Source organism: Aquarana catesbeiana, linkage group LG04 (genome assembly GCF_042186555.1).
Source record: "Aquarana catesbeiana isolate 2022-GZ linkage group LG04, ASM4218655v1, whole genome shotgun sequence".
Taxonomy (NCBI): Eukaryota; Metazoa; Chordata; class Amphibia; order Anura; family Ranidae; genus Aquarana; species Aquarana catesbeiana.
The window spans coordinates 617613007-617757185 of NC_133327.1; the positions used below are offsets into that span (position 1 = coordinate 617613007).

General features: G+C 42.3%; 1 protein-coding gene across 1 annotated transcript; it reads right to left on the reverse strand.

The window, feature by feature from the left end:
* Window positions 1-40550: 40550 nt before the first annotated feature.
* CAPN14 (calpain 14) lies at window positions 40551-104807 on the reverse strand. The gene is made up of 22 exons (XM_073628287.1): window positions 104708-104807; window positions 91163-91561; window positions 87010-87079; window positions 84948-85066; window positions 82519-82655; window positions 80554-80728; window positions 78347-78412; window positions 78149-78234; window positions 75930-76004; window positions 74652-74812; window positions 71765-71928; window positions 70823-70834; window positions 66874-67079; window positions 64230-64269; window positions 61329-61385; window positions 59249-59306; window positions 58183-58247; window positions 55053-55121; window positions 52757-52835; window positions 51401-51517; window positions 45146-45201; window positions 40551-40821 (listed from the first exon to the last, which is right to left on the reverse strand). The coding sequence occupies exons 2-22, from the start codon at window positions 91394-91396 to the stop codon at window positions 40795-40797; spliced, it is 2073 nt and encodes a 690-aa protein (XP_073484388.1). The 5' UTR covers window positions 91397-91561; window positions 104708-104807; the 3' UTR covers window positions 40551-40794.
* Window positions 104808-144179: the final 39372 nt, after the last annotated feature.

A 144179-nucleotide genomic window follows, 5' to 3' on the forward strand; every position in this document is an offset into this window, starting at 1 on the left:
AATAACCCTTTCCTCACCATCTTGCACTTGTAAGAGCACAGCCCCCAGGCCCTGGTTACTGGCATCAGTCCGTAGCCGGAAGGGAAGAGACAAATCAGCAAAAGCCAATACAGGGGCTGACGTTAACTGCTGCTTTAAGACCTGAAATGCTTCTTGCTGTTCCGGTCCCCATTCCACCTTCTTGTGGCCCCCTTTCTGGTCTACTCCTTTTAGTAACTTCTGGAGTGGAGCAGCATGATGAGCGTAGTGCTTGATGAAACATCGATAGTACCCTGCTAACCCTAGGAAGGCTTTAGCTTCAGTCACAGTTGTTGGGGCTTTCCACTCCTGTATGAACTTGATCTTATCTGGGTTGGGATGCACTCCTTGTTTGGAGATGACATGTCCTAGATATTCACTCTTACGTTTAAACAGGTGGCATTTCTTTGGTTTAAGCTTAAACCCATACTGGTGTAGCCGGGCTAGCACAGCATCTAGGTGGGCAAGGTGGTCTTCAAAGGCGGCAGAGAACACCACTATATCATCTAGATAAATAAGGATGCTATCTAAGTTCATGTCTCCCAGACAATGCTCTATTGTCCTCTGGAAGGTAGCTGGTGCATTGTTTAACCCGAAAGGCATCCCTTTGAACTGCCATAGTCCCATAGGAGTGATGAAAGCAGTTTTTGGGCTATCTGCTTTGGCGACAGGGATCTGCCAATGCCCACTAGCAAGGTCAAGCATAGAAAAGAACCTGGCTTTCCCTAGGACAACTAGGGACTCTTCAATTTGTGGCAGAGAATAGGCATCTCTAGTAGTGACAGAATTCAACCGTCTATAATCTACACAGAAACAGAGGGTGCTGTCCTTTTTCTGCAGTAAGACGATGGGAGCTGCCCATGGGCTCTTGCTGTCTTCAATTACGCCTTGTTGCATCATTTGTTCCAACATCTACTTGACTTCCTGATAAAGGTGGGGGGTATGCTTCTGTAGCACTCCTGGATGGGTGGACTCTCTCCTGTGGAGATCTCATGTTCAATCCCATAGCTACAGCCGAGGTCAAAACCCCCCTGTAAAAACACCTCTGACCACCTGTCCACCAATTGCCTTACTGCTTCTGATTGAGTGGGTGACAGTTCCTCAGTGGACAGCTGTAGAAGTGGGAGTATCTGTTCTCCTGCCCATGCTTGGTCTGTTCCTGCTGACCATTTGGCAACATTCACTTTTGCTACATAGCTCCATCCATGAAATTTCTGGAGCTCTATGTGGTCCACTTTAGGAGTGATCACACCTGTAACCAGGGCCAGCTCTGCCACTGGTGTCCTTGGGGGCAGGCGAAGTTGAATAGTTTTGCTGTTACGAATCCTAACTAACACAGTGCCTTGCCAAACTACTGTGAGGTTCTAGCAACAAACGCTGCCATATCTGAGGGTAAGGGTTCCACTAGGACTGGGATCCAACATTCAAAGGAAGCTCTTGGCAGGGATGAATTACGATTTCTGTCCCAAAGGGAACCCTCACAGCGCCAGCTTTTTCCTTGATGTTTGCCTTACTTGAGGCAGAGTCCTTTAGTGCTTTCAAGGCATGAAGCAGTTTTCTGACCTCTGTGGGTGGTCCCAGGTGGGTAGGACCAGGGCTGTCTATTCGCATGGGCACGCTGGGCAGTTGCTCGGGGGCCCCACTTGCCTGGGGGGCCCCACCTGCCCAGCGACCCTAGCCAGAGCCAGACTGGCCTACCGGGATATTTCCAGGTAGGCCGCCTGCCCTGGGGCTGCTTTGAGCTGCGGCTGCAGCTCCTCCTCCTGTGTATCACAGAGCTGACTGGGTCTGTGCTCGGCGGCCACGCTGTAACAAGGTCCCGCCCCCCTAGACCGAGTCGTGTAATAGTAGTTTAAACCAGTGTTCCGCCTATCACACGAGTCAGTCTAGGGGGGCGGGACCTTGTTACAGCGCGGCCGCCAAACACAGACCCAGCCAGCTCCGTGTTACACAGGAGGAGATGCCCACTGTGTGTGTGTTACCAGGCACTGGTGAGTCTGTATTAATTAGCACAGTGATGCTGCATTCATGGGCACAGTGAGGGTGCAATGGTGGGCACAGTGAGGGTGCATTCATGGGCACAGTGAGGCTGCAATGGTGGGCACAGTGAGGCTGCATTCATGGGCACAGTAAGGCTGCAATGGTGGGCACAGTGAGGCTTCATTCACGGGCACAGTAAGGCTGCAATGGTGGGCACAGTGAGGCTGCAATGGTGGGCACAGTGAGGCTGCATTCATGGGCACAGTGAGGCTGCAATGGTGGGTACAGTGAGGCTGCATTCACGGGCACAGTGAGGCTGCAATGGTGGGCACAGTGAGGCTGCAATGGTGGGCACAGTGAGGCTGCATTCACGGGCACAGTAAAGCTGCATTTGATGGGCAAATGTGCGTGATTGTGTAGACAGGGCCCAAGTGCACTGTATTGCCCTGGGGCCTATAATGCTCTTAAGAAGGCACTGGGTAGGGCAACGTTTCAAAAGCTCAGGCTTCAGGCTCTAGATGATATTCATGCCCAATATAACCTGTTGTCATCCTTCTCCAGACCGCTCGGGTGACCACCACACCTTTTTGGCCAAGATCCTGCCCCCACAGTTTTACTTTCATCCAGGTAATTCCAACCACTTCTATGGGAAGTTTGTTGGCAGCTGTCAGTGAAATCCATTGAGTATCCTGACTCATTTTCTTCTTTTAGAAGTACCGCTGGAACAAAGATTCTGGTAGAATAGTAACTTGCGACCCAGTGTCAAAGAGGCACTCAATCTCCTGCCCATCAAAGTATCCATGCACCACAGGGCAATTGACCACCATGTCCCCGTGTGACTGGGGTGTCATTCCACTGGGCCGCCCCACTGCTTCACTCCTCGCGGTGGGGCGCTTTTGGTTTAACGGCTCCCTCTGTATTCTATCAGGGCAATCTCTCAAGCAATGCCCCTTTTTCTGACAGCCCCAACATGGGGAGAGTGACCTGTCTTGTCTAGATCGTCTCCCGGAGGTTGTTCGCTTTCTCCAGGAGGGGGTGTAGTTCTTGGATTGTCTTGTTCACCCCTCAGCGTGGCTAGTTCCGTCTGGAGCTGGACCATCCCTTCTGTCAGTTTGTGGATGGCAGCCTCACATGAAGCGATTTGTTCAGTTTGTGGCGATTCGTACGGTTTATCGCCTATGCTGGCCATGAGGACGTCCGTACTGGCATGTCTCTGCTCTGTACACGGGATAGCTGCCTCTAATAATTCATGGAATTTTAAGTTTGGTTCACTTCTGTACATTTTTTGTAACTTTTCCCTGACTTTGTCAGACAGAAGCCCATCAACAAACTGATCCTTCAGCCAACCGTCTGTGTCACTCCACCCAGTGCGTCCTGGTCGCCACCTTTCCTTGCAGCAGACCTCAGCTGCTATATCCTGCAATTCCAGAGCGTACTGTGGAATGGATTCTCCCTCTCTCTGCTTCCTACTGATAAAGTGAGCCCTAAGGTCTCCTAATGCAACCGTTGGAGTGTACACTGCTTCCAAGCGGCTGATTATCTTGTCCAGTGAATCCTGGTCCTCTGCTGGAAGGTGCAGAATTAACTTCCCTGCTTCCCCTTCAAGGGAGTTAATGGCCAGATCTGCCTGCTGTGCGGGTTTAACCCCATATGTCCGTATCAAGCCCCTAAATCTCCTAATCCAGTCATCTAAATCCTGATCTGGTCCTGTGTACTTAGGCAGCTGTTGCAGTAGCAATCCTGCCAGCAATAGGGAAGTAATGGCAGACTGTTTAACTCTCTCAGTGCAGCAGCCGGCTGACTCTGCTCCCCTCACCACTGACTGACATGGCTGATCCTGTTTCATGACGCCAAGTGCTGTGTAATGATATTAGCCAAATGATCAGACCAGTGGTGATATGCAATTTCTACTTTACTAAACAATGAATGTCAACATAAGATTGCATAGGGGATATAATTTGAGCAAGGTGGTGCAATATAGAAACTTTGATATAACAGAAGAAATTAGAACAATTCTACAAATGGCCACTAGATGGCAGTAGAGTTCATGAGTTCAGTTCAACTTCTGGAAGAAAGAGAAGACATTAGTGCTCACATGTCCACCTTATGAAGAAAGGTTCGAGGAAAGCTCCTGGCTGGGTGGATCTGTGACAGGCACAGGTTTTACCCTTGCACTGCTGCTGTTGTCTTTGGTCAGGCGGTTCTAGTGGATAAAGATAGGGCCAACCCGCTGCATGGAGAGCCCCTCCACATGGACTGTAGCAAAGTCCTCTCCAGTGACTGGGTGTCAGGGCTGGGCTCAGCTTTTCCTTCTCCGAGCTGGCCACTCAGCTGTCGGCTAATTGTCAGCTCCCATCTCTCTCCACAGTTACTCAGCTGTTGATGATATCCTGTTCGGCAGTCCTGCCTACTTAAGCCGTCCAGTACAGAGGAGCTCTGCCTTTGCCTTTGTCAACATCACAGTGACGATCTCCTGTGTTCCTGTTTAAAGACTTGCTTTGCTGACGTTTGTTCTTTTTACTTTTATTATTAAACAAGTGTGATTTAACTGTACTTCTGTCTCGGCCTGATTTCATGGTTTCTGGCACTGGGGCTTGGATAGATGCTGCGTGCTCTTGTGCTCACAATTGGTGGCCCGCACACCAGACTTAACAAGGGAGAAATCCAAGTCCAAGTCCAAGGTTTTACTGTGTGTGTGTATATAGATAGATAGATAGATAGATAGATAGATAGATAGATAGATAGATAGATAGATAGATAGATAGATAGATAGATAGATAGATAAAAAGATAGATAGATAAATAGATAGATGTCATTTCCAGCCGTTGTTTTTTATAGAACTTCAGTAGATATGAGATACAAACTATAGAGCACAACGGTAATTGGAAACACTTCCTGTGCAGACTCCATTTGTATTGATTTGTACGTCATTATTGATTTGGACATTTGTTCTATCTTTAGATTTGCACTACAATAGTTTTGAAGATTGGCATCTATGTCCTGATGAAGCAGTCTCTGCGAAACACGTTTACAGAATAACAATTTGTTAAGGTGCCTTAGTTACAGTTTTCTAAGTTTCCCACCTCGTTTTTTAAGGTTTGTACAATAAATTTGTGATTTTATTCATTTATGTACTTGTACGAATTCTATGTAATATTTGTCTTCTGGGGATTAGGACTAAAGTCCCTTTTTTATCTACGTCTACTGGGCTTTTAAATGTTTCTCACTCTATCCAAAACTGAAAAAAGCTTTAACTATATATGCTTTAAAGCTAAGACCAATCCCCCCCCCCCCCCCCCACGCACACACACACACACCAATATTCACAATCTTTCCATTTTCATTTCATACTATATATAGCACTCATCACCAAAGGGGCTGCTGGAAATAATACAGGTCTCCCTTACCTATTCAGACACTGCCAGGCCCAGTTACCAGCTCCAGAGCACACCAACAAAATTCAGACTCAGTCTAGGGGTGTCATTTTGAAGAATATTGCAGTACCTGAACATAGATGGGTAGAGGGATGAGGGTGCAGGATATTCCAAAAACATGCAGGTACAGGAGGACAGATTCTCAAGCAAAATCTTTCAGTTGCAGCCTTAAGCATTTCTGGAGGTAAAGTGGACAGCCAGCTAGTCTGAGTCTCTGTAAGACCAATCACAGCCCCTGCAGTAACCTCTGGTGGCACACCTGGTGTTCTAGGCAAAAGGCCCTACTCACAGTGTCCAGAGACAGCTTCCAACCCGTTTCCCTCCAACACTCTTCAGTGAAAGGGGTCCTTCTCCAGCCCGGCTTTCTAAAATAACATCTGCTGTACATATTTATCTTATATGGAGCTAAAATAAATTTGGACTTATTGAAAAGCATGTATGGATTTGCGGATTGTCTTCTATTCATTTACTTCTTTAGCAGCTGAGCGACTGTTCATGCTGCACCTGACAGCTCAGGAGGATCACTATATAATCTGGAGTAGTAGCACCTTTTTCTTCTATTGACTTCCTAAAGTAGTGTCCTCCAGCAGATTTCTTTCAGGTTCTCAGCCAAGCACAGCCTGAGGCCTAACAGCAGCATATCTTTAGCAGCACAGGCTGCCTCCCAGGGGCTGAGGCCCCAGAAGAAGAGAGCTCTGAACAGCCCTCTCAAACATTTATCTTCTCCCCAGTCTCCTTCTGGGTGTCCCTCCCATTGATTGCCTGAGCAGAGATACATATTCCTAACTCAGTGGCTGACCCTCCTAGTGTATTTCTGGAAGCTTCTTCCAGAGGTAGCCAAAAGCAATCAACCTACATATTTAGGAATAGACCTGATCAGACCTAAAAAATAGATTGCTGCTCAGCTGGGTACAGCAGAGCTAAAAACAAAATTATATCCAGCCTAGGGCAAAGCGCTACATATATTTCAGACCTAGTGATACCATCACTGTGTCTTTGTGCTTCTCTATGCAATGCATGCAGAATATGGCAACTGGGAGGGGACAGCAGGGTCCCGTACAAAGCTTCCTAAAAACAACCCAGACATATTCTCTTGAGAGCCCTAAGCCCTGATGCAAGCAGTAGGCTGGCTTTTGGAAATAGTTATGCAGACATCAAATGCCTTCATGATAGGCTGTCGATTTGGAAGAATGGCCATTTATATGCAGGCCCTGAATGCAAATCACCCTAGGTAACACCTATATGTGATGCTGAGCCTCGGTGATCGACTAGATGATGCTGGGTGTCCTCCATCCAGGAAATGAACTTCAGCTTCTAATGCACACTATGAGAAGCTTACAGTGTGCAGTGAAATCATGGTGTGCAAATTTAGTACAGGAGAGGAGCCTGTAGAACTATGCAAGACTGAAGGGAAGGCTGGAGTTCAGCTTTAACCAGGGCCAGGATAAGGAGTGGGCAGGGGCAGCTGCCCTGGGCACTGTGATTTCATGTGAGGTGAGGTGCGAGGAGATCGAAGGGGAGGGGATTTGTGTTGGGATGAGCAATTTGGGGGGCAGCAGGGGGTAAGAATTGCTAGGAGTGGTGATTTAGGGGGATTTGTGCTAGAAGGGGGAGGGGTTGGAGTGTGGACAAAGGATGTGTACTTGGAAGTGAAATGTGAGTGGTGGAGGATCTGTGCTGGGAGGGGTGACTTTTTTTGGGAGGGGCATTTGTGTTGGGGGGATTTAGGGGATGGAGGGGGGGCAAAGATTTGTGTTGGGAGGGGGGATTTCAGCAGGGGGTGGATTTGTACTGGGGGAATTTATGCTTAGGGGGAAAGCATGCAGATTAATGCTCAGTTTTTTTTTGGGGGGGGGGGGTTGGCTGACACATAAGGTTTATACATCTTGGGGGGGGGGGGGGGGTTGAAGTTTGGCATGTTCGCCCTGTGCTCTAGGTGACCTTTTCCAGGCACTGGCTTTAACACAAATGATTCTGGATGTAGGATGTAGATGATCACTGGGTTTGTATATTAGCATCCCTAACAAAGACAAGAAGGGTTAACAGGTTTTATTTAGGCATCTAAAGCCTGCCATTAGAAAGTGCTTACATCAGAGTCCTTCTTAAACACTGTGTACTCTATCTGAACACAGGCAGTACAGCAAATTATACAAGTTATTTTCTGATAAATGTCATCTAATGGAAATTCTGGTTATTGACAACCTAGCCGGTCCGCGGAGATTGTATTTGTTGAATATCATTAACATCTTTCCCATTTTCAATGCTTCTGCCTCCATTTTGTTACGTTGTGAAATGTGTTGATTTGGCATATTTCTTTTCACATTACTGGCTCAGCATTTAATATCCGAAGATGCCAGCCTTGCATAAACTTCTCCTGCACTCGGCGCACATTAAAATGACTTCCAGAGGCCTTCCCATTTATGAATGATTTTCAGCACCCTCCTTATTTATCAACAACAAACACTTCAAATGAGATTAAGAGGCAGAACAGGTAAATGTCTTTTCAGCTGCTGGAAAATCATTTGTAAACATACTTTTATACTTTCTTTGGATATATAATAGATTAAATCAGAGGCATTAAATAGAACCTTCAGGGCCCCGGTGCAAGAAACCATGAAGGGCTCCGCTGACCAAGTCAAGTGTGACCCTGGTCGTTTTGCCACTGGTGTCAGTAGTTTTTTGTTGTTATTTGTTTAAAATTATTTTTTACCATTTTATTTTATTATTATGATTTATTTTTTATGTAGTGCCCTGGGGTTTAGTCAGGGAGCTCCTCACCAAATTCCTTGTCGGGGTAGCTACCATAGTTAAATTGTTAGAGATACATTAATTTCTCCCTAAATTTGGCCTTGTTGTACTTTTCTCTTCTACCACTAGGTGGCCGGGCACTTGGTGGTACTAGATATGAGAAGGACAACTCAAGGTCAGGTTATGGGTATATGGGGTACCTCAGCCAATGGGCAGGGCTTTTCTTGAATCCCTTGGCCTGCTGGGAGAGCCTATATATTCAGGTTGAGTCAGGTGATCGGTGTTCTGTGCCACCCTGACTGCCGTCTTTGTGGACATGTGTCATCTGCCCTGAGCTGCTAGGCCAGAGATCGGGCCTATCCTGGGGGCATCTGGCTGCCAGGCTGTGTGAGGGTCTATCCAGAAGTAAGAGTGCAGCGCAGGGTTGGGACTGTGGCTTGCAGTCCAACCAAATATGACGGTTCTGCTTGCCGGAGAACCTGTCGTGGTTGGAGGTAGAAGGGAAGCTGTCGCCACGAAGGGACCAACCAACCATCTTTACCAGGGACCACAGTGAGTAACTGAAGCAAGTACCGGAGCAGTATTCTTACCGAACAGGCACGGCGGAGAATCTGGAAACGGTGATCAAGTCAGGGAACCAACCAGGGAGGTGACGCCTTGCAGAGCAGCCTTGTGTGTCAAGCCCGGGACCGAGACGGTCAGCGGGGGTTGAAGCTTGAAAGCTATTCGAAGTGCCAAGCTGGGGACCCAGCAAGGAAGCATGACGCTTGACGGAGATACCACCACAAAAGCCTTGAGGAGCCCACAGGATTCAGAGTTAGTGAATCAGAAGGTCCCGTGAGAGACCAGGAGCTCAAGGGGCTGAAGAACTACAAGTAGAAGTTGAAGTAAAGATGAGAGAACTGTTACGTTTGAATTAGGAACTGTTAAGTACTGAAGCCATAGGGGACAGCAAGCCTGCACGTGCAGAAGTGGCATCTTGCTGGGGCCTTTCCCTTTACTGCTGTCCTCCTATTGAAGCCTTGGTGTCTGCCTATTGAAATTGCAACTACTTAAGGGTGTCCTGGTCACAACCCTCTTTCCCTTGCAAAATATAAAAGGACTGTTAAAAGAAATAAGACCTCTTTTGCATCCAAGAAATGTCTGGCGCCCAATGACTTTTACCACCTTTGCACCCACTATACCTCACAACCCACTACATATTGAAGGATGTCAGCGGTCTGTGGCCTCAAAGGTTCTCATTAGACTGGAAGAGGTTAGAGATTCAGCTACATTTACAATTTTATTTCTTTATTTTTTTTTACAATTTGTATAGGAGCCCCTGGTGTCAATAGTTTTTTAATTATTTTATTTTTATTATGTTTTACAATTTGATTTTTTTAATTCTTCTTTTTTTTTTTTTTTACAATTTTATTTTAGCAGCCCTGTTGGGGGCTTTGGTGAAAAATTTAGGGGTCTAAACAGACCTTTAAGACAGAGAAAAGAGATTGAGGACAGAGCCCTCAATCTTAATTTCTGCAGCCTCAGCTGCACAGAGTGAATGGACAGGAATAGCTCTGCACAGAGTTTTTTCCATGCATTCGCAAATTGATGCATAGTAGACACAGTTTACTATGCTTTAGTTATGACTGAATAGAGTCGGTGATCGGTACCAATCACTGACTCTGTCCATTCATCAAAGGAAAGGGCTGGTAAATGACATATTTATTGTCCCCTACCCTGCTCTCCATCCTGACACATCCCCCGCAGCAGCCGGCAAGAGAGGGGTGGGAAACTGGCAGCACTGCATTGGACAAGGGGGGCCAGGGGAGCACACATGGCCCCAGGGGCAACAGAAAGAAGAGGAAGCTGGATGGGAGGAGGCAGCAGAAGTGGCATATAGAGGAACCAATCCCCTCCATTTTTCTCCTGCAGCTGCTGAATGCCTGCAGGAGGGAGAGGAGGAGAAGCAGGCATTCAGCGGTTGCAGGACGAAAATGGACAAGGCCCCTCCTATCCAGGTATACAAGGGAGCTGCACGGGCCCCTTGGGGCATGGGGCTGGGTTGCAATTGCTACCTCTGAGAGGTATTCCTGTAGTTACGTACCTGGATCAAATACATGAGCTTGGTGTAAAAAATGTTGTCAATGAGTTGAAGTTTACTTATATTTTGCATTCCTTGGTTCCTCCCTTTCTTTCCTCAACATAATTTTTTAAAATATGATGTCAACCCTGAGTCTCTGTGCTTCTCTATGCAATGCAGGCAGATTGCGACTGGTGGGAGGGACCAGCAGGATGCCGTACATAGCTTCCTGAAAACATCACAGCACCCTGCCGTTAGTACTTCTCTCAAGGGCCCCCAGCCCTGATGCAAACAGTGGGCTGATATTTAGGAGAGAATGCCTTGACAGGTGGATGTCAGTCTGGAAGAATGGGCATTCGTAGGCAGCCTCCATTTACATGCATGACTGCCCACATGCAGGACCGGAACACAGTCCTGGCACCTGCAGTACTGAATGTATGTAATGGTAAGGGGTGCTGGGGAATGCTAGAAGGTCTATTTTTGCTGGCTGCTGGGGAACTATTTTTTCTGGGATGGTCCCCTCGTGGGGGATCTACTGTTGATGGAGAGGTCTATTGTTGCTGGGATGGTCTATTGTTGCTGGTGGAAGATCTATTGTCACTGGGGGGGGGGCAATTGTTGATGGTTGCTGGAAGATCTATTGTTACTGCCGGGGGTCTATTGTTGCTGGGGTGGATCTGTCTGCTGGGTTGAATGAATAAACATTTATTGTGTGCACTAGGCTTAAGTCTGGTGTTTTTCAAAAGAAAAAGCTCTCTTGCACTTAAAGGTGGGACAAACCATTTACCACTGGCAGAGGTGCTTACAATGATCAACTTTTATTTACTTGCTTTATTTACTTACTGAAAAACCTTAATCCAAAAAGGTAAAAACTGTTTGCTATAAGCGATTTTAACGTGTGAGCTGGAGTATGTAATTGGTTTAGTGCAGGGCTTTTTTTCAGCGGGAACGTGGAGGAACGTAGTTCCAGCACCTCCAGCACTGACTGTATGAAATGATAAGGGGTGCTGGGGTGTGCTGCAGGGTCTATTGATGCTGGCTGCTGAGAGATATATTCTACCTGGAGGGGATCTATTTTTGCAGGGGGGTCTATTCTTACTGGTGGGGGACCAATTGTTGCTGGGAGTGGGTCTTATACAGCTGAGGGGTTAGTTATGGCTGGGAGAGATCTATTGTTGAGGGAGGGGACTATTTTTACTGGCTGCTGGAGAGTCTATTGATGCTGGCTTTGAGGAGATCTGTTGTTGCTGCCGGGGGATTTTGTTTCGGGTGGCCCGTTGTTAATGGGGGATCTATTGTTGCTAGAGGGGGCTTTATTGTTACTGGCTACAGGGGAACTATTTTACTGCTTTTCTTGTTATCATTAACAAATTCCATACAAATTACTTATCACCACAAAATTATACTTGGTTCTGTATTCTCTAAAAGGGCAGTAATAGGAGGTAGGTAGAGGGTGCTCGGAGGTGGGTAGAGGTGGAGTAAAGGGGTGACTCAGAAAGGGGGAATTCCTGCACCTATTCTCTGAGAAAAAAAGCGCCCTGGTTTAGCGTATCTAAATATGCAAGTACATCTACCACTACCCCCTCCTCCCCCCCACAATGCTGCTGTCCAAAGGTGCCCCTGTGCTCCTTCATCCAGAGTGGGGGCACTCTAATACAGGAGGTGTGTTACTGGTCAGCTGATCACCTGGTGAGAACAGAGGAAAAAAATCCTTTAAAAAAAGAAAGCTAGAAAACATTTAATGGTTGCTACACTGCAATATATACATTTTTTGGTTTGGGGTTAATACTGCTTTAAATCTGCAGTTTAATTAAAATAACTTGTGATCCTGCCGTGGAAGTTGGGTTCAGGTATTTCCTGTTACAGGGTGACAACGCTCTGTCCCTGTCTCCCAATTGGGTTCCTGTGTTGTCACTAGGGATGAGCTGAACACCACCCCGGTTTGGTTCGCACCAGAACTTGCGAACAGACAAAAAATTTGTGCGAACATGCGAATACTGTTAAAGTCTATGGGACACGAATGTGAAAAATCAATGTTCATTTTAAAGGCTTATATGCAAGTTATTGCCATGAAAAGTATTTGGAGACCTAGGTCCTGCCCCAGGGGACATGTATCAATGCAAAAAAAAAGTTTTCAAAACAGCCGTTTTTTCAGGAGCAGTGATTTTAAGAATGCTTAAAGTGAAACAATAAAAATTAAATATTCCTTTAACCAGTTACCAACCGGCCCATAGCCAAATGACGGCTGCAGGGCGGTTGGATAACTCTGGGAGCACGTATTATGACATGATCCCAGAATCCTACTCTCGCGCGCCCCCTGGGGCGCGCACCCGAGAACATCCGTGACCGCCGGGCCCAGAGGACCCGGCGCATCACGGATCCCGGTAAACAGCCGCTGACGGAGCGATCACATGTAAACAAACCGGCGTAATATCATGACGCCTGTTCCTCTCTCCCCTCTCTGTACCGATCGGTACAGAGAGGGAGGGATCGGATGGGAGCAGTGCTGTGGGCTGGATGTGTAGTGCCCACAGCGCTGCTCAGTGACATGTGCAGTCACAGCCATCCATCCATCCATGCTCAGCCATCCCCCCCATGCTCAGCAATACCCAGGACTACTCTGCAATGCCCCGCAATACCCTGCAATACCCCGTAATACCCCGCAATACTTTGCAATATCCCGCAATACCCTGCAATGCCCCACAATACTTTGCAATGCGCCGCAATACTCTGCAATACCCCGCAATACTCTGCAATGCCTCTCAATGCCCCGCAATACTCTGCAATGCCCCGCAATACTCTGCAATACCCTGCAATACCCCGCAATACCCTGCAATACCCCGCAATACCCTGCAATACTCTGCAATACCCTGCAATACTCTGCAATACCCCGCAATACCCTGCAATGCCCTGCAATACCTTGCAATACTCTGCAATTTCCTGCAATACTCTGCAATACCCTGCAATACTCTGCAATACCCCGTAATACCCTGCAATGCCCTGCAATACCCTGCAATACCCTGCAATACTCTGCAATTTCCTGCAATACCCTGCAATACCCTGCAATACTCTGCAATACTCTGCAATACTCTGCAATACCCTGCAATACTCTGCAATACTCTGCAATACCCTGCAATACCCTGCAATACCCTGCAATACTCTGCAATACCCTGCAATACCCCGCAATACTCTGCCATACCCAGCCATACTCTGCCATACCCAGCCATACTCTGCAATACCCAGCCATACTCTGCAATACTCGGTGATACCCAGCCATACTTTGCCATACCCAGCCATGCGCAGCCATACTCGGTCATACTCGGCTGTACTCGGCCTCTGTATGTGGCCAGGCTGTGGAAGTCTCACACATGTGGTATCGCCGTACTCAGGAGGAGTAGCAGAATCTATTTTGGGGTGTCATTTTTGGTATGTACATGCTATGTGTTAGAAATATTGTATAAATGGACAACTTTGTGTTTAAAAAAAAAAAAGCGTTTTAACCACTTCCCGCCCGCCGTCATATGACGTCCTTGACTTTGTGCGGGGATATCTGAATGATGGGTGCATCTACAGGCATCATTCAGATATCAGATTTTTCAGCCGGCTTTTTCAGTTCCACTGCTTGATTGTTCTTACGGGAGGCGAGAGGGGATGTCCCCCCCTCCCGCCGCTATCAGGTGCTTCTACCGACTCACCGCTACGACCAAAGGCAGGATCTTTTTTTTTTTTTTTTTTTTTTTTAATTTCGGGCTTCCCAGCCTAGAGGTGAGATGTGGGGTCTTATTGACCTCATATCTCACTGTAAAGAGGACCTGTCATGCCATATTCCTATTACAAGGGATGTTTACATTCCTTGTAATAGGAATAAAAGTGATCAAAAAAATAATTTTTTGGAAAAAAGCATCAAACTAAAATAAATAAAGTAAAATGAACAATAAAAAAAAATGTCCCCCGTGTCCCTGTGTGCTCGCATGCAGAAGCGAACGCATAAGTAAGTCCCGGCCACATATGAAAATGGTGTTCAAACCACACATGTGAGGTATCGCTGCGATCGGTAGAGCGAGAGCAATAATTTTGGCACTAGACCTCCTCTGTAACTCAAAACATGTAACCAGTAAAAAAATTTAAAGCGTCGCCTATGGGGATTTTTAAGTAGCGAAGTTTGGCGCCATTCCACTAGTGTGTGCAATTTTGAAGAGTGACATGTTAGGTATCTATTTACTCGGCATAACTTCATCTTTTACATTATGGAAAAACATTGGGCTAACTTTACTGTTTTTTGTTTTTTTTTTAAAGCACAAAACTGTTTTTTTTCCAAAAGAAAGGCGTTCGAAAAATTGCTGCGCAAATACCATGCGAGATAAAAAGTTGCAACCACCGCCATTGTATTCTCTAGGGTCTTTGCTAAAATATATAATGTTTTGGGGTTCTATGTAATTTTCTAGCAAATAAATGATGATTTTTACATGTAGGAAAGAAATGTCAGAATTGGCCTGGGTGCTCCAGAACGCTTGAAGGTGCTCCCTGCATGTTGGGCCTCTGTATGTGGCCACGCTGTGTAAAAGTCTCACACATGTGGTATCACCATACTCAGGAGTAATAGCAGAATGTGTTTTAGGGTGTAATCTGTGGTATGCATATGCTGAGTGTGAGAAATAACCTGCTAATATGACAATTTTGTGAAAAAATAAATAAATAAATAAAAATCTTGATTTGGCAAAGAATTGTGGGAAAAAATGACAACTTCAAAAAAAACTCACCATGCATCTTTCTAAATACCTTGGAATGTCTTCTTTCCAAAAAGGGGTCATTTGGGGGTATTTGTACTTTTCTGGTATGTTAGGGTCTCAAGAAATGAGACATGCCGTCTGTACTTCAGGTGTGATCAATTTTCAGATATTGGCACCATAGCTTTTGGACTCTATAACTTTCACAAAGACCAAATAATATACACCGATTTGGGTTATTTTTACCAAAGATATGTAGCGGTATAAATTTTGCCCAAAATATATGAAGAAAAAATTACTAATTTGCAAAATGTTATAACAGAAACAAAGAAAAATGCATTTTTTTTACAGAATTTTCGGTCTTTTTTCTTTTATAGCGCAAAAAATAAAGAACCCAGCGGTGATTAAATACCACCAAAAGAAAGCTCTATTTGTGTGAAAAAAGAACAAAAATTTCATTTGGGTGCAGTGTTGCATGACTGAGTAATTGTCATTCAAAATGTGAGAGCACCGAAAGCTGAAAATTGGTCTGGTTAATAAGAGGGTTTAAGTGCCCAGTGGTCAAGTGGTTAAATATCGTGCCTGGGGGTTCCCCTTAGTCTGCCTGTAAAGTAGCTCATTTTCCCAATGTTTAGAAAAGTACCGCAGAAAAATGACATTTCTAAAGGAAAAAATGTCATTTAAAATTGCTTGTGGCTCTAATGTATTGCCAGATCCTGGCAATATACATAAAAAATAATTGAAAAAAACAGTGTGGGTCCCCCCCCCCCAGTCCATACCAGGCCCTTCGGGTCTGGTATGGATATTAAGGGGAACTCCACGCCAAAATAAAAAAAAATGATGTGGGGTCCCCCCCAAAATCCATACCAGGCCCTTATGATGTGGGGTCCCCCCCAAAATCCATACCAGACCCAAAGGGCCTGGTATGGATGGAAGGAACCCATGCCATTTTTTTTTCTTGATTCTGTCATAGGGCTCCCCTTAACCACTTCAATACACTATATTATATATTGTGCACTGCACTATATACTCTGCTGAAAAATTGGGCCTTAGGTGTTGGTGGTGGCAGAGCACAGTAACCCCTCACAGTAATGCCCTGTACACACGATCGGACATTGATCGGACATTCCGACAACAAAATCCATCAAATTTTTTCCGACAGATGTTGGCTCAGACTTGTCTTGCATACAAGCGGTCGCACAAAGTTGTCGGAAAATCCAATCGTTCTGAACGCGGTGACGTAAAACACGTACATCGGGACTATAAACGGGGCAGTAACCAATAGCTTTCGTCTCTTAATTTATTCTGAGCATGCGTGGCACTTTGTGCGTCGGATTTGTGTACACACGATCGGAATTTAAACGATCGGATTTTGTTGTCGGAAAATTTTATATCCTGCTCTCAAACTTTGTGTGTCAGAAATTCCAACGCAAAAAGTCCGATGGAGCCCACACACAATCGAAAGTTCAGACAACACAATCCGATCGCACTTTTTCCGTCGGATAATCCGACCGTGTGTACAGGGCATTACTCTTGTTGGTCGCAAGAACGGTTCCTGCTGTTAAATATCATTTCAAAAATTGTAATTACATGCCCCTGTTAAACAGGGGCAAAAACATTGGGCCTTAGGTATTGGTGGTGCCAGAACACAGTAAGCCCTCACATTTACTCTTGTTGAGCGCAGGAACGAGCCCTGCTGTTAAATACCATTTCAAAAAATTTTATTACATGCCCCTGTTGAACTGGGGCAGAAAAATTGGGCATTGGGTGGTGGTGGTGCCATAAACCAAAAATATTGTTGGAAGCTAGCATCATCATGATTGAGACGGAATGGGATAGGCAGCATAGGCAGTCTTCAAGGAATCCCAGATCCATAGCAAATTCAATCAGTTACATCAGCATCAGGTGCTTGATAGCTGTTGATCCAAGACTGATTCATTTTTATAAATGTGAGCCTATCAACTGAGTCTGTGGACAGGCACACTGTTTGATCCGTTACAAACCCTCCAGCAGCACTGAATGTGCATTCAGAAAGCACAATGGATGGAGGACAGGCCAGTAGATCAATTGCATATTGAGCAAGTTATGGCCAGTGGTCCATTATCAAGACCCAGTAACCCAGTGAATGCTCTGTTTGAAAGGTCTCCAAGTATGCTCTTGCCCCTGGATATTCCTGCACCATATAATGCAGACGCTGGCAATGGTTGCTGGAACCTTGGTGCTGAGGACTGAAAAATTGTTTAAAGGCATCGGTCAGCCGGCCACCTTCTCCACCACTCTTCCTCTGACCAAACGAAGCCTTAGAAACACATTGTTCAGCACCAGAAATGGTAACCTCCCAGGGTCTGTAAAATGCAGTACACAAACTTTTCTTCAAGGCCTCCTGATATTGTTTCATCTTCTGCTCCCTCTGCAAAGGCAGGATGAGTTCTGCAACCTTACCCTTGTAACGTGGTTCAAGAAGGGTTGCCAGCCAGTAATGGTCCCTCTCCTTAATACCACAAATCCTAGGGTCCTTTCGCAGGCCTTGCAGAATCAGGGAGGCCATGTAGCTTAAGTTTGCAGAGGCACTCGATTCTGAGTCCTCTAGGTCACTAAGGATCACAATATCCGTAACTACCTCCTCCCAGCCACGTACAACTCCTTGGGTAGACTGTAAATATATATATATATGAATACACCGCCTGAAGTGTATTATATAATGTACACCACTGAATTAATTGTATACATACGCTACACTGAATGCAGAGTATATATATACTAGACTGTGTATATATATATCAAATACACTGCCTGCGCTTCCTGAATATAGAGTATACACTGAATATATAGTTTACAAAGTGGAAGTTCAGGGCCAAAGTCATCACTTGGGACCATTTCCTAGGTGACTGGAATGCCATCTCCATGTTCATTCCACAATCAATAAGCTGGTCTCTCGAGTGTTTCAGATGCCACTGACTCAGCTGGTTTTCGGCCATCTTTGGACGTGTGTAGTTGGCCCCCAGGAGTTTTTCCGTCTGCCCTAGTTTGCGCATACTTCGGCATTGTCCATTATTTGCCCAATGCTGGCACTAACAGTCACATGGGGACCAGTTGGTCAGGGAGCTCAGTGTTTTTTCTTACGGATGGTTTGGTCACAGCCACTAATAAGGTAGTTTGGGGTCCCTTCTCATCATGTCCTTCATGCGTAGGTTTTGACATGACCAGGCCTGATGTACAGGTTTCACGTCCCGGGAGTGTTTATCAGTGTGAACCACGATGGCGCAGCCGGAGCATTATCTCGACTTAATCCCTTGTACCAAGGATGGGAAGGTTTATCCACCAACACTATCAAGTGTATCTATCAGGGTCCAGCACTTCAGGCCCCTGCAAACTCCTGGTAGTCCATCCATTTTTGCAGCTCACCCTCTCAACTTCCCAATAACAAGCATAGACAGACAGGCCAGGGGTCAGTGGTATTATTTACAAGAACGACAAGTGGTTCCTCTGGGCAGCTCTTGCTCCCTTTTCCCACGCATTTTCTTACTACGAGCAGTTCGTTCTCATGTTAAGGTTTCAGGGCTGCCATCAGGGGGTTACAGCCGTTACAACTGTAAGGGGCCCGCCGGGGCCAGAAGAAGGCAGAACGGCTGAAGAAGATCCCTGCTGTGCAGTATAGACACAATCTCACAGTTTCTGCAGTTCTCCTGTCATTAATGTTAGACATCAAGCTCTTTACTGCCACCTCTGGCTACTATGTGCATGTGCACCCCTCTTTTGACAGTGATCTGCCTGTACTGTGCTTCTCAGCAACATGTCAGCTTTGTAAAAACGAGCTGGGACCAGGTAGGAAGTTACAAGTAGGGCTGTGAAGGAAAGGGAGGGGGGCTGTTTGTGTACAGGGAGGGAGAAGCTTGTGTGTGTACAGATTTGTGTATGTGGGACTGCCATATATACAGGTATGTGTGTGTGGGGGGGGGTTGCTGACATATATATACAGGTGTGTGGAGGGGTGGCTGACATATATACAGGTGTGTGTGTGTGTGGGGGGGGGTGTTGATATATATACAGGTGTGTGGGGGGGGCTGAAATATATACAGGTATGTGTGTGGGGGGGTGGCTGACATATATTCAGGTGTGTGGCGGGGTGGCTGACATATATACAGGTGTGCGGGTGGGGGGTGTTGATATATATACAGGTGTGTGGGGGGGCTGAAATATATACAGGTATGTGTGTGGGGGGGTGGCTGACATATATACAGGTGTGTGGGGGCGCTGACATATATACAGGTGTGTGTGGGGGGGCGCTGACATATATACAGGTGTGTGTGGGGGGGCGCTGACATATATACAGGTGTGTGTGTGTGGGGGGGGTGGCTGACATATATACAGGTGTGTGGAGGGGTGGCTGACCTATATACAGGTATGTGTGGGGGGGGCGCTGACATATATACAGGTGTGTGGGGGGGTGCTGATATATATACAGGTGTGTGGGGGGGGTGGCTGACATATATACAGGTGTGTGTGTGGGGTGACTGACATATATACAGGTATGTGGGGGGGGGCGCTGACATATATACAAGTGTGTGGGGGGTGCTGATATATATATACAGGCGTGTGTGAGGGGAGCTGCCATATATACAGGTGTGTGTGTATGGGGGGGGGGCTGACATATATACAGGTGTGTGTGAGGGGGGCTGCCATATATACAGGTGTGTGTGTGTATGGGGGGGCTGACATATATACAGGTGTGTGTGAGGGGGGCTGCCATATATACAGGTGTGTGTGTGTATGGGGGGGCTGACATATATACAGGTGTGTGTGAGGGGGGCTGCCATATATACAGGTGTGTGTGTGTATGGGGGGGCTGACATATATACAGGTGTGTGTGAGGGGGGCTGCCATATATACAGGTGTGTATGTGTGGGGGGCTGACATACTGTATATACAGGTGTGAGGGGGGCTGACATATATACAGGTTTGGGGGGGCAGACAAATATACAGGTGTGTGTCCTGGTGCTGACATATACACAGGTGTGTGTGGGGGGGGCTGCCATAAACACAGGGGTGTTTGTGGGGGGGGGGCTGACAAATATACAAGTGTGAGGGGGGCTGACAAATATACAGGTTTGGGGGGGCTGACAAATATAGAGGTGTAAGGGGGCTGACACATATACAGGATTGGGGGGGGCTGAATGCATACAGGTGAGGTGGTCGGTGTGCGGATTCGGTAGGATGGACCATAGGCAAGCCCTGGGGATTCTTGGTGGTCAGGTTCGGGGGGGGTGGGGGGCCCAGGTCTAAAGCTGTGTTTGAGGCCCAAAAATTTCTGATGGCTGCCCTGTCAGGTTTACTTGCCAAATTAGGCTCAATTTCAAAACCATTTTCTGCACATTTGTTTATGATCAAAGCAGCTTTCGCTGGTTCCAAACAGGGGGCCCCTTTTTCATATCCTCAAGTACATGGGGTGCTGGCGTTCCTCCTGTTATAGTTGATACATACCTATACTGAAGTCATCCAGGTATTCGCTACTTCACTAGAATGTTTGTTGTTACGTGCCCTTTCATCAAGCTTTCATATCACACCTACTTTTGTGTCTTTTTTGCCCTCTTTTGGGCGTCCTTAGCAGCTAGGCCAAGGCACACCTCAGGTCTTGGTGGTTAGGGTTATCGCATTTCCAAGTGAAGACTCTGACTACAAGTTAGAAGGCTGGCTGGAGGCTAGCCTGCATTTGTAGGAGGAGTCTGAGGGGTATATATCCCTCCTTCTCTGTCTAGGGCTGCGTCGGCTCGTTTTTGTGGTTCCCACCTACTCGTTTCCCCCAAACTTTCATATATACATATACACACTGTACATTTTTCATATTCATACATTCAGGGTATGCCCTCTTTTAGGCGTACTGACCAACTAGGCCAAGGCACACCTCAGGTCTTGGTGTTTAGGGTTATTGCATTTCCAAGTGAAGACCCTGACTACAAATATCAAATACACTGCAGCTAACTAACTAACTTACCTGCCTGCCTAATCTAGCTCAAGTTTTCTCTCCGCCCACGCCAACAACACTCCATTCGGCCGCTGTGTAAGCAGCCTTATATATATATATATATATATATATATATATATATATATATATATATATATATATAAATGTGGGGCATGGATTAAGTCTCCCTGAAAAAACTCTCTCCTGCGCTCGGGTATCTAGACCCTCAATGTGTGGTAAGGTCAGAATGCTTCAGTGGTGTCTGCCATCTTGCAGCCCTCTTCAGAATATTGGGTATTCATGGGCTACAAAAAGAAAAGAAGGAAAAGAGGGCACACCGACCTAGTGCATTACCACTGATAGCGTTTATTTAAAAAAATGTAAAACAGCAAATGAATACTCACAAACGAGCATGAATGACAAGCATGAGCAATAGCTGCAGGTGCGCAGTAACAGACATCAGAAAGAAACCGGGGCCGGACATCAGGTGGATGAGGCAATGGCTGACGCGTTTCGGGGGAGAACCCCTTTCTTCAGAGCCTAAGCGGGTGGTGACTGCTCGCAAGTAAGAGCTCCTCTATATATGTGTATGCGTATGACTATGCATCCCAATCACCACCAGCACCAGCCCACAAAGGCCACTCCCACTTACACAGGACGCACAGCCCTCCAGGATGTAAAAGCCCTCCCTGGTGTCACTATGTCGCCACAATAACACCATGGCGATTTTCCCCACACATCCATGAAAAGAATATATATACTAATCAATCAATAATATTTCAATGAATGCGGTTTGTAAACCATATCATAGTGTACAAAAATGGACTTCTTATGCAGGCAAGCGTAGGTAGTCTAACAGGAGCAATGTTTTGGCCATATCCTATGTGCAAATATAAATAAACGGAGGTGGCCAGGCAATAATACCATCTGTGCCACCCCCGCAGTTGCCGCATATTGGGGGATGTTGTGGGGACAGCACATACCAGGAGAAGCATCGGGGGACCTTCAGCTGCCAACAGTCGCCGGTGGAACGCACGCCGCCTTGATGACCAGGAAGTGCGGGTATGTTTGCGCTCCACCAGCGAGTTCCGGCTAGCCTGAACGTCACCTCTGCCCGCGCATGCGCAGTAGACACGCCCCGGAAGTGCGGGTGGATATGCGTTCCACACGCTACCTCCGACCACTAAGGCCTACGCGCTCGCTGAGAGCGGTGATGTATGGATACCCACGCATCCCCACTAGGCAGGCACATCCAGGATGATGAGTATAGGATGCTAGTCACCCCCTGGACAGACTCAGTCTGATTGTGTTGAATGGAATGGAATGCAGGAGGGAACCAAAGGGGAAGGGGGAAAGAAAAGAGGGAGGGGAGGACCAGAGAGGGAAGGCTGATACTGAAAGCCAACAAGGACGCACAGAAAACACAAACACATCATACAGAGAAAGTCAACCTCATAGAGATGGTCGTTAGAAAGTCCCCAGTATAATATGGGTGGTACAATTAAATACAAATTAAATAAATAAAATCATTGTAATCAATACAAATATAAAAAGTATATAAAAGAATTTATATAGAATATATATATAAAAAATATATATAATATATATATATAAATGAATATATTAAAATAAATATATCCATATCCATATATTGCATTCCATCCTATAGTGAATCTTAATACAGACCTCATCTAGAGAATCTACATAATCTACATATGTGTATATGTATACATACACACACACGCCCTCTCAAAAAATTATTATTATATGTACATGAGGGGACCTGATCTAACCTTACTTAATCCAAAATTGGAGATATAAAATAGAATAGAATTAAAAATAATAAAAAAGGATAAAAAGTGAAAACAGGAACACAATGATTATTATTAATAATTAATATCATAGAAATTCATTCTCAATAGGAACACAACACATGTGCACAATTAAGTACACTCATGTCGACCCATTCTCGTTTTCATATAAAGGAATGTATAAAAACTAGACGTATGTCTATATACCAATGAGGCTATAGCGGAAAGTAGGGCACCTAGAATAGGTGTTAGATTCCTAGCATGGGACTTTTTAACGCCATGTACCCGCTGATTTCTGTTAAGTCACAAGGGATATAAACCGTATCCAATGTTGAAGACACATATACTGTTGCAAATACACATAAAAACACACGAATGAATCATACAAAAAAACCCCTATACTAAATATGCTGAACGACTATCTATGTCCTAAAAGAGGGGGACCCCAGCAAAAACAGGTGGGGACCTTCCCAATCTAAGGATAGATTTTCTATACCTCCCATGGCCATAGATGGTATGTGTAATAAAAATAACTCTATATAAAGGGGGGGGGACCCAATATCATGAACCATATGAGTGACATTGAATTAATCAATGTTCTTAGATATCGTGAGGGACCAAGATGAAACTCCCAAGGGAGAAGTGGCGGACTAGCAGGGATAGCACGTATCATAGGACACTATGTAATTCAATTTCTTCATTCAAGCCTTTCGGGGCCAAAGTCCCTAAGGTGAAAATCCAATAAGCCTCTCTGGTACACAGTAACTGGTACTTTTTACCACTGTCAAGATCATTGGGCATAGCTTCTAGGCCGAACACCCTAAGGCCATCTAAACTACTGTCGCGAGCCTCTAGAAAGTGCCATGGTATAGAATATTTATCCTTCTTAGTCAGGATGTTGCTTCTATGTTCGTTCATTCTAGTTCTCATAGGTCTAGAGGTCCGGCCGATGTACAGAAGGCCGCATGGACAAAGGAGACCATAAACCACATAGGCGGTGCCGCAGTTAATGAATTTGTTTTATCTTGTGGATCTTGCCATCTGCTCCTATTATGTCTTTTTTTCTGTGACACATGTAGGTACAATTTTCACAGTTTGAGCTCCCACATCTATAACTGCCTTTTTGGTCAAAAATTGTTGTCCAAGGGTTATTAAGTCCTCTATTTTTGATCTTTTTCACCCTACTTGGGGCAATTAGGCTCCTCAGATCTTTGGGTCTTCTGAAAACCAGATTAGGGTGTGAAGGAAGGCTTAAGAAGTCCATTTTTGTACACTATGATATGGTTTACAAACCGCATTCATTGAAATATTATTGATTGATTAGTATATATATTCTTTTCATGGATGTGTGGGGAAAATCGCCATGGTGTTATTGTGGCGACATAGTGACACCAGGGAGGGCTTTTACATCCTGGATGGCTGTGCGTCCTGTGTAAGTGGGAGTGACCTTTGTGGGCTGGTGCTGGTGGTGATTGGGATGCATAGTCATACGCATACACATATATAGAGGAGCTCTTAATTGCGAGCAGTCACCACCCGCTTAGGCTCTGAAGAAAGGGGTTCTCCCCCGAAACGCGTCAGCCATTGCCTCATCCACCTGATGTCCGGCCCCGGTTTCTTTCTGATGTCTGTTACTGCGCACCTGCAGCTATTGTTCATGCTTGTCATTCATGCTCGTTTGTGAGTATTCATTTGCTGTTTTACCTTTTTTTTAATAAACGCTATCAGTGGTAATGCACTAGGTTGGTGCGCCCTCTTTTCCTTCTTTTCTAAGTCCCCCTGAGCCATGATTGGCCAATTATGGCTCTCTCTGCAGAGCGTGCTGTGATTGGCCAAAGCATGCAGGTCAGGTGCACGCTTTGGCCAATCATCAGACGCTAATGCACTGCGATCGCACAGTGCATTATGGGGCGTTCCACAGCACTCTAATTTCCCGCGAACGTCCCATATTGTTTGCTGTTCAGCGATAGGGCTAACATCGAGCTCATCCCTAGTTGTTACCCTGTCACATGTACTTCTGATGAAGACATTCAAGTGGCCGTTCATTACACAGACATGGTCCACTGTTGTCACCATGAGGAAACCCACTCTAAAAATCACCATGGCTGGAGTGCATGTAGACAGGAAGTGGCTGTAAATAGGTGTCAGGTGGTCAGCAGCACTGAGATACAATAAAGGATGAAAAAAAAAATTAACGGGTATTCATTTAAAAAAAAAAAAATGTAAGTGGCTTATTATGATATACAGCACTTTAGTAAACTGTCATTCAGTTAGGGTTTACATCCACTTAAACTGATGCTCCCGCTGTACATGGCAGAAAACAGAGAGCTGTATTTAGTGCTATGAAAACGTTAGAAATAAAAAGAGGTGAAGTCTGATGAAATCTGAACAATCTTTAAGGGGCAGCCAGTGACACGTCAGTGTATTATGCCGCGTGGCGAGCGGCGATTGTCCCGCTGATAAGAAGCACATCAGACACCGTACTCTCGCCATTACACACAGAGAACCAAAGCACAAAAGCTTGATGTGCACTTCAAACTGAGATGCTCTCAGAGACTCCGCAGTGCTCTGCATGCTTCATTACCTTTCATGCAATTGTTTTGTTAACACTGTCAGTTCTGTTTCTTTGCAGCTTTTTTTTTTTTTTTTTTACTGGGAGGCGGAGATATGTACCTAGAGAAATAAAATACTCTAAGAAAAAAATCCTCAAATGCAGTAATGTACATTTAATACCATAAAATAGATCATAATATCTAAAGCAGCTTTCAATGCACATAAACATTACATATAAAGCACCGGTGTAATGCTCAGTGCTGAAATGCCTGATTATGAAAAATAGTGGGAGGACATGCATAAGTATGTTGGTTCATCAATAGCAACAATAAAAATATATTGTAGAAGTAAAAATTTTATGAAAAAATTAAAAAAAGAAGTTTTTGTAAAAAATTGATCGATCAAAGTCCTGAAATAAACGAGTTGAACTTGGATTTCTAGGGGGTGCGCCCCTGTCAACTCTGAAACAAATGCTGCAAAGGGAGCGAAGCTGCTTCAAGCGCAGGCTGGGGGAAGGAGGGAGGGCGGAGCATGGAGGTTTTAGTTTATCTGTTGTTTAGCTGCTGTCACCAAGAAAGCAGGGAGAACGGATCCAAGCATGCAGAGGAGGGCGGAACGATGGGCAGATTTCGAAGTGTGTTCCGGCAGTGAGCGCCACGCTGTGCGGGGAACAAAGGAGGTCAGGGTGGAGGAGGCTCCCTGCTGGTTGCTGCAGCTTCCGCCGCCACCGCAACTCCTGCTGGAGATATTTTCATGCCTGTGTGGGACACAGCTAATTCTCCTATCCCTGGTGCTGCAGGACCATGTGGGGGAGATGTGGGGGGAATGTGTGTGTGATGGGGAGGGGGCTATCTGAGGGGTGTGATCAGAACGGAGTGATCTGGTGGGGTATCTGGAAGTGTGATCAGAGTGGAGGGATCAGGGGGCATCTGGAGGTGTGATCAGAGTGGAGGGATGGGGGGGGATCAGGGGGTGTGATCAGAGTGGAGGGAGAATCAGGGGGTGTGATCAGAGTGGAGGGATGGGGGGGGGATCAGGGGGTGTGATCAGAGTGGAGGGAGAATCAGGGGGTGTGATCAGAGTGGAGGGATCTGCTGGGGGATCTGTGGGTGTGATTAGAGTGGAGGGATCTGGGGGGTGATTAGAGTGGAGGGATCTGGGGGCATCTGGAGGTGTGATCAGTGGAGGGATCTGGTGGGAGATTTGAAGGTGTGATCAGAGAGTAGTGATCTGGGGGCATCTGGAGTTGTGATCAGTGAAGGGATCTGGTGGGAGATTTGGAGGTGTGATCAGAGTGGAGGGATCAGGGGGCATCTGGAGGTGTGATCAGAGAGGACTGTTCTGGGGGCAGCTAGAGGTGTGATCAGAGTGGAGGGATCTGGGGGCATCTGGAGGTTTGATCAGAGTGGAGGGATCTGGTGGGAGATTTGGAGGTGTGATCAGAGTGAAGGGATCTGGGGGCATCTTGAGGTGTGATCAGAGTAGAGGGATCTAGAGACATCTGGAGGTGTGATCAGTGGAGGGATCTGGTGTGAGAATTGGAGGTATGATCAGAGTGGAGGGATCAGGGGGCATCTGGAGGTGTGATCAGAGAGGAGTGATCTAGGGGCATCTGGAGGTTTGATCAGAGTGGAGGGATCTGATGGGAGATTTGGAGGTGTGATCAGAGTGAAGGGATCTGGTGGGGTATCTGGAAGTGAGATCAGAGTGGAGGGACCAGGGGGCATCTGGAGGTGTGATCAGAGTGGAGGGATGGGGGGGGGATCAGGAGGTGTGATCAGAGTGGAGGGAGAATCAGGAGGTGTGATCAGAGTGGAGGGATGGGGGGGTCAGGGGGTGTGATCAGAGTGGAGGGATCTGGGGGCATCTGGAGGTGTGATCAGTGGAGGGATCTGGTGGGAGATTTGGAGGTGTGATCAGAGTGAAGGGATCAGGGGGCATCTGGAGGTGTGATCAGAGTGGAGTGATTTGGGGGCATCTGGAGGTGTGATCAGAGTAGAGTGATCTGGGGACATCTGGAGGTGTGATCAGAGTGGAGGGATCTGGTGGGAGATTTGGAGGTGTGATCAGAGTGGAGGGATCTGGGGGCGTCTGGAGGTGTGATCAGTGGAAGGATCTGGTGGGAGATTTGGAGGTGTGATCAGAGTGGAGTGATCTGGGGGCATCTGGAGGTGTGATCAGAGTGGAGGGATCCTGGGAGCATCTGGAGGTTTGATTGGAGTGGAGGGATCTGGTGGGAGATTTGGAGGTGTGATCAGGGTGGAGGGATCTGGGGGCATCTGGAGGTGTGATCAGAGTGGAGGGATCTGGTGGGGTATCTGGAAGTGAGATCAGAGTGGAGGGATCAGGGGGCATCTGGAGGTGTGATCAGAGTGGAGGGATCTGGGGGCATCTGGAGGTTTGATCAGAGTGGAGGGATCTGGTGAGAGATTTGGAGGTGTGATCAGAGTGAAGGGATCTGGGGGCATCTGGAGGTGTGATCAGAGTGGAGGGAACTGGGGGCATCTAGAGGTTTGATTAGAGTGGAGGGATCTGGGGGCATCTGGAGGTTTGATCAGAATAGAGTGATCGGGTGGGGTATCTGGAAGTGAGATCAGAGTGGAGGGATCAGGGGGCATCTAGAGGTGTGATCAGAGTGGAAGGATATGGGGGGAGAATCAGGAGGTGTGATCAGAGTGGAAGGAGAATCAGGGGGTGTGATCAGAGTGGAGGGATGGGGGGGATCAGGGGGTGTGATCAGAGTGGAGGGATCTGATGGGGGATCTGTGGGTGTGATTAGAGTGGAGGGATTTGGGGGGGGGTGATCAGAGTGGAGGGATCCCTGGGGCATCTGGAGGTGTGATCAGTGGAGGGATCTGGTGGGAGATTTGGAGGTGTGATCAGAGTGGAGGGATCAGGGGGCATCTGGAAGTGTGATCAGTGGAGGGATCTGGTGGGAGATTTGGAGGTGTGATCAGAGTGGAGGGATCAGGGGGCATCTGGAGGTGTGATCAGTGGAGGGATCTGGAGGGAGATTTGGAGGTGTGATCAGAGTGGAGGGATCAGGGGGCATCTAGAGGTGTGACCAGAGTGGAGTGATCTGGGGGCATCTGGAGGTGTGATCAGAGTGGAGGGATCTGGGGGCATCTGGAGGTGTGATCAGAGTGGAGGGATCTGGTGGGAGATTTGGAGGTGTGATCAGAGTGGAGAGATCAGGGGGCACCTGGGGGTGTGATCAGAGTGCAGGGATCTGGTAGGGGATTTGGAGGTGCGATCAGAATGGAAGGATGGAGGATATAGGGGTGTGATCAGAGTGGATGGATCTGTTGGGGATATGAGGAAGTGATCAGAGTGGAGGGATCTGATCTGGTGGGGTATCTGGAAGTGTGTTCAGAGTGAAGGGATAGGGGGATCTGGAGGTGTGATCATAGTGGAGGGATGGGGGGGGGGCACCTCAAGGTTTGATTAGAGTGGAGGGGTAGGGTGGGGATCTAGAGTGTGATCAGAGTGGAGGGATCTGGTGGGGGACCTGGGGATGTGATCAGAGTGGACGGAATCTGGGGGGGTGATCAGAGTGGTGTAATCTAGGGGTGTAATCAGAGTGGAGGAATCAGAGGTGGGGGGTACCTGTGGGTTGTGATCAGAGTAGGGGTATCTGGAGGGTGTGATCAGGGTGGGGGTATTGGGGGGGGCTGATCAGAGTGGGGGTATCTGGGGGGTGTGATCAAGGTAGGGGCATTGGGGGTGTAATCCGAGTGGGGGTAGCTGGGGGGTGTGATCAGGGTGGGGGTATCTCGGGGGTGTGATAAGAGTGGGGGGGATATCTGGGGGTGTGATCAGGGTGGGAGTATGTAAAATCCATGGGTTAGAGGGTGCAAATGACTTGGTTTGCCCCAGGTGCTGACAACCCATGCTACGCCACTAACTCCACAATAACTGCAGGAGGGGGCGGAGACAGGACCGGTCACCCTGCACAAGGAGAAAGATCAGCAGTGACCGGTCTTTATTACAGGAACCCTCTGCACAGAGGCAAAGTTTCACACTGGATTAGAGAAAACAACAATGTTTATATAACCAATGAAAATCGTGCAAAGATAACTCCAAAGTGCACAAAAATATGTAAATGTGAATGTCCATCAAAAACTATAAGTGGCCATTAAAGTGGTTCTAAAGGCAGGACATTTTTTACCTTTATGCATTTACTGCAATAGGCTCTGTTCCCACTAGTGCAACTTGTCATGCGACTTTGGATACATAAAGTTGCATGATAAGTCACAGCCAACCGATTTCAATGGCACCCATTCCAATCTATATGACTTAACCTCCCTGGTGGTATGATTATTTCAGATTTTTGCATCTCAAAGCGGTACAATTATTTTGCATAGAAATTTGGCATTTTATATTGTAGGCCTGTAATTCTTAACAATAGCACACTTAAATCTGTCCACCAAGAGTCTAATAGACATCCCGGGTATGATGAAGTTTGAAACACAAAATCATAAATTCTAATATAATAAATAAATATAAATAATTATAAAAAATAATAATATAATAATAATAAAATACATTTCCTCACAATTCACTATCGCTCAATTGCAAGTGTTCTAATTTACTATCGCTGTATTATAGCTGGTCTAAAACCACCTTTGACGTAAAGGGACACTTTTTAGTTGCTATGGACAATCTCAAGTTTCCAGGCAGAAAGAACAGTATATATCATATAAAACTGCATGCAGGGCACTGGACAAAGCACTGGGGACAAAAGGGATGTGAAATGATTTCATACAGTAATGTAATCTGTAAGATTACACTGTACTGTATGTGTTATGAATTTTCCCTCTTTTTAATTTGTCGTCAGGCTCTGCCCCTGTGCGTTGCGACGCTCGTAGGGAACGGAGACCGGCACACAGGACATTGGGGTGGAGGACAGAGCCCGCAGACACAGCGGGGGGACATCACAGAATCCTGGGGACAAGGTAAGTATACTGCACCAGGATCCTGAGATGTAATCTCGAGTGTGGTTTGGGGGTTACCGCTAATGGTGCTGAAATTTAACCCCGAGCCATACTTGGGAAAACCGCCAAGGAGGCTACAGTTGCTGCAACTTTGAAAAGGTTTGTGCAGTACTTTGATGTGACTTTCTTGTGATTTGAGTACCAGAGAGTGTAAAATTGCATCAAAGTTGCATTAAAATGGCATCAAAGTCTCACTCCAAAGTTGCACTCAAAATCATGCGACTTTGGGTTTGTACTAGTGGGAATGGAGTCTTAAGGTAAAAAATGTCCCATGGGTTGTACTGCCCCCTCACCGCCCCCTCAATACTTACCTGAGTTGTATTTCCATTCAGTGCTGTGCCTGAGTGCAGCAGCGATGCTTTCTCTTCCTCTCTTCACAGGACTCAGTGAGAGCAGTGGGAGCCATTGGCTGCTGCTAGTGTCAATCAAAACCTGTGAGGAGGGAGTGGGGGGGCGGGACAGAGCCACATTCTGTGTGTCTATAGATGCAGAGAGCCTGGCTTGGGAAAGAGCTCGCAGGTGACCACCATAGGAAGTGGCGCACTGAGAACAGAAGGAGCCTAGAGCGCTGGAAGGGACCTGAGAAGAGAAGGTTCAGGGCCACTCTGTGCAAGACCCCTGCACAGAAGCAGGTAATTAAAAATAGGATTTTTATAACAGCTTACCTGTAAAATCCTTTTCTTTGAAGTACATCACGGGACACAGAGCCATAGTAGCTACTATGTGGGTTATAGGCCACCTTCAGGTGATGGACACTGGCACGCCCTAAGACAAAATGTGCACTCCCTATATAACCCCTCCCACTACTGGGAGTACTTCAGTTTTTGTAGAAAAGCAATACACGTTGTGACAGACCTAGCCGGGACAGAGGCTGTTGGAGAGGACTGAATGCAAGCCTCTTGCCTTTTGATTATGGGCCCTGGATTTTCAATGGAACAATACTCTTTGTGAGGTGAATTAGAAATCCAGTCTGAACTGTACTAATCGGACTCAGTCGTGTATATATGTATATATTGTATGTTGTTTGATTCTGTTGGGGACTCCTTGCTGTGGTCATTTGGGATTTGTGTCCCTGTAGAGGGAGGGGGGATTCCTCCAGCAGCCCTTGCTGATAAGACTGATTCATACTGTTGGGACACATACTGTGAGGAGATGCTGGTGTCATCAACTCCAACTACCTGTGTTTATGTTAATTGAATGAGCTGATCACATTGTCCTCTATACAATGTAGGAGACGGGACGACTCCTATTGGAGCTGCTGCTATTGTGAGAAAATGTCCTGTGATAATTAACTCAGTCTGGGCAAAAGGTCATGTCTCAGTCACCTAGGCTGTATAAAGGATTAGTTAATTAGCTCATGTTAATTAGGTTAATTAGGTTACGTTTGTATTGTTAGAGTAATATGAGCAGGAGGGGGGAACCTCATCTTCTCCTGTATATAAGACTGTATTCTGGTTCTGAATAAAGTCAGTTCATGTTAGTAAACAAGCAAGTGTCGCCTTGTTTTGTGCTCAGAGAGGTTGGAATATCTGATATCTGTATACAGACTGGGAGGAAGTGGTATATGACGGAAGCACTCAAGCGGAGTGTGGGACGTTCCGTGACACACGTGTATACCAGAAAGAAGGGAGTGACCTCTGTGTCCCGTGATTTACTTCAAAGAAAAGGATTTTACAGGTAAGCTGTTATAAAAATTCTATTTTCTTATCGTACATCACGGGACACAGAGCCATAGTAGTTACTATGTGGGATGTCCTATAGCAATGCCAACTGAAGGGAGGGAGACACAACAAAAGTAGGGCACCATGAGACCAGAGGACTTATACTGCTGCCTGCAGCACACTGCGCCCAAAGGTCGATATCCTCATGACCTTTTACATCTACCTGATGGAGTCTGGTAAATGTATGGACTGAAGACCAAGTTGCGGCCTTGCAGATTTAAGTCATAGAGGCTTGGTGATGCACTGCCCAGGAAGTACTAACAGCCCTGGTGGAGTGCACTTTAATATGAAAAGGTGGAACTTTCCTCTTTAAACCATAAGCTTGAACAATCACTAGAAATAGACTAATTCATTTAGAAACAGTAGATTTCGATGCTGCCTGTCCTCTTTTAGGACCTTCACGCAACACAAACAAAACATCCGTTTTGAGCAATCGCCTTCAAATAGATTTTGACTGCTCTCACCACATCAAGAGAATGTAGTGACTTTCTTCCGCAGAACGGGGTTCTGGGAAAAATGAAGGTAGGACAATATCCTGAACTAAAAAAAATTTGATTCACCAAATATTCGCCCCAAGTGAACTCAATTTAGCAGCGCTAAAATAATCCCTAACCTTAAAGGGTCATAAAGTGAAGAATTATTAAATCAAACAAATATTAATAATATCACACTTCCCCATTAATGTGCATAACGTGATAAAATCAAAAAATCACAGAAAAGGAATCCCATGATTAAGTCTTCATGACGAAACATGAAGGGGGCTGGCTACACGGCAATCGAACGCGAGTGACGTAGGACGCTGTGACAGGGAGCGCCATATGAGGGAGTGCGGAAGTTGATCCTATCTACATCAGGGATCGGGTGAGACGGGTGCTTTGTAAGCGCAATACCTGGGTCCGCCGCGACCACCATACACTGGTTTACTGAACTGAGTTGATGCCGTGACAGTTTGCTGTGTTGTGCTAATTCTGAGCTTGCAGTGATTTTTAAAGATGTGAGTTTAATGGTTGAAGGTTTTTGCTATTTTTAAAATAAATATCAATACGTTATTGCACTATTGGATTATTCTCTTTTTTTCATGCGGAGAGAGCTCTTTGTCATCATACTCTGGATATGTAAAGGTGTACCATAGGAGATCATATATTTCCCCTTATTGTGTGGGATAAAAGCTTGGTGGCCCTGACACGAGAGTGTGGGCAAAAGGAGCTGGTGAGTTTATTTACCTAAGGGGAGTGGATTCACAGTCACAGAGGTGCGGTGGAAGATTCTATTAAGTGGAAGATCTACACTACATCACGTCACAGAATTTTTTGGATTATTTATTTCTTGGCTTGTTTGTGGACACATACTTTTATATTTATATTTTTGTGGATTGATTTATATCGATTCACACAGCTTACTATTTAATGTTTATACATCATATTTTTGTATGCACAGATATACTATTCACTTTAGTGGTTTGTGCACTATTTTCTGTGATTTTTTTGATTTTATCACGTTATGCACATTAATGGGGAAGTGTGATATTATTAATATTTGTTTGATTTAATAACTCTTCACTTTATGACCCTTTAAGGTTAGGGATTATTTTAGCGCTGCTAAATTGAGTTCACTTGGGGCGAATATTTGGTGAATCAAATTTTTTTTAGTTCATGTTTGTTATTATTTAAGCAGCAGCTCAGACTCTACTTTCTTTCCATTAGCGCAGCGTTTTTGGGTGTATGAGTGGGCGGATTTTTGTACACCTGATATTTTACATTAAGGACAATATCCTGGTTTAAATGAAAACCTGACACTACCAGAAAATTAGGATGAGGACGCAATACAACCCTATCATTGTGAATAATTATATATGGCTCTTTACAAGAAAGAGCAGCCAACTCTGATACCCTTCTTGCAGAAGATATGACTACCAGAAAAACTAGTTTCCTTGTCAAAAGGACCAAGGGAATATGTCGTATCGGCTCAAAAGGCTGTTTCTGTAATGCCGACAGGACTAAATTCAAGTCCCAAGGGTTCAGGGGTGACCTTACTGGAGGATTAAGCTGCGTTACCCCTGAATGAAGCTACGAACCAAAGAGTGTGAAGCAAGTGGTCACTGAAATAATACAGATAAAGCCAAAACTGGCCTTGATAGTACTCAAGACCAGCTTTATTTCTAATCCCATCAGTAGAAAGTAAAGGATTCTATCTATGACATACTTCCTGGCGTGCCAACCCCTGGATTCACACCAGGAGACATATGCCTTTCAGACTCTATAATATATGACTCTGGAGGCCGGGTTCCTTGCATTAACCAAAGTAGACACCACTGAACCTGACAGCCCACGCTTCTTCAGAATATGGGTCTCAATAGCCAAACCGTTAAATTTAGCGTTTGTAAAGTAGGATGGAATACCGGACCTGGTGAGAGAAGGTCTGGCCGTGGCGGTAGGGTCCATGGGCCCCCTACCGCCATCTTTACGATCTCTGCATACCAAGATCTCCTGGGCCATGCTGGGGGCCACAAGAATCACCGACTTCCCTTTCTGCTCGATCCTGCAAAGAAGTCATGGATGCAGGCAGAATAGGAGGGAATGCATAAATCAGTGAGAACCAATTCCACGGGAATAGCAAGGCATCTGTTCCGCATGCTAGCGGATCCTTTGTTCTTGACACAAAGTCATCGATTTCTTTGTTGAACCTGGACGCAAACAGATCTACGTCTGGGATCCCCCATCTTTGACATATTGACAGGAAGATATTGGGTGAAGGAACCATTCTCCCGGGAACTGCTGGCGACTCAAGTAGTCCGCCTGCCAATTTTCTATTCCTAGAATTAAGACTGCTGATAGGCAAAGCACATTGTTTTCTGCCCAAGATAGTATATGATTCACCTCTCTCTGGGCCGCACACTTCTTGTGCCCCCTTGGTGATTGATATAAGCCATTGCTGTGGCATTGTCGGATTGAATCCTGGCAGGACAATTCCGTAAACTGAACGTTCAGGCCCTCAGGACCAAGTCCTCTGCCTGAATTTCTAGAATGTTAATGGGCAAGGCCATTTCTGATCTGGGCCACTTCTCTTGGACAGTTGCCTCTTCCAGGACTGCTCCCCATCCCAAAAAAGGTTGGCATATGTTGTTACCACTTCCCAGGTAGCTGAAGGAAGGATTTTCCCCTTTGCAGAATTTTGGTTATTAACCATAAACTGAGGCTCTGGCGCACCTTTGGAGTCAGACGCATTGGGAAATCTAGAGCTTGAACCCTTTTGTTCCAAGCTGATAGGATACTGTTTTGCAGCAGTCTCGAATGAAACTGAGCATAAGGAACGGCCTTAAATGAAGCCACCATCTTTCCCAACAACCTTATGCAAAGCTGAATAGAAGAATTCAACTTGCTTCGACCACCTGAATCAGTTGCTTTATGGCGCTGATCTTGCCTGGGGCAAGAATACCCTTTTCAGGGTGTATCTATGATCAGACCAAAGTATTTTAGCCTTCTTCATGGTTTTAAGGAAGATTTCATTTTGAACTTGATGGAAGGCCGTCGTGAAGGCCGTCGTGACTGCCTGGAGTCTGATGCCCCTAGCAAGGAGCTTGTTAAAATGAAATACGTTTACTCCTTTACCCAAATGGCAAAGGGGTACGTTCCTGTAAATTCTTGGGCTGTCTTGCATGAACTGCACATTTGAGATCTCCGCAGAGTGGCTCAATGATATTGAGATCAGGGGACTGAGATGACCACTCCAGAACCTTCACTTTATTCTGCTGTAGCCAATGACAGGTCGACTTGGCCTTGTGTTTTGGATGATTGTCATGTTGGAATGTCCAAGTACGTCCCATGCGCAGCTTCCTGGCCGATTAATGCAAATGTTCCTCTAGTATTTTTTGATAACATAATGCATTCATCTTGCCATCAATTTTTACCAAATTTCCTGTGCCTTCGTAGCTCACACATCCCCAAAACATCAGCGTTCCACCTCCATGTTTCACAGTAGGAATGGTGTACCTTTCATCATAGGCCTTGTTGACTCCTCTCCAAATGAAGCATTTATGGTTGTGGCCAAAAAGCTCAATTTTGGTCTCATCACTCCAAATCACTTTGTGCCAGAAGGTTTGAGGCTTGTCTCTGTGCTGTTTGGCGTATTGTAAGTGGGATACTTAGTGACATTTGCGTAGTAATGGCTTTCTTCTGGCGACTCAACCATGCAGTCCATCTTTCTTTAAGTGCTTCCTTATTGTGCATCTTGAAACAGCCACACCACATGTTTTCAGAGAGTCCTCTATTTCACCTGAAGTTATTTGTGGGTTTTTCTTTGCATCCCATCTCAGCGGCAGTCACATACACAGTCCATCGGCATTGGACCAGCTCCTGTGATAGACAGAACACTAATCCAATGCCAGTGGCGGAGACGGGACTGTGTGTGTGACGTGAGAGCCGAGTTAGAGCCGAGTGAGATCCGAGTAAACAGGAGATGACGGCTCGGTGATATCTTGGCGGTGCTCATCCTTCTCCTGCCCTTCCAAGGTACACTATCAGTGTATAACACGCACCCGTGATTTGTCCCCATATTTTCAGGGGGAAAAGGTACGTGTTATACGCCGATAAATACGGTATATATAAACAAATGTTTTGCCTTTCATTTCTATTTTAAACTGAATGGGTTGTTTTACAAGGTAAGGGTTTTCACACACATACTAAGAAAAAAAAAAAAAAACTTTTTTACAATAGAACAGTGTAGAAAAAATTCACAGCCGAAAATAATATAAAAAGATAATTTATTAAATAGATAATAAAAATTGATTGGCACCATTATAATGAAATAACTTTTAGGTGTAAAAACAATAAGTCACAGACACAAATTACCAGTAGACACAGAAATAAAATCTAATAAAAGACACATACAAATATAACAAATGAAAGGAGAGATACAAAAAAAACAAATACACAAAGAATTCTGAATTATACAGAAATAAAAACACTAAACAGTAGTGGCATAAAATAACCAAAAAGATACAAAATATATATTCACAGTTTTTTTTTGGGTACAGTATACTTTTAATTAATGTATTGTAAACAATTCTAAATGTATGTAATTGTACATGTTTTTGTTATTGTGTGTAAACTACAATAGACAGGTAGGTTTGTTTTGTTGACTGCAGATACACCACAGAACACAGATACTACAGGCATACTAGAGGAAATGGTCAGAGACTGTGCACATACTACAGGAGATGGTCAAAGACTGTGGAAATGCTATATGAAATGGTCAGAGACTCCAGACATATTAAAGGTGATGGTCAGAGACCATGGACATATTACAGGAGATGGTCAGAGACTTCAAACATCCTACAGGAGAGAGTGAGAGACTGCAGACATACTACAGAAGATGGTCCATAAATGCAGACATCCTACAGGATATGGTCAGAGACTGTAAACATGCTACAGGAGATGGTCAGAGCCTACAGATATACTACAGAAGATGGCCGGAAACTGCAGATATAATACATGAGATGGTCGGAGCCTGCAGATATAATACAAGAGATGGTCAGAGCATGCAGATATACTACAGGAGATGGTCAGAGAATTCAGATATACTACAGGAAATAGCCAGAGCCTGCAGATATACTACAGGAGATGGCCAGAGCCTGCAGATATACTGCCAGAGCCTGTAGATATACTACAGATATACTACAATGATCATACTACAGGAGATAGTCAGGGACTGCAGGCCTACTACAGGAGATGGTCAGAGACTGTGGACACGCTACAGGTGTGGTTGGAGATTGAGAATAAGCTTTAGGACATAGAGACTGAAGATACGTTATATGAAACTGCTAGAGATCACTGCCAGTACATCTTGCATATTCAATATTCATCAAAAAAGCTAAATTCACAGTGCAATACTGTAGGTATTCAGTACAATAATATATTATAAACAGACCTAAAAACTGAACAAGGAACCTCTAATTCCTACAGCCCAGAACCAGCATCCTATGAAATATTTGAATGCATTGTATAACATGTATGTACATTTCTCTGGGTATAAGGTACATCTGCACACCATGAGCGTATACACATTTCTCATGTATGTTACAGTCAGTTGCACTTCTAATGAAGCTGGAAATGCAGCAGAAGTTGCTGGTTGGTGATCTGCGTGTCGCTGCACGGTTCCTCACTTATTAAACTGCTTCGGAGGCTCTGCACATTTGTTCCACTCTCGTGGGCATCGAGTTGTTTTTTCTGCAGAAAACAAACATTAAACATTTAAATGAAGAGTCCGGGGCCTGCTCGGTTCAGCACCAAGGCGCACAGGAGATGACAAACACGAGGGGGCCTTACTGAGTCTACGCTTGGATATGCCAAATTTAACTCTGATGGGTTTAAGTAGCCGGCTTCCTCTGTTAGTTAACAAATTTATAATTCTGTTTGTGTCTACTTCAAACGCGGCAAACTTATCTTCTTTTTTTTTTTACTGTCCATCTCTCAAGTATTAGAGACATTTTGGACAGATTCAATTATTTCAGAAGTTTCTGCACTGCAGTTCCCCAGGGTGCCCCTGTCTGAGAAAATAACAACAGGTTATGGTGGACGTTAAAGTAAGTACATTTTTTTGGCCATACATTTTTTGTGTGTCACAAGTGTGCACTTACTTTTGCTCTTCTGTGACCCCAAGTCAGCTGAGAGCAGGCTATTGCCCTCTATCAACTGATGTGGCTGAGCCACTCCAGGCTCTGAAGGGATCCCGACAATATTGCCGGGATCCACCCGGCTATCTGATTGAGCGCTGGCTATACCTCTGAGTGTGCGGCTGAAGCCAGGGGCCAGCTGCGCCTGCCTGCCCCCTCCTCTGCCTGGAGCACCAGAGGAGCAGAAAATGGTGACAGACAGTCACAGCTCTCAGCACGGAGCAGACTGAGAACTGGGCGATTAGCGGTCATGTGTTCGCTCAGTTTTCGGGCTTAGAGCCAACGTGGGACAGCACATTACCCTGATGTTACAACATAGAATTGAGTATGGACTTCATTGAAGATTCACTTTTTTTCTTGGTGGATTTAGTTGAGAAACTGCATCCTGCGTGAAAGCTGTCTGTCTGGCGCTATCAGTTCCTCCCTGCATCGGTAAACTCCCTAGGAGAAGCGCTCTCCCTGGGGGATACCGTGCGGGCATGCTCCCGAGTCCAGCATTTGCGTCCATAGACAAAGAATGCTGGACTCGGCCCCGCCCCCGCGTCATTGATTTGATTGACAGCAGCGGGAGCCAATGGCCGCGCTGCTATCAATCTATCTAATCAAGAGCAGAGACAACGGGCAGAGAGGGAGAGCGTGTCTCCGCCGAGGGAACGTATGGGCTCAGGTGGGTAAAACGGGGGGCTGGTCCATGTCAGAAGTTTTTTCACCTTAATGCATAGGATGCATTAAGGTGAAAAAACATGAGGGTTTACAACCCCTTTAACTTGTGTGAAAATATCTTTAAATAGATCCCAAAGGATATCTCTGGGCAAAACCTTTTTTTTTTTTTTAACTGAAATCAAAATTCTGAGCTAATACATCTAAGAGAATTTAAAAGCATTTAGAGTTTTGGATTAGAACTCAGTGGTCTAAAATATTAGATCAGAATTTGGATTTCAGCTGGGAGGTCTAAAATATTAGATAACAATTTTGATTCTAGCTCAGAAGTATGAAATTCTGATTTTGTCATGGAGGTCCAAATTATTCACTCAGATTTTTTTTTTTTTTTTTAGTTTGGAAGTCTAAAGTATTATTTTGAATTCTTATTTTAGCTCGGAGTTCTAAAATATTAGATAAAAATTCGGATTTTAGCTCAGAGGTCTGAGATATCTGCTCAAAATTCAGTTTTTTTTCTTAGAAGTCGGAAGAATTAATTAAAAATTCTGATTTCTTTTCTAGAGGTCTGAAGATTTACTGTATTTCACAATTATGATTTTAAATTACTAGTCTGAAGAATCAACATAAAATTCTGATTTTAGTCTGAAACACTAGCCAAAACGTCGTTTTTTTTTCTCTGAGGTCTAAAGCACAAATCAGAAATATTAGTTCATGATTCTGATCTTAGTTCAGAGGGCTGGAAGTATTAGCTCCAATTTCTGATTTTAACTTAGATGCCTGAAGTATTAGTTCAGAATTCTGATTTTAACTCTGATTTTGTCTCAGTTTTTTATTTAATCTCAAAGAGTGCAACTAGAAGATAATGATATGAGGATCATTTACTGTTGAGATTTTTGGAACAAAGACTTTTCATCAGTAGAATGATACTGTGCTATTAAATCTATTTCACAATTTTACTGGTTAACTTTTGTTATGTGTACCCAAGCTACAGATTCTTATACTGGAAGATGCGGGAAACTGTAAAGCTGAACCAAGAAATAGTAGGATATACAAATATGTATTTCTACTGAGTATTTCGCTGCTTGCCTGGAATTTTACTTTTAACAGAAGACAAATTTAATCCTACCTGGAATATTTAGTAAAATACTAAAGTAATCATAGCAATAATAAAGTTTAGAAAAATATAAAAATAAAATAGAAAAACCCTCACCATTATAAACATTAGGCACGCTGTGACATCTGTGACTTCAAAAATAAATAAATATATAAAAAATAAATATATAACAAAAATCACCAATATAGTAATATCATTAAAAATCGCTGGCTTGTTGAAATGTCTTCGGACAATAAACCATTTCTCAAAATAGTGTCAAAAATACTTTTCAAAAAATGTTTGCAATAGTCTTTATATTGCTATTTTAAGATGAGAAGGGAGCAGGGTCAGGCTGTCATCCTCAGGCATACAACGTCAACATCATCCACTAGAAAGAAAAATAATTACATTTGTTAGTCAAAGTCATTAGCTTTAAAATTGTTAAATTAAATTTAGAGTTACAATTTTATATATACTATTTATCTTTAACACATTTTCTTATTTATCCTCTTTTCCTCTTTAAGAAAAATCACAATTTCTAGTTGGGATTTTGTCAGTTTATTTTTCAGACTTTTTTAAAAATATCTTTTCTCTGAGCTGTGTTAAAAAGTATGGGAGCTAGAAATATCTATCTATCTATCTTTATCTCTATCTCTATCTCATCAAAAGTATTGGGACACACATGAATTTTAATGGCACCCCAGTCTTCGTATGTAGGGTTTAATTTTGAGTTGGCCTACCCTTTGCAGCTTTGCAGCTATAACAGCTTCAACTCTTCTCGGAAGACTGTCCACAAGGTTTAGGAGTGTGTCTATGGGAATGTTTGACCATTCTTCCAGAAGCACATTTGTGAGGTCAGGCACTGATGTTGGACAAGAAGGCCTGGTTCGCAGACTCCGCTCTAATTCATCCCAAAGGTGTTCTGTCGGGTTAAGGTCAGGGCTCTGTGCAGGCCAGTCAAGTTCCTCCACCCCAAACTCGCTCATTTATGTGTTTATGGACCTTGCTTTGTGCACTGGTCCAAATCATTTGGTGGAGGGGGAATTATGGTGTGCGGTTATTTTTCAGGGGTTGGGCTTGGCCCCTTAGTTCCAGTGAAGGGAACTCTTAAGGCGTCAGCATACCAAGACATTTTGGACAATTTCATGCTCCCAACTTTGTGGGAAGAGTTTGGGGATGGCCCCTTCCTGTTCCAACATGACTGCGCACCAGTGCACAAAGTAAGGTACATAAAGACATGGATGAGCGAGTTAGGGGTGGAGGAACTTGACTGGCCTGCACCTCAACCCGATAAAACACATTTAGGATGAATTAGAGTGGAGACTGTGAGCCAGGCCACATCAGTGCCTGGCCTCACAAATGCGCTTCTGGAAGAATGGTCAAACATTTACATAGACACACTCCTAAACCTTGTGGACGGCCTTCCCAGAAGAGTTGAAGCTGTTATAGCCGTAAAGGGTAGGCCAACTCACTATTGACCCCTACAGACTAAGACTGGGTTGCCATTAAAGTTCATGTGCGTGTAAAAGTAGGAGTCCCAATAATTTTGACAATATAGTGTATATATATATATATATATATATATATATATATATATATATATATATATATATATACACATGTCATTATGTCTTTTCTTCTTTCTAATGTTACTGTCTATCTGAGGGCCTCCTTCTCCTCCAGTCTGCTTGTCGGAACACCACAGTTTGGTAAATCTACCAACTTTTGAACTCATTCCGGAATGGCCATACCAAAACTTGCCACAACCTAAAATGGAAGCCACCATACCACAGGTAACATACCAGGCCTAATACCACTGTGCCATCTGCTATGTACTACTTGATTGTTTAGCTACCTACTGTATATACAATATTAGGTGTTGGCCCCAATAGCAGTTGCATGGCTATGGCTTCCTTGGGGAAAAGGACCTTATCGCTATAGATGCTGAAGAGGTGACATATCTATCTAATAATGAAGTGTCCATTCAACACAACCAATTCAAGGTTTAGCCTTTAAATTATTCACAATACTGCAACCATTCATGCTAAAATGTTAATGGCTTAATACGTCAATACAGCCCCTGTGCAGACACATAACACTCATTCAGTGCTCAGATCTTCCCTATAGAGGGCCATTCATCTTCACCTTTTGACTCGATAAATTGAAAGTCAAAGAAAAATACAGTTATTAACATCCACTAATTATACCGCATGAATCACGCAGACACTAATCACTGTTGAGCTCTGCACTTTAGACTGGGATATATTCAGCCCTTGTGGCTTTCCTACGACATCGCTAAAATATCCTCCATTACTTTGCATGATCCGATATGTCAGAAACACATTTGGAGGATTTATGAAAAGTACATAATGTTCCACTATACTATTACCAATTGGATGAGTTAAAACTTCAAGCTTGTATTGAAATGGAGGAAGTTCAGAATCGCATTAAAGCATTTGCTCTCAAGAAACAATTTGATTGCCATTGTAGGGTCAGTAATTAAAGTGGACGTGCCATCAGATACTGTATATTTTGTCATTATAGCTTCATGCATGCTATGCAATGTACATGTCACACATCCAGGTATTTATTACCTCTCCCAGAGATCAGAGTACTCCCCCTGACAATTCTCCAGGGTCACCTTCTACATCCTTGACTGAGATGCCAGCTTACAGATAACATGATCTTGTAAATCCTGGTGACTGTGCAGTTCTTCATTATATTCACAAAAGTCTAACACACGTCAGCACCTGCTTCAGCCCCTCACCTTGTGACATACTACAAAGTTACAATGTTGCACTCTGATCATTAAAGGAGAGAAGACTGAAGAAATGCTTCCTCCTGCCTGCAGCAAACTGATGGCATCATCTCGTGGTTATTAATAACTTCAAGGATGCTTTTTTAAAGACATAGGGTGAAACCTATCTAAAAAATTATATTGTTAATCTGTATTATGATATTGTAAAAATTTACTCATGCAGACTTGTATAACTGATAGGTCCACTTTCATTTATTTTATTGCCCTGTAAAGCTAAATAAGCAATTGCCTTGCTGGTGTTTTATTTTGTATTCTTCTGGATCAGTGGTCTCCAAACTGTGGCTCGGGGTCCAGATGGGGCCCTTTGCTTGCCTTTATCCTGCTCTTAAGGCACTATTCCTCCTACTGACACCAATTATGGGGAACTATTCCTCCCACGAACACCACAAAAAAAGCATAATTCTTGCCACTGACACCAACAATGCGGCACTTTTCCTCCTATTGGCACTAATAATGTGGCACTATTCCTTCCACTGACACTAATAGGGCGTACACACGGTCAGACTTTCTTCGGACATTCCGACAACAAAATCCTAGGATTTTTTCAGACGGATGTTGGCTCAAACTTGTTTTGTCTACACACGGTCGCACAAAGTTGTCGGAAAATCCGATCGTTCTAAACGCGGTGACGTAAAACACGTACGTCGGGACTATAAACGGGGCAGTGGCCAATAGCTTTCATCTCTTTATTTATTCTGAGCATGCGTGGCACTTTGTCCGTCGGATTTGTGTACACACGATCGGAATTTCCGACAACGGATTTTGTTGTCCGAAAATTTTATCTCCTGCTCTCCAACTTTGTGTGTCGGAAAATCCGATGGAAAATGTCCGATGGAGTCCACACAAGGTCGGAATTTCCGACAACACGCTCCGATCGGACATTTTCCATCGGAAAATCCGACCGTGTGTACGGGGCATTACAATGGGGCACTATTCCTCCCACTGGTACCAGTGATGGGGCACTATTCCTTTCACTGGCACCAATGATGGGGCACTATTCCTCCCACTGGCACCAGTGATGGGGCACTATTCCTTTTACTGGAACCAATGATGGGGCACTATTCTTCCCATTGACACCCGTGATGGGGCACTATTCCTCCCTTGGACACCAATGATGAGGCACTATTACTTCCACTGACACCAATGATGGGGCACTATTCCCCCCAATGACAGCAATGATGGGACACTATTCCTCACACTGGCACCTACGATGGAGCACTATTTCCCCCACTGATACCAACGATGGGGCACTATTCCTTCCACTGACACCAATGATGTGGCATTGTTCCTGCCACTAAAGATGGCGCATTGTTTACTCCCACTGACACCAGGACATTTTCTACTCCCACTGGCCACAGTCCAGCCCCCCTAAAGTCTGAAGGACAGTAAACTGGTCCCTTGTTTAGAAAGTTTGGAGACCCTGATCTAGATCAACAGCATTAGGACACCTTTAGACAGTGTGTGTTAAACTTATGGCCAAAATAATTTACCATAACCTAATAATGTATTTGGTACAAATGAAAAACCCAAAGCTATTTCATTCGATACTGTTTTGCACATCCAGAAACTGAGAGACAGCATGCTAATTCTTTAGTTAATTGACCCTTTGCTTTATTACGTGCTACTGTTTTGTAAACTTAGAAGCTTGGGGCAGCATGTGAAATCATTTTACAATGTAACTAGAAGCCGAGGAGCCCCCGGAGGAACACACATCATTAAAAAACAATGTTCTACATTGTCTACACTACCAGTGAAAGAATAAACCCAGGGAATTCAAAAAACGTTATAATAAATAATAACTTTTTTATATATATAAAATAATATTTTTAATAATAATAAAAAAGTTTGGAGATTCAGAATTGCAAAGAGAAATTAGAAATTACAGTGTGCATACCTCAGCCTCCTGGAGATAGATCCCTTTTCCATCTTGACTTAAGTTTTTAAACACCTCTGCAATCAAGAGAAAGTTTATGTAAGCAGATTATTTTTTTTTATATATGTTAAAGAGAAAGCAAACAGCAATGATGACCATTCATCCATAGCAACCAACCAAATTTCAGCATTCATTGGTGCACAGCATACAGCACAATGAATGTTGCTATGGGGCCACCGAGAACGAGGTGCTCAATACCTTGCTGAAAAGAAAAAAAAATGATAAATTGCAAAATTTAGTCAATGTCTATTCAAAGCTTTTAAGAAGGTTAGATGGGTGATTTACGGTACATCAATTCGATGTAACATTGGGGAAATCCCCGTTCACTTGATGTTTATCATGGAAATCATAGTTCCCTGTTAACTCTTGTTTTATCCAGAAGAGATGATCCTCCACCAATGTTTAGAACACACAATACACAAGCTTATTAAAAGCCAAAATGTTCTTTCAAAGTGGGGGATGTGACAATCGTTTAAAGCAGCCTTTCTCACACTTTTTACTGTTAGGGAACCCTTGAAAAAATGTTCACGTCTTGAGGAACAATTGTAAAAAATAAATAAGCTTACAGCTAATGGTACTTTAGCTTAATCAGTAAGAAGTTGTAGAAAATAGAATATAGAATAAGGCCTACCTAGCATATTTGACACCCAGGGCAAATCATTTTTTATCACCCCCTGCTTAATACAACAACATTTTCAATAATAATCTTGAGCTTAAAAATTGTATCTCTTTACATTAGTGGTCAGTATAGAACTGACCCTTTACATTGGTGGTTAATGGAAAATTGCCACCTTGGATTATTGTCATTGTTGCTCACTGCCCAAGGAACTCCTAGCATGCACAGAAGGAACCTTATGGCTGGTCATAGATAGATGGTTTTTCCCCATCCAAATAAGTGAGGTGGATGGAGGAATCCTCCTCGCTGTCTTATTGCATTGGATTGGTGGAAACAGCTATGATAGATCCAAATTTGGCCAGTCTCTGCTGAACCAGCTGGATTTTAATCCATCTATGGCCAGCTTATGGCTTCACGGAACCCTGGTTAAGAAAGGCTACTTTAAAGCATTTGATCATTTTTTGAATGAGTTGTACTTAACTGATGGTCACTTTACATCTTCATCTGGAGTTCTGATGTAATGGTTCTAAAAGCACCCATCTGACCTCAATATTACCAAGCAATCATATCATTAATCATGTTGGCCAACAATTAATTGGGTTTCATCAATTCATGACTTGCTTAGATTGATGGATTGATTATTGTAGTAATTACACTGGATGGTTGATTAAAGGGTCAGTCCACCTAATGCTGATATTTCAGTTTTTAATAGATCTTGAGAGTTGAACCATCTCACGGTTCCTTTTCTCGAGGACTCTACTGGAGAGATCTGCATTGAGCTCCTGGCTCTGCACACCTGTTGTACCTATTAATATTTATTATTGTTACAGGTAGTTATATAGCACCAACAATTTACGTAGCTGTTTACATATTCTACATTCACAGTACCTGCCCTCAAGGAGCTTACAAGCTAAGGTCCCTGAGGTGTTCCCACAATTATTTATTTAATATATTTTTGAGAATGTAGCAAACGTAACTGGAACGTATAAAGGTGGGCAGGAATACCCAAGATTCCTAAGTGGACATGAACAGAGAAACTCCTAGGTGGACGTGACATTGAGAGTCAGAAACTATGATCTTGCTGTAGGAGTGCCCAAGACATATAAGCAGCTAGAGTTAGGGGCTAAAATATTACTATTGGGTGGACTGACCATTTAAATTCACACATACTTTTGATGTGTGGCTAATATGCCTTTGATAGCAAAGCAATTGGACTGAAAGATCATTGGTAAGTTTACCCTTTATCAATTTCGTAGATTTATGCAATAAAACAAAGCTAAGTCCAACCTCATTGTGAAAAGTGCAGTAAAATATAGAAACTATTCAGGGATGGAACCGATTATATAAAAAATACATTTTTGGCTATTATGAATTTTGGTAGTTTAAACTTGATTGCTGAACTTTGCAGTGGTTTATTGAATAAGCTCTTACTGTGCTGCCTTCAATAAGGCAAAGCACAAAGTGCAAGACATGCTATCAAGTACTAACCAATTAGAATTTTTTTTTCATGGTTCAGGTGGATATACTGTAAACTGACAAATATGATTGGTTATTATAATTAATAGCATGACATTACTCTTTGCACTTAATATATACGCCTCTTAACATTTCCTACATTTTCCAAAAATCTTATGAATGTCCCTTCCCCACGTCATACCTGTACCGCTGGTGGGCGGTGACGATAGTACAAAGTGGGGTAGCGACTGGTGGAGGAATGCCCAGATGATCGTGAAGCCGGTGGCAAGGACAAGGTTCGGCGAAGAGTATGAGACCCTGCAAAGGGGAGGAGGAACACAGCGTGCATTAGTGAACAATGCACAGCTGCCAACAACAGGGGGCAGTACTGCTCCCAATTGACTCCTCTACCCCCCCATAGGACCGCTGGCATTAGCCTGCAGACAATAATTCCCATCAGACTCCAGGCCTTGTCTCCTGGTTACCATTAATTCAGTCATTTTGTATACCTAGAACTAAACACTTGCAAGAAATCTCATTAGACAATTGGACTACTGATGGTGATTTGCAGCAAATAGGTGAACAATCTGAAATGTCAAATATTAAATGAATGTTGGATCATCTCCAAATAGCAAAAATAATATCTAGGTTGTCATTTAAAGTGTTACCAAACCCACAACATTAAAATCAGTCTGTATATGCAGTAAAGCATGCTTGGTATACTCACTGTGGAACCTAAAGGGTTAATCCTTTGCATTGTGTAAAAAGGATGTTTGATCCTGTCTTCTCTGATCCTCCCCTTCTTCCACAGTCCCCAATACATCTGACAGTAGAACAGAGCCTTGGCGGTACTCTGCACACTCTCAGTTTAGTGTGTATTGCTAGAGAGGTTTTTTTTGTTGGGAGGGTACATGTGATCAGCACAGGGCCAATTAGCACTCTCCAGACAGAGAGTCAGGGGTCATGCAGCCTCATAGGACAGTCAGAGGAGAATGAAAACTCCTCCTACAAGCTTTAACCAGTGCTCGGCCGGACACTAATAAAAGTCACAAGATTGCTATATACTGCTGATGAGAAAAGGTATTTAGCAGTTTATATTTACGAAAATAATTGCATTTCCATGTTCTGAGTACTGTGGGAGACCAGATATAGTGAATGCAGGGTCCTGGGTTTAGTAACACTTTAAAGCAAACTCGTAAAAATGTAAATGCTAAGTAAAAAGGAAGGTGGGCTGTAAAAAATATTAAAGCTCAGCTGGACTTTCAGTTTAAATCAACTAAATACATTCCAGGTGCATCAAATCAAAAGATGAGCAAAGATTTAAGGTTTGTTTCTTTGGCAAACAGCCACATCCTTAGCAGAAAAGCCTGTCCTCTGCCAGCATGCTGCAGAGCAGGCCCTGATCAGCAAATATCATACTTCTTGCTGAGAGTGCTAGCTCAGACTTAGCAGGGGGCATGTTGGACCTCTGCAAAGAAGCCACTGCATCCACACAGAGAGCAAGGGTCCTTCTCTGCAGCATGCTGGCTAGTGGTAGTCTTTTTTACTCAGGATTTCTAAAGAAAACCAGCTGTATGGGCCCATGTAGATCTTTTTAACATTAGGCAGTTGCATTGTCATGCATCAACGCAAATTTCCTTTCTGCATTGACTTGAGTTATTGATGGAAGTTCGTTGATGCTTTCCAATATATTTTTGAATTGGAGAGGATAGAATAAGCCATTGACCAAGGCTTGCTATTACCTGGTGCAAGCACATCAAAACACATGCTTTATGTGTTTTTAAGCATTGCCATTGGCTTCTATGGGCCTCCCAATGCACTAAAATGTAGAAAAAATGTAACAGGTCATATTTTAATTAAAAAAGTGCAGGGGTATGGAGCAGTGTGGTGCCCTGGCGACGAAGAATATATTTAAAGGCCGAGGTGGATGAGAACATCCACAATGTTCAATCAGACCTGGCAGGTAGGCACAGCCGACCAGAGCTACTTACAAACAGTAGCAGAGGATCATAATTTTGAAATGATGGCGACGGCTTCTGCAGGTAGGGGGGAGAATGCGGCCTGTGCAGTTCACACCCAGATGGAAAGCTTCTTGTCTGGATATAGTGTAGTCCCTGCAATTTCCTCACTCCTCATTAAACTTTCCCTGCTGTTATGAGTTGTCCCTGCCAGACAAAGAACCTGTCCCTGCACTGCACTAGCCACTCGCACAAAGTGCACCAAACCTAGGAGCCAGATTCTTAAATAGACACTGCCTGACCCAAGATTGCTGCATCCATGTGGAGAGCTGTTCCCCTGTTGACCTGTTGACAGCAGGAAATCATAGAAGAACCAAGATCCTTCCCCCTTCTGCATTGGTTGGATGCCTACAGTAGGGAGTACAGACTGCACCTGCCTACAAGTGCTGCACTGCAAATATTTTAATTATAGGGAACACATGCATTTTAGAGCACTGGAATGCATGCATTTAAATGCAGCAGTGTAAACAGGCTCTTATGCCGCGTACACGCGATCAGATTTTCCCACGAGAAATGTTGAAAGTCAGGCTGTTGGCGGAAAATCCGACCATGTGTATGCTCCATCGGACAATTGTTGTCGGACTTTCCAGCAACTAATGTTGGCTAGCATGTTCACCGGACAAAAGTCCAAAGTACAAACACGCATGCTCGGAATCAAGGACGAGCCGGAAGCGATCGGTCTTGTAAAACTAGCGTTCGTAATGGAGATTTCACATCGGCTCGCCTTACGTCTTGTACGTCACTACGTTCCCACGTTCGTAATTGTTGGCCAACATTTGTGTAACCGTTTGTATGCAAGTTGGAGCCAACACCCTTCAAACAACATTCCACGGTTTTGTTGTCCGAAAGTCCAATCGTGTGTACGCGACTTTAGACTTTTTTATGCTTTGGGGAATATTTTTTAGCTGATTTAAACTGAAGCTCAGTCCTACTCTAAAAAAGGAAACTTCTAAAAGTTCCCTTTTCACTCATTTTCAATAATAAGACCCATCACCCTTCTCATACACAATGATGAAAATATAATGAAATATAAATACAATAAAACAATATGAAATAAAAAAACAAGATGAATAACAATACATTGTTCATTAAGGTAGTGCTATAAGCAGGGCTTTTTTTCAGGGGGAACTTGGTGGAACTGAGTTCCACCACCTCTGGCTCAGACCCTTGGGGGGGGGGGGGGGCTGCTCACCACAATCACTTGTAAAAACAGAAGTCCGGTTTCTGTGTTTACAAGTGACAGCTCTACACTCTGTGTGTAACCCCCCTGAACTCTGCACTCTGTATGTAATGCAATCCTGATATTTAATGCCCCTTTAAGACCCACCTACTGTTAAATTTGACTGACCACACCCACTATTTGATGTGATTTGGAGGCTGTGTGTGTGTGTGGAGGGGTTTTGGGGGATCGTGGTTGAGTTCCAGCATCTATTGTTTGAGAAAAAAAGCCCTGGCTATAAGTACTGAGCATGCATCTATAGCAGCCAATCAGTCTGCTAAAGTCAGCTGTTTGCAGTTTAGCTGCAATTGTTTATGCATTGGAGTTGATTTACTAAAGGCAAATCCACTCTGCACTACAAGTGCACTGCACGTGCACTTGAAAGTGCAATTGGAAGTGCAGTTGCTGTAAATCTGAGGGAAAAAGCTGAAACCAGGGGAAGCTCTGCTGATTTTATTATCCAATCATGTACAAGCAAAAATGCTGTTTTTTTACCTTCCTTGCATGTCCCCCTCGTATTTAAAGCGACTGCACTTCCAAGTGCACTTGCAGTGCACATGTAGTGCACTTGTAGTGCAAAGTGGATTTGCCTTTAGTAAATAAACCCCATTGCTCCTTGATGCAAGCACGGCTCTCCGACACTTGCTGTATATGAATATGGCTCAGAAGCTGACATTTTGGGGTCTTGGATTCCTTGTATAACCTCCAGGGAATATCTGCACCCTAAAATAAATAGTCTCTTCTGTAGTATTCAATGACTGAAGTAGTTCTTAAGGTCCTAAATTATATTCTCATGCTTCTCTTAGCCACCATTTATCAAGTGTGATCCTTCCCCCCACATCCCAGGAGAGCAGAAAACACCCAGGGCGATCAATGCAGTCCCATGGTCATGCTGTGCTTTGACGTACCTCCATTGATCTCCATCCTCAGCATGAGGCAGACAAAATTCTCGAAATTGATTTTCAGAGAGGAGTTGCCATATCGCAGTGCTATTAAGTTGTAAAATTGATGGCTTAATGTTATTCCTTTTGGGCAAGAGGGAAAAAAAAGAAGGTAAGAGAGTGCGAATTAATAATAAAAAATCATAAAAAAAAGAAAAATAATAATGTGACTGAGGCATTCTATTTCTAGCTATTGTCTGCTATTGACCATAGATTGTCCAGTACTAAAGTAAAAGAGCCAGTCGTAACATATGCTCATGCTTACAGACACAGCAAACCCTACACATCTTGTACTCCTATGACTATTATGCTATCAGGAAACGCATGCTGGAGATTGTAGATCCTCTAAGAAAGTTTTCTTGAGCAGTAACGGAAGATTAAGGCAAAAAAAAAAGGAGACGGCTACTGCTCAATGCTAGTAGTCTATCACTGACAATACACTGGCAAAGAAGCCAACCAACGTGTTTCACCCTTATGGGCTTATACATAGAGATGGCCATTGCATTTATTTTTTGGTGGTGAAATAACGGTGGTTTTATCTAGTGACATAATTGTTTGCTTTTATTTGGTTGGTTGCAATATGGTTCTATGTTGTTATGAGTTGCTTTTGCTTTGCTTCTTAGTTACTTCAATGCTCTTGTTTTTGCAATTCATTACTGATTTATAAGGGGCAGGATATTATTTCAAACATAAGCAAATCTGGAGAAATCTGAGACATTAAAGCTCAATTCCAGTTTTGTATATTTGTAAGAATCAGCCTTTGTTCTGGCTCTGCTACTTGCAGATTTGTCCTCTCTGTGGTTAAACACTGATCTTCCAGGCTGAATGACGCCCAGCCCATTTTATTGGAGTTCCGGGGGTCATCGACCCGGCCCTATGGGGGGCATCAACACATCGCCTTGCACTCACAGTTTAAGAATACAGAAAGGGGTGCTGATGTCCTTCAATTACCAGCACTCTTGCATCATTGAGGAACTTCGAGCTCCTCACTGGAACAGAGGTGAAGATGACTCTGAACATGTGACTGGCTTGAAGTTTTTGTAAAAAAATGGACTGGAATAAAGCTTTACAGGGAAACTATAATGATTTGGGGTCGAGCCTAAACATTTTAATGGATTATTTGGGCTTATACATTTTTAAATTAATGAAGGAGGTCAGCAATAAGAGACCCCATATTCTTCTCATGGCAGTCCTTAAAAGGACCGTTGACATTGTAGACCACCAGCAACAAGATAACAATCCTTTGTTTGAAGGAACCATAACCAATCCACTAGCAATGTCTTGTGTTTGACTTTCATGAAGGTGAAACATAACAAATTTTACCTTTCTCTTGTACAGCAGCTTGGAGGTCACTGAGATTCAGAAATCCCGATCTGTCAATGTCTGTCCTTTGGAAAATCTCCTATGAAAACAATGAGATTACAAGGTTAGATTTTTTTCCCCGCTTCTTTAAAAATAGAAATGTTTTATTCCGAGTGGCCTGAGCAGTGCTCATAAATCTCAATTTCAGTCTGAGCAAACAGAACATTATATAATGCATCTGGGAAGATTAGCTGGGATTGACCTTAGGATGGTTGCATGTTCTACAAGGGTAAACCTTGACTATTCAGAGAGCGAGGGGCGAAAGATAAAAGATTATTTATGTCATCATTGCCCGTGGTGGGTATTTAATGATTTAATACTGCCAGGACCTATTTATTAAGTAATTGCATCATAAACACTGGCTGATGTCAATGGTACCAAGATTTTAATTAAATATTCTACATGTGCATTCTGAGCAATATGCAGGCTAGCAGGGTATAATAATGTAAGCAGCACTGTAGCGTCATTCTGTTTACTCGAAAAATTTGAATAGAAAAACAAACTTTAAAGTGAACAATTATTTCACTACAATTATTAAAGTGTAACTAAAGGCAAAACTTTTCTTTTTTTTTTTTTTAGTTTTGGATGGAGTGCAGAGAGGTTAGAATGCCTGTCAGTCTTTATTGCTGTCTGTGCCCCCGGTAAGGAGATTCTCCCTCTCTATCTATCCTGTTTACCATTATCATCAAAGTGAAAGTAAAAGAAAATTCCAATATTTGGGTTGACATCAGAACAGTAATAGAGGGGAAATCTTCCAATGGGGACACTAGTTCTGGTGACACTCTGGGATTCCCTCACTTTGGAGGGATTTCCTCTCACTTCCTGTTTTGACTATGCGACAGGAAGAGAAGGGAATCTCCCCAATAGGACATACATGGCAAAAAAAACTGACAGGGGTTATAACCCTCCCTTACTTTACCCAAAATGGAAAAAAAAACAAGTTGTTCCTTTTAATTACACCTTAAAGTGTAAGTCCATCCAAAGTCTTTTTATGCTTATGGATAGAGTGAGGAAGGATTAGAGTCATTGTCAAGTTTTACTGCTACTGGGACCATTTCCCTCATTTACTGTCATGGTGACAACGGTTTAACCAGACAGGAAGCGAGGAATGATGACAGTGTTTACACCAGACAGGAATCAAGGAAATATCTGCAACAGGAAGAATGTTTATCTCTTGCCAAAACTTTGTATTTTAATTTTACATAGGTTGAGGAATGGTAAAAACTTCTGGAAGTTTTTTTTTTCTGCATGTGTCCCACTGGGAAGATATAGCCCCCTCCCAGATATTCCTGCTCCAGAGACACAACAGGAAGTCAGTTGAAAATCTCTTCCTTAGGCCCCTTTCGCACTGGGTGGAATCTGTCCAAGCCGAGCAGGCGGATGACAGGTCCAGGTCCATGTCCGTTCCGCTATGCAGAGTGGACACGGACACAGCCCGCTACTCTCTATGGGGTGTTTGGATGGAAACAGACTGCGTGTCCACAGCACATTGGTGTAGCGGTTAGCACTTTCACCTAGCAGCATTAGGGTCGCTGGTTCAAATCCTGACCACGACACCATCTGCCTGGAGTTTGCATGTTCTCCCCGTGCCTGCGTGGGTTTCCTCCGGGTACTCCCACACTCCAAACACATGCTGGTAGGTTAATTAGGTCCTGTTGAAAAATTGGCCAAATATGTGTATGTTATTTGTAAGCGTGTCAGGACCCCATGGAGCGAAGGACCGCAGATGGACACCGGTGGCAAAAAGCACCCTGAGGCGATTCAGTTCGCATAGGTAGCGCTATACAAGTCACTCATTCATTCACAATGTCATCCAATCCGCCAGCTGGATGGCAAACGTATCCCCATCCATCTGTTTTTAGCAGACCGGATCAGATGTCGGCGGGTGACAGTGAACACATGTCAGCTGACATCCGCCGCCCATAGAGAACGATGGGTTGTCCGATCGGGTCCGCCTGAAAAAACGATCGCTGGTGTGAAAGGAGCTTAAGAAAGGGGTTCCTCCTGGAAAATTTCCCCTTACTTACTGTTCTGACAACAAATATAATATTTTGGATATCAAAATATCGCTTATCAATTTTTATCCAGTGGGAATGGTCAGGACAAAAAAAAGGGGTGAATCTCTTTAGAGACACAGACAGCAGTAACAATTCAAAATTCTCATCATTCCCTGTTCTCTTCAAAATAAAAAAAAAAAACAATAATTTTTGGATAGACATACACTTGAAAATGTTGGTAAAGCACACAAAGTACTTACATGATAAGACTGTAAGCGCTTCCAGAGGTTGTGAAATTCTATCACGTTCAGAGTCCCAGATGCACTGACCTGTATCATCATGAGTTAAGGCACAGAACCTTATGGATATGTGAATATTTATCTAAAATGAATTCATTACTGTAAGACTGATGAATAATGGACCAATAATGGAGCAATATCTCCCTAGCACCACCTACACAGTACCTCCTAAAGTGGAAGTTTACTGACAAATATAAAAAATTGTGAGCCGACAGGCTCTTTATTGCAGAAGAGACATAACAGGTAGAAAGCAGATGTAAACCTAATCGCTAAAATCTCATATACGTTTTCGCATGTTCATATCATTTTTATGAATGTGTTCTGTTCTCCATGGGACAAAGTACTATGGGGGAGATTTACTAAAACTGGTGCACATAGTATCTGATGCACAGTAACCAATCAGCATCTAACTTCAGTTTGTTTAATTAAGCTTTGACAATAAAACCTAGAAGCTGATTGATTACTATACACAGCTGCACTAGATTCTATGTGTAGTGGTTTTAGTAAATCTCCCCCTATGTGTTGTCTATGCCCCATACACATGATCCAAAAATCGGACAATAGATCGTCCTTTTTTTTTTTTTTTTTGCATGCTAGTCATATATGGAACCTGAAGAGTTTACTAAAGTTACGAAAATACTCATACGACAGAATAAAAAATCGGAAGTGATGTCATGTGTTGTAGTGTATTTGTATTGTATTTTTGGATTACAACTGTACTGATTAAACGAAAATTTTACGATCTGGTATTGTCCGAAAAAAAATTTTCACACATGTCCGATCGGATAATATTGGATGAACTGCCATGATCGGCTCTCGAAAGCTCTGTACTAACGATCCGATTATTGTACAATCGCATAGAAACTATTTTTCATCAGATTTTTGGATTGTGTGTACGGGCCATAAGGCTAGTTGTGAGATCAGACAGGGCACCCTCAACGGCTGTCTGACAATGCAGCTAGCAAAGAGACAGCTGCATAGACAAACAGCACTTTTCTCCATCTTCAAGCACTAGCTGCATTGTTGGAAGGCCCTGGAGGTAGGAGGGGTGCCTTGTCTAGCCTCACAACAAGCCTTAGACAGCACATAGGAAGATAGGACAAAGTACCACATATACTCACATATACTTTGACTTTGGGGAACAGAATACATTAACTCCTTGCCGACCTCATAAAGCCTATATGTAGCGGCATGGAATGTGTGCTTTGACCCCAGCTGCCAAATATATGCGTGCACGATGGCATAAGGTTGTGTGCTCCCAACACAATAACTGAGCTGTCACCAAGACACCTGATTGGGAGCCCTTGGGATGGGTTCCCAATCCAATGACCACTGTGGGAACCAATCACACTGGTCACGTTATACAGAAGCCACACCGCTTCCCGGGCATTAAACCCCACTTTAAAGTGGATGTAAACCCAATTTTTTAATTTTTTTTATATCATACTGTAGAGTATAAGATTTCCTATCATTTGAGCCCAGTCTTGCCAGACAGAGTTCATCCATCTCTGAGCAATCCTCTTTTATTGTTCAGTGAGAAAAATCTTGACAAACAGAGAAAAACTTTGTCAAATCCTCCCCCTTGCTGTGAGTGACAGGTGATTTACATATCTCGTGCACTAGCCTAAGACACATGCATTATTTTTTAGTTCCCACCCCCACTCCTTTCTTCAGCAGCTCTGCAAGGATTGGCTGTTCCACACCTCAGCATGATTTGGCATGCTGAAGTCATGTGGTTACTTTCCTGTCTTTTCACTGGATGTTAGAGATCATAGCAGAAGTTCACTGTAAGAAATACACAGGAGAAAAATGCATATTGACAAGGGGAGTGTAGAGGTGGGCGGGGAGTCTACTGACATCATGACTCCACCCACCGAGCTCCAGACAACAGACCCACCCACAGAATCTGCAGGAGGCATGTATATCCTTATAGATAACCCCTATGGCAGTAGTTTAGAAAGGATGACATTGGGTTTACATCCACTTTAAGGGCATTAGGGCCTTTAAAGTGGGCTTTTTCCATTTAAAAGTGGAAATGAGACTACTTTAAAACTCATTTTTCATGTTTGCAAATCTACAGCATTTACTAAAATAATGCTTGTGATCCTGACATAAAGGGCCTTGTTCAGGAACTTCCTATTATAGAGTGATGAAGGTCTGTCCCCGCCTCCCTGTTGTGCTCCTGTGTTGCCACCCTATTACATTGGCTCCTGCTAAAGACTACAAGTGGGAGTTTCAACAAACATTAAAGAAGAAGTATAGCCAAAGCTCATTTGGCCGTACTTCTACTGGATCACAGGAGTGCAGTTCATTCTGCACTCCTGTGACCTGTTATCGGCTGACAGTGGGCTGAAGCCCGCTGTCGGCTGACAATCCAAAACTGGTCCAGGCTCAGGAAAGATCGAGACCACATGCCTGGACCGGCACCCAGCTCAGCCTTCCAGCGAGCTGTTTAGAGCCTGTGCTGGCTGCTCCCGCTCCCGCCCCCTCCACAGCCCAGCACTCCAGTGAGTGCAATGGGACAGAGCAGAGAGCCGGTGACTGATAGTCACCAGCTCTCTGCTCAGGGAGCTCTGAGAACCCAGCAATCGGGGGTGTTTGATTGCTCAGTTCTAAGTCCTAGAGCCGGCGAGGGACTGATGCTGCATCCTGCTAGGTAAGTATGATTATAAAAAAAAAAAAAATTCCCATACTTCTCCTTAAGCAGACATGATCCGCTGTTGTCACTATCAGGAAACCCATCTTGGGAAATGTCATGCAGCTATCAGTAGGTAGGAAGGAGCTGTAAAGAGGCTGCAGGGAATCAGCAGCACTGAGGTGCAAATTTGATGAAAACAAGTATTTAAATAAAAAAAAAAAAAAAGAAGAAACATGGCATTAGTGTATAGGTAAGTTCAAAACCCTCTGCAGTAGATACTTGAATTAGAATCCCATACACCGTCCATTCTCTGAATACCCCAACTAATGAAATGCCGCGTTCAGTTCTCAGAAAAATAAAAGCGTCCATGATTCAGTGTAATGATTTCACAGGGCCCTGGGGCATCGTAAGGAGTTCACAAATCAAAGTATTTTCACAAATCGGAAAGGATACGTCCAACTGAGCCATAATGACTTTGCAGGCGTCTAAGCTAAACTTCACCGGAGCTTGCCTTGCGCCTAGGAGAGAACGCACAGATCCACATTATGGTTTCGTCACAAACAAATGATTGCTAAATTAATGTTATCGCATTTAAAACTAACAAAACATAAAAGGCTTGTAAAGGAAAGGAAGCATCGGCCGGGGATCACACAATTAAAGATATGATAGACTGATGAACAGCTGCGCCGAGAGCAGGAATCCGGCACCAGGAGACTTGTGTTTGTTCATAAATCAAGATAATTAGCTATTATTGAATTGTTACAAAGCAAGATCAATTAAAGGAACTTTGACTTAATAAGTGTGTTGATAAATTTAGCGCTTTGATTGGTGTCTACGAGTTACAAGGGATTCAGGCAGGGCTGTATGAAGACATGATGATGCTCTTTGGTATAGGCCCACCCCAATTGGTCTGTAGAGACCCCCCACCCTTTTGTTGCTTAATCATGCTTTGCCAAAACTGAAACAAGAATCCCTACTGGATGCTGTCTAAGCCAAACAGATACCACACTTTGAATAGGATATCACTATTGGACCATGTTAAGGAACTGAGAAATTTGGGGTTGGTCCATTGTTCCTACCTACATAACATAAACCTTGAATTAATGCTCATGATGGGTACAACATGACAGTGGTCTCTCATTCTCATTTAACCTTTAGAGGTCCCTTGAAACTCAGCAGCATTCCCTGACAGTCTCCTGTCACTTAGTTACCTAGCTACATAGTTAGTCTGGTTGAAGAAAAAAAAAAACACTTGTCCATCTAGTTCAACCAATTAATATACAATATACATATACAATATCCTATAACCACAGTTGACCCAGAGGAAGGCAAAAAAAAAGCACTTGGCGCTCTTTAATGTTTTGCTCTCATCTAGCAGATCAGTAGCCTTCAGCAATCCCATGTAACCCGCCTCTAACAATCTCATGTGACATGAACAGAGCCTCTAGCAGTTGCTTGCACCATGACAGCAAAGAAAATATTCTCTAACAGGAAGTATTATCACTTTCTGCACACTTACATGTCCAGCTTCCTTTGTTCAGCAGCATCTGTAGTTGGGAGACATTGATTTCTGGGTGCTAGGAGAGGAAAAGGATACAGTTTAGTTTTTTTTTAATTGGGTCTAGATTTTTAATAATGTCAGCAATACACTTTGACTTCCACTATTGCTTTTAACTAGAAACATAGGGGTTGATTTACTAAAACTGGAGAGTGCAAAATATAGTGCAGCTGTGCATGGTCACCAATCATTTTTTAACTTCAGCTTGTTCAGTTAAGCTTTGGAAAAAAAAAACTGGAAACTGATTGGCTACCATGCACAGCTGCACCAGACTTTGCAGTCTCCAGTTTTAGTAAATCAACCCCTATATGTCCTACTGTAAGCGACCCTCCCCCTCCCCCCAACATTCACCTCCCAGGCACCTTGACTTCCTATTGTAAGTGACCCCCCCCCAACATTCACCTTAGCTATCTTGCCTTACTGCCTTACCAAGGGCAGTCCTGGCACCGTCCTATGAGGGCAGCTCCCACTCACACAGCTTGAGGGTGTGAATGAGCCCCAAGAGCAGGTACCACAAGGTCAGGTTTGAAAACTTTCCCTTTGGTTCACCCAGATGATCCCATAAGATATCTTGCCCAATTGCCTTGCCAAGGGCAGTCCCAGCGCAGCCCTTTGAGGGCAGTTCCCACTCACACAGCTTGAGCTTGAGGGTGTGAATGAGCCCCAAGAGACGGTACAACAAGGTCAGGTTAGAAAACCTTTCCCTTTGGTTCCCCCCCATGATCCCATAAAACATGCTCTCTACTTGTCCCATGCTCTCTACTGGTCCCAGGCACCAACTGGTCCCAGACACCAACTGGTCCCTGGAACCTTGACTTCCTACTGTAAGTGACCCTCCCCCCAACATTCACCTTAGCTATCTTGCCCTATTGCCTTGCCAAGGGCAGTCCCAGGGCTGTCCTATGAGGGCAGCTCCCACTCACACAGCTTGAGGGTATGAATGAGCCCCAAGAGCAGGTAGCACAAGGTCAGGTTGGAAAACTTTCCCTTTGGTTCACCCCAGATGATCCCATAAGACATACCCTCTACTGGTCTCATGCTCTCTACTGGACCCAGGCATCTTGACTTCCTACTTCACCTTAGATATCTTGCCCTATTGCTTTGCCAAGGGCAGTCCCAGCGCAGTCCTATGAGGGCAGCTCCCACTCACACAGCTTGAGGGTGTGAATGAGCCCCAAGAGCAGGTAGTACCACACGGTCAGGTTAGAAAACCTTAAATCTTTCCCTTTGGTCCCCCCCAGACAATCCCATAAAACACACTCTACTGTGCCAGGCATCTTGACTAAAGGAAGCACCAAATCAGACAAGATGAAATTATGGTTATCTCCAGATGTTAGCTTTTATGCAAAAAAGCATTGACAAGGGGATGCAGAAACTATTACAAAATAAGAACATCTTTGCTTTCTGTTCTTTGGTGTCCTCAAGAGCTCTACTTAGAAAGATAAAATGCTGAACCCAATAATGCAATCCTTTTCGACCCAAGAACTTTTGGTGGTGCAGAGTGAGGAATTTCAATAAGTACAAACTGTGACAAATGATCTATTATGTCGCAGTACCATAGTTTATAGGGAGTCCTCCATCAACTGTCTGTACTATACAGTTCTAATCCTTTTTTTTGAGTCCTGCATCAACTACTGCTTGGCGCAATAATACGCTTATTCTTTGCACCCAAAACATGCAATCTTCTTAATAATATATGGCAAAAATGTCAACATTTCTGTAAAATGTCTCAAATAGGGATTTTTCCATTTTTGATGTACATGTCACAATTCAGTAAGAGATTTGCATTTGCATTGCAAATCATTATTTATTTGTCACAATCTACGCAATTTTAATGTCACACCCCTGACAGTTTATTGGGCTCATTGTGACAAAGACTCATTGTGTGTTTAAAGTCACATCCATGCATTGGTGCCTATGATGGGCGGTGGGATTAATTTGGTACTGTCTTGCCATGTTATGATCTTTGTTTTAAATATCAATATCAGTGAACCGAAAAGTTCTCTTTAATAACTGGAAAGTCAATAATTTTTCTTCTTACCTTTTCAAAATACCTGGCGATAACAGTTTCCTGCTCATCCTGTTTCTCAGCAATTTTCTGTTTTAAATGAAGAAAAAGATAATGAATTGCTTGTTTCTGTTTAAATACTCAGCGATTGTTCAAGATACCCTGTTGCAAGACCATTAGTTCAACAAAAATCTACATAAAAGTATATGTAAATGTAAAATATTTATAGATGTATGGACCTGAAAAAGCCTCCTTTGTGCAGACATATAAAAGCCCTGAGACTACTGTTGGGTGCCACCATCCTGGAGATAATGTCAGCAGCCCCAGCGACTCAGAGCTGTCACCTAATTGACACTCTATAACAGCCTTGGGTTCCTCCACAGGTGTGGGATCCTTGAGCTGTGACTTGTTAACCTTCCATGTGGTGGCCCTTGCAAAGTTCCAGGGCCAATGCCACTTGGTAGAGCCAGTGGCATGACACCAATTATATTTTTATCTACCTGTAAGAGTGGCATTCTCATCACCACTGTAAAGGATTATTCCCACTAACCACCAACATAAGGGGCATTATTCTCACTGATCTCCAACAAATTGGTTTTTAGCAGGGGTTTCCTCAAGACCTCCAAATTATTTAAGGGTTCCTCTTGGGTAGCAGTTGAGAAAGGCTGTGTTATAGTATTCCCCTTCACTCCACTCCTGGCAGCTACATAAAAAGTTTGGGTGATGAGGGGAGGGGCAGAGGAGCTGGGCCACGAAAACATCACAGCACTCTGCCTCATTACTCCTCTCAAGAGCCATCAGTCCTGATGTTAGCAGTAGGGTAGTTCTTGAGGGAAGAAGTGATACTAAAGGTTCGTTTTTTTTTTTAATTATGTTCCCTTAAGGTAGTGTACTGTTGGTTCACTTACCTTTTCCTTCGTTTTTCTTTTTAAATGCCTCTTTTTGGTGTGTGATTTTGGAACTTCCTGTTCATCTTCTACAAGGTTGCCCCCTCGTCCAAGCCATTCTGCCTGGGGTTTACTATACGCACGCACCCCCTCCCTTGGGACTACATGCCTGGGGTGAGACGCTGTCTGTGTTCACAGGCATGGGAGGCAGGGGAGCCGCAGACGTGTCTAAGATGCTGTAGCTCCGCCTCCCATGCCATCTTAACCACTATGTGTATGGGCGTGCTGGGGAGGCGGGAATGGGCGTGGCTGCTGGGAGGTGTCCTGTGCACTGAAGGCTGTGATAGACATGAGAACAAGGCTCGTTCTCATTCTTTCACACAGCGAAAAAGCAACACTGCACATGGGAATTATAGTTCCCATGAAGACGTGACGTTGCGGCAGGGAGCGCGCTCCAAAACCGGAAGCTGAGGATATCATACAGAGAGTCAAGGAGGAAGTGCAGAAAAAGAATACCTATATAACAGGTAAATAAGAAAATTCAGGCGTAATAACAGCTAGATTACTGATGTATGCAGCATATAGATAGGATATTGATTTAAAAAATTTAGCTTTACAACCCCTTTAAGCAAATATAGAAATGCTTTGATAGGTAGATGTCAGTCTAGTAGTGGGTCTTCCTAGTCTGCTGCATGTGAATGTAGACCACCCTAGGTAACACCCACATGATATGTTGACACTCCATGGTTGAAACTGGAACAGGGGAGGCCCGTCCATTAAGGGCGCATCCCTCGCTATCCATGGCTGCCCCCCTCCATCCATGCGCCTGGCCCCTTTCAGGACGCTGGGCACATGGATTCCGATGCGGGGTGGGTGTTTTTTTTTTAAGCACCTGATTAGAGCCAGAGGCTCTAATAGGCTTCAAAATAGGGTGGGCACGGGGGGCAAAGAATGCGAACGGTGCCCACCCAGCTGTGTTACAGCAGCAAATTAATATTCGCTGTTGTAACACTGATCTTCCTCCCGGCCAATCAGGAAGCGGGTTTTGAGACCTGTCACTGGATTGGCTGAAGGGACAGGCGATTCTGCTGGATGCCTAGGAGGAGAGGAGGAGACACACGGCCGCCGAGATGGACGAATGGAGGAGATGCCCGCTGCTGATGCCGCTGTCCGATACCGCTGCCTGCTGGCCGATACCCGCCACCTAGATGGGGTAAGACAACGAGTGGGCGGGGGGGCTGGGGGGGTTGAGGTGGCGCCGGAGGGGGGTTGTTTGCCGCCGCATCCCCCCCCCCCAAAAAAAAAAAAACACCAGCCGCCACTGAACTGGAATCCAATGAATGCCTCCAGCCAGTCTGTCTGATTTGTTGCAGCTTCCAATGCACACTGTGAGAAACTTGTAGTGTGCAATGAAATATGAATAAGCATTTTTACTACAGGAGAGGAGCCTGTACAACTGTGCAAAACTGAGGGGAAGGCTGGAGTTCAGCTTTACCTGTGAACACAGAGCTTGCACTCCATAGTCACTTAACAGTCTTGCATGAAAACAAAGTTTCTTCTTCGCAGTATCCTCTATATTTATTTTCTTCTGCTGTATGGACACATTACTGTCTTACAGGTAGACAAAGGTACTGCACTCCACCTATTGGCAATGATGTTGTAATAAACCGGTACAGTTTATTGATAACCGTGTCCTATTAAAGGATTTGATGATTTGATCCTGGACTTGCTGGCAAGGCAAGCTCAGTCTTTCTCCACAATTATGACAAATAAATCTCTGATGTAATTCACAGCCCCTTTCCTCCCTTATATAACATCTGTCAACTGCGACATGCACAAACTTCATTAAAATGCTAATTACAGTAGGATAGTCTGCAATCAGGGAAGCCGGCCTGTCATACAAGCAGACAGATTCTCTTCTACTCGGGAAGAATTCTGCCGGAGCTGAATCTTTTAAAGATCTCCCCGGAGTTCAAATTTAAGAGCTTTTTAAGGGGTAACGTCAAATGGCAGGAATGAATGTGTTTGTGTATTCTACTCTGCTTACCTTGCAACACAGGACAGGGCTGGGGTTCTCTCCATGTTCTCTGTAATTAAAACAAAGGTGTGTTATATTTGTTATCCTGGACCAGTATGTCTTAAAATAAAAAAATACATAATAATAATGCTATTAATAATACTCCTACTAATAATAAGGCGTTCACCCATGAAAAAATGGTCCTTTATTTCAAGTATTTAGCTCTTGGCTGCCTAAGCTGAGGCTACCAACCATCAGCAAAGGGGGCTAATCAAGCCATAGCACACCATGCAACTTTTATGGGGCCCAGGAGCACATGGCAATTCAAAAAATACATTTGGACTCTGTCACAGGGTCTTCTTCCTCTTTGCTTTTTCCAATTTAAGCAGTCTTCACTGATGCAAAAAGCAGGACTGCCATAATGATGTCAGCACTGCTCTCTGAAACAGTATAATGTGAATTCAGGGATCCTCAGGGGTTGGGCTCATGACAACCAGCACTCACAATATGTCCTTTGTCTGTGTACACAGTGCTCATTTAACCCAGAAGACTAGGGACATCTTGTGGCAAAGAAGAGGTACTGCAGAGAATAACTCTGGAAATCAGCCAAACATTACAGTCCTACTTGTTCTTTTTTTATATAATACTACCACCTGGGGTCTATATAATAAAAATGAGGCCAGAGTTTTATATATATATATATATATAAAGAAAAAAGACGGGACACGAACTCCGATGCAATTCTTTTATCTTGGTTTCCAAAATTGTGTACAAAATATGCAAAATATGCAAGCTACCGTACAGTTGCGAGCGATACTAAAGTTCATCAGGCTTATCTGGCTGTAAAGAGCAGTATCGCTCGCAACTGTACGGTAACTTGCATATTTTGTACACAATTTTGGAAACCAAGATAAAAGAATTGCATTGGAGTTCGTGTCCCGTCTTTTTTCTTTAATCTATTTTGGTGGAGATTTGGGAGTCCGCCTTGACAGTACTCCAATAAGAACTCCAAAAGAAGAAGATAAGAAAGCAGCCCACCCATTAATTACTATACTACTATATCCAACTACTATATATATATACACACACACACACTTTATATTACCAAATGTATTGGGACGCCTGCCTTTACACACATGACCTTTAATGGCATCCCAGTCTTAGTCCATAGGATTCACTATTGAGTTGGCCCACCCTTTGCAGCTATAACAGCTTCAACTCTTCTGGGAAGGCTGTCCACAAGGTTTAGGAGTGTGTCTATGGGAATATTTGACCAATCTTCCAGAAGCGCATTTGTGAGGTCAGGCACTGATGTGGATGAGAAGGCCTGGCTCGAATTTATCCCAAAGGTGTTCTATGGGGTTGAGGTCAGGACTCTGTGCAGGCCAGTCAAGTTCCTCCAACCCAAACTCGCTCATCCATGTCTTTATGGACCTTGCTTTGTATTTTATTGTATTGTAATAGTATTGTCACCCTTTATATTGTAAAGGGCTGCACAAACTGTTGGCGCTATATAAATCTTGTTAATAATAATTATAATAATAGCAGTTAGCATTTTGTAGTTAGAGAGGAGTTTGAGATTGCGATTAATGAGGAGGAAGGCCCCATAAAGGTATGCTGTGGGGCCCAATCACATATGGTTATGGCTCTGCTTCCATTGCCTGGTGTCCAAGAGTAGTTCTAATATCTTTAGGTGACAAATTCATATATAGGAAGGAAGAAGTGCATGCAGGGAAGTCTGAACTCGGTAGATGTTGAAGAGGTATATCTCCCGACAGTCTCTCCTATCTCTTTCAGATGAGATCTCTGCTCTGAGTTCCCGGGTCTGCACATCTGCTGTACCCATTATAAGGGGCTCCCACCATCCCTTTTGGATTTTTAATTATTTATATTATGGAGAAGGTGACAGGAGTTGTTGGAATACAAAGCAGTGGGCAGTATAGCAATAGCTCTGGATAGAGTGGAGTAATATAAAAACCCAACACACCAGGGTATAGACACCCTAGTCCATAAAAAGAAGTTGCTTGGAGTGACACACGTGGCTTTTTTGCAAAAATATCAAAAAGTTTCTTTAGTTGGAATATTCAAAGCTTTAATAATAGAATATACTTAGCAGATACAAAACTGATACAATTCACCACACCAATTAAAATTAGACAACGTCTAGTTCACATGGACATATTTCCACACATTAATGAATATTCTAGAACTAAATACATTTTTTGATATCTTTCCAAAAAATCCACATGTGTCACTCCAAGCAACTTCTTTTTATGGACTAGGGTGGCTGTCTATCCCCTGGTCTCTTGTGTATCGATTTAGTTCTTTGGTTGCAGTGACTACACCTAAATGTGAGTTGGCATAAAGTTGTGTATTCAGTCCCATTTGAGTTTTATTGAGATTTTGTTTACTGTCTGTTTGGTTACCTTTCACTTCTTGTTCTAGAGAGACAACAGGAAGTGAGAGGAAATTGGTATTGGCCTTCTCACAGGAAGATCTGCCTTCCCCTCCACTTCTAGTGACAGCTGTAAAACTAAAGATTTCCCATCACCAAGACAAATAAAGTGGATAAATCTCCCCAAAAACTGACAGAGGTTCTAACCATAAAAAGTTTTGGCTTTACGTACATTCTAAGTTTGATGTCACCTATTTTCAGGGAAGAGGCTGCACTTACTCTAGAAGGTGTTTCCTGGAGAAGACCCTCAGGATGAATTCACACTCCTGGTCAGGCTCTGCCGTTGAGGGGATGATGACGTAGGATCCCGGGAGCAGGTGGAAGTCCTGGGTCACTTCCCTCTCGTTAATAAAGACACACTTTTTGTTTACAGGGCGGCTGTGCAGGAAGAACTCTTGAGGCAGACGTCTTCTTATACATTGATACTGTGCAAAGAAGAGGTAACAAGATATAGAACCATACAAACGTTACAAGTCCATACAGACAATTATACCTAAATGATATGTCAGAAGTCTAAAGTATACATGCTCTTTCTCTGAACTATCTGCTAACCCAAAATGGCTACTTTCATTTTTGGGGGTGCATAATTGACAGGTACCCTTTAATGACAGGTTCATGTCTTCCTCTGGATCAGCTATGGGTTTTAGGGTTCTAAGGGTGGAAGGGTCTGTTTTTTTCACCAGTCATATTCACGCTTTCAGTGCAGGCTTGAATCTGATTGGTAGGTGTGATGCTAGGAACTTTGATGCATCAGGCTGCAGTGGGTGTGTTTGAGAATATTTCCCTAGCCTCAAGTGAACATACAGTAAGAGGTTCACAGATCCCTGTAATATCAAGAAATAAAAAAAAAATATGCATCTCAAGTCCTCCTTTGAAATCCTATGCGGAGTGTGTTTTTAAAGCTTCTCACATTTTAGTGTTGGATGGGTTGGGGTAATATAAGAACGTCTGTCTTCTTTGTTGGGGATGTTTACTCTCAGTATTTGTCCTGGTGACCGTTGTCATCAGACCAGAAAGTGATGAGAAATCCAATTTTACAGTTGTTTGTCACCAGAACAGGAAGTGCAATCACCCAATTGGGCCCCCTGTCCAATGTGATAACTGTCCAAGAAGGAAATTTATCTTCACCCCAGAGAGAGATTTTCTCTCACTTTCTGTTGTGTCTCCAGGACAGGAAGTCAATGGAAAGTTATTTGAAGTATAACTAAATGCAAAACTTTTTTTGTTTGTTTTGGATAGAGTGGGGAGGGATTAGAACACCTGCCAGTTTTTTTTTTTTTTCTGTATGTGTCCCGGTTAGGGAGATTAACCCTCTATATTTGTTCTGTTTTCCATTATCATTGAAAGTGAAAGTAAAAGAAAAACCCAAATTTTGGGTTGTCCCCAGAAAAGTAATAGAGGGGAAATATTCCAATAAGCACACTAGTTCTGGTCTCTTTTTGTAGGGATTTCCTCTCACTTCCTGTTTGGCTATGGGACAGGAAGTGAAGGAAAATCTTCGTAATGGGACACAGATGGCAAAAAAAAAAAAAAAAAATCTGACAGGGGTTATAACTCTTCCTTGCTCTATGCAAAATGAAAAAAAAAAAAAAAAAGCTTTGCTTATAGTTCTATTTTTATGAGACATGAGAGAAAAAAAAAATTCTAACCATTTTCCACTCTATCCAAGAAAGAAAATGGAAAGCATGTTTTGGCTACAGATCTACTTTAAAGCTAAGTTTTAATCTGCTTATATTCTTATATTTCACCTTCCCTGGCACATGTTAACACAGCAAACTGCCTTCGAGTGTAAGCTCTTGGGCACCCTTTGTGTTCATGTTGTACTATTTTTTATGGCTTCGGTTTCTGATTTCTCCAGACTGTAGAAAGTGTTGCCTCTGCATAAATAAACATTACACCTGAAGACAGCAATGCCGTATGTGCAAAGCCCCAGAAGTCAGGCTCCAAATTTAGCTTTTTTCTCATATGTATCAACTTCACAGGCTCACAATATAAATGAAAAAGACACCAGTTAGCGATTCCGGTCAATAAGAGGATTTATTATCCTTCTCGGCTTACGACCAGCTACGCTTTTCCAACCTTCACCATTAATCTCACTGTTCAATAAAACCTGTATTTGACCTCGCAGAGTACTGCCATTGCTTTTTTTTTTTTTTTTTTTACTTGCCAACCACAGTGGCATTCATCAAGCCGGCTCTGCCCTCCTCGTTGTGCCCTCAGCCAAGTGTGCAATTACACATAATAATTATTATTATTAAATGATGACAGAGCTCTGAAGCATGGAGTCAAGAAAGCGACTGCTTGACGCAATCCTGCTGCCCGGGGTAGACTAATGCTTTGTTTATATCGGCTTCTCAGCGGCATCAATTTTTTGGCATTACGAATGCATTACTCCATTGATTTCGACATTACTGCAAGTGCTCAGCTAACAAAACTCTGTTTAATAAGGGGCTCGGCTCAATGAGAGTATAAGAGGTTGGATTTAAAGGATAGCCCTGCATCCCTTGAAAATTATATATATTTGAAGCTCAGACTTAGAGAAACATTTTTGCAAATATAAACCGGTATCAAAAATGTACAGTTATCTGTAGGTTCTTTTTAGTAAAGTGCATAGATGTCTGAATTTCATTCATGGGGTTGATGAAATTATAGGGATGGGTCCAACAGTCTACAGGCCCCTCCTCTTTGAACTGCAAAACCTATGGAGAACTCTGATTTGCTCAGTTTGAAATTGGCTACGTCAGTGTCCCCCTTGCTTAAAAGTCACGTGGCTAAGAGCAGACTGACCCCTCATCATCTCCTTGAACTGCCTGGAATGTAGAACACTACTTTGCACCTGGATTCAGTTCAAATCCAGACTTTAGCCTGTCATGCTTGTCTCCAGGACTTCTCCAGAGCCTCTCCCATCCTCTGGAACTCTCTACCTCAATCTGTCTGGCTATCTCCTACTCTGACTGCCTTTCAGGCAATCCCTAAAAACTAATCTCTTCAGGGAAGCCTATCACACCTCCAACTAACTAAACTTTTATTTCTTCCATCAGTTCCTCCCCCCACAGTTATAACTGTTTGTACCACTTGCCCCACTCTATTAGATTGTAAGCTCTTATGAGCAGGGCCCTCTTAACCATCTTGTAATTTATTGTAGTGCAACTGTACTGTCTCCCTTTATTTTGTAACGCTCGGCGTAAACTGTTGGCGATATATAAATCCTGTAGAATAATAATAAAAATAATAATAGCTGCATGGAGTGTGTATGGACTCCACTTGGTTCTGTGGGTTACCTCCATACCTAGCAATCCATAAAATATATTGATTGGTTAAATGATATGTGATTAAAATATCCAGAGAGTTGCATCTTATAACTGCTGTAAGGGCAGTAGATTGTAAGCTCTTTAGGTCAAGGGACTAATGTTGGTGTTCCTTTGTGGAACTTAAAGTGCATATAAACCCAAAATCTATTTTTTGGCATTATGTCTGACTATACAATTTTTGAAAGCGATTGTTTTTTTGTGAATCTTTTGTAAGCTTTTTTTACCTGTAGATCCTGCCAGTAAAAGCACTTCCTGTTTCAGGTTGACAACCCTAAGCCACCACCCCCGCACATTGCAGCAGTGTTGTCAGCCTTATGTGCAAGCTACTTCAGTTAGCCATTGGGCTGCCTATCGAGTTTATCAGCGTCCCTGATGAGAATGTACAATATTGATTGGTCAATTTACTCACATTTGACCACAATCACTCAATAGGAGGACCAGTTTATCTGATATATTTGAATATTATTTAAAAATGTCCTGCCTAGTGCTGGTTTGCCAATTTGTGAAACTGATCGTACAGTATCCAGCCAGCTTTGCTGAAGAAGCAGAAGGATCAGTATGACACCCCATCATGTAAAGCGTGTTAGAAATAGTAGCACAATCATAGCGTCTGGTTGCAGCTAGCATGCCTAAAACAGCTATAGAGGAGCTGGTGACAATGTTATGGTAAAGCATCATAACTCTATTCAAGCCGTGGTCACTCCAATTACATGGAGCCACAAGGGCTTGATTGGGGTTGTAGTTCCTCTGCACCTGTATGATGTAGGTTGCCTGTTTATGCTTTAAGCGTGTTCCTTGTCTGCATGCATTCATTTTTACCACTTCATAGTGAGTTATGAAATGTCAAGGGTACTCACCTCAAGTGGCACCTGCAAGAGAAGAAAAAATAAAGACTGATTAGATTATAGTTATCATAGTATAATATAATAGTAACAGTGCCCCCTGTAGGAGGACATAGGTTGCACATAAATTTGGCATTCTCTAAAAAAGGACCTATCACACAATATAAAATACTCTCCCATTGATGCTACAGCCAGAGTAGTAAATTAATCATAATGTACATTTACTGTTATACACAAAGTCAGATGTACAATCCGCTCCTCCTGGCTCTATTACATCATTGCTACATCTAGGTGCCGTTGGGGCCGGTGACTCCAAAAACGTAATTTGGAAGCTTCTATTTCATTCTGCAATATTTCTGCATTCACAAAAAGCTTCTCAAGAACACAGTCAGTTTGGTTCTGCCAGTAAGTGGATCACTCAATAATCTTTACAAAGACTGTGGAAATCTCCTATGAGCTGCTACTACAACAAGTGTCCCTATATTGGACATTTTCCACTCTATTTCTGTTATAGTCACATCTGTAAAAATGGTGGCTTCTCCATCATTTTCTGTCTCAGTAGTAATGGTCACCACAATAAAGAGAGAGGATAGAACTGTGTAGTGGGAACACAGACCGTGATAAAAACTACTAACACAATCCACTGCCCTCCTGACACTGTCAGTATATATATATATATATATATATATATATATATATATATATATATACACACATACGCATGCAGCTTTGGCGTGCACACCCTAATGCAATAGGCTGTGCACACCTATGACAGTGACTATGTCACTCCTCCTTTTATATGGTAATATCTGAGTTTGGAAAAGTAAGTGGATTTATATCCTGTGTATCCTGCTTGACTATTGAGGAATAGATTTCAATAAAAGTTTTTGTGGCCAGAGTGCAAGTAAAATTACATTTTCTGAGTAAAGTAAAGTGAAAAAAAAAAAGTTTTCATACCATAAACACAGAGAGCCCTATGAACCATGGCGGGGAATGGTTCCGATGCTTGTGGTTCTGTTTCTGGAGAAGGGACACCAGGACGCTGCAAGAATTTGTGTATTTCTCCATGTTGTCTCCTTTTAGTATCTTTAGTCGGTACTGGGGGTTCTTCCAGTATGAGTCTACATGAAAAAGACAGGTAAGAATCTGCTGGTACAGTGATGCAGTGCACTACATCATTTAAAAAATAATATAATTTTCATCATTTCTCAGTTTCCTCATTGCACATATATAATTATAAACAAAGAACAGATATCAAATATGTTTAACAAAAAGATACCTGTTGATCCTGCCAGAAATGCAGTGCTGTACTGTACAGTCTGTAGTGTTATAAGCACTGTTCAGTTCACCTCAGTGGACTACAGAACACCCCCCTCCCATGTTATGGAGAAGAGGGGAAGGCAGGTGTTCTGTAGGCCAGTCCAAAGGTGACACTCTGTTCCTTCATAAAGACAGTACAGTGAATGAGCGTTGTCACCCTAGGATAGTAAGTGTGTTATTGGCATGATCAACAGGTGGAAAGAAAGGCTGAAAAAGAGAAAACAAATGCAGCCACCACATCTAAGGACTGGTAAGCCAACATACATTACAGTTTGTTCATGGGTTCAGATACACTTTAAAGTGATTGTAAGGGTTCATTTTTTTTTTGTTTTTTTTTTTAGATAACAAACATATCATACTTACCTCCACTGTGCAGATCGTTTTGTACAGAGTGGCCCTGAACCTGGTCTTCTGGGGTCTCCCGGCGGCTGTCTCAGCTCCTCCCCACATCAGATAACCCCCTAGGAGAAGCACTTTCCTGGGGGGTTACCTTTCAGGCGCGCTCCCGAAACCATCATTCGGCATCCATAGCCGCTGAATGTATGATGTGGCCCCGCCCCCGGCGCCCGCTTATTTGGATTTGATTGACAGCAGCGGGAGCCAATGGCTGCGCTGCTATCAATCTATCCAATCAAGAGCCGAGAACCCCAGGCAGGCCGGGTGAAGGCTCAGGTAAGTAAAATGGGGGGGCTGGGGGGCCAGTCACTGCCAGGTGTTTTTTCCCCTTAATGCATAGAATGCATTAAGGGGAAAAAACACGAGGGATAACAACCCCTTTAAAGCAGTAGTAAACTCAAGTAAAAAATATATTATAAAATGGGTTAATGCAGGATTATGCCATAATGGGGTAGCATGTATCACATATTAACACATTATGGCAAACCTACTTGTCAAACGGAGCCCTCCAGCGCTGTGCTGTCACTGCTCCAGCAAGTACTGGCTGCTTCCATCTTTGCCTGGTCTTTCTTCCAAGTTCACGCTCTCTGGCCACTTAAATGTCCAGATCTCGATGATGTCACCTCACCACGGTAGTCAATTCACCATGGCAAACCATGGGTGCCATAAATCTGGTCTGAGCTGCGCATGCTCGGCTCAGATTTCATTAATACTGATACTGGCAGAAGAGGCATTTATAACAGGAAAGACTACTAGAGTCTCTTCTGTTATAAAAACCCTACCTGTCTGTTTTTTTGTTTTTTTTTTACTATGAGAGGTTAACCTCACTTTGCAGCTTTAATGATTTGTATTATAAAGATCCTTATTTGCCATAACAATAATTACTTTCAGAAAAAAGAGCTGAAAGGAACCTCTTTGCTAATAATAGCAATTAAAATAAAAAAGTTAACAAAACTAAAACCCCACTGAAGGTGGCCCAATCCTTTTCAAAAGCATTCTACCTTTAAACTAGGGACATGCATTACAAAATCATCTCCCTTAGATTTACCAAAGACAATATATTGTGAGGGACCACCTAGAGAAAAGAAAATGCTGCATGCTACCAGCTCATTGTTCAGTGATGTGAACCACCCCCTGCCTGTCAATCTTCCTAAGTCACATTCTGATGCATTTAACCTTGCCCACCTCTATGATTAAGCCCTGTGGGTGGGGCAAAACTCATCTAGGGTGTGGCTTAGGAGGAGATACATGCTGAGGCTGTTTACATCCCTCTTTACCAAATGAGCTGGTGGCGTGTGGCATCTTCTTGTCTCTTTATGCTTCAATGCTGCCTGGATTAAAGCGGGGGTCCACCTATCTATCGTTTTTTGTTTTTTTTAGTTCATTCACAAACTTTTCTTCTCAGCATTACATACTCACATATTGTGTGTAATATGTCCGCCTGTGTCAGATTTCGTTGGAAAGAATAACTTATATTATTCACTGCAGGCGGTTTCCATCTTCATTGTGGGCATTTGAAGCCCACAAGCATTTATTTCCTGGATGTGGTGAATGCTGTGCTCCCAGCATTCACCGCTCGTTCCCGCACATGCTCAGTGGCATCCTGGGAAGCCTGAGACTAGCTCCCAGGAGTCTGGGAGAGGCTAGAAACACGCCTACTCCCACGGGAGGAGAACCAGGAAGTGCAAAAAAGAATAGAAAAATAAAAGGTAATTACGGCGATTTAAATTTTTTTAAACGGCATGTCAGCATCTAGGCAAGGAAGAGAATACATACAGATATTGTTCAAAATTTGGGTGGAACCCCGCTTTAAGTACTTGCCTGTACCCACTGCACTAAAAGTTATTGCATGGTATCGTGAGGGTCCATCTGCCTGGGAATAAATTGGTTGGGTTGTATAAGCAGACTTTTGCACTACATAGTTCTTGACATATAAAGAAGATTGTGCAGTAATTGTACCATCAAATTAATGTGCGTGGCCGTTTTAGACAAGGACCCTTTAAAACCAAATGTGAATTTCAGTTTAGAGTGAATACAATGGGTTCATGCTAGCTAAATACAGAGGGGCTCCATCGCTATGCTTTACTTCATATCACTGATCGATTCCTAATCAGACACATGACTTTACCTGTGTATGTCATTCTCCCTCCAGCTGTACTTCCAGCCACCCACTTCCCAGTCTGCATGGATAACGTCCACTCCTTGCCATTCTCGTGGCTCATGAGGTCAGGAGTCAGCTTGCAGATAACCAGCTCCACAAACTGTGTCTCAAAGTCTTCAATGGACATCCTGTAACAATACACAAGCAAAATTAGTCTTTGGACCAGGTTGGGTAGCATGACATGTTAAGGATATACGTAGGGTGACCTCCTGAAAATGCTAGCTAACGCACTGCCATGTTGATCCTCTAGCTGCGATATCTTCGCTTATTCTTGACTCCAAAATTTGTATGACATTAGATTTGGACAGACACAAATGAAATCCAGGAGAAATGGACTAAAGGCAGCTTCTTCCTTCTGTTTCTGCTGTTCCCTGAGCACCCTTAGCTTTACTACAAGTCCCACCTGTCTTTTTTACTGTATTACTGGTAGAATTTTTAAAGGAAGTGGCTCAGGCTGCCTTGTGACTGCCAGGAGTTTCCCAAACTGTTATGTATAATTTAGTTTAATTTTCTCTGTAGTACACAATTTTTGGATCCTGGGTTCGGCATCCCTTTGACTTCCTGTTGGGAATTCTGGCTTGTAAGTTCTGGTCAAGGGTTTGATCAAATCAGAAATGATCAGACTTTTCAGAAATTCCCTCACCAGTTCAGAAGTCAGGTCCAGATCTACAGTCCTGCTCTTGGTTGGTGACTGAGAAAGTAATAAAGTTGAGTAAAATGTGGACTTGCCAGGATTTTTTTCATGGAGATCATGTGTAGGCAAGTCCGTTGCGTCGGAACTCCATCAGAACTCTGTCGAAAGTCCGTCAAAAAGTCCTTCGGAGTTCAGTCCGTCGAAAGTCCGCTAGTGTGTACACGGCATAAAAGTATATCTAAAACCAAAGCCCTTTTTTTTTTTTTTTTTTGATCGAATAGGGAAGAGTTAGAGCTTCCCTTTACTTCCTGTCCTGGAGACATAACAGGATGTTAGTGGAACTCTCTCCAAAGTGAGGAGCACTCCCCTCTGGAACAGTTGTCACCAGAAAAGGTGTACCGAACCAGAGTAGGCTTTAAACAGTCAAAATATACCAACACTTCCCTCTTTCTTCTCAATGCTTTGCATTTTATTGTAGCAGAACAGGTGCTCTTTTCATCACTTGGTTCCTACATGCCCTCCTGGAACTCTTACATAATAATCTTTATGATAAGAGCTGGGAGAACCGAGAACCAAGAAAGCGGCTAAGATGGCATCTGTACTATTATTACCAAAACTCTCCATTCTCCCGTGTCTTTCGCAGTAACATTCTCTCCTTCAGGCTGAGCTGGTCCCATTTGGAGGAGCTGGAACAAAGTCACAAGACAAAATGGATGACTGGAAGGCATTGGGCACATAGATCGATCATATAAATTACAGCGGAGACAAGTGCGAGGAATCGATCCTGCCTACGGCTTATCTGAAATGAGTTTCACGCTGTGTTTTGTGTCAGCGCAGAAAATTCTGACACAAACTCCTTTCACATTCTTTTAATAATTTCATGGCGGCTTCTTGTAATAATGATCTCATGAAAAATGCATTGTATATGTAAATGTAACTATAGGGAAGTGTAGTTATGCATAACATGCATAGAGGTGTTTTATATATATATATATATATATATATATATATATATATATATATATATATATATATATATTTACAAATTTATCAATTACAATTTTCTATTGAAGAAAGAAATTAAAGTTTTCTTTGTGAATACGAGCAGAGTGCTGGCTATGGCAGGCAGTATAGTGGACAGTAGAAGCAGGAGAGGAATGCTGTGGGTATGACTCTGGATTGTAGAAGACGGGGAGGAGTGTGGGGGTTTAAAAATAGGCAGAATGTGCAGGAGTAGAGTGCTCAGGATATCACAGCAGGCAGTATGTGCAGAAAAGGAATGAAAAGAAGTGGCAGTATATGTAGGAAAGGAGTGAAGAGGGTATGACAATGGACAGTATGTGCAGAAGATGAGAACAGAGAGTATAATACCAAGCAGTATAAGCAGGAGAGGAGTGTTAAGGGAATGGCAGTGGGCAGTATATGTAATAGAGGAGTGGGTAGGGTATGAGAGGGCAGTATGCACAGAAGAGAACTGTGAAGGGTATGTCTGTGGACAGTATGTGCTGGAGATGAGCTCAAGGTCTATGACAGGCGCTGAGGAGTGTGGAGGGGAATGACAGCAGGTAGTATAGACAGGAGAGGGGTGTAAAGGATATGAAACTGTACAGGAGAGGAGTTTGAAGGGTATGACAGTGAGCAGTATGTACAAGAGTGGAATTTGAAGGGTGTGATAATGGGCACTATGTACAGGAGATGAGTTTGAAGGGTATGACAGTGGGCAGTATGTACAAGAGAGGAGTTTGAAGGCTATGACAATGGGCAGTATGTACAAGAAAGGCGTTTGAAGGGTATGACAATGGGCAGTATGTACAAGAAAGGCGTTTGAAGGGTATGACAATGGGCAGTATGTACAAGAAAGGCGTTTGAAGGGTATGACAATGGGCAGTATGTACAAGAGAGGCGTTTGAAGGGTATGACAGTGGGCAGTATGTACAGGAGAGGAGTTTGAAGGGCATGGCAGTGGGCAGTATGCACAAGAGAGGAGTTTAAAGGGTATGACAGTGAGAAATTTGTACAGAAGAGGAGTTTAAAGGGTATGAAAGTGAGCAGTATGTACAAGAGAGGAGTTTGAAGGCTATGACATTGGGCACTATGCACAGGAGATGAGTTCGAAGGGTATAACAGTGGACAGTATGTACAGGAGAGGAGTTTGACGGGTATGACAGTGGGCAGTATGTGCAGGAGAGAAGTTTGAAGGGCATGACAGTGGGCAGTATGTACAAGAGAAGAGTTTGAAGGGTATGACAGTGGGCAGTGTGTACAGAAGAAGAGTTTAAAGGGTATGAAAATGGGCAGTATGTACAAGAGAGGAGTTTGAAGGGTATGACAGTGGGCAGTATGTACAGGAGAGGAGTTTGAAGGGTATGACAGTGGGCAGTATGTGCAGGAGAAGAGTGCGGAGGGTATGAAAGGGACATTATATGTAGCAGTAGGGTGCAGTGGGTGCAAATGGAAGATATAAATTCCCACCTTGTTTACACCAGACTGAAATTGGAAGTGTCTGCATCAAAAATCAAAAGCCGATACAGTTTCTCTTTGAACTGAGGGGTACTGCACATGAATAGAAAAGCTCAGCTGTTCACGTTTTAACTAGGTAAAAATAATTTCTTACCCTGTTTGGCTTTCTATCCTATGAAATTGTATAGAACGAGCTACAGTATAGTACTAACTCAAGTAAAATATATCAGTTTGGTTACACAAGCTTATTTTCTTCGTGCACTATCACATTACTACCACTAGAGGGAAGCAGGACACCTCATACAGAGATATTTAAAATAAAGTAGACTTGTTATTTTTATTTTTATTTATTTTTTTAAGTTTTACTCACTTGTCACTCCAATTTCCCTTCCATTCAATCTTCCCCCATGGGTTCCTCAGCCTAACTAAATTTTCTGTTCCAGATTTGCAGGTCACCTGGAGAGAAGAGATGGGAAAACCTGATTCATTTATCGAGCACAAACAGAGAAGGCTGCTTTATCGCTTCGAGAGACATTCATCAAAGAGGTTTATAATTGTGGCTTTTTACCTTTCTGATTCCCGTCACTGTGTACGCGTGTCCGGCCACTAATCCGTTCTCCAGAACCCTTTCAGGCTAAAACAGAATCACAAAATAGGTCAGCGATAAGACCCAAGCTGCAGATGGGATTTTAGAGGATTGTTCAATGTGGTTTCAACGACTGCAGAGCTCTTGTCTGCTGCTCACACCTCGGTGATCTACATTGCATTGCTAGAACTCCTATTAGGCTAATTTTGTAAGGTCAGGGGTCAGGGAATATAATTCTTTTAATAATAATTCCTTCATATTCCAAGAGGCCTAGAGTGGGGGGAGTGAAGCAACACAAGGTCTGCACCCTCTCAGGCTCAGGATTTAGTGTTCCGTGAACACCAAATAACTGTCAGTAATACCATTTTAAAATTAAATTGAAGTCTTACTTTTTATCTCTTTATAGTCCTGCAACCCACATGTTTGGGTTTGTGGGTGACTTTTGCTAGAAAGTGCATAAAAATGGAAATTCAAGAAACAAAGAAAAGTGTTTGCAGAAAAAGACCAAAGTGGTCCAGGTAATCTGTCCCTTTTTTACCTTTTTTTTATACTTTTTTTTTAACATTTTAGTCATTTATTTTATTTATGAATTCATTTTTTTTGCTTTTTTTTTAATCTTTTTAACCTTTTTGTCTAATTATAGATCTATGTTTATCCCAATGCGTATTTAAATTCTCTTACCTTTGACTACCTCTGCTGGAAGTCTGTTCCAAGCATCTGTTACACTTTTGGTAAATTAAAGCAGAGCTCCACCCAAAAGAGGACGTTTTCCTTCTCCGCCCCTCTGCTGTTACCTTTCCGGGAGAGGGGAGCGGGTACCTGGTATTAACAGGTACCCACTCCCACTTCCAGGTGACTTTGCCACAGTGAAGTCACCCAGAAGTTTGCCCCCCCGCTCCTCCTCCTTCCCCTACAGCCGGGCCAGTAAACTTAGCGCAGCACGCGTCGTGCATGCGCAGGAGGAAACCGGCTTCGAAGCCGCAAGTCTTCACTGCCGATTTCCCTTACAACAAATGGCGGCAGCACCCGAGAGGCAATTGAAAAATCGACCGGGGTGAAGACATGATCCCTGGACAGGTTAGTGTCCTAATATTAAAAGTCAGCAGCTACAGTATTTGTAGCTGCTGACTTTTAATTTTTTATGAAGGAGCCTGGAGCTCCGCTTTAATACTCTCTAAAGATAGTTTTGATTTTTTTCCCACTAATTTCCCCATGTTCTTGATTTTAGCTTCATTTTGATAATAATGCCCTCCTGAACCTTATTCACACCCTTCAGGTACTGTATTTAAATTTTTCAACCACATCCTTTTTCTCTCAATGGAAATGTTGCTTTCTGACCATCCAGTGCTCTGTGCTGGTGGAGCTGAGTAGCGGCCACACCCCTCAGCACAAGTGTCCACACACATACTGTACTTGTATTGCAGAGAAGGGGGCGTGGCAGATGTGTGCTGATTACTGAGTGTGCTGGGTCTAACTCTGGGGCCTATTGTACTCTTTTTTTAGTACAAAGTCTGCTGATCTCTTTCTGGGACTTGACTGGAGCATTATAGCAATACCTGTATAAAAACACCAACTGTGTTCATGTAGGTAATCTGTGTTTTCAATTCTGACTGCAATTTACCTTCATGCTAATTAATGAATTAAAGGTGACCTCTTATGGTGAATGAATTAAAGGTGACCTCTTATGGTGAATACATTAAAGGTGACCTCTTATGACGACTGAATTAAAGGTGACCTCTTATGGTGAATACATTAAAGGTGACCTCTTATGACGACTGAATTAAAGGTGACCTCTTATGGTGAATGAATTAAAGGTGACCTCTTATGGTGAATACATTAAAGGTGACCTCTTATGACGACTGAATTAAAGGTGACCTCTTATGATGAATACATTAAAGATGACCTCTTATGATGACTGAATTAAAGGTGACCTCTTGTGATGGCTCTCGATAGTCCTGCTTTCTAGTCCCCTCTAGCCCTTTAGGACTGGATTGGACCCTCAAATGTTACAGCACTGTGTCTAGTTCCTTAATTTGCTTTGAAGGAACATTCACCAAAACAGGAAAAACTCTTATGAAGAAGTTATAATGGTCAATACCCACCTTTAAAATTTTTCATGTATACTAAATGAATAGCATTTAAATGCTGCAATGTGAAAATAGGAGAGGGCCATTGAAATATGTACTTACCCCGGCCTTTGTCTGGCAGCCCATCAAGGACCCGCTGTATGCTGCCCGTACCATGATCTGCCACAGGTCCACAGGAGCTTGTTCTAGCTTGATGGTCATGTTGACCCCGCCAGTGAAATCCAACAGAGCTTCAGACACTTGACCAATCTGCAGATCTTCATAGGAGCCACAGAGTCTATCAAAGGAGAGGAAAAGATTACACTTGCAGTCAACTATAGGGCAGTATGAAAAACTCAAAAAGGGCATATGCTCTAGAGCAGTGGTCTCCAAACTGCAGTCCAGGGACCGGATGCGGCCCTTTGCTTGCTTTTCTCTAGCCCTTGGGGTGTTGTTTTATTCACTGACACCAATGAAGGGTACGATTCCTCCCAATGATGGGGCACAATTCCTTCCAATGACATCAACAATGGGGCACAGTTCCTCCTATTGACACCAACAATGGAGCCCCGTGACACCAAGGATGGGGCACAGTTCCTTCCATTGACACCAACAGTGGGGCCCAATGACACAAATTAAGGGGTGCAATTCCTCCCAATGATACCAACAATGGGGACAATGACACCAATGAAGGGGCACATGTCCTCTCAATGACACCCAATAATGGGACCCAATGACACCAATGATGGGGCACAATTCCTCCCAATGACACCAACAATGGGGCACAAATCTTGCCAATGACACCAACAATGGGGCACAATTCCTCCCAATGGCACCAATGAAGGGGCTCATTTCCTCCCACTGACATCAATGATGAGGCACAATTCCTCCCACTGACATCAGTGATGGGGGATTATTTGCTGCCACTGCGCAGGGACATTTTGTACTCCCGATGGCCACAGTCCAGCCCCCCTAAAGTCTGAAGGACAGTAAACAAGCCCTCGGTTTAGAAAGTTTGGAGACCCCTGCTCTAGAGCAAAATTGTCCTCATGTAACATGGACCTTGCCCTAAAATACACATCAAATTTCCATGATCTTACAGTCCTTGAATCTACTTCGGAGGTACAATCATCTGACAGCATTCCCGAAGATTTAAATAACATTTCCTTTTAAATGCCGCATCTCTAATTAAAGTAAACTTGTCACGCCCTGAAACTCGTCTGTTCAGCAATAGCTGCCAGCGAATGCATGCTAAATTTTAGCACAGAGCATGTAGGAACAGATGCCAGCCAATCTTCCAGGTAAGTTAGGGTGGACCTTTTTGTAACCTGTTATCATAAATAAATTCCTGAAATGTCACACACATCGACAGTATAATTTGTTAAAATAACAAAAGCTGCTCCTTTTATTATTAAAAGTTACTCTTGAGCTTCAGTTTAGTAACATCACCTAGGCTGGGATGGTGCCATCAATCTGCTGTACAAAGGATGCAGCATTTCCTCAGTCTCCTCTCTCTTGCAGTGATCAGAGTACAACATTGTAGCTCTGTAACAAGTCACAAGGTGGAGCTGATCTGTGTCAGACATTACTGAACCAGGATTTACATGAGTGTATTATTTCTGAGCAGGTATTTCTGTCAATGAAATAGACGCTGACCCTGGATGATGCCAGAACAAAGATGGCTCCAGCTTTATGCAGTGAGTCACCTTCATGCAGCTAGAGAAATGATTTACACCTGTTTATTTTAGGTTGGTGGCTTGCTAAGTTGCAAAGGAAGGCAGCCTCTGAGCTCAGGTTTTTTCACAGAGTGATAGCAGTTCTCAAATTTTTGCCTTGACAGGTCCCCTTAAACCCAGGACCAATCCATGGTGTTTTCTTTTACTCAGTTACATTATCTTGCGTCAATGAAAAGACACTGCAACACTGCCCTCTTGTGGACAAACACAAAACCATGCTGTGGTTGAAACTGAATTCTGCTTTTATTAAAGCAAACAAATCTTTCCAGTTAGAAAATGAAGGGGAGAGTCTTGTTGCTCGATGCAATACAAACAGTCCTTTTTTCAGATTTTTCCATATTCACACACTTACTTGGCATAGGCTTTCTCTAGCAGAGGGCCCCAAAAAAGGTTCTTCTTTGAAGAGGACACAAACAAGAGCTTGCCATCTTTATTCACAGGTAGGCGGTCATCAACCACAACATCGACCCACTCGCCAAAGCGCCAGAACTGTAACAGGACCATAAATGTGTCATTCACATGCAGGCAATGGTCATATAATTCTTTGGCTCCTAACATATTTTAGTGTTTAGGTCACTGTTCATTGACCAGACAGGACAAGTGAGCAAGAATGCTTTCAAAACATATTAGCTGCTTTGATACATCCAGGCAGACAAGGCTTTTTTTGCAGATAAACACCCTTTCTGTCCATTTGAAAGCTGTGATTATGGACTTTACCAGTTTGAATCTCCTGTTGTTAACTTTGAAGTAATGTTCCAATTTGCAGTTTGTTAACAAGCAGTACATGTACATGAGCTGTAAAGCAAGCCCTTGTTGACCTCTGTAGCTGCAGGCACTATGGCAAAATGAATCCTCAAAATTCCCAGCACTGTTCAAGTCATTCTCTCAGCAGCTCAGCTCCCCCTGCTCACTTCTCCCAGCAGTAATTTACCAACTCAATTCCCCTTCTCCACTTACCAAGTAAGAATTTAGCAGTTCAACTCATCCTTCTTACCCTACTAAGAGTTCAGCTACCCCTCCTCCCCTCTCCTAGCAATGTCTGGACAGTTCAGTTTCCCCTTTAAAGCAGCAACCCAGCAGCTCAGTTCACTCTGCTACCCCTTCACAACAGTAACTGAGCAGTTCAACTCATCCTAATCCCCTCCCAACAGTGAATGAGCAGCTCCGCTTCCCTTGCTGCCCCCTACCAGCAGTGACTTATCAGTCTTATAATTTCTGTAGGAGGGGTGGGTGCAGGGTGAGCTGAGCAGCTGGATGAATTAGTGGAGTGATTTTATTTTATTTTTAATTACTTTTATTTATTTATTTTGTATTTTGTTGCTATATTATATATACTGTATAACAATATATTATTGTTTTTTTTCCTTTTGTTCTATAATTATGTACTGTTGCTTTTTTTTCTGATATGTTTTTTTTTAATATATATATATATATGTTTTGTTCTTACTGTTCATAAAATTATAACTAAGTAGCTAACGAGGGACCATTTTCTGGCACAAGATGATGACATGAGCTTCTGTAATACTAAAGAACCCTTTAAACCCATTGCACCCTTTAAAACCACCTTTCCTATTAACTCCAAAGAATTTCACCAAAATGATGAAAAAGTGACTGTAAAACTCTCTGTTTTCATTGAGATTTCAGGGAAATGAAAACTCTTACAAATATAAATGAAATGCAAACTCAGTTTCACTCAGTCCTAATCTTTAGTTGCTATAACTCCCTGAGGCTAGCATTGGCCGTAGAAGATCTGCTCAGAGGTCACGGCTTTCTTGTAACACATCATTTTCCTAAACAGATAATTCCCTGGCTGCTCTTTGGCTCCCGCCAGCAATCTCTGCACCGAGCTCTAACACCGCTATTTATTTACTGCTCATGATTATAATGTGGATTTCCAAACACGAGCCTGTACCTCATAATAGCTACAACCCAACCAGCGATAAATTGTAATAACTGTTCATTATCGGGCCTCAGCATTACACTAATGGCGTACTATGGAGGAGTAAGGTCAATTACAAGACTCAATGGCGTTATTCCCGGCTCTAGATACAGGAGATCCCATTAAAATAAGAACTTTGTTTATATCTAACAAGTATGTAAGCGGGGCTGATAGCCGCCACTGCTAGGTTATAAAAGAAACTCATTGGTAATATCAGATGAACACTGAATATTTGGAGAGGGTTTACAGAGGGAGAACTAGATTAATGATGGAGACAGGAAATCTCGAGCCATGAAAGGTCATCTAGGCTTGATTGGTTTGGAAAAAAAAAAAGATAGCTTCAGACATACTTGAACATTATCTTTAAGTTCTAACTGTGCAGATTTAAGACACAAACTAATTAAGTTCTGTAACATCATTCAATGTATTTTTTTTTCAAATGCAAACAATGTAAGCATCTGAATTTGATATGGTATCAGTACCTGAACTGATAACAAGCTAAGGAAGGTCCAAAATGTCCTGGGCTCAGAGAAAGTGATTTAAATGATGCTGGCCATCAGACTGAGGACATCTAGTGGCAGAAAAAAATGCTGTGGGGAAAATCTTTTGATTAAAGCTCAATTTTGTAGTAAAGTCTGGATTTGTTACTTTGTGTCTTATTGGATTATTCACTTTTAACTTGTTATTTTGTGCTGGAATTCTGTGTTAAAGAACTCTATAATGAACAAGGGTGCATCAGAAATCATGGTAGGTGATTTACTTATCAGTATATTCTTTAGATATATGGGACTCTTATTGATAGCATTTTTTAGCAATCTTTTGCAACAATATGCTTTACTCACCCGAAAATGGAAGATTCCTGCATAGTTCTTGTCAAAGCTCTGGTTCCGAGGGACCACATTGGTGAAAATGTCCTTGTGGAAGGTGACTGAAGCCAGTGCAGCCAGGAACCAGCAGTTTTCTGGAAAGGGTAGAAGGTTTATTAAGTATTTAGGATGGCAAGGTCACATCAACTTACAGAGTAGCAGGGCTGCTCCATAGAGGAGAAACCGAGCCGTGACTCTCAGTTGAGAGTCAAGAAGGTGGTGGCACCAATGTTGGAGTTCCTAGTGGTACATCAAATATCCTTTAGGTAACAATCTTTTCTATGGTTAACAAGATTATTATTGTTATGATTATTAATATTATTATTAACCACTTGCTGACCGCCTACCGCATATTTACTGTGGCAGGTTGGCTCTATTGCGCGAAATCACGTACCTGTACTTAATTTCGTGCAATAGCCACTGGGTGGCGCGTGCGCGCACTTTCGGAGGCACGATCGCACACTGATTGGACACTGGGATCCAATCAGCAGGTCCGGCAGACTAGATGTCCGCCGGCCACCCGCGATCATTCCCCAGAGAAGCAGAATGGCGATCTGCCTATGTAAACAAGGCAGATCGCCATTCTGACAGGGAAGAAGATGGAGATCTTGTGTATCTGCTAAGCAGGAACACCGATCTCTGTCTTCATCCAGTCAAAGCAACCCCCACACAGTTACCAAGCACCCCCTAGAGACACACACTTACCCCTTTAATCGCCCCTGATGTTAACCCCTTCGCTGCCAGTGTCATTAGTACAGTAACAGTGCATATTTTTAGAACTGATCACTGTATTAGTGTCACTGGTCACCAAAAAGTGTCAGTTAGGTTAGCTAAAAATCGCTGATTGCCGCCATTACTAGTAAAAAATAAAAATAAAGAAAAATTCCATAAAAATATCCCATCGTTTGAAGACGCTATAACTTTTGCGCAAACCAATCAATATATGCTTATTGGGATTTTTTTACCAAAAATATGTACCTGAATACATATTGGCCTAAACTGATGAAGAAATTTGATTTTTTACATAAAAATATTGTTTTTTTTTTTCAAAATTTATGTTATTTTTTTGTTTATAGCGCAAAAAATAAAAACCGCAGAAGTGATCAAATACCACCAAAAGAAAGCTCTATTTGTGGGAAAAAAGGATACTAATTTTATTTGGGTACAGTGTCGCACGATCGCGCAATTGTCAGTTAAAGTAACACAGTGACTTATCTCAAACAATGGCTTGGTCATTAAGGGGGTAAAACCTTCTGGGGCTGAAGTGGTTAATAATAATTAAATAAATAAAAATATAATCTGATTGCAAGGCTGTTCGAAATGCAAATGCATTTTCCAGGAAAAGTTTTAAAACCAATTTTTAATGCAAAATACTATATGAAGGATGGTTAATTATGCATAATGGGTCTTCCACTATTAATAGACAGTGTTGTTATAGGTGAAAACTGAATAAATAAACCAACCAGCTATATGGTCAAAATGTTGTGGTCACCCAATGGTCACACCTAACCCTATGGCAAAATATATGTGGACACCTTTCCAAATGATTAAGCTCAGGTTTTTCGAGTGAAGAGTACTGTTAATACAAGAGCATGCAAAGACATTTTGGATAATTGTGCACTTCCAGCCTTGTGGTAATAGTTTGGACCCTTTTCTTTCCCAGCTTGATTATCACCCTGTGCATAAAGCCAACTCCATAAAGACATGGTTTGACCTGTTTGGTATGGAGGAACTCAAGTGGCCTTCACAGAGCCCTCAACCCTACTGTACACTTAGGGATTGTTATGCCAACTGCAAGCCAGGTCTTCTAGTCCAGCTTCGGTACCTGACCATCTTTGTTCAGGCATCATCTAGGGTCACCATTTACTTCCTAGATTGAGATGCCAGTTTAGACATGGTACAATTATGTAAATCCTGGAGCCTGTAAAGTTCTTGCAAATGTGTACAAATTTTCAAAGTACAAATTTGTGAAGTTACCGAGAGTTCTACTTTATTGAATACAAAACTGATTAAGTGTGGGTCTTTGATATATTAGTACCTGTAAGTCCTTGATGAAGATCAAACCTGCTGGCATCATGAAAAAAAAACTGTGGATTCTTCACCAGCTCCTGTAAAAATAAATGAGGTTATTACATTGCAACTGGCCCGATTTTCATCATGTTTACAGCGCAATCATCACTTTGTCTTCCCAGGAACCCACAAGTATCAGGCTGGCTTTACAAATGTTTGTCCCTTTCTGCAGTGTAATAATTACACAAAGATCCCTTCCTTAATTAAAGTGTGTCGGTATCCAGATTAAGTAATGAAAGCCATAAATATGAAATGCTGCAACAGCCATCATGGCACGAATATTCCCTACAGAGTGTTAAAGCCAAATCCTGTAAGAATGTTTGGGTTATATAAAATATACAGATATAGTGGAAAACAATTCAAAACAGCTGACTTTTAATCATCGGAGCATTTGCATTAAAGTCCTGCGTTTGCCGACATTGTGACTTTGTTTGAATTCATTAAAAACTGTTCAAAGCAAGCGAAAGGTAACCCTTTCCTGTCCACTAATAGCCGATTGTACTCTGGAGTGTGTGAAAGTGAAAAACAGAATTTGATTGTTTGCCTTGATTAACCAATTGGTTACCTGCTTTTGGACACAAAGATATTCATATTATCTCTGCTAAAAAGGACTAGCAACTATTCTAATTTTCCCCTAGAGCCAAGACCATATAGCCAAAGGCTTAGGCTTTTGATTATGTGAGCGGTACTGATTGGAGCCCAGAGCAGCATTTTCTCCAGGAGAGTTAAATACATCCTTGTAATTATTATTGCTGTTAACACAGCTTTAAAGCAGTGGTTCTCAACCTGGAGGTCGGGATCCCCTCGGGGGTCGAATGACTATTGGCCAGGGGTCACCGAATCCTGGGCTGTTCCTGAAGCCCACACAGCTCTCCCAGCCTTTTTGCAGCAGCCCAGCAGGGCTGTCCCTGGAGCCTGTGGCCGCTCAGCTGGGCTGTTCCTGGAGCCCGCGGCCGCCCATTCAGCCTCTTCGCAGCCACCCATTCAGTTCACGGCATGGCTGGGGGGGCAGAGACTAGAGGTCAGCTGACTGGTGAAGAATGTTAAGTGGGCGGGGCTGGAGGAGACCCCATCTCCTGGTTTCGGCATAGGTGTCACTGCTCTGAGACACCACAAAGTCAGAGACACAGTGAATCCGGAGACACAGTAAGTAACACTACCTGTGATTATAGTTGCCATTAAAAGTCCCCACTACAGCTCTCAGATCAGCAGATGACCTTGATCAAGAGCACCTAAGTTGGCTGATCAGAACTCCCCCAGTACTGCCACTCATCCCATTCCCCCCAGCAAGGAGTAAGAGAAGGAATTTTCTTGTGAAAAAAAAAGGAGTAAGAGAAGGAATAAAAATAGAAAATGCATGGAAGGGAGAGGAAAAGAGGGGGAGGAACAAAGAAAAAAAGGAGAGAAAGAATAAGAGAAAAAACAAGAAAAACGGCTAGAGGTATGGGGGAAAAAAAGAAAAATAGGATAGAGAGAGATAAAAGGGAAAGAAAGAATAACAAAAGAGAAAGAGTGGTACATCCTAAAATGTACCATAAGGGGTTTTAATACTGTACGAGTGGAAGGGACTCGGGGAGCGTTAAATGTCCGTGGGTTAGGGGCACAAATGACTTGTCTTGCCTTGGGTGCTGACAACCCATGCTACGAAAATAATTTTACTATTAGGGGTCCTCACAACTTAGGAAATTTTATCAATGGGTCACGGCACTAGAAAGGTTGAGAACCACTGCTTTAAAGTTAAACATTTGAGTATGGGAAAAGCCACTTTCCTTTAAAAATTGTAACATATATATTAGCTATAGCTATACATCAACCTAGGTCAGGTATTTGCAATGAGCGGACCTCCAGCTGTTGCAGAACTACAAGTCCCATGAGGCATAGCAAGACTCTGACAGCCACAAGCATGACACCCAGAGGTAGAGGCATGATGGAACTTGTAGTTTTGCAACAGCTGGAGGTCCGCTAATTGCATATCCCTGACCTAGGTAATACCTAACGCTATTAAAATGACATTTTCATTAAAAATTTGCAGGAAGGTATTAGCTTCTAAAACTGGCCAAATTATCTCCACCAATGTAACCTCTTGATGCTAGACTCACACATGTATGTTGCTCCACAGAGGTGGGCTTTAATGCCAGGTGGTCGCATATATGCATCCATTGATCTATGTAGGGTGCTCCTAGTACAGTGACTGAGTAGTCACCAACAGCTTCAATACACTTTTTAAAATTGGGAGCTGGGGATGGGCTCCCAATTATGTGATCACAATAACAGCCAATCACAGCGATCACATGATGGGAAGGCTTAACCTTGCTCCCAATGTTACATACTGGTTAAAAGACTATTGGCAAGTGGTAATTTGTTTGCAAGCCATGGCAACGATGCACTGTGTGCCCAGATTCCACAGCTTATTGCCATTGACTCACTTTTCCTAGAAATTTGCATAGTCCAGTTTGAGAGATTTGCCTCTACATCATGTCTTTTAGACCCAACTGGAGGTAAGAGGTAAGAGGAAATGTCTTCAAAGTGAGACAAACCCCATCTTGGATATCCATTACCAGAAAAAGTGCTCCCTCTATTCTTGTTCTGATGACAACACTACATTTTGGATTTCAGCCCTGGTCACAATGGTTATTGGAAGTATCAAAGTTAATATATAAAAACTTCAGACAAATATGTGAATATGAATATTGAACCATACTGTTTCAGATCATTTAATTAGTACTTCCAACACTATTGGCTATTTGATTTTAAAAATGACCCGAGGAGGGGATATTGTACTGATCGAATTGATATGGAGATGTCCTTATGTTTTTTTCTAGCCCTACTTTTTTGGATTGTCCCCCTGACTTTTATTGGAATAAAGCTGTATCTGGACCTTTTTAGCAGCGGTGTGGCTCTGCAGTTTCAATTTTATTTGCATTCTCAACCAAGGTTCCTCCAAAGGTTGCTAGGCGTTCCATGAGCTGTGGCTGACTAACCTCTCATGTGATGATGCCTGTATAGTTCTGGGGTCAACACCACTTGGCAAAGCCAGCAGCATGACACCAATTATGTTTTTGGCTATCTATAACGGTTGCATTCAGACCACCACTGTGGGGGGGGGGGGGGGGGGGGGTATTCTTCCTACTGACCACCATTGTAAGGTTTCCACAAAACCTGAACTTTTTTTAGGGGTTTCTCTAGGGCAGGATCTCTCAACCAGGGTTCAATGGAACTCTAGGGTTCCTCCAGAGGTTGCTAGGAGTTTCATGAGCTGCAGCTGACTGACCTCCCATTTGATAGTGCCTGCATAGATCTGGGGTCAACACCACTTAGCAGAGCCAGCAGCATGACACCTAATATCTTTTTTGGCTGTCTATAAGGGTGGCATTGTAAGGGTTCACCAAGACCTGACATTTTTTTAGGGGCTTCTCTAGGGAAGGATTTCTCAACTAGGGTTCCTCCAGAGGTTGATAGGGTTTCATGATTTGACTGGCCTCCCATTTGATGGTTCCTGCATAGTTCTGGGGGTCCACACCACTTGGCAGAGCCAGCATGACACATATTATCTTTTTTGCCTATCTACAAGTATTAGGGTGACATTCAGATTACCACTGTAAATGAGGTATTCTTCCTATTGACCACCATTATATAAATTCCCCAAGACTTGAACATTTTTTAGGTGTTCCTCTAGGGTAGGGTTTCTCAACTAGGGTTCATCCAGAGGTAGCTAGGGGTTCCTTGAGCAATGAGGAATTCCAGCCCCTTAGATAAGTTCCCACTGACATCATTGATCTTTTTAGCTATCTGTAAGGGAAAATTTCTCCCAATGTCCACACGTGTAAGGAGCATTCTTTCCACTGATCATCACACTAATGTATCCAGGGTTGTAGATATAGTAATTTTTATCAGGGGTTCCCTGAGACCAGAAATTTATGCTAAAGGTTCTTCTGTGTTGAAAAAGTTGAATAAAGTTGCTCGAGGGTAAACAATAAATTACTTTCCTAATGATGCGATAGACTAGATACATTCACATTTGGACAGTTGGCGAAGGGTCCCCTGTACTCCTGGGCTCCATAGCAGTTGTCCTTACTGTCGTATGTCCTTGCTATGGATCTAAAATCCCACCGTGTGATTACCTGGGGTCTTTTCCACTCCACACATGGCGGTAGTTTTCGTAAGAGGTCCCCGCTGCCAATGGAACTCAGTTCAGCAGGAAAGGCGTCATCAACGAACAGCTGCTTATTTTTCAGACTCTTCTCCAACAAGGTCTGGTAGTCCTGGCTCAGAAGCTTCCGAGGCTTCCTAAGTGTCCCTGTACGCAATATTTGTTTTGGCTTTTTCCCACCAGAGGTGAAGGAGAGGCGAGGCATGATGGCTAGAGTAAGGCCTTGGGACAGGCGATTTGATTCAGGCCACCAATCAGATCACTCAGGTCAGCACCAAGCTCCAGTCAAAAAAGTGTTCAAGTAGGTTCACCAAGCAGCAAAGTGACAGGTTGTTAACAGAGGACCATGCAGGTTAATGTTCAGGCTGGTCTGTAAATAGAGTTATTAAGAAGTATTAATATACAATACATGAAGTAAAGCATTTGTCATTTCTATTATTTGCTCCCTTTTGTTCTGTTAAAAATACTATTGAAAGAGTTTTGTAACATCTGTTCGATATCTGAAATAAATTAAGTACCCGCTGATCCTGCCAGAAATCCATTGACATGATAACACCCTGGTCTCTGCTGCACTCTAATAATTTACATTGTTCACAACTATCTTTGTACAGAACCATTCTCTTCAACGTATGTTATGAAGAATAGGGGGGGGGAGGTATTTTGTAGTCCTGCCCCAAGGTGACAACACTGTACCTCCATTGATACAGCACAGTGACTAAGTGTTGCCACCCAGGATCACTGGGTAAAAATTAAAGAAAAAAGCCTTAAAATAAAATGAATGCACCCATTACATCTAAGGACTGGTAAGCTTCAAAATATGACAGTTTTCTTCTTCGGGTGTACAATTATAAAAACATTCCTCATTTCATATCCAAAAAAGAACTGCCATGGCTATGTTTAAGGTCCACACAGGGCTGGAACATGTAAGCAAGGAAGGACACTTGTTTTTTTACAATCTTGCGCTAAATAAAGGAGTATTGTGATCGCACCAAGGGTGTGCCGGTGTTCTGCCGAGAAAGTTCCGCTTGGCGTATAAGTTCCCCCCTGTACTGCGCCTGCGCAGTAGGTATCGGCGGAAATAGCCGAAGCAGAACAGCTGAAAATCAGCTGTACACGGCGCCTGTAAGAGGGCCCCTCGCGGGCTCGCTTCGCTCGCCATGCTTCGGGCACGGCCTCGCTGCGCTCGGCACTTTTAGATTCCCCCTCTAGGTCCACTTGGATGGTGGGGAAGGAACCTGGACCCAGAGCGCAGGCGCCGTGTACAGCTGATTGAAGCATTTGAGCTTCGGCTATCTCCGGCGGTTGACAGTAGTATGTACTGCGCAGGCGCTGCGCCTGCGCAGTACAGGGGGGGAACTTATCCGCCGAGGGAACATTCTCGGCAAGACACCGGTCTACAACTTCATAATGCTGGAAAACACATATTTTCCTTTATTTATTACTGGATAATTGTACATTTGCTTTGATTAAGACTCAGAAGTCTACATATGCTGTTACAGCATGATGACAAGTAGAATACAAAAATAAAAATAAAACAATGTAATCTAACTGTGTCAGTAGTTAATCCCTTTGTGTGACAGTATTGTGATCAGCAGGCCTTGTAAAAGATCTGTTATGAAGTGTTTATCATTCCCCATCACTGGCGTCAGCTCATCACTAATTTGTCTTTTATTATTTAATTAGCAAGCCTGAACGGCATAGATCTGTAAAGTCAATGCATCTGCATATTTGATCTTATTTTATATCAGAGCAAAGAAAGATGACAATCTGTAATGTCTAAGAACTTATAGCTGCCAAGAATTCAGTTTGAGTGAGTGGTTGCTTTTGGATATATATATATATATATATATATATATATATATATATATATATATATATATATATATATATATATATATATATACACTATAATATATAAATTTTTTTATTTCTAAATCCTAAAATTCTTAAAATGTATTTTAAAGGCCACTTATAGACATGTGCACACTGAAATATGTAGTTTTAAAATTTCAGTTTAGTCCGAAAAATCAATTTATTTAGTTACTCCCGAAATTCCTTTTTATTTATTTTGTTTCTTTAAAAAAAAGCATTCGTCCGAAAATCCGAATTAATTAAGGTCGAATCTGTCAATTGAAGTCTTATAGGGCGTACACATGGTCGGACTTTGTTCGGACATTCCGACAACAAAATCCTAGGATTTTTTCCGACGGATGTTGGCTCAAACTTGTCTTGCATACACACGGTCACACAAAGTTGTCGGAAAATCCGATCGTTCTGAACGCGGTGACGTAAAACACGTACGTCGGGACTATAAACGGGGCAGTGGCCAATAGCTTTCATCTCTTTATTTATTCTGAGCATGCGTGGCACTTTGTCCGTCGGATTTGTGTACACACGATCGGAATTTCCGACAACGGATTTTGTTGTCGGAAAATTTTATCTCCTGCTCTCCAACTTTGTGTGTCGGAAAATCCGATGGAAAATGTCCGATGGAGCCCACACACGGTCGGAATTTCCGACAACACGCTCCGATCGGATATTTTCCATCGGAAAATCCGACCGTGTGTACGGGGCATAAGTGTTTCTCAACCTTTTTACCTTGGAGGAACCCCTGGCAACAAGTTTGAGATCTCGAGGAACCCCTGAAATAATGTTCACATCTACAGCTCACGGCACATTGGTATGATCAGCAAACTGTTGATAACAAAAATTATTTGTAGAAATAGCATTAAAAGAATAAATATTAAAACATACCTAATTAATGTGAAACTTGTGCTTTCTTTTCCTGCAGAGCTGATCCATTCAGGGGACATTACATGGGGCAGAGCACATGACAGGGGACATTACATGGGGCAGAGCACATGACAGGACACATTACATGGGACAGTGGACATTACATGGGGCAGAGCACATTACATGGGACAGGGCATATGACAGGGTACATGGGGCAGGACACATTACATGGGGCAGGGGACATGACAAGGCACATTACATGGGGCAGGACACATTACATGGGGCAGGACACATTACATGGAGCAGAGCACATTACATGGGACAGGGCACATTACATGGGGCAGAGCACATTACATGTGGGACAGGGCACATGACATGGGGCAGAGCACATTACATGGGACAGGGCACATGACATGGGGCAGAGCACATTACATGGGACAGGGCACATGGCATGGGACAGGGCACATGTCATGGAGCAGAGCACATTACATGGGACAGGGCACATGGCATAGGGCAGAGCACATTACATAGGACAGGGCACATGGCATGGGGCAGAGCACATTACATGGGACAGGGCACATGACATGGGGCAGAGCACATTACATGGGACAGGGCACATGACATGGGGCAGAGCACATTACATGGGACGGGGCACATGACATGGGGCAGAGCACATTACATGGGACGGGGCACATGACATGGGGCAGAGCACATTACATGGGACAGGGCACATGACATGGGGCAGAGCACATTACATGGGACAGGGCACATGACATGGGGCAGAGCACATTACATGGGACAGGGAACATGGCATGGGGCAGAGCACATTACATGGGACAGGGCACATGACATGGGGGGTCAGCCTGTCAGTGCTCAGACCATACGCCGCACAATGCATCAAACTGGTCTGCATGGCTGTCGTCGCTTAAGGAAGCCTCTTCTAAAGAAGATGCACAAGAAAGACCACAAACAGTTTGCTGAAGACAAGCAGACTTAGGACATGGATTACTGGAACCATATCCTGTGGTCTGATGAGACCAAGATAAACTAATTTGGTTTAGATGGTGTCAAGCGTGTGTGGCAGCAACCAGGTGAGGAGTACAAAGACAAGCGTGTCTTGTCTATAGTCAAGCATGGTGGTGGGAGTGTCATGGTCTGGGGCTGCATGAGTGCATGGGGAGCTACACTTCATTGAAGGAAACATGAATTCCAACATGTACTGTGACATCCTGAAGCACAGTCTGCTTTCGGAGACTGGGCCGCAGGGCAGTATCCCAACACACCTCCAAGACGACCACTGCCTTGCTAAAGAATCTGAGGTTAAAGGTGATGGACTGGCCAAGCATGTCTCCAGACCTAAACCCTATTGAGCATCTGTGGGGCATCCTCAAATGGAAGGTGGAGGAGCGCAAGGTCTTTAACTTCCACCAGCTCTCTGATGTTGTCATGGAGGAGTGGAAAAGGACTCCAGTGGCAAACTGTGAAGCTCTAGTGAACTCCATGCCCAAGAAGGTTAAGGCAGTGCTGTAAAATAATGGTGGCCACACAAAATATTGACACTTGGGCCTAATTTGGACATTTTCACTTAGGGGTGTACTCACTTTTGTTGCCAGCGGTTTAGACATTAATGGTTGTGTGTTGAGTTATTTTGAGGGGACAGCAAATTTACACTGTTATACAAGCTGTACACTCACTACTTTACATTGTAGCAAAGTGTCATTTCTTTAGTGTTGTCACATAAAAAGATATAATAAAATATTTACAAAAATGTTAGGGGTGTACTCACTTTTGTGAGATACTGTATATCTATATATATAGCTATATATACAGTATCTACAGGGTATATATATAATTTTTATTATTTATTTATTTTTTTTTTCATTATTTTTTTTTTTTTTTTAATTTGGGCTATCCATATACATTAACGTTTTTTTTTTTACTTTATTCCAGTGAGGAGTGATTACATCACCAGAAGAAATGCTGAGCAATAGCGGAGAGGCAGCGAGGTGAAGGATGAATTCTGAGTCGCTCTGTGACTCACTGATCAAGCACGCCACAGAAAATAGTGAACACATGACTTACCTCACAGCACGATCCAAAAAAACACAACTCCTCACGTGTAGCAGCAGAATGCCTCCTAGAACCCGATGCACTTTGGGTCACATGAGATCTGAGTTTTGGTATGAAACAGTTACGATTGCGAAATCCCCTTTTTCCCAGGTAGAGCTTGTTTACATCAGCAATAGCCCTCTGATGAGCGATCTGTGGTTTGACAGGTAGTGGGAGGGCGTTCTGATACACTACATAATTTAACCCCTAAAAATTTGCACCCCCATGCTACAATTAAATGCAGTTGTGAGGCAGTCACACTGCGGCCCCAGTCACTTGAATGGCTCGGGTTTAGCAAATGGTACCGCCTGTCAGAGGGATAACATTTTCTGCACCATAATGCAAAGAATTGCAGTCATGGCATGTGAATACCCTCATATGGATGCCTTTGGCGCTTAGAAGGGCAGTTGGGGGGTGGTGTAAACTAGGCCTTAAGGTGTTTGTAGACATCAGAGGGCTTCATAGCTAGAGATATGATCTGCTTTTTAACCCAAAACATTGGCCGAGCGCCTAAGTTTCAGTGAATGAAGATGGGGGGGGGGGAGTAGGGATAAGCGTGATTGAGCATTTTCATTTTGCCAACATTTTGGCAAAAATTAAGCTGAATTACACTAGTACTGGCATTCAGTTCTGTATGCATTCAGGGACATAGTTTGCACTTTAGGCATACATTCCTGAATCAGTGGTGGAACTACCAGGGTCACAAAGGTCGCACTTGCAAGTGGGCCCTGGCATTCCGAGAGGCCCCAAGATGTCAGAGGTTCACACTGCTGCGACCCCAAAGCCATGCCTCTTGCTTGTGACTTGCATGTGATTTCCTTGGAACCTGGTTGTGATTACTTTGCGTCTTTCATGTGACTTTTGTGATTTAACATTGCAGTCTATGGCACTCAAATCCAGACCAGGGGAAAGGGTCTGGGACTGATGGAAAGTGCCCCGGCAGTCAGGGGGGCGTTTCATGGTTCTAGTTATGTCTCTGCCCTGAATGCATAGAGCTCCAAATGTGAGTACCACTTGGTACAGCATTTAGCCCTGTCCAGCTGCAGTATATTTCAGGCTGCCATGGACCTTGGGTCTGGACTCCACACTTATGCCTCCTGGGCACACTCTAGCCAGGATTGGCTGCACACGGGCTGAAAGCCTAGTGAGCAAGTAGTCTTACACTGTTCCCATCTCTCTCTGTGAAGTATAGAACACCTCCCACCTATGTTCTGGAAATTAGGAGTGGTATGTGTTCTGTAGCCCTGTGCTAGAATGACAACACTGTTCCACCACAGATACAGTACAGTGAGTTGTCACCTAAAGTGTGTTGTTGCAGCCACCATATCTAAGCTGCGATATTTTACATTTTTCTTCTTGGGTGTAGATACACTTTGATATAATATGGTATTAGTAACAATTGGTAACAATTATAGTTGTCCCGATACTGAGTACAAGCACCGATACTTTTTTTTTTCAAGTACTCACCGATACCGATTAACGATACTTTTTTTTTAATGTCATGTGACAGTGGCACTAATATGCAGCACTGATGGGCACTGATAGGTGGCACTTATGAGGCGTGGACTGTGTCAGTAGCTTTTTTTTTTTTTTTACAATTTAATTTTTTTACATTTTATCTTTCTTATTAATTTTTACATTATATATATATATATATATATATATATATATATATATTTTTTTTTTTACAACACTTTCTTTTTCTGCTTTTGCTTTATTTTATTATTTTTACAATTTTACTTTGGAATATTTATTTATTACGTTTCCTTTTTTAAAATCTATTTATTTATATTTTATTCAACCCTGTTGGGGGGGTTAGGGGGGCTTTGGCGAGATGTCAGGGGTCTAAAACCTTTGAGACAGGGAAAGGGACTGAGGATAGAGATTCCCCAGTCCCTTTCTCAGCAGCCCCAGCTGCACTGAAGATGAATGGACACGAGACAGCCGGTAAATTACATATTTGCCGGCTCCTTCCTCTGCTCTCCATCCTAAAAGATTGTGGGGGGTACGGAGAAGGACGGGGGGGACCGGAGAAGCACACAGAGGGGGAGCAGAGGAGAAGGAGGGGGGGCGGTGGAGCACACAGAAGGGGACCAGAGGAGGACAGGGGGGGATTGGAGAAGCACACAGAGGGGGACCGGAGGAGGACAGGGTGGGGTGGACCAGAGGAGCCAAAGGAGGAGCATATTGGAGGACACAGAGGGGAGCCAGAGGAGGATACAGGAGACACTCAGGAACAATCAGTGTGGCGGCAGGGGGAGTTATAATCACAAACTCCCTGTCTGGCTTTCAATAAAGCAGCTGAAAGCCGCGGAGGGGAGAGGGGGAGAAGCCGCTGTCAGCTGCTTTATTGAAAGTCACACAGGGAGATCGGTGATTATAACTCCCCTGCCGCCGCACCGATTGTTCCTGAGTGTCCAGGTATCGGACTAGGCATCGGGAGCATTTGCACGAGTGCAAGTACTTCTGCAAATACTCGGTACGGTATTGGCTAGTATAGGGACAACACTAATAACAATGTATAAACAGGCAAACATGAGATAACTGTATATTGCTGACCAGGCCTTTTTTTCTATGAATCTTCGAGCATTATTCCTTGGTTCCACCCCTTGCCCACCTCCCAGTATTGCTCTTTATAGAGAATACAGAACCAAGTATAATTTTTTGGTGCCATGTAATTTGTATGGAATTCATTAATGATAACAAAAAAAGGAGTATAATAGATCCCCTGCAGCCAGCAACAACAATAGACCCACAGCAACAATAGATCCCCCAAAAAACAATGGACCACCCACAATAAAGTACACTGACAACAACAATAGACCCCCCCCCCCCAGCAATGACAGATCTCCCCACAGCCAGCACCAATAGACCCTCCAGCAGCCAGCTAAAACAGATCCCCTCAACAGTAGATCTCTCCCAGCAACAACTGAGCCCCAGCAACAAAAGATCAGCACCTGGCAGCAATAGTTCCCCCACCAGTAACAATAGACCCCCCAGTCCCTGCAAAAATAGATCCCCTCCAGCTACAATAGATCCCCCAGCAGTCAGTATCAGTAGACACTTGAGCACACCCCAGCAACTATTGCCAATACAGTACATACATTCAGTACTGTAGGTGCCGGAACTGCATTCGTCCGCGTTCCTGCTGAAAAAAGCCCTGCTGCTGACGACGGTAGTGAAATGATGTTCCCACTAAATACACAATGGAAAGCTACCTAGTTCCCACTGCCGCCTATAGGCATAAGCATGCTGTGCTAATACTAAATCCAACCCTGATTGATTTCCTCGGGCATTGCCCCTCACATGGCCTCGCCTGCTGTGTCCTCTCCATTTACTCACAATTTCCTCCACTCCCATAATCCTCTCCTTCTACCTTTTTTGGCTTTCACCATCTCACTTCTAAATTTAACAAAGATTACCGCCACACCCGCTCCTCTCTCTGGACTTCACTCCCTCTGCCAACATCGATCGGTCACATTTCCCTCGCTGTCAGTGACACATATGTGGCACAAAAACAAAACTATGTTACTAATACAGCAAACTTTATTAAAATGACTCCAGTCACCTGCTGGGTACAGATAATCTACCATGCTTGTATCAGGTCTGTGACCAAACAGGACTAATAACAGACATGGCCAGGCACCCAGTGTTTTTAAAAGGAGGCCAACAATGCTCAGTCCTTACTATCTCATGGTAGGTGCACTTGACCTCCGGAAGGCCTTGCGCCTTCATGACCAGGCCATTTTAATTTTTTTCGCTATTCAGCACTGTGCTACTTTAACTGCTCAAGCAAAATGTATATCATTGTTTTCCACACAAATAGAGCTTTCGTTTGGTGGTATTTGATCACCGCTGGGTTTTTTTTTTCAGATATAAATGGCAAAAGATCAAAAAATTAAAAAAAAAAACAATAATTTTTAACTTATGCTATAAAACAAATCCAATAAAAAATCCAAATTTCTTCATAAATTTAGGCCAAAATGTATTCTGCTACATGTCTTTGATTAAAAAAATCCCAATACGTGTATATTTACTGGTTTGCTTGAAAGTTAAAGTGCCCACAAAATATGGTATATATACTGGAATTTTTATTTTATTTATATTTTATTTATTTTTATACTACTAATGGCAGTGATCAGCAAATTATAATGGGACTGCAATAGTGCGACGGAAAATCTGACACTAGCTGACACTGGGGGGAACTAACTAACTGCCACTGACATCACCAGTGACACTAATACAGTAATCGGTGATAATAATATACACTGTCACTGTACTAATGACACTGGCTGAGAAGGGGTTAACATCTTGGGTGATCAAAGGGTTAAATGTGTGCCTTACTATGTGTAATGTGTGTAAAATGTGCTGTTTTTACTAATAGGTCTCCAAGATTCTCTCTGTACAGAGCTCTGTGTTGATTGTCAATACAATAGCTCAGCGGGGAAATTCCCCCATCCACCTCGAATGTGTGGATGGAGGAGGAATCAAGTCAGTTTTTTTCATTCAACCCACTAGTTGGACAAAAAAAAATAAAAAAACAGACTCGTCTATGGGCTACTTTAGATCTTACATTTCAAATATACAGCTACTAGGCTGCAGAACAGGAGTGCCTATGCTCACTCACATATCCGGAATTGCAGTGCTATTTATAAGGAATAATTGGAGACAAAAGCTATAATTTTCAGGGCACTGTTTAGGCACAATTAACATTTCTACACGTTCCCTTCCCTTGTATTCCATTGTTTAAATTTAGTTACTATTATTTTTTCTATTTTAATTTTTTTAATAGTTGAGAGGTTTTTATTTTTGTCATTGAGACAATTTCCCCTTACTTCCTGTCCTGGTGACAACAGTGTGACCAGTAGAGTAAATGAGGCAGAATTTCTACCCCAAGCACATACAGCAAATCTGGTGAAATTTGGGGAAATCCACAATTTTACAGTTGTCATATGAGCAAGAGGTGAGAGGAAATCCTCCAGTAAGGATACCTATTCCTGTGGCCGTTGGAACAGAAATTCTGTTTACTTTGCAGAGATTTCCTGCCAGTTCCTGTTGTGTCTCCAGGACAGGAAATGAAGGGAAAGCTCCTCAGTGGAACAATCAGAGTAAAAATTAACCTGATAGGAGTTTGAATTCTTCTCTACTCTATCTGAAATTTAAAAAAATGGCTTTGAGACATTGAGGACTATGTATTTATATAAAGAAACATAAATAAATAAATAATAATAATATTATATACAATATATATATATATATATATATATATATATATATATATATATATATATTACATTATGCAGTTTTCTTTCCTTGAAGATAAGAAAATCGCTCAATTTCCCCATCAACACATTCAGCATTAATGAGGGAATCCCTCCCACTGCGCTATTGTATTCTGACTGCGGGGAAACCTCCTATAGCCTGTAGCAGTGATCGTACAAAAGAAACCCAGCAGGCTTGTTGTACTGAAGTAGATCGATAGATCAACTTCAGTACAACCAGTCTGCTCATAAATGGATAGAAACTTGGCCAGTTCCTGCTGAACCGGCAAAATTTTGATCTGCCTATGACCGACTTACTATTATTTGTTTCTAATAAATAATGAGGAATAGCTACACATTTATTTCTTTTTCTTTTTTCTTTTTTTTAAATCCTTCCACAATTAAATAACTGTAATGCCCCGTACACACGGTCGGATTTTCCGACGGAAAATGTGTGATAGGACCTTGTTGTCGGAAATTCCGACTGTGTGTAGGCTTTATCACACATTTTCCATCGGATTTTCCGACACACAAAGTTTGAGAGCAGGCTATAAAATTTTCCGACAACAAAATCCGTTGTCGGAATTTCCGATCGTGTGTACACAAATCCGACGGACAAAGTGCCACGCATGCTCAGAATAAATAAAGAGATGAAAGCTATTGGCTACTGCCCCGTTTATAGTCCCGACGTACGTGTTTTACGTCACCGCAGTCAGAACGATCGGATTTTCCGACAACTTTGTGTGACCATGTGTATGCAAGACAAGTTTGAGCCAACATCCGTCGGAAAAAATCCTAGGATTTTGACGGAATGTCCGATCAATGTCCGACCATGTGAGAACCTTTATTAGCAGTTACTTTTTTTTAATAAAAAGGGTTCTGGTCCTACAGATGCAGATATTACACGGTGGAGTTCTTTAAATACAGACAGCAATAAAAGCTACAATAAACATATAATGAGATCTGGTTACTGCCACTAAATAACTGCCTGAATGTATTCAACACATATAATATTCGATGATTTAATAATTAATAATTAATTGCATGGCATTTTTCACAGATTTTTAAAGCTGTAGCTTTCATTAAAAAATAATCCATGGTGATCCGGCCATGAAGGCCCTCGCTCAGACACTTCCTGTTATGTGGTGACAACTCGCTGACCCTGTCTCCCAAATTGCCTCCTGTGTTGTCACCTTGTTGCATGCCCTCTCAATGAAGACTAGAGACAGCTGCACCAATGTACATTGCACAGGTAAGGTAGGTCCACTGTGGTCACCATCAGGAAACCCATCCTGAGAAATGCTATTCAGCCATCACTAGAGTGCATGTAGATAGGAAGAGGCTGCTAAAAGGCTACAGAAGATTAACAGCATTTAACTGCAACAAAGGATGAAAATAGGTTGAAAAATATTTTGTTTTTAAGGGTAACTTTATAATACACTGCTTTAGAAAACTAAATATCATTCAGTTAGGAATTATATGTACTTTAATGGGTAAAAATCCCACTCGCAAGCCTTCATCCAGAAAATTTTGCCTTTTTTATGCTTGTTTTGGCCGGACCTAATCTGGGTTCATACACTAAAAGAGTAGAGAGAGTTCACTTCGCTTACTGAATAAGGTGAAGCTATCGTCTCTTTGAATTCACAATCATGTGCAACAGAAAATAAAGAGAACAAGACTTCTGCTTGCACAATATGTGATTTACTAAAAGCAAACAGGCTGTTCATTTTGCAAGGGAATTTTACCTTAGTTTAGTGAACGTAATGAATGTTCATATAATACCATATCGTGTGCAAGGAAAAGAAAATGTATTTTTGGTTGGATGATCGAGGCTGCGTAAACTGTTGGCGGTGTATAAATCCTGTATAATAATAATAATGTTGGAAGTCACTGTTGTCAATGAAGTCAATGTTGGTTGGTCACCTCATTCACTAAACTAAGGGAAAATTCCTTTGAAACGTGAGTAGCCTATTTGCCTTTAGTAAACCAACTCCAATGAATGGAGCTTCACCATATTCACTAAGCTATTTGAACATTCACTTTGCAAAATGAATGTATTCTACTTCTTAGGAAGTCAGCCGCATAGTTTCCACTTAACTGTTGCAAAATTGAAAGCTTGGCGAGGTAAGCCGCAATGCACTTATTGACCCGGTCACACCACTCACGTGGTGTCATAATCAGCCTTCACACCAAACAGCCAAAAATAATTATAAATGTACCTTCATGATGGGGATTATTTACTAAAACTATATTGTGCAAAATCTGGAGCAGCTCTGCATAGAAACCAATCAGCTTCCAGGTTTTATTGTCAAAACTTAACTGAACAAGCTGAAATTAGAAGCTGATTGGCTACCATGCACGGCTTCACCAGATTCTAAGTGCACCCAGTTTTAGTAAATCCCCCCTTATGTCTCAGATCTATAGGATAAAACAAGACCCTGAACTGATAATAAAGGTTTCTAATCGCTCCTTCGTATACAAATCTGCACACGTCATTTAAAAATGCTGAACAGGCAAATTTTCATCATAGTCAGCTCCGTGTCTACACTTCACCGGCTGCATTGATATCCATCATACAACTGTCATTGAAATAAAGTATTCAGCTTCTCATTACATGCACAAAATTATTGTTAATGTCACAAACATTACAAATGAGGTGTAAATCTACCCCAGGGGACACAGACAGCAGCAGGAGCTTGACAGATGTAGGTTTTAATCTTTCTGTACTCTATTTAAAAATAAGTCTGGCTGTATATATACACCACCTTAGTACTGTTCAAATAAGGGTAGTTGTAAAAATAAAAACTGCTAATTTATCATTTAGTTAGTACGTATATGTTGGGACTGTTTCAAGGTGTCCCTGGAAATAAAAATAAATAAATACAAATGAAAGTGAATTACATTTAAATAAATATCTTTTTTTTAAATTGTAAATATAAATCTGTGCTTTGTTCAAGTATCTTCCTGTTGACGACTTATTTTTTTTTTACAAAGTCAAGTTCCTCATGTTCTGTATTATGACCAACTACCATATTTTGTACGTGTTTATCATTTCTGAAAACGAAAATGACTTTTGAAAAACCAATAAAAGTCTATTGAATAAAAAAAAAAAAAAAAAATCTATGAAGGTTCCCCATTTATCGGGTCAAGTAGTAGTTGGTCGTATTTATCTTGACTTGTTCTGTAACGTTGGAGAGGTCTCGCTACTCACCAAAGTAGTGGCCTCAGTTCAAAACTACAAGTAAACATGTGATCTTCCAATATAATATATACAATCGAGCAAATCAACGACCAGCAATATACGACACTCAAACATAAATAACTCAAACTACAAAAAGGTCCATTCTAAAAACAGTATACTAAACTACAATAATAAAAAGAAAAAAATATTATGAGCCAAGGAAGGGACAGACCTGGTTGGTGAATTCCGTACTTTGGTGTTCAGTTAGCTCCAAACGAGTTTTCCAGTGTTTGCTCCACAATGACTGAATCACACAGCTTTTATACGAGACGTGACGTATCATCTTAGTATGCGTGGCTCCGCCTTCTGTTACCTGTAATTGGTATCCTGTTTCATAATGAAAAATGAGCCTACAGTACATGACGGTCCCTACCTCCATAGAATGTAACTCTGCTTTACAAGTCACATCTTGTGCAAACCAGGCTCACGGGAGACTCATAAACCTAGAAAGTAAAAACATTTCTGCGTTTGGCATACAACAGTAAAGCAATGTTGACAATGTTGTAAAATAAGGAAGATCTGAGGAAATAGCCTGAGAAATCCTAACCCCAGACAAAATATATTATTACAAGTTCTAAAATTCTCTAGTGCAAAGAGGAGAAAGAATATAAAGATAAAAGATATTTAAATCTGAGTAGCCGCTGGCCTGAAAAAAAAAACCTTGATCCTTCAAAGGCCGGTGTTATAACAATTATTTTTATTGTTTTTCTTTACTCTTTTTTTTTTTCTTTTTTTTACTAAAGTGGGAGTTACATTTTATGTTAGGTTTGTATTTTTGTATGTGACCACAGTGTTTGGACAAAATGTAACCACCTTGTTCTTTCCCAGCTCTTTAATTATGCAAAAACTAACACAAATTTTAAATCTTTATAAACTAATAGTAAAAAAAAAAAAAAAAAAAAAAAAAAAAAAAGCTAAAGAAAGGGACTAGAACGACTAAAAATATTATTAGGGTTAACTACAAGTTTTATTCTGCAATTTGTTCCTTTTATGGGCTCATGCACACTGCAGCTCAAACCACCTAATTTACAGGCATTTGAGCTTTTTTGTTTTAACCTATGTGTCCATGCAAACATAGGTGTTTACAGGTGTTTAGAGGCAAAACAAAAATAACCCCTCCAAATTCAAATTCAGGAGAGAAGCTTTTGAGCATATAAAATGCTCAAATGTGCCTAAACCTGCATAAACACACGTTAATGCTAGACGCATTCTAATGGACAGAATAAATGAACATTCTGACCAATAAAATGCATTAACACTAGACACTTCAACGCACATGAGCATAATGCAAAACACGGCTCTTTACTGCAATTTTTTCTGCTGCTAAACGGCTATAGGAGAAAAGGCATCAGAGAGAATACAGTGTGCGTGTGGCCTGTGAAGGCACTCAAATCATGTTTCTGGTACTAAGCAATTTTTTGTTGCTAAAAATAAACACAAATTTATAAGGTTTGCTTATAAACCATTAAAACTGTAAAAAAAATAATAAATAAAAATTGCTACTGGAAGAAGGGTAAGAAGGAATAATAAAAGGAAGGAATAATAAAAAATAATTAGGGTTAACTAAAGGGCTAAAATTAGAGATCCACCAAAATTTCATTGAAAATGGTGTTTTCGGCATTTTGCCGATAGAGAAAAAGGTGCCGATAATGGCGCAGAAACCGTGATTCTGCTACAATTTTACTGTGCTTGTGGTGTGTTTTTCATAGCTTATGTGACTTAAAAAGGTAACGTTATTGATGCGTTCTTGCTGCGTTTTCAATGCATTTCATCGGGTGCATTTTAGGTGCAGTTTTTTTTTAGCTGACTAAAAATGCAGCAAGTTAGATTTTTAACACCACAATGGAAGCGCAACGGACCAGTGTTAAGAAACACATAGAATTTAAAGGGATGCATTTTTCTTCAGCTTTTCTTGCACTAAAGGTCCCAATAATGGCCGACAACCAATTTATATACATTTCAATTCATATTTATTAAAAAGTCGAATATAATACAAGTATGTATTTAAAAAAAAATATATATATATATATATATATATATATATATATTTTTTTTTTTTTTTTTTTTATTATTTATTTAATTATTTATTTATTTATTTATTTTTAAACTGTCATTTTCGTTTTCGTTTTCTGCCAAGCGCATCCTGAATTTTTGGTTTTGGCCCAAAAACTTCCATTCGGTGCACCTCTAGCTAAAATGCTATTTAAAATAAAATTATTTATAGTTTTTGTGTGTATATAATGGTAAAGTTTAAATTAAAGCTACAATAGTAGCATTTAATGATAAATGAATGCAGTGCAGAATCTGAGCTGTCAAACCCATAGCTAAGTCAGTACAGAGAATATGGCACTGTGACAGTCACCCTTGTTGTGCCCCCCCACAGCATGGCACCCAATGCCGGTACCTCTTCTGCTTCCAAATAGCCATGTTAGACCCCATTAGGAGGGTATTCCCACCTTTCTTGTCTTTGTGATCCCAAGATAGGAAATGGAGGTGTGGTTGACAGGGAAGCAAAGACAGCAATAAAAACATTGTCAGAAGTTCTAATACATTCCAGCTCCAGCCCTTCCTCGCTGGCGGGATCATCCAATATTTCCTGTTCTCAAAGAAAGTGAAGGGAAAGCTCCCAAATGGGGACACACTATTACAAACTTGACAGCTGTTTTAATTCTTCCCACTTTATCCAAAACTAAATAAAACGTTTTGGTTGGAGTTGGACATCATCTTTTATATTTTACAAAAAAAATGGGTTATGTATTGTGTTTTTTTTTTTTTGCATTAAGATTTTAAAAAGTGTATTTTTTCCCCAAAAACTGCACTTAAAAAAACGCTGCACAAATACCGTGTGAGAAAAAAAAATGCAATTTATTCTCTAGGGCCTCTGCTTAAAAAAAATATATAATTTTTTGTGGTTTTGTGTGGATAGGAGGAACGATGTCATGTTATCTAAATCGTTCGATAAGAGAAAAATTAACGCTCACTGAGAAGAAGGCAAGGCATTCTCTAAATGGTCCTACCGAGCGAGCACCCCCCTGTAGTTACTATGCAGAGGGGCAGCCACTCGGAGTGGCACGTGGAAGATCACATATTACAAAATATAACATCCCTGGAGTTCAGCTTTAATACCACATTAATGCTCATTTAAAGCTTGTTATTGCTTCTCCTCTCCACCTCGTTCAACCAGCGAATACTTTGCTACACTCAATTCTCTGATGTATCTATGGAGGGAGCCATAGTTGTCACACAGACTGGACTTCAAACATGTCTGCCTTTATTGTTCTCTTTTTATTTGGGGAATCGGGAGAGATTACATTTTTGTTTTCGGGTATAGATATCTGTTAATATTTTACTGGAAGATCTAACCACTAGAGGGCAGTTCTACCAAAGATACCTTCCGTTATCATTCTAAAATTGTATATAAGGATTTTTTGGGATTCATTGCAAAATAGAAAATGTTCTCTATATCCTGGTTCCCTGGTTTTGCCTGTAAATACAGAGAAAAGTATAAAGAAAGGCATGATAGATAAAAAAAAAAAAACAAGGAATTCATATACTGAATGGCATCATTACATGTATGAGTGCTATACAGTATCATGCAATACAGTATAATAATTTTTACAGTGATTCTTTATGTTGAGAATCAATGTAAATAAAGGTTTAGGGCCATTTCACACCACATGTAGTCCAGTGCATTTTTTTCTGCATAAAAAATGCATGGCTAGGTGGTTATATGGTTTTCAATGGCAAAGTTCATACCAGTGCGTTTCAGTTCCAGAAAAAAAGCAGAACATGCTGCATTTTTTCTGCACTGAACTGTACTGGACCATGGTAAAACGCATTAAAAACACACTGAGACGCACCTAACTGCACCAAAAAAGGCACTGGAACCCACATGTCCTTACTTAAGTTGAAGAAATAAGAGGGGAAAAAATGCGCTGGAACTCATCAAAAATGCACCAAAAACACGCATGCAGAAAAGCATGCGTAACGCATCTAGACTGCGTTTCTATGGTGTGAACTGACCCTTAAAGAATATTAATAGTTTTATTCCATAATCATATTTTACACTGTACAGTAAATATTAACGTGTTTGCTCTATTAATACTATTTTAATATTATTATTTTATCCAACCATTATTATTAGTTATGCCATTAATGTTTTATTCTACTAATACCTGATGAAGATTCATAAACATACCGGGGGCTTCGGTTCTAGCTGGGGGGTGCTCCACCTCACACCCTATGAAACAGAATTCATAACTGCAGTGGGTGAGGATATGAGCTCCTGCCTTCCGGGTGGTAGATTTTTGTCTTTAGACAAGAATATTTAATTGACTAAAATTCTAACTTGGCAGGTGTGTAACTATGAATTATGGAGCCCCATAGCAAAATTTTGATGGGGCTCCGTAGCTAAATCACTCTGCAATGGCTGTCAGTGTGAACTGTGACAATATGTATCATTGATCTTAACATGATGTACCCCTAAATCAAGGACAGGTAAGCTGTCAGAATAGTCAGGACACTACTAGGGAGCAGTGCTGGGGATAAAAGGTATAGTTTTAGTATTCTGAGCGTCTATCAGCACACAAAATTAAAATTGGTGACAACAAATATTAATAAACCTGTAAAAAAATTTGCAAAATAACAACATATGTGCAAATGTGCAAAATGCCCCCCCCCCCCCCCCACCTGGCTGCTGCTAACACAGAAAATGTGTATACTTCACATTAATTGAATAAATACCAAAGTGCTGTGCTGCCAATCATATAAATGTGCAAATCATAAAATTAATACTGAACTTAATACAGAACTTAATACAGAACTTGATTCCACCTGCAAAAAGAATGTGCAAAATACAATGTACAAAAATACAATTTCAGTGCAAAATAACAATAAGATGTAACATTACACCTACACCTAATTGCTTCTAGTACCGATCAAATAATAGAACGGTGCTGTGCTAATGACACATAAAATTATATTAATTCAATTGCATATAAAGTGATAAATGTGAAAGTCCGAAGTGATGAAAAAAGTTCCTTCCAATTTGAAGACTTCGCCAAATAGTGCACAACAAATTGAAAGTGCTGGTGCTCTCCTCCACCTCGATATCCCAGCCGCTCACCTTAAAATCTGACCCCTGTTTTACCAGCAGGTCAGCTAAAGCAGATCCCCTCTGGGGGTAATCAATGAATCAGCCCGGCGTGGAGCTCCTAATCCCTTCCTTTCATCCTCTCTCTCTTTACTGGCTTAACCAGTCACAGACCTCCCTCAGGTGACTCCGGTACGACATAGGATAAAAAAAACACCAGATCTAGTGCTCTCTGTTTGCCAAAGGGTTATTTGTCCAAGTAGGAACAACATACGGTATACTCACAAAAAAGCACTTCAGCAGTGCAGGCTAAGGATGAAATAAACAACAAGATACTCGTGGGATGACGTCACCACTGTGACTCCTCCCCCTATACGCGTTATGTCAAATAGGCGTGACTTCATCAGTAAGGGGCTAATGAACGATAGCTGGAGGGACTGGCAGCCAATCACAGTTGTCTCATGATTGCTAATCTTTCCCGCCCTGGGTGTTTAGAACCATTTAAAGGGGTGCTGGAGCAGACTTGAAGGGGTTAATGAAAGTGAATTATGTGAGCCACCGGCGCAATAAAGGTATATGTGTATATATAAATTGGTATATGACCAAAACCTCATGTGCAAAAAATTAATTACTAATTACTAATTTTTAATTGCTGCAGTCAAAAATTGTGTTCCACCCTTGGGTGGACCGCAAAAAAACAAAAAAAAAGAGGGGGCTTGTTGACTGCGCTAACTCCCAAATAATATTTACCGTTTAACACCGTTTCAATTAATCTATACCAGTGGCCTTTTTACATAGGGTATGTATCAAATATTTAAACATCAACCATTGACTAGTGCACCAAAAAAACTACATGTACTACACCAAAAAACTGCATTTCATACAAAAAATATTAATTATTGTGAATAAATAAATCAATGTCCAGTATCCACTGTTTAAGCGGGATTAAATTATGCCAGCAATATATTAATAAATGTTTAACCCCCGTACATCTCTCCAGTTTGAATCAACGTGTTCCTGTAAATGTATCCCTCATCCGTAACTCCGTGCATCTGATTTCACCAATAAGTGTGACATCACCACCACCATATAGGTTGGCCACTTACCAGAAGTAAGTTAAAAATACGCCTTTGGTTCATTAATGGGATAACCACTCCGCTCTGGGATCACTCTGCACTTTTGCCAGTAAGTCGGTGCAATAGATATATCCTGTTCTACCAGTTCTCATGAAAAATATAAACGGCAATCATTGCGCAATATGTTTTTACTGTTTATTCATAAAAAGTTTAAAATAGACTATTATGCCCTGTACACACGATCGGACATTCCGACAACAAAATCCATAGATTTTTTCCAACGGATGTTGGCTCAAACTTGTCTTGCATACACATGGTCACAAAAATCTTGTCATAAATTCCGAACGTCAAGAACGCGGTGATGTACAACACATACGACGGCACTAGAGAAGGGACGTTCAATACCAAGTGCGCCATCCTTTGGGCTCCTTCTGCTAATCTCATGTAGTAGTTTGTTGAGAGACGATTCGTGCTTTTCAGCCTCGTGCTTTTCCGATCGTTACTGCTCTTCAGTTTGTGTTTGTGGGTTCGTATCTGGTTTTCAAGGTGTGTAGTCATTTCGCATTTGTTTTTCAGTGCGTATTTTATAGTACGTATTAGATTTTGCAGTGCGTTCTTGTCTGCTCGTTTCTGATTGTCAGCTCGCTCTTCTCAGGCCTTTCTGTTTTTCAGTTCGTTCTGACCAGCCGACCATTTTGAAGCCATGTTGCGGTTACGTACTCATCGTAGAGTTCGGCTTGGTGTTGGGGTTCTTATTACTTTGACCCAAGCCCAGTCCATGAACAGGGCGGGGAGGAGTTCATGGACCAAGAATTGGTTGCTCCAGTGTGACCAATTCTTGCACATGCCTTTGTTGCGGGAGATCCAGGAGAATAATCCTGATGATTTCAGGAATTATCTCCGGATGACGGACCCTGTTTTTCACCGTCTGTTGGCTTTGCTGTCCCCTTATATTACCAAGCAGGACACCTGCATGCGGCAAGCCATCACTCCCGAACAGAGGCTAGTCGCCACGTTGCGGTAATTGGCGACAGGGAGAAGTCTGCAGGACATCAAGTTCTCGACAGGCATCTCCCCCCAGGCTCTGGGTATCATTATTCCAGAGACCTGTTCTGCCATCACTCAGGTCCTGCAGAAGGACTATATTAAGGTACGATTTCTCCTTTAACATCACATTATATGTATTTAATGTTTGCTAATGTATTGTATTTCTTTCATCATTCCCTAATTACCATAATTGTAATATGCTGTGAATGTCCCTTTTGTCCTCATGCATGCTGGAATTTTTTAAACTTCCTTTTTTGTCCTTCATGCATATTTGCCTTCACTAACCTCTCCAACATGCTATCCTGGGCCCATACACACCTAGCCTAGTCACTTAACAATGGATTTTGTCAGCTCCATTGTAGTGCTTTACCCTAAACACCCCCTAAAATGTATACAAATGTTATTTGTGTCCTTAAATTCAGGCAGAGTTATACTGTACTGATGTTGGCCAAGAATGTTTGTGTTTAATCTGCTTGCAATGTTTATGTGCAAAATTACTATTTTTTTTTTCTTGTTTGACCCCACTGTTTCCTTCAACGCCACAGGAATGGCAGACTGTGGCATCCCAGTTTGCCCATGGGTGGGACTTTCCCAACTGCGGAGGGGCAATAGATGGGAAACACGTCCACATCATACCACCCTCTAACTCGGGGTCACACTATTATAATTAATAGGGGCTTTAATAGTTTAGTGTTGTTGGCAGTGGTGTCGGCGACTTATGAATTTCTGTATGTGGACGTGGGGAAAAATGGCCGGATGTCGGATGGTGGAGTCATCGCCCAGACGGAGTTTTACAGATGGCTCCAGAATGTCAGCTTGGGCTTGCCACCTCCGGAAGACAATGTGGCAGGACTCCCGTTTGTCTTCGTCGCGGATTAAGCTTTTGCGCTGGGGGACCATCTTCTGCGGCCATTCCCAATGAGGACCCTCACCCCGGACCAGAGGGTTTTTAATTACCGGCTGGCCAGAGCCAGAAGAGTGGTTGAAAATGCCTTTGGAATAATGGCCAGCCGGTTCCGCCTATTTCTGAGAGCGATCCATATGGCAGAATATAAACTGAATCATATTGTCCTTGCCTGTTGCATTCTCCACAATTTCCTATGGAAAAATGCTATAAACGATGTGCCCTCCGTAGGGAATGAGGCTGGTGTTCTTAATCCAACTACCTTGACCACACTTGAACCTGGCCGTCCTGGCTTGAGACCCCCCCCCCCCCAAAGCGCACACAAAGTTAGACTGAAGTATCTCGAGTACTTTGCGGGTAGGGGGGGCATTGATATGCCAGACAATGTGTGAAACTTTTCTCAAAGAAATATTTTTGGTATAAACTGAACTCATATTTCATTTGATATACTGCTTGTGTTTCTTTTAGCTGTCTCCTAGGTTCTCCAATGGCCTTTTTTTATGCCCATTTTCTTCAATAGTGCAACCGTAATTTATTTGATACATGAAGTGACAATCTCTTCTTTTGCGAAATAAAAAATTATGTTGTGGGTCTGCTACACACACACCTTGTTTTTGTTGTTAAGTTTCGCCAACTTCCAAAACCTCTCCTTCCTACACATCCTCTGGTTGTGTTGGTGGTATTTCCCCTTCTTTAAAAAGTTGTGGAGCCCTGGTGTCCTCAGATGCCCCGAGTTTTTTCTCCCCTATGTGAATAAAAAAAAGGTATACTTAGCAAACAGATATTTGAGTCCAGAAATAGGAATATGAAACATTGCTTGGAAGTGTCGTACAATTGTCTTTTTGGGCAGAGTTCCAAGCTGAAGACATTTTTTTTTTCCTTTCTAAAGCTGGAATACTTACCTTTTTTGTACAATTTTCAGACACCCCTAGTATCCACTGTAGCACCTGTGTGGGACACCCTAAAAAGTTTGTTCTGGTGTCCCACACTAGTGCTCCTGCGTGCAGATGTGTAAACAGCTGCTGAGTGTCCTCTCCTTACACTGAATCAAGTTTACATATCGTTCTAGTTACAAACCCATCTAGACAACAATGTACTAAACTTATTTTAATCCAAATAGGCCTGAACAAATGTAATTAACCTGCATCTGCCAAAAACATTGTATTAGTGGGCGAAAGAACAATGTTTACTACGAACGATTACTGTGCCCACGAACCTGAAAGTTGCCATTTTAAACTGTACAACAGTAAAGAAAAGCACATGGAGCAGCACAAACCTAATAATAATAATAGGAACACCCGACAACTGCTTACTTTTTTGAAGAACTCTCTTGATCCTTCTGTACTGATCATGCTCCTTCAATTTCAAGTCTGACCAGCATTTCCTCAGTTGATCCTAGGATCGCTGTACCCCAAAATTCCGGCGCAGACTCTTCACAACTTTAGTCATGATTTTGGCCTTTCTGACATTCGGGTTTGGGTGAGGTCCATGCTTCCCATCATAGCCGTCCTTCTTCAAGATGTCCACCATCTCCACCATCTCTACAAAGGACATATTTGAGGCCTTAAATCTCCTCCGGATCGGGACGTTCGTGGCTCCGGGCTTTCGTCATTGCTGCTGCTGTCTGCATGCACTTGCTCTTTCTCTGCCATGTGCTCTCCCCACTGCGCAGAAAGAGAAGGGGCGGAAAATAGACTAGAAAGAAGGTCAGGGGTGGAGTTTCATGCATGCGCAGTGTATATAAAGCGTAACATGCATGCGTTGTACGTACGATCTGTGAGTGGAGGAAGGAGTATCGGAGGCGCCGATCGTTAGAACGATGGTACAATTTGAACTTGGGGCATCAGTGGTCTATACTGCTTATAGATTGAGGCCTATATTGGGACAAGATTAGGAGAGTTTAGCCTGGCATTAGGGTTTGTCTTGTGTTGTGTCTTGCAGAGAAAATGGATGGCTTCAATGACCACATCTTCCTCCCCATATTCATAGACAAGTACAGTGAGCTGCCCTTTCTGTGGCAGGTGAAACATCAGCATTATAATCATAAACAAAAGAGGCAGGCAGTGCTGGAGAAACTGCTGGAGTTGGTGAAGCCGGTGGTCCCCACAGCAAACATCACCATCAATAGTATGTAAAATCTTGGAGGGGATGATAAGGGACTATATACAAGATTTTAGTAATGAGAACGGTATCATTAGCAGTAATCAGCATGGATTCATGAAGAATCATTCTTGCCAAACCAATCTACTAACCTTCTATGAGGAGGTGAGTTGCCAGCTAGATAAAGGAAGGCCCGTAGACATGGTGTATCTGGATTTTGCAAAAGCATTTGACACAGTTCCCCATAAACGTTTACTTTACAAAATAAGGTCCGTTGGCATGGACCATAGGGGTGAATACATGGATTGAAAACTGGCTACAAGAGCGAGTTCAGAGGGTGGTGATAAATGGGGAGTACTAGGAATGGTCAGGGGTGGGTAGTGGGGTTCCCCAGGGTTCTGTGCTGGGACCAATCCTATTTAATTTGTTCATAAACGACCTGGAGGATGGGATAAACAGTTCAATCTCTGTATTTGCGGACGATACTAAGCTAAGCAGGGCAATAACTTCTCCGCAGGATGTGGAAACCTTGCAAAAAGATCTGAACAAATTAATGGGATGGGCAACTACATGGCAAATGAGGTTCAATGTAGAAAAATGTAAAATAATGCATTTGGGTGGCAAAAATATTAATGCAATCTATACATGGGGGGAGAACCTCTGGGGGAATCTAGGATGGAAAAGGACCTGGGGGTCCTAGTAGATGATAGGCTCAGCAATGGCATGCAATGCAAAGCTGCTGCTAACAAAGCAAACAGAATATTGGCATGCATTAAAAAGGGGATCAACTCCAGAGATAAAACGATAATTCTCCCACTCTACAAGACTCTGGTCGCAGGAGAGAGTTTAACAAGACTTGTGCCACTCATTAAAATTAGAAAAGAGGTTTAACCTTAAACTACGTAGAGGGTTCTTTACTGTAAGAACGGCAAGGATGTGGAATTGCCTTCCACAAGCGGTGGCCTCAGCGGGGGGCATTGATCGTTTAAAGAAACTATTAGATAAGCACCTGAATGACTGCAACATACAGAGATATACAATGTAATACTGACATATAATCACACACATAGGTAGGACTTGATGGACTTTGTGTCTTTTTTCAACCTCACATAACTATGTAACCTATTTAAAAGCCAAAATTGGTGGCCTCAGGAGCACTTATAATAGGGGGGGTAATAAGGTCTAGGAATCCATGAGATCAGGAGCAGCAGCAGATGCCATTTATGTCCCCAGGCTGTGGTACTATGACAGACTGCGTTTTCTGACAGACCAGACCGGAGTCAGGCAATCCCTCTCAACCCTTCCTTCCACTCTTCCTTCCACGCTTCCTTCCACCCCAGCTGAGGCTTCCGACGTCCAACCGGAGCCTTCCAGCCAGGAAGAAGAAGTGGAGGAGCCCGGCTTGAGTCAGGTTTAGCATTGTTCAACATATTTCTGGTCGTAAAATTAATGATTTAACTAGATGTTATTATTGATCACTAATTGCTGATTTAATAAAGTGTTTTACACATCAATAGACAGTAGTGGCCACAAATGTTTGGGACAAGAAGGAAAAATGCTGGGGTCAGAATGATAGTCTTTTCTATTTGTTAACATTCAATTTGCAACAGTCATGAGCTGAAAATTGTGTGTGATTGATGAACAAAAAACTAAAACTATGTTCTTTTTTCATACACAGGAAAGCCTCAGCCAGGAGGAGGGCGTGGAATGTGGCAGCCAGAAGGAGGCTGTGGAATGTGGCAGCCATGAGGTGGCGGGGGTAAGTGGCAGCCAGGAGGTGGCCGGCCCAGTAGTAGCCTGACAGAATCCCAGGTCGCTCCCCTCCGCCTTCCAACCAAAAGGCCCAAGAAAGGGAGTAATGTGCAGGAGGCAGCGCTTGGGCTGATTTGGGAAGCTAAGGCAGCCCTCAGAGCCACCTCCACTCTTCAAGAAGCCTTTCCATGACTGCCAGCAAAATGCAGGAAATGGAGGAGGGCCAATGCCTCTTGTGTAAGGAAATTATGTATGCAACCCTAGATAAGGGGTTGAGGGGCCAAATCACAAGCAAAACACAACTGTGTGAGTTGGACCATCCTCCTCCTCCTCCTCCTCCACCACCTGCCACACCTCCAACACCAAAGCCACAGCCTGGAAGCAAGCGGGGAAGGAAGAGTGGAAGTAGTACAAGTAAGTGATGGCCTGGATTCAGTCTGGTCTGACAAAAGACGCAGGCTGTGGTATGACCACAGCTTGGGGACATATATGTCATCTGCTGCTGTTCCTGATCTCTTGTAGTCCAGGACTGGTTTGTGCTCACTATTATATGGACTCCTCAGGCTACCAATTTTGGGGGTAAAATAGTTGATGTGCCCTGGGGTACAATGGCTTCGCCAATTTTTACCAGTTTTTCCAGCGTTGCCTTACTCTTTATTTTATTATGACCCATAATAAATGGCTATTTTGTGTTTTACTTCAAAAAAGGACAGTTTGTTTGTGAGTAGCCAGGTACATTTCCTAAATACAATGTCAAATTAACAAGGGACACCAATACAAACCAACCTCCTTGAGGTTAAAAAAATACAAGATAACAATGGTGTTGTGGTAACTTGACACACAAAACGAAAAACAATATTATGGAGAGCACTAGAAAAAAAACAAGGAGATCTATATAAAAAAATAAAAAAAAAAGACTTTAAACCCAAATTAAATACAGTATTATGGAGATCTGACGAAAACCAAAAAATAAAATATTCAGGAGATCACGAGAAATAATAAAGGTCTTGCTCAGCAGGGAGTTACGTAATAATTTCCACGGAGGCTGCTGGGAAAATTATTACGTCACTCCGTGCCTAGCGAGAGCGAGGCCTGAGACGCACGCTAACAGAGGAAAAAATAGGCTTCATGCACGGCGATACCTTCACCCCATTTGTACCGCTGGACAGGCTTGGTGCCGGCCCATGAGAACACCTAAATGTGAGTCTCTTTTAAACTTGTTATAAATAAACAGTAAAAACATATTGTGCAATGATTGTCGTTTATATTTTTCACGAGAACTGGTAGAACAGGATACAACTATTGCACCGTCTTATTGGGAAAAGTGCAGAGTGATCCCAGAGCGGAGTGGTTATCCCATTAATGAAACAAAGGCGTATTATTAACTTACTTCTGGTAAGTAGCCAACCTATATGGTGGTGGTGATGTCACACTTATTGGTGAAATCAGCTGCACAGAGTTACGGATGAGGGATAAATTTACAGGAAAATGTTTATGCAAACTGGAGAGATGTACAGGGATTTGTTAAACATTTATTAATATATTGCTGGCATAATTTGATCCTGCTTAAGCAGTGGATACTGGACATTGATTTATTTATTCACAATAATTAATATTTGTTTGTATGAATTGCAGTTTTTTGGTGTATTACATGTAGTTTTTTTGGTGCACTAGTCAATGGTTGATGTTTAAATATTTGATACATACCCTATGTAAAAAGGTCACTGGTATAGATTAATTGGAACGGTGTTAAAACGGTAAATATTATTTAGAAGTTAGCGCAGTCAACAAGCCCCCTCTTTTTTTTTTTTTTAAGGGGTTAACGTCTTTGCCATATCTTCCATTTTTAAAAACCTTGCAGTCTTTTCAATAAATACAAAACGCTCTGTGATTGGAGGAGGGGAGATCGTTATAAAGAACACAGAGCTCTTTATGAATGGGAAGGTGCAAAGTGATCACTGTACCGAATGTGCTGCAACCAGAAGTCTAAGTGTCAACAGGAGACTTCTGCCTGAGTAAGGCTCTGTTCACATTAGTGCGACCCACGTTTTGTGGGTAAGGCAGGAGTTTTGTTGATGCATGCTGAGGAATTAATGGCACCTAGAGCTGCACAATTCTGGATAAAATGAGAATCACATTTTTTTTTTTTGCTTAGAATAAAGATCATGATTCTCTCACAATTCTGAAGAACTTTTTTACTTTGGATGAAGTCATGACGAAACGCGTCGGTACGTGGCTGTACGGCAACCGGAAGTGGCGGTTGGGTGAGACACTGCTTACCATACTTTGGGTCCGCCGCAACCACGATATGCCAGTTTAGTGCCGCTTTGATATATGCAAATTTTAACTGTGCTTAATGTGATTGCAATATTCGGAGGCTTTAAATTCTGTTTTTAATAAACTTATGTTAAACGGTATTGCACTATTGAAGTTTTCTTTTGTTTCACATATATGGAATGTCTGTGAGTCACCATTGAAGATTGGAGATCAGTGCTGAGTGTTATTTAACCCCTGAGGGGTACATTGCCTGATTTGCTGAGCATGAGAATGTGAGGCAATTGTTTTTGGTGAGTTGATACCCTATGGGGGAGTGGTGGGGGGATTTCAAGCAAGACTAATTCATTGTGGATTCCTTTATTGAACACATTTATGTCTTGTTAATTTTAGGACTTATTTTCACTGGACTTTATTCACTTATTGTTCACTGGGTGATATCATAGCATCATTAAGTTTTTGGTTTTTTTTGCACATGTGTTTAATCGTCTGTTATAGCGCCACAATTTACTGTGTATATATATTTATTATTTGGTAGATGTGTTGGTATCAAACAAGATGGCAATAAAATAAGACATAATACTCTTTGCTTCAATCAAATTTAAAGAAATGTAGTGAAAAATAATGAAATGTGTAAATAAAAAAGTAAATAAGAAATAAAAAAATTACCATTAAGTTATATTAGGGTATTCTTTTTAGTACTCGCCGATACCAATTACCGATACAGCAACTTTTTTGTTTACACTTCAGCTGTCAGCAATGGTACAAAGCATTGAAAAGTTACAGTATCTCACAAAAGTGAGTACACCCCTCACATTTTTGTAAATATTTTATTATATCTTTTCATGTGACAACACTGAAGAAATGACACTTTGCTACAATGTAAAGTAGTGAGAGTACACCCCTAAGTGAAAATGTCCAAATTAGGCCCAATTAATCATTTTCCCTCCCCGGTGTCATGTCACTCGCTAGTGTTACAGGGTCTCAGGTGTGAATAAGATGTGAGGGGTGTATTCACTTTTGTGAGATACTGTATTTTATAAATGAAATGCATCATTTTTTTTTAATTTTGCACTTTTTTCAATGTGAAGCGTGTTTTTTTACTTGACAAGGTTGCTGTAGCCACCCTGGCGGTATGATTATGTCATTTTTTTGGCGTCTCAATGCGGTACATTTTTTTGCATAGAAATTTGGCGTTTTATATTGTAGACCTGTAATTCTTAGTAATGACACACTTAAATCTGTCCAAACAAGAGTCTAGTAGATATCCTGGGTATGATAAAGTTTGAAACACAAAATCATAAATTATAATATAATAAATAGCTATAAATAATTATAAAAAATAATAATATAATAATAATAAAGTGAATTTTCCCACAATTCACTATCGCTCAATTCTGCAAGTGTTCTAATTTACTATCGCTGTTTTCTAGCTGGTCTAAAACCACTTTTAATGTAAAGGGACATTGTTTGGTTGCCATGGACAATCTCAAGTTTCCAGGCAGAAAAAACTGTATATATAATATGAATACAGAGGTATGTGGCGCTAACTATGAAAAATAAGTACAAAATAATAAATGATTGAAACACACTGACTGCCAATTACTTCCAAGGCTGTGCTGCAGCCAATGTGCTGAATAATCCAGTGTAACCAATCTTCAATGTGATAAAAAGCCATAAACATACATATCATATTAAAGATTGGTTACTCTGGATTATTCCGCACATTGGCTGCAGCACGACCTTGGAAGTGATTGGCAGTCAGTGTGTTTCAATCATTTATTATTTTTTACTTATTATTCATAGTTAGCGCCACATACCTCTGTATTCATCTTGTCTTTCTGTGTGGGAATGCTTATATATGTTGGCAGCTTCTCACATCCTTATTTTATTCATTTGAGTGAGTTTGGTTTTGCAAATTAGTTCCCTTCTTTTTTTGTATATATAATATAAAACTGCATGCAGGTCACTGGACAAAGCACTAGGGACAAAGGGATGTGAAATGATTTCATACAGTAATGTAATCTGTAAGATTACAGTGTACTTTATGTGTTATGAATTTTATACTTTTTGAATTTGCTGCCAGGCTCCACCCCCATGCGTCGCGACGCTCTCAGGGAATGGAGCCCGGAACACAGAGCATCGGGCGGAGGACAGAGCCCGCAGACACAGCGGGGGGACATCGCAGGATCCTGGGGACAAGGTAAGTAACCTGGACCAGGATCCTGAGATGTAATCCCAAGTGTGGCTCGTGGTTACCGCTAATGGTACTGAAATTTAACCCTGAGTCACACTCGGGAATACCGTCAGGGAGGTTAAACTGACTTCATTTGCAGACTGAAGTTCATCCCCTTGATCCGTAAATGATTAAACAGAAAGATATAATGTTTCTGTTGATAAGCATTTTTTTTTTTTTTTGCTGTTTTTTTTTTTTTTTGACGGCTGTGAGCAGGGAACTGCTCTGCACTTTTTTCATGAATCAGGGAAATGCTGGATTAGGATTGTCTGGGGTGGGTCAAATCGAGATTGCGATCTTTTAAAGATTAATCGTGCAGCTCAAATGGCACATCTGCTAAAGAGCAGCACGTTTTTCCTGCAGGTTGGGAACAAGTGCAATTTTGTGAGTGTTCCCGACCTACACAAATGTTACCCTAGTCTTAAAGTAAGATAGATAACAAACACTGCAGCAGCCAGAGGTGGGGCACATATCAATAGGCCTGATTTTTTTTTTTTTTTACTGGGCAAATGGCCAAAAATCATTTGAGGCCAATTTTCAGCTTTAACTGTCAACATTTCATTACATTTCAACAATTCATTTCTTCATTGATGTCTGACATTCTTGTTGGACTTTGCTGATGATTGATATAAGGTCTCACTTCTTGGGAAGTGTTGTTTTGCCGCGAGGTGTTTCTGCAAGGCGAGGTCTTTGTGTATTTCTATGGAATAGCTTTTCATAGGTCTTTCCCACATACACCATACCTCAAAAATACTATATGTGTAGCACCCTCAACCAATAGGTAGGTGCTAGTAATAGGATTTTTGTTACATAGACTGTCAGCACAGGTAAATTTAGGCAGGCCTATGCTGCAAATAAATAAATCATGTGCTACGCTATCCCCTTAATGATCTGCTGAACCTGCAGAAAAAAACCTATAAAACAAAATTGTTAACTAAAGTGATGTGCCTATAAATTCAATCCCAAGAATAAAAAATATATATATAAGCGACTGTTGTCGTCATACAGCTTACAACATCATATAGCGTGAATATATACACATTTCATAAAATATAAATATTGATACAAAAGTGATCCATAAAGTGCTCAGGTGCATATAGGTCCGTGATACTCTGACCATCCAGGGTCAGTTTTCAGCGTCCTTAACCACTTCAGCCCTGGAAGAATTTACCCCCTTCCTGACCAGAGCACTTTTTGCGATTCGGCACTGTGTCGCTTTAACTGACAATTGCACGGTTGTGCGACGTTGCACCCAAACAAAGTTGACGTCCTTTTTTTCCCACAAATAGAGCTTTCTGTTGTTGGTATTTGATCGCCTCTGCGGTTTTTAGTTTTTGCGCTATAAACAACAAAAGAGTGACAAATTTGAAAAACCGCATTATTTTGTACTTTTTGCTATAATAAATATCCCCATTTTTTTTTTAAAAAAAAGCTAATAGGAACACACGATCTGTCACTCCTGTCAGAACAAAACAGGCAAGTGTTTTTACACATACTTGTCCCTGTTCTGTGTCTCCTGCTCACCATCGTTCGTGGCCGGCGGTCATCACGACCGTCGGCCATGAGCATCGGCACCCCCGCTGTGCAGCGGCGCACGCGTGCCTGCTATGCCGACCCCGCGAGCTGATGTATAGGTATGACGGCTCGCGCAGGGGAGCCAACCTGCCGCAGTATAATTGCAGGGGTTGGTCAGGAAGCGGTTAATACAAAGATAATAAATGTGACTTGATAGGTGACTGTGAATATAGCAATCCTCAGAAGTGATTACACTGAGGTGCTCCCACCCCAAAGTAATGGCTGCTCACCTCAGAGCGTGTGACCTCGCAATTAAGTTTGGTCAATACACGCTTTTGAATCGTCAAAACGGATTCCAGGTCAGGTTGCATGGTCCAAATACTGCTCAAAGATGTGGCACCCTCATATATAAATATCAAAAAGAGACTTCCATAGTGTAATAACGTTTTAAAAGATTTTATTTAAGGCAAACAAAGCCCTATTATAGGGTACTCACATGGGTCTGGTGTGTTAGTGCATCGCTCTGTAGCATGCCTTAATAGCGTCAAGCCGTGGATGAGATCATGTGCTCCTACTCCATATGACAGACGAGCTGCCTCCTGCGCTATCCATTCCCCCCCGGATGCGCATTGATACAAGGAAAATATCGTATCTTCACCCCCCTGATGAAGATACAGCAGGAGCCGGTCAGCGGGTTCGACAAACTCGGTGTCCACCGTCACTCTTTGATCATTCGGTACAGAGGCAGAACGGCAGTCTGCCTATGTAAACAAGGCAGATTGCCATTCTGCCAGTATGGGAGACACCGATCCATGATTTCCCCTAGTAAAAGCACCTCCCCCAGTACACTAAAAGACTGGCTAGGCACACAGTTAACCCTTTGATCCCCCCTGATGTTAACCCCTCCCCAGCCAGTGTCATTAGTACAGTGTGCATATTTTTAACACTGATCACTGTATTAGTGTCACTGGTTCCCCAAAAAAGTCTCAAAAGTGTCAGTTAGTGTCCGATATGTCTGTTTTTTTTTTTTTACCAAAAATATATGGCAGAATACATGTTGGCCTAAACTGATGAAGAAATTAGATTTTTACATTTTTTTTATTGGATGTGTTTTATATCAGAAAGTAAAAAATATAGTTTTTTTTTTAAATTGCCAGTCGTTTTTTTGTTTATAGCGAAAAAAATAAAACTGTAGAGGTGATCAAATACCACCAAAAGAAAGCTCTATTTGTGGGAAAAAAGGCCAAAAATCTTATTTGAGTACAGCGTCGCACAACCACACAATTGTTAGTAAAAGTAATGCAGTGCCGTATCGAAAAAAATGGCCTGGTCATGAAGGGGGGCAAATCTTCTGTAGGTCAAGCGGTTAAAGTGGTTGTAAAGTCTTAAAGGGAAGTAAAGGCATCTGTTTTTTTTCATACTTAACTAGGTGGATGCAACATCGGTCCAATGCTGCATCTGTCCCCCAGCCCCTCTATACTAAAAAGTGAGCGATCAAACATCGCCGATCGCTGGGTTTTCAGAGCTCCGTGAGCAGAGAGCTGTAGACTGTCAGTCACAGCTCTCCGCTCCTTCCTCACTCCTTGGAGTGCTGGGCTGTGGAGGGGCAGGGAGCTGCCGTCTCAGGCACTCAGAGACTTGCTGGGAGGCTGAGACGGGTGTCAGTCGAGGCACCTGGTGGATCAAGACTTCCATTGTAGGGATGACGCAGTGCCTGGACTGACATTGGTGACGTCAGCAGAGAGTGGACTTCAGTCCGCTCTCTGTTGAAAATGGGTCACAGGAGTGCAAAACAAATTGCACTCCTGTGACCCATAGAAGAAGTACAGCCAAACGAGCTCAGGCTGGACTTCTACTTTAAGGTTTTTCACCTTAAACCAATCCCCTCCTCCCTTTTTTTCTTACTTGAGCCCGATCCGATCCAGCAATGTGCACGAGCGCAGCAGCTTCAGCTCTGTCGCTATCCTCAATGGACAGATTGATAGCAGTGGGAGCCATTGGCTCTGAGTCACGCTGCTGCGTCCATTGACACACACAGTGGGACTCTGCCCCCAATCCCATGTCACAGCTTTTGAATGACAGCAGCGGGAGCCAATCAGTGGGAGCCAATCGCTCCCACTGATTGGCTCCCGCTGCTGTCATTCAAAAGCTGTGACATGGGAGTGCGGGCATAGTCCCACTGTGTGTGTCAATGGACGCAGCAGCGTGACTCAGGAGCGAGCATGCATGGGTGCCCCCAGAGAAATTGTCCAGACAATGTGATCACCTGCTGACTTGGCACCATTAACAGGCAGCTTAACTCCTCAATAAGACACATAAGTTGAATCCAAGGCAATTTTACTTCAACCAACTGCAGTGCAGAGAATGTTCTTCTAGTCTTATGACAATGAATTTTTCCTAAGCCCTGTCTCTGAGAATAATTAACACTGACTGAGGAACATAGAAGAAGCAGGGAGGGACTAGCTAGGACTAAATTACAGGAGAAGTACAGTCAAAGTTTGTTCTGCACTCCTTTCACCCATTTTCATGTGACACTTTTGATGTAAAGGGACACTGTTTAGTTGCCATGGACAATCTCCAATTTCCAGGCAGAAAAAACAGGATATATAATATAAAACTGCATGCAGGGCACTGGACAAAGCACTAGGGACAAAAGAGATGTGAAATCATACAGTAATGTAATCTATAAGATTACAGTGTACTGTATGTGTTATGAATTTTGTACTTTTTGAATTTGCCACCAGGCTCCACCCCCATGCGTCGCGAAGCTCGCAGGGAATAGAGCCCGGAACACAGAGCATCGGGCGGAGGACACAGCCCGCAGACACAGCAGGGGGACATCGCAGGATCCTGGGGACAAGGTAAGTAACCTGGACCAGGATCCTGAGATGTAATCCCGAGTGTGGCTCAGGATTACCGCTAATGGTGCTGAAATTTAACCCCGAGCCACACTCGGGTATACCGTCAGGGAGGTTAAACTGACTTCATTTGCAGACTCAAGTTCATCCCCTTGATCTGTAAATTAATAAACAGAAAGATATAATGTTACTGTTGACAAACATTGCCGGTTGTTTTTTTTTTTTTTTGATGGCTGTGAGCAGGGAACTGCTCTGCACTTTTTTCATGAATCAGGGAAATGCTGGATTAAGATCGTGTGGCGTGGGTCAAATCGAGATTGCGATCTTTTAACGATTAATCGCGCAGCTCAAATGGCACCTCTGCACATCTGCTAAAGAGCAGCACATTTTGCCTGCAGGTTGGGAACAAGTGCAATTTTGTGAGTGTTCCCGACCTACACAAATGTTACCCTAGTCTTAAAGTAAGATATACAGTGGGGACGGAAAGTATTCAGACCCCCTTAAATTTTTCACTCTTTGTTATATTGCAGCCATTTGCTAAAATCATTTAAGTTCATTTTTTTTTTCCTCATTAATGTACACACAGCACCCCATATTGACAGAAAAACACAGAATGTTGTTGACATTTTTGCAGATTTATTAAAAAAGAAAGACTGAAATATCACATGTTTCTAAGTATTCAGACCCTTTGCTCAGTATTTAGTAGACGCACCCTTTTGATCTAATACAGCCATGAGTCTTTTTGGGAAAGAGGCAACAAGTTTTTCACACCTGGATTTGGGGATCCTCTGCCATTCCTCCTTGCAGATCCTCTCCAGTTCTTTCAGGTTGGATGGTAAACGTTGGTGGACAGCCATTTTTAGGTCTCTCCAGAGATGCCCAATTGGGTTTAAGTCAGGGCTCTGGCTGGGCCATTCAAGAACAGTCACAGAGTTGTTGTGAAGCCACTCCTTCGTTATTTTAGCTGTGTGCTTAGGGTCATTGTCTTGTTGGAAGGTAAACCTTCGGCCCAGTCTGAGGTCCTGAGCACTCTGGAGAAGGTTTTTTGTCCAGGATATCCCTGTACTTGGCCGCATTCAGCTTTCCCTCAATTGCAACAAGTCGTCCTGTCCCTGCAGCTGAAACCCCCCCCCCCCCAGCATGATGCTGCCACCACCATGCTTCACTGTTGGGACTGTATTGGACAGGTGATGAGCAGTGCCTGGTTTTCTCCACACATACCGCTTAGAACTAAGTTCAGCAGAATTTTTTTTGCAACCTTGGCCAGATCTGTGCCTTGCCACAATTCTGTCTCTGAGCTCTTCAGGCAGTTACTTTGACCTCATGATTCTCATTTGCTCTGACATGCACTGTGAGCTGTAAGGTCTTATATAGACAAGTGTGTGGCTTTCCTAATCAAGTCCAATCAGTATAATCAAACACAGCTGGACTCAAATGAAGGTGTAGAACCATCTCAAGGATGATCAGAAGAAATGGACAGCACCTGAGTTAAATATATGAGTGTCACAGCAAAGGGTCTGAATACTTACGACCATGTGATATTTCAGCTTTTCTTTTTTAATAAATCTGCAAAAATGTCAACAATTCTGTGTTTTTCTGTCAATATGGGGTGCTGTGTGTACATTAATGAGGAAAAAAATGAACTTAAATGATTTTAGCAAATGGCTGCAATATAACAAAGAGTGAAAAATGTAAGGGGGTCTGAATACTTTCCTCCCCCACTGTATAACAAACACTGCAGCAGCCAGAGGTGGGGCACATATCAATAGGCCTGATTTTTTTTTTTTTCTGGGCAAATGGCCAAAAATCATTTGAGGCCAATTTTCAGCTTTAATTGTCAACATTTCATTACATTTCAACAATTCATTTCTTCATCGATGTCTGACATTCTTGTTGGACTTTGCTGATGACTGATAAACAGTGCAAAACAAACACTGTGATAAGGTCTCACTTCTTGGGAAGTGCTTTGTTGTGTTGCCGCAAGGTGTTTCTGCAAGGCGAGGTCTTTGTGTATTTTTGTGTATTACTGTCACCCACACAGAGCTTTTCATAGGTCTTTCCGCATACACCATCCCTCAAACATATTGTATGTCTGGACGAGTCACAACTTTTAAATGAAGTTAAAAAAAAAAAGATCCATCACCAGTGATTTTTTTAAAGCTGAACTCCAGAATTTTTTTAAAAAAAAGCATTTCTAAAAAGCATCCTTGCAGTCAGGTCCCCTGTACTGCAAGGGTTACCTGCTCCTTAGGCCTCATGCACACTGGACTTTTTTTGACGTTTTTACAGCTGCTGTTTTTGGCTGTAGATGTTTTTTTCTACAGTCATTAAACTCTCCATCATGTTATCCTTTGTTTCCATGCACACATAGGCTGTTATCAGCAGTTTTGGGCAGTGGCGTTTTTGAGCAGTAAAAAAACCCCAAAACTAGTGGGTTCTGAGAGAAGTTTTTCAGTTGTAAAAACGCTCTAACGCTGATTAACGCTATTAAACGTCGATATACGCTCAAAACATTCCCTCTCCAGCGTTTCTTATGCGCTGTACACACGGTCGGCTTTTCCTACGGAAAAAGTGCGATCGGATTGTGTTGTCGGAAATTCCGATCATGTGTGGGCTCCATCGGACTTTTTCCGTCGGAATTTCCGACACACAAAGTTTGAGAGCAGGATATAAAACTTTCCGACAACAAAATATGATCGTTTAAATTCCGATCGCGTGTATACAAATCCAACGCACAAAGTGCCATGCTTGCTCAGAAAAATGAAAGAGACGAAAGCTATTGGCTACTGCCCCACATCCTGCAGAGAAGTTATTGCCCTGCTTAGCTTAGTATTGTCTGCAAATACAGAGATTGAACTGTTTATCCCATCCTCCAGGTCGTTTATGAATGAATTAAATTGGATTGGTCCCAGCACAGAACCCTGGGGGACCCCACTACCCACCCCTGACCATTCTGAGTAGCCAGTTTTAAATCCGTGTACTCACCCTATGGTCCATGCCAAAGGACCTTACTTTGTACAGTAAACGTTTATGGGGAACTGTGTCAAATGCTTTTGCAAAATCCAGATACATTATGTCTACGGGCCAAACATCACTTCCGGTTTCCCCAGATGAAAACAGCGCCATTTTTAAATAGGGAAAGCATTTGCGCACACCAATCTTGATGTGCGCAAATGCTTTTAAGGGCAGAGGAGTCATCTAGGGTCTAATAGACCCCAGATCTCTCCATAAAGAGTACTGTACTTGTCACTGCCTATTGCTATCACAAGGGATTTTTATATTCCCTGTGCTATCAATAAAAGTGATAAAAAAGGTAAAATAAAATTAAAAGCAACAGTGTAAAAGTAATCTAAAAAAAAAAAAAATGAAAATGAAGTTAGCGCCCCCCGACTTCGTGTGTTCTCTCAGAAAGGCGAAAGCACACATTGGTCCCCGCACACATGCAAACAGCGATCGCCCCACACATGTGAGCTATCACCGCAAATGTCAGGTTGTGGTCAGTAATTCTAGCACCAGACCTCCGGTGTAAATCTAAAGAGGTCATCTGTAAAGGCTGTTAAAACCTCGCCTCTGGATAGTAAAATTTACGCCATTTGACGCCGTTGCAAGGGCGTGTGCAGCTTTAAAGCATAACATGTTTTGTAACTATTTACTTTCCGTAACATCACCTTTTATATTTTACTAAACAATTGAGCATTATATTGTGTTTTTTGTGAATTACAATTTAAAAAAAAAGCTTTTTTTAATTATTTATTTAAAAAACCACTGCGCAATTACTGTGTGACATAAAAAAAAATTTGAAACACCCATCATTTTAAATTAGGGCCTCTGCTTTAAAAATTATATAAAATGTTTGGGGGTTCTAAGTAATTTTCTAACAAAAAAAATATATATATTTTTACATGTAAACAAAAAGTGCCAGAAAAGGCCTGGTCCTAAAGTGGAAACTTGAACATTATGTCAATTGCTGGCCGCCTCCGCCACAATTTAATTCAGCTTAGACTATTGCCTGAACAGTTTTTATTTACTTTATGCATGAACTCTATTACAATGTTTGCTTTTGCTAGACACTATAGTTAGTGGGAGACACTTTAGTGCCAGACACTAAAACCCATATATGTTTCTTAGAAGGATAAACATAATAGAACTGACACTTTACAAGCTTGCTAATTATCAGTTTCAGTGAACTCTTCAAAGTCTCAGACAATCACCTGCACTTACCTGACCTCTTACTTCCCTTTGACATAATGAAATCTGAAGGCTGGCAAAGAGTTATTAGTGACTAAAGAGACATAAAGTTCATACAAGAATAACATTGCCTGGAACATATTGCTTAATTGGTAAATGGGGTTTACTGGAAGGGTCATTGTGTGCATTGTGTCTCTTCTATATTGTCATCAGATGTGATCTCACACACGGAAAGTCTCACTACCAAAAATATTTACAACAAAAAGGCACAGCAAAGAAAACTGGGTTGATTAAGCAAATTGGGACTTTACCTCTCATGTCCACATACAATAAAAGATCTGTTTCCACAATAGATATTTAGATGCAGGTGTCATTGAGGAAATGCAATGTATTGTTTCATTGTATTTATTATTTTATTACTATTTCATTCATTTGTAGATTAAAGGTGGTACCTCTGATCTGCATGTAACATCAGTTAAAGTAACCTTATAAGTAAAAAAAAAAAAAAAATTTCAATAAAATGTACTCATATTTACCCCCTTTTTAACCATTAGTTACAGTAGAACTAAAGCCAAAACATTTTTTTTTTTCATTTTGGATAGGGAAGGGAGGACTATATCCTCTTTTAGTTTTTGGTCATCAGTGTCCCATTGGAGAGATTTCCCTTCACTTGCTGTCCCACAGACAAAACAGGAAATGGAAGCCGCGGACACACGATCGGAAATGCCGCCAGCAAAACTCTGATGAGAGCTTTTTTGTTGGAAAATGCGACCATGTGTATGCTCCATCTGTCTTTTGCTGGCGGAATTCCAGCCAGCAAAAGATTGAAAGCATTTTCTCTATTTTTCGGTTGGGAAAAGTTCCTATCCAATGTAGAAAAATGTAAAATAATGCATTTGGGTGGCAAAAATATGAATGCAATCTATACACTGGGGGGAGAACTTCTGGGGGAATCTAGGATGGAAAAGGACCTGGGGGTCCTAGTAGATGATAGGCTCAGCAATGGCATGCAATGCCAAGCTGCTGCTAACAAAGCAAACAGAATATTGGCATGCATTAAAAAGGGGATTAATTCCAGGGATAAAGAGATAATTCTCCCGCTCTACAAGACTCTGGTCCGGCCGCACCTGGGGTATGCTGTCCAGTTCTGGACACCAGTCCTCAGGATGGATGTACTGGAAATGGAGCGAGTACAAAGAAGGGCAACAAAGCTAATAAAGGGTCTGGAGGATCTTAGTTATGAGGAAAGCTTGTGAGCACTGAACTTATTCTCTCTGGAGAAGAGACGCTTGAGAGGGGATATGATTTCGATATACAAATACCATACTGGTGACCCCACAATAGGGATAAAACTTTTTCGCAGAAGGGAGTTTAACAAGAGTGGCCACGAAAAGAGGTTTAACCTTAAACTACGTAGAGGGTTCTTTACTGTAAGAGCGGCAAGGATGTGGAATTCCCTTCCACAGGCGGTGGTCTCAGCGGGGAGCATCGACCGTTTCAAGAAACTATTAGATAAGCACCTGAATGACTGCAACATACAGGGATATACAATGTAATACTGACATATAATCACACACATGGGTTGGACTTGACGAACGTGTGTCTTTTTTCAACCTCACCTATTACTATGTAACTATCTGAAAATGCGATCGTCTGTATGCAATTTGGACGCGCAAAAAATAACTCATACTCGGAAACAATTCGACGCATGCTCAGAAGCATTGAACTTCATTTTCTCGGCTCATCGTATTCGCTCACCCGAATGGTGACACAGACAGCAATAAAACCTCATAGATGTTCTAAACCAGGGCCATTTTAATGCATGGGTACTCCTGGACACTGCCCAGGGGCCCCAGGTGCATGGGGGGCCCCATGATACTCTTGCACAACATCATACTTGCCAACCATCCCGGATTTGCCAGGACAGTCACGGTTTTTACTAAGCTGTCCCGGGATGGCAATGTCCAGGACAGCGTCTGTACGCTGTACTGTGCCCTTCTGATCCTAGTATCGTGCCCTCCTGATCCCCCCTGTACAAGGTTGCCAACCTCCCACAGCATTTTTTACTGACAAAACATGGAAAATTTACTGGCGGAGCACATTTTTTACTGGCAACCTGAGAAATTACAGAAATCCTATTGAAAACTAACACAGTGAATATTTGAACAATATAAACATGATATGGAAACACTGACAATACCTATAACAAAGTAATTTGCTTAATTTACACTTAAAAAGTCTACACAGCATGATATTTACTGGCAGTTGTAAAAAAAAATCATATTTTTACAAACTTTCAGTAAATTTACTGGTGGTTGGCAACCCTGCACCTGTACTGTGCCCTTTGTGTTAAATAGTTTTTGAATTATGGCATGTTTTCTTATTGTTTAACCACTTGCCAACCGGGCCATACCTGAAAGATGGCTACAGCGCGGTCAGCTTATTCTGGGAGGACGTCCATGGACGTCCTCCCAGAATCGCGCTCTCTCCCCTCTCTGTGTACCGATTGGTACAGTGTCAGAGGAGATGGGGAGAGAGCGGATGGCAGCAGCACTGTGGGCTGGATCTGTAGTGCCCACAGCGCTGCTCAATGACAAATACAGTCGCATCCATCCACCCGTGCTCAGCCATCCCTCCATACTCTAATACCCTGCAATGCCCTGCAATACCCTGCAATACTCTGCAATACCCTGCAATACTCTGCACTACCCTGGCACTACCCTGCAATACCCCACAATACTCTGCAATACCCCACAATACTCTGCAATACTCTGCAATACCCCGCAATACTCTGCAATACCCCACAATACTCTGCAATACTCTGCAATACCCCGCAATACTCTGCAATACCCCGCAATACTCTACAATACCCTGCAATACCCAGCCATACCCAGCCATACCCAGCCATACTGTGCAATACTCGGTGATACCCAGCCATACTCTGCCATACCCAGTCATACTCTGCAATACTCGGTGATACCCAGCCATACTCTGCCATACCCAGCCATACCCAGTCATACTCGGCAATACCCTGCAATACCCTGCCATGCTGAGCCATACTCGGCCATGCTCTGCCATGCTCAGCCATACTCGGCTGTATTCGGCCTCTGTATGTGGCCAGGCTGTGGAAGTCTCACACATGTGATATCACCGTACTCAGGAGGAATAGGAGAATCTATTTTGGGGTGTCATTTTTGGTATGTACATGCTATGTGTTATAAATATTGTATAAATTGACAACTTTGTGTTATAAATATTGTATAAATTGACAACTTTGTGGTTAAAAAATGCGTTTTAACCACTTCCCACCCGCCGGTCGTCCTTGACTTTGTGCGGGGATATCTGAATGATGGGTGCAGCTATAGGCATCTTTCAGATATCAGCTTTTTCAGCCGGCGATTCCCTACACCATATGAATGATCATAGCAGCTGTTCCACTACTTGATCGTTCTTACGGGAGGCAAGAGGGGATGTCCCCCCCTTCCCGCCGCCCTCCGGTGCTTCTACCGACTCACCGCTACGATTGAAGCCAGGATATTTTTTTTTATTTCAGGCTTCCCAGCCTAGAGGTGAGATGTGGGGTCTTATTGACCCCATACCTCACTGTAAAGAGGACCTGTCATGCCATATTCCTATTACAAGGGATGTTTACATTCCTTGTAATAGGAATAAAAGTGATCAAAAATATTTTTTTGGGGGAAAAAAGTGTCAAACTAAAATAAATAAAGTAAATTGAACAATAAAAAGAAAACATTTTTTTTTAAAGTGCCCCTGTCCGTGTGCTCGCATGCAGATGCGAACGCACACGTAAGTCCCGCCCACATATGAAAACAGTGTTCAAACCACACATGTGAGGTATCGCTGTGAACGTTAGAGCGAGAGCAATAATTTTGGCCCTAGACCTCCTCTGTAACTCAAAACATGTAACCAGTAAAAAATTTTAAAGTGTCACCTATGGGGATTTTTAAGTAGTGTAGTTTGACGCCATTCCACGAGCGTGTGCAATTTTGAAGGGTGACATGTTAGGTATCTATTTACTCTGCGTAACTTCATCTTTCACATTATGCAAAAACATTGGGCTAACTTTACTGTTTTGTTTTTTTTTTAAAGCACAAAACTGTGTTTTTTCCCCAAAAAAAGCATTCAAAAAATTGCTGCGCAAATAAAAAGTTGCAACAACCGCCATTGTATTCTCTAGGGTCTTTTCTAAAAAAGCATATATATATATATTGTTTTGGGGTTCTATGTAATTTTCTAGCAAATAAATGATGATTTTTACATGTAGGAGAGAAATGTCAGAATTGGCCTGGGTGCTCCAGAACGCCTGAAGGTGCTCCGCGCATGTTGGGCCTCTGTATGTGGCCACGCTGTGTAAAAGTCTCACACATGTGGTATCGCCATACTCGGGAGTAATAGCAGAACGTGTTTCGGGGTGTAATTTGTGGTATACATATGCTGTGTGTGAGAAATAACCTGCTAATATGACAATTTGTGGAAAAAAAAAAAAAGAAAAAAAAATCTTGATTTGCAAAGAATTGTGGGAAAAAATTACAACTTCAAAAAACTCACCATGCATCTTTCTAAATACCTTGGAATGTCTTATTTCCAAAAAGGGGTCATTTGGGGGGTATTTGTACTTTTCTGGCATGTTAGGGTCTCAAGAAATGAGATAGGTCGTCAGTACTTCAGGTGTGATCAATTCTTAGATATTGGACCAACAGTTTTTGGACTGAACTTTCACAAAGACAAAATTATATACACCAATTTGTACTTATTTTTTACCAAAGCTATGTAGCAGTATAAATTTTGGCCAAAATTTACGAAGAAAAATTACAAATTTGCTAAATTTTATAACGGAAACAAAGAAAAATTTATTTTTTTACCGAATTTTCTTTTTTCTTTTATAGCGCAAAAAATTAAAAACCCAACGGTGATTAAATACCACCAAAAGAAAGCTCTATTTGTGTGAAAAAAGGACAAAAATTTCATATAGGTACAGTATTGTATGACTGAGTAATTGTCATTCAAAATGTGAGAGCACCGAAAGTTTAAAATTGGTCTGGATAGGAAGGGGGTTTAAGTGCCCAGTTGTCAAGTGGTTAAAATCAATTTTATTGAAAGTACTAATAAATATATGTGTAGTTCTATCAACTCTTTATACGTTATTTCTTAAAAGTAGGTGCGTAAATTGGGGCAGGCTGGTTGGGGCCCCGAATTATTACTTTGGCCAGGAAGTTGAACAAAAAGTAGAAATGTGCAGTTCGTTACATTCCGAAATGAAATTGAACAAATTTTTATTTTTTGGAAATTCGCATGTACCCGAAATTACGAATTACAATAGTACCGAATTTGAACGAATCTGAAATAACAAAAAAATATTCAGACGAAATTCGAATAGTTTTCGAATCTTTTTGTAAATACTTTACGAATTCAAATAGTTTTCGAATTTCCAAAGAGAATGAAATAGAATAGAAAATAATGGAATAGAAAAAAAAAAAAGAAAAAAGATAATAGAAAAGAGTAAAACAGAACAAAATAGAATAGAAGAGAAAAGAACAGAATAGGCTGGAATATAATAGAAACAAATAGAATAGAATAGAATAACATAGAAACAATATAAGTATCTTCTGAAATATCGAATTTCAAATAGAATAGATTTGAATTTGAATATATAAGAAAAGTATAGAATAAAAAAGAATAGAATAAACTATAATAGAATAGAAAATAACAGAATTAAAAAAACTATAGAATAGAATAGAAAGAATACAACCATTTCCCAAAATTCAAATATAATTAATTCGAATTTGAATTGAATAGAAAAGAATAGATTAGAATAGAATAGAAAATAACAGAATAGTATTGAAAAAAACAAAAGAATAGAATAGAAAGAATATAACCATCTTCCGAAATTCAAATTTCGAATAGAAAAAATTTCAATTTGAATAAAAAATTATAGACTAGAATAGAAAAGAATAGAATAGAAAATAAAATAATAGAATTGAATTTGAATAGAAAAGAATAGAATAAACAAACAGACAAATAATGTAATAATAAAAAATCAATAGAATAGAATATAAAGAAAATAACCATTTCCCAAAATTCAAATAGAAACAATTTGAATTTGAATAGAATAGAAAAGAATATATTAGAATAGGAAGATGGTTATATTCATTATATTACATTCTATTCAGTTTTTTTTTCTATACTATTGTGTTATTCTTTATTCTATTCTACTCTTTTCTATTCAAATTTGAATTGATTCTATTTGAATTTTGGAAAATGGTTATATTATTTCTATTCCATTTTTTTTTTAATTCTATTCTTTTCTATTCTATTCGAATTTCAGAAGATGGTTATAATCTTTCTATTTAATTCTATTTTAATGTTTTTTAATTCTATTCTACCCCTTTCTATTCTATTCTATTCCATTATATTCTGTTCTTTTATGTTCTATCCTATTTTATTCTGTTTTACTCTATTATATTCTATTCTTTTATTTACTGCTATATTTTTTTCTATTCTGTTCAATGTTTTTCTATTCTATTCCTTTATTTTCTATTCTATTTTATTCTCTTTGGAAATTGGAAAATGATTTGAATTCGAAAACTTCTCAAATTCGAAAATTGTTTGAATTAGAAAACTATTTGAAATTGATTCAAAAACTTTTTAAATTGATTCGAATTTGAAAATTCAAATAGATTTATGTTCAATAAGTTTTTATTGTTTTAGTACATTTTAAACATAAAGGAATAAGAACAGGACTGGACACCAAACAGAAGGTGTACTGATCTAATAAGATTGAAATCTTTAAACATCAATATAGTGCATTCCATTACATACATACAGTATAAATGACTTGAAAGGGTGATTCCTACATAGTGCTGACATTCGGGTGGCCGCCCACTCTGACGGCTTGGACGCCCCTTTGGGAGCCTGCTGCGTCCGTAAGCCGAGGGAGCAGATGTGTCTAAAGTCGCCATTATTATGTGTCAGAACCTAAGTTCAAAGTACTTATAAGCGTCTTGACTATCTGTGGTAATCACACCGAGAGCCAAGAGTATTTGTGATCATATGGAATGTCTATCTTCAACTAGGGATAGAAGAGATAGGAAAGAAAAGAAGTATTGGTAGAGAAGGAAAATCAGAAGGGAAAAGAGAATATTGAGGATTGGGAGAAGAGAGGGAGGGGAAAAGAGGGGGGCGAGACAGCGGGCCTCACTCCTTTACGGGTAAATCGGCTACGGAACTACAAATGTAAATTAGGGGAATTTCAATGTCTCAAGGAGAACTTACTGATGAAAGTCTATTCTTCAATTTGTCTGAAGTAGAGTAATGCCTCCAAATACTCCAGATGAAAGAAAACTTTGCTTCTTTTTCTATAGATTTAGCCTGCATCTCCTCCATAAGCATGATGTCATTTATCTCGGCCACCCACTCGATGAGAGATGGGGGAGAAGTAGTTTTCCAGTGTCTGGGAATTAGGTGTGTCTGGGAATTAGGTGTGTCTCACCGCACTGAGGAAAAATTTAAGGAGGCCATGTTTTTGGGATTTAATGGTACTGGGCAATATGGAAAGAAGTGCTATTATAGGGGAAGGCGTGAGTGGTTTATCATATATTTCAGTATATATTTGGATAATTTGTGTCCAAAATGGACAAATCACCAAATGTGCTTATACGTACCCTTCGCAGCATTACATCTCCAACAGATATCAGTGACTGAAGGGAACATGATCTTGAGATTGGTTGGGACCCGGTACCACCTTGATACCAGTTTATAATTTTTTTCCTGAGTATAACTCGAGATGGATGATTTATGGGTAAAGATAAAAGCCTTACTCCATTCCACCTCTGTTATATCCCTCCCGAGCTCCTCTGACCATACAGTAGTGTATTTAGGAAGGGTGTCATTAGTGCGATCTTGGATCATCTTGTATATCAGTGATAGGGTATGGCGAGGGGTTTCTATGAGAGTGCATATTTGTTCAAACCCAGTCAAGGGTCTGTGGATTTGTTTAGATTCATGAAGTTTCCTGCAATCCGAGGTCAAGTGTAAGCCATGTAACCCTAGAGGTTCCTGTGCTGAGGTGAGTCACAAAAGCACCACTATCAGTATCAACAAATTGTTGAGCTGTGGGCCAGGAGTCTCTATTGTAACTGTCCAAAGTAAGTGTTGATCTACCTTCCGGCAGTACCGGGTTATCGAATAGGGGTGTGAGGGGGCTCGGATCAGTGGATAGTGAATATGTCTCTTTTCTACGGTACCATATCGCCAAGGCATCTCTGGTGAGGGGGGAGAGTAGTGTAAGAGATTTATGAGTCTTATTAAAGCCCCAGAGGAGTGCTCTGAGGTCATCTGAAGACGGGTCTTGTTCCACCAAGGTGGAGGCTTTGATCAGAGGGCGGGGGAACCACTCCAGTATTCGAGAGATTACCGCTGAGCTATGATATAGCTCAAAATCTGGTAAGCTCAACCCCCCTTTAGAAGTGGGAGAGCATAAAAGCTTATGTTTTAGTCTGGGGTGGCTCCCCCTCCATACAAACTGAATTGCCATAGAGCGAAGGGCATGAAAGAATGCAGATGGGAGAGCTATCGGGAGTGCTTGGAATAAATACAATAATTTGGGAAGTATATCCATTTTTAATGTGCTCATGCGACCAAACCATGACACCGGTAGGTCCTTCCGATCTTCGGAGAGGCGTCTCAGTTTTGTTAGGAGTGGATAATTGAGGGCATAGATCTCCGATGTATATTTTGGGATGGCTGTACCTAGATAGGAGATGGAGTTCGCCTGCCATTGAAATGAGAAATTGGCTTTGAGGGAGGCCATGGTGTGCTGTGCCAATAAAAGGTTCAGTGCTTCAGTTTTAGAGATGTTTAGCTTGTAGTTACTGAAGTGACCGATCCTGTCAATCTCAGCGAGTATTGATGGGATGCTAATATGGGGTTGGGTCACGTAAAGAAGGAGATCATCCGCGTATAGGGAGAGTCTATATTTGGAAGAGGGGGTCTGGATGCCGTGTATATTTGGGTTAGTCCTGATAGCTTGGGCTAAATGTTCAATCACTAGGGCAAACAAAAGTGGGGAAAGCGGACAGCCTTGTCTGGTGCCATTGGCAATCGTAAATTTATCTGATTGTGTACCATTTACCAATATAGTGGCCGTTGGTTTAGCGTAAAGGAACATAATGCGTGATAACATTCTAGGGCCTAATCCTATCTGGGAGAGGGTGGATTGTAGGAAGGACCAACTCATCCCATCAAAAGCCTTCCCTGCGTCACAGGCAGGTTGGGGTATTATTACGTTGAGCGTATGCTATAAGCTGTATGGTTTTGGTGGTGTTGTCCCTGGCTTCGCGTCCAGGGACAAAACCCACCTGGTCTCTATGTATGATCTCGGGTAGGAAGGGTGAGAGGCGATTTATGAGAATCTTGGCGAACAGTTTTAAATCTATATTTAATAGGGATATCGGTCTTTAGTTGGGGCATAATGAGGGATCTTTACCTGGTTTCGGGATAACTACAATTTGGGCTTGGAGTAGGGTTGAAGAAGGGGGTTACCTTCCCATCTATAGCAGTAAAAGCTTTCGCTGGGAGGGGTGACAATAGTAATGGGAATGTTTTATAAAAGTGTAGGGAAAACCCATCTGGACCTGGGCTCTTGCCATTCTTAAGGTTTTTTATGGCCTGTATAAAGTCCGTATCTGACAAGGCGGACTCCATTTCCTCCAAGTCGGAAGGTGGGATGGTGGGGAGAGCGGTTTCTTGAATGTACGAAGGGAGGTCTTGCGTAAAGGTACCTGAGTGGGGTTTGGGTGGTGATGACTGTGAGGATAAGTTGTATAGGGTCGCATAATATTGGCGGAATTCTTCAGCAATGGCCGAATTATTTAGTATTTTCCCTTTAGTAGAGGAGTTAATAAAGGAGATAGGACTCCTAAGTTGTCAAGGGTGTAACGTATTTGCTAAGTGTCTGCCACATTTATTAGCTTGAGAGTAGTGGACGAATCTCCCTTTGTTTCTTGCCACTAAAGATCGCTCCGCAAAAATTTGCAGAAGATCCTTCCTGGCATTAATCAGTTCTAGTTGTGTGGACGTGTCAGGGTTTTGTTTGTGTGAATCTTCCAAAGCAGCTATGGTGGTGAGGAGGCGTGCAATATCTGCCGTGCGCTCCCGTTTTAGTCTAGAGCCATGTTAGATGAATTTACCTCTAAGTACACATTTAAGCACTTCCCATTTCGTGAGTGGGTTTGTATCGTCATGTGCATGATCGGTGACAAAGTGTTTGATGGTCTGTATGATGTCCTGGTTACAAACTTAGTCAAATAACTAATTGTCATTCAGTCTCCTTGAGGTTCTATTTTTGCACGTCGGGATCCTCCTTAAGCTCAAGTGGATAGGTGCGCGATCAGACCAAAGAGTAAGGCCTATGGAGGTGTCTGGGTGGAGTCTAGTAATGATTGGGCAATGAAAATGTAATCCAGCCTGCTATAGGACGAATGTGCAGGGGAGAAGTATGTGTAGTCCTTGGTGGTGGGGTGTAGGACTCTCTACACTCTCTACACGTCTACCAGGGAAAGCTCAGAGAGGATTGTTCGCATTTTGGTCAGAGAGGCTGGGGAGATTGAGGACTTACCAGTTGAGGTGTCGAGACGAGGTATCAAGGCGGTGTTGAGGTCTCCTCCCAGGATCATGTTGGTCGTGCTGAAACGTTTCAGGCGCGATGTCACCGAAGAGAGAAATTGTTGCTGATCCTGGTTTGGAAAGTATGTATTAATAACAGTATAAATCATACTCATATATGACAATTTAAGGAAAACATATATCCCTTGTGGGTCTACGTAAGAGTCTAGCACATCGGGTGTAAATGTAGCATGGAATGCAATGGAAACCCCCTTGGATTTAGCAGATGGGTTAGTGCTGTGGAACCAGGTAGGGTATTGCTTATGGAGGAAATGTGGAATGGTGTCGGACGTAAAGTGGGTTTCCTGAAGGAGGAGAATTTGCGTACGAAGTTTATGGAAATGATACAATATTTGCCTTCTCTTCTCTGGGATGTTAAGGCCCCTACAATTGAAAGAGGAGACCTTCAAGGAGGGTTGCATTGCCATGAGAGGGATAATGTGAGAGGGATATGATAACGGATATGGGCGAGGCCCGCTGTCCCGAGAAAGGGGAGGTAGGGGGGGATATTGGAGGGCTGAATCTCCATCTAGTGGTGAACATAGAGAAGATAAGCACCGGAAATGTGAAGGTGAGAGGAAAGAAAGAAGTGAAAAGAGCCAAGGCCTTAAGGGCCATACTAAAGTGTTGTAATCAACAAGTCAGCTAATACCGATATGGAAGCTGAAAATCCTAATAGGGGTACATGATCAGCGCACAGAAGAGCCAGCACACACCGGGCAATAACAATAAACTTTTTATATGAACATTGTAGCTCAAGACCCTTCATTACAACGTGTATTTTATATAACTATATTTCAGTAGGCTACCAGAGGGAGGGACCTCAGGAATAACTACGACGTGAAAACAGCATAAAGGGTCTTTCATCAAGACAAGACTGAATATAAACAGATATTATAAAGAGGTGGGGTGGGGAGGAGGAGGGGGGATCCAGGGAGGGGTGAGGCAAATGAATACCAACAGGTGTAAATCTCAGATATACAAATAACACATTTCTAAAGAAAAAAATCAAAACCTGCAAGTAAAAATAGAAAGCGTTAAAGTGATATAGCAGCTCAGAGTCCCAACATAACTATGAACCGGGACGGCTTCACGGGTCAGAGGCCTGTTAAGAAAAAGGATAGCTGGCCAAAGGGTGGGCAATGAGGAGTCATCCGGCCGTCGACTTGGAGGCTTCTGATTTGGAACGTTTGTTCTTCTTGCATTGTTTTTGCCAGCCAGTAGTGGTCTGGAATCCAGGATTTGCTGCATTAGTGTGGCCAGTCCGGTAAAGGGATCTGTGGAAGCTCAAAAGTTTCTAGGAACTTCGGGAGATCACCCAATGTGCGGAAGGTTGCTGACTTCCCTTCATGAGACGCAAATAGGTTGAATGGAAATCCCCAGCGATATTTGATGTGTTTTGCTTGCAGGGCTCCTGTAAGGGGTTTCAGGGCACGACGCATGTCTAGGGTCAGCTTAGAAATATCCAGGAGCAGATATATTTGAGTGCCGTTAAAGTAGATGGCTTCTTGCGTACGTGCAGCTTGCATTATGGCATCTTTGATCGCATAAAAGTGTACTCTGCATATAACGTCTCTGGGATGTTCCAGGTTTGGGTTTTTAAGGCCCAGAGCCCTGTGCACCTGATCCAACTCCAGAGGGGGGTGTCTTTGTATTTCTGCATCAAGTCATTGAAAATGGCGATGACTGCAGGGGCCAGATCCTTGGTCTCAACGGGTGGTACATTAATTGCTGTATCTGCAGGGTATGCTCATGTAGGATGGCTTCATGAGTTTGCAATGTGGTGACAGTCTCTTCTACATTATGCTCCACTTCCTCCAATCTGTTAGTAACATCCTTGTGCAGCTCTGCTATCTCCTGCTTATATGAGCGCTCCAGTCTCTGCACACAGGCCTCAAAGTCATGTTTATTTGGGAGGGCCTTGATGTAAGCCTCCATATCCCAGCTAGTAAATGACCTGTGCGATTCAGGGGAATGGCAAGCTGACCGGACAGACTCATTTTCAGGATCTGCTGGGGATCTGGCGCATTGCCTGGTTCTCATATTCGGAGTGGAGTGCTGTGAGATAGCCCCATGTGAGGCTGCATGTGAGCCTGAAGAGCGGGTCGGCGCCATCTTGGATAAGGGGGGGGTCGCAGTGATTCGGCCCCAAACGGGTGAAAAATCTATCAATTTCCCCCTCCTTTTGTGAATCAGGGGTGTGCTGGGTGTCTCCTCCACCCCTCCTCCCCATTACAGACCTCTTATCTGGCCCTGTGAAGCGCTGTGAGCCGCGGAATGTCCGGCATGTGCGGGAGCTCCAGGGAGACACGTCCGCTCACTCCATGCGCCAAGCCACGCCCCCTGAAAATTCAAATAGATTTAAAACGATTAAACGAAACAAATTCCGAAAACAAATTAAACAAATTAAACAAATGTAACTAAACAAATTTATGTAGATAACAAATTGAAAGGAAACAAAACAAAACAATTTTTTTCGTTCTGCACATGTCTAATAAAAAGCCATACCACTGATGTCGAAAAAAGGCAAAACTATGCATTAAAACCTAGGAACTGGGGTGCCGAAAAATGGCAGCAGGTGCTCTGGACTAATGAGTAAAAATGTTAAATATTTGGCTGTGGCAGGAGGCAGTTTGTTCGTGAAGGGCTGGAGAGCGGTACAATAATGAGTGGCTACAGGCAACAGTGATGCATGGTGGAGATTCCTTGTAAATTTCGGGGGGACATTTCTGTAAATGGAGATTTGGTCAGGATCATTGGTGTCCTCAATGCTGAGAAATACAGGTGGATAATTATCCATCAGGCCATACCAACAGGAAGGCGTGTGATTGGCCCCAAATGTATTCTGTAGCAAGACAACGACCCCAATTATAAAGTCAATGTCATTAACCACTTAAGCCCCGGACCATTTGGCTGCCTAAAGACCAGAGCACTTCTTGCGATTCGGCACTGCATCGCTTTAACTGACAATTGCGCGGTCGTGCGACCTGGCTCTCAAACAAAATCGACGTCCTTTTTTTCCCACAAACAGAGCTTTCTTTTGGTGGTATTTGATCACCTCTGCGGTTTTTACTTTTTGTGTTATAAATAAAAAAATAGCGACAATTTTGAAAAAAACGCATTATTTTTTACTTTTTGCTATAATAAACATCCCCCAAAAATATATAAAAAAACATTTTTTTTCCTCAGTTTAGGCCGATACGTATTCTTCTACATATTTTTGGCAAAGAAAATCGCAATAAGTGTTTATTGATTGGTTTGCGCAAAAGTTATAGCATCTACAAAATAGGGGATAGTTTTATGGCATTTTTATTAATATTTTTTTTTTTTTACTAGTAATGGCGGCGATCAGCAATTTTTATCGGGACTGCGACAGATTGGACACTTTTGGCGCGATTTTGGGACCATTCACATTAATACAGCGATCAGTGCAATTAAAAATGCATTGATTACTGTGTAAATGTGACTTGCAGTGAAGGAGTTAACCACTAGGGAGCAGTGAAGGCGTTAAGTGTGTCCTAGGGAGTGATTCTAACTGTGGGGGGAGAGGCTATGTGTGACACGACACTGATCATCGCTCCCGATTACAGGGAGCTGTGATCAGTGTCCTGTCACTAGGCAGAACGGTGAAATGCTTGTTTACATCAGTGGTAATGATAAGCATAAAAACCAAGCGCTGAAATGGATAAACCGTGATATAAACAAATTTTGTGGATATAAATTAGTAAGTAAAAATTATAAGATTTTTTGATTGAACAATATAAAATATATAAATTAAGCTGCTATCAATTAAACGGTGATCAGAATCCCATAAGGTATAAAAATATATATAAATTGATGCGCTCTAATAAATGGTCAATCAATGTGCATCTGAAAAGACTGTGCAAAATACAAATGTGATAAAAAATGGAAATAAAAT

What these genes read in the sequence shown, in the direction of transcription:
- CAPN14 (XM_073628287.1), bottom strand. Translation starts at nt 91,396, where the DNA reads ATGCCTCGCCTCTCCTTCACCTCTGGTGGGAAAAAGCCAAAACAAATA. An exon ending in TCTTCATCAAGGACTTACAG is followed by an intron (nt 85,067 to 87,009) that starts GTACTAATATAT and finishes TACCCTTTCCAG; the next exon opens with AAAACTGCTGGTTCCTGGCT. An exon ending in CTAGAGAAAGCCTATGCCAA is followed by an intron (nt 80,729 to 82,518) that starts GTAAGTGTGTGA and finishes CTCCTTTGATAG; the next exon opens with ACTCTGTGGCTCCTATGAAG.